Below are 112,786 nucleotides of genomic sequence, written 5' to 3' on the forward strand. Positions count from 1 at the left end.
ACACAATGATGGTAAGGACATAATGCTGAAATATGTCAAGTACATATAGAAGGCAAATTACAGGTAACTTTAACAGTCTCAGTAAGGTGCTGGACAACAATGTGCTGCCGGCATTGATTCTCTAGTGCAGTGCTAGAAGGATGAAAGACCACTCGTCCAAATAATATTCCCTCATTTGGTGTTTTGATGTTGTGTGCAGACAGCATAGTGCACCGTGTGTTGCGCTAATTAAATCTGATGCAATCTAGTGGCTGCAAAGGCCATACCCACCGGCCACTTCATTAGGTACTATCACTGGGTTAAACCCCCTTTGCCTTCAGAACTGTCTTAATTCTTTGTGGCACAGAGTCAACAAAGTGCTGGAAACATGGCTCAGAGGTTCTTGTTCATTCTTACATCATATCACTCAGTTGCTGCAGATGTGTCAGCCAGCACATCCCATTTCCATCCCATGGAGGGCATTTAAGTACAGCGAACGCCCCATCCTGTTTTTAATATTATAACTTTATTATTTTTAATCTCTGCCTCTCTTCCACAGCACATATTTTCTCCTGTCTCTCTCCATTCACCCACAACCAGTTGTGGCAGGTCAATGCTGCTACCTCTCTTCCTGTCAAAAGGCAGTTTTTCCTTCCCACTGTTGCCAAGTACTTTTTCATAGGGGGTTACAACATACAGCACCTTGAGGTGACCATGTTAAGGTTCTTACTCAAAAAAGTAACATATTACACATTACTCTTAAACACAGTGGAGTAGGTTATTCAATTGCTCGCTGGAGAAAAAGTAATGCACTGTTAAATGCACTCTCTCATAATTACTAGTTTACAATATTAACCTGAGGCTACAGTCCCACACACCAACACAAATGGGTACCCCTTATTTTTGTGTTCATGTATGAACACAAAGCCAACAGCACAAAGCAAAAATGAAAACCAACCCAAGAAGAACTCAAAACAATCGCCACAGTGATTCTACTTTAAACACATGAACAGGTAGAAACGGAGACTTTAGCCCAACTGCTCATCAACTTGTTACCTGTTGAAGTTGAGGGTCTGGCTGCTGGGCAGGGGTCAGGATTCACTCAGCTTTAACATCTCTCTAGGCTCTTGGTTAGCTTAGCATTAGCATGCTGCCTGTGCAGATGCTTGCAAATAGAGGAAGTTGCATAACACAGGTGTTTCTGTCCTGGATGCAGATTACATTCTACTGTTGTTATCCTTTTGTTGAATAAAAATAAAAAGTAGTGTCCACATCTCCACTCCTGAAAAAATGCACATCACTCTGTCATTTTTGTCCTCCTGGCACATAAACTGAAATCAGTGCACAGGAAGAAAAGAACGCATGCTTGTTTGCTGTTTTTCTTTCTTTCTTTCTTTCTTTGCTCCCTGCGTGCAGATACTTTGTAACGAAAGTAGCAATATAATTGTAACAGTTTCTAATGCATTACACTCCACACATGTGGGAGGCTGTGGTGTTTAAATGATGCTCAGATGGTACTAAGGGGCCCAAAGTGTGCCAAGAAACTATCCCCACACCATTACACCACCACCATCCACATTGACTGTTGATATAAGGAAAGAAGGGCGCATGTTTTCACATTGTAGCAGAAATCGAAACTCAACAGACAAGGCAATGTTTATGCAGTCCTCTGTTGTCCAGTTTTTAGTAAGCCTTTGCTGCTTGTACCCTGAGTTTCCTGTTCTTACAGGAGCGGCGCATGGCGTGGTCTTCTGCTGCTGTAGGAGAACTGTTTCAAGGTTTGATGTGTTGGCTGTTCAGAGATGCTCTTCTGCATGTACCTTGGTGGTAACAAGTGGTTATTTGAGTTACTGTTGCCTTTCTATCAGCTCAAGCCAGTTGGACCATTCTCCTCTGGGATCAACAAAGCTTTCTCACCCAGAGAGCTGCTGCTCAACTGGATATTTTCTTCTTTCCAACCCTTCTCTGTAAACCCCAGTAGATCAGCAGTTTCTGAAATATTCAGACCAACCCATCTGGCATCAACTTTTCTTCCCCATCTGATGCTTCTGTTGCTTCTGTTTGGTCGACATGCCTAACAAAACGACTGGTGAGTGTATATGATTTAGCCATTATGTGACATTAATGCCATACGGATAGGAGCATTGCTGTTTTAGAGACATCTTAGAGTTTCATTAAAGGTTAAAGGTCATCACTTACATAAATTTGTATTGATTTCCCCTCTTTCTATGGGGTGTGCCAGCAAATGCTCCCCAAAGACTTACGGAGCCGTCAGATCCCCTCACTGAATGCACCCAGAGTTAATCTTCCCCACTTTTCAGCCTGTATTTAATTTGTGTTTAATATTTTTTGGTAATTATATTTTTTTGTATATTTTTGTAGAGTATTCTCAAGGGTTCTGGAGACTTTGTGAAACATTCAATTCATTCATTATTCACTTCAGATTAAATACCCTCAGGTTTTTGAGCCACTAGTTGATGGTTTTTGTTTAATAGTTTCTTATTGCTATTCAAAATCTCATTTTAATGTTTATTTAGTCAAAAAAGTTTCTATTTCATTCAATGTTTCTTGTATTTCTTCAATGTTGTAAAGTTTTTGTTTAATTTCACTTAATATTCTCATGTTTTTGGCTCAGTTGGGCATTTGAGCAGTGATTTTTTTTGTCATGTTTGTCGTTCTTCAGTGCCCTCGAGTTCTTACTCTTTCAGTAATCTCCATTTTTTATGATTAGGCATTTTCAGATTTTTGTTTATCACTCATGCAGACTCAGGAAATGTAAACATTTCTCAAATATTCTGGTGTTTTAATTCCAATTTTTTTATTCCCCAGGCATTCTTTAAGATTTAAGTTTTCTTTCTTGCTACCCATCAGTCACAGGGGGCCAGGGCGCAAATGATTAAGCTCGAGGTCCTGAAAGTAAAGTTTCGTAAACACCAGCAACACATGAAGAGAAAAAAAGGTGCCATTATTTAAAAGTAGAAATGTATGTCTGTATTTGCAGGGGTGACTCTTTTGTAGTGTTACACATCAAGAGCGGTTTGAGTGAAAAGGGGGGAAATGAGAGAGACAGAACGAACCAAAGCTTCAAGGCATAATACTGTAATTGGAAAATTGTGCAAATGCGTTTTGGAGTCATGTTATATAAATGGCCAGCAGAGATAATGCCTGAGATTCGAGGCATGGCCTAATTGAGAGTAGGAGATGGAGGAGGAGAGGGGTGTTGATGCTGAGGGGGCAAATGAAGTGTGGGTTTTAAATTGGGAGAAGAAAATGTGGATGGAAATGGCGTTTTCAAAGACATGGGAGGGCGGCACAGGGAGAAAAATAGCCGTTTCTCTTTAAAGGGGAGAGGAGGGAAAGAAAGAAAGGGAATAATTCCCACTTTCTCCCTTGCTCTCCACACCTGTGACCCAGCAGCCAAGCGGCCCCAGCTATTTCTCCAGGTTTTTTCTTTTTTTTTTAATGCATACAAGTCTCTTTGGTTCCCTCACTCTGTATGATTGATGAGTCTCGGTTAGACCTGGATCCCTGCCACGGCCCAGGCCTGATCAGGCATGTTCTGGTCATAACAATGCCATCAATATGTGGCTGACGGCTGTGTGCATGTGTGTGTGTCTGTGCATATGTGAACGTGTGTTTATAGTGAAGCATAAAATAGAAACATACTATAACCCTTAAGAACCAAGATGCTTTAGTGGAATTTCCGTTTCCTGCCCCTCCGAGGGATTAAAGAGGAATGTTGTTTAGACACAGTTCCCCCCACTGATTGGAATTTGAATCACATTAATGAGCCCTTTCATGAATGATCTAAATGTTACTGTTTGACTAATGAACTCTCTTTTCATGTCTCCCCTTCCCCTCCCCTCTCGGTTTCCCCTTTCTTTGTGCCATCTCAGGTTTCCTCCGTAACTCTGAGATTGAGCAAAAATCTGCTTGATATTTGATGAGCAGCATGTGATGAAAGGCATTAGAAGGCCTGCATTATTTATGAATGGCGAGTGATGCATTAAGTCATTAAATATGTATATGTACATTACATGAGAAAGAACATGTCCCATTGCATGTCATATTGATTCTGGTGTGAGTTACGAGTCTTCTGTATGATCCCTATGAAAAAACATTAAGAGATCGCACACCAAAATCAGTTAAGAGCTCTATTGACCGCCTTTCCCTCTGGATCCCCCGGTCACAGTCGAAAAGTTGCAGAGTTCTGAACTCACTTGCTTCACCAGATCAAGGGTAGCATCTGCACGCGCAGCAGATTTTGTGAGCGAGCGGATTGTGTGAAATAACGTGAGGGGGGGGGACTAAGATGCGGTGCCAGCTTACACCGTTTGAGGAATCACACCAATGTTCCTAAATTCTTTCCATCATCTGGCGCGGTGTCGCTTTTCTTCTCCAACTTTATTTTTCCATCTGTGGCTTCGTGGCCTTGTCAGAACTGCAAAAGGCTTGCCTAGTAGACAGCGACGTAGTAAGCGAAATGATAAAAATCTGAGGGAGATAACCACCAGCAGAACTGAAAATAAATTACTTAGTGCAAAGGGAGAAAAAAAAACCATTAAGCAGTGCTTCTTCACCTTAAAAGACCCTGCTCTTGTTTAGTTTACATCACTGGTGACAATAATTAGTATGGTGGCCACACGCTGTGAATTTCTTAATGCATTTTTTTTGTCAGCTTGAAAATAAAGTTCAACTCCATTTCACAAATAAGACGTGAGTTTGCTTGTTGGGCTTGCTGACTAAGTGTGACGTTAGACTCTCCAATAATTCAAATCTTTTCCACAGTCAAAAAGAAAAATCTTCCTTGGAAGTCTTCTTCTGAATTAGTATTCATGGTCATGGATGAATATGTAAGTTAAATTGTTCCCAAGCCACCACAAGCTGCTGGCAGTTTCTGCTTTCCCAGGTGACTTGTTTCATCTATAAAGATGTTCCAGCCGCCATGCTACACGATTAAAAAACATAAGACATGCACATATTTACATCAAGTGGGAACTCGTGAGGACGGGGTTCAGCTGCTGACAAGTAAATAGACAATACCGAGATGCAATCAAAAGGATGAATTACTGCACACTACAACCACTGTATGCTGCCAGAGAGTCTCCTAATGCTGCAGCAACATATGCAGCAAGGACACGAGGCTAATATTTGATTTAAGGAATGACGAGGAAAAATGCTGCAGTGCACGCTGCAATGCTATTTTTTCCCTAGGATTTTTTTCGTGTGTGTGTGTGTGTTAGTGAAAACAACAGAAGAACCCCCGTGGCAAATCCGTGCACACACACACACAAACACACACTTGCAGAGTCACAAACACAGAGACATACACAGAAAAAACATGCAGTCACACACAGTAGCTCAGTGGGGGGAAGGATTTAATAAACCCACAGTAACATGGATCTACGGGGGTGTCTCGGGACCGAGCCAGGAAACCAGATGAATGTACCTGCCCTCGGGCACAGAAGGAAACAGCAAGGGTTGGGTGGGTGGACTGAAGTGAAGGGCTATGGTGTGTGTGTGCATGTGCATGGGGGGGGGGGGGAGTGAAGCCACAGGCACATTAAGCCTCTCATTGCCCTGACTTTTTCTTTCTTCTGCCATCAGTCTCTTCACTCGCCCACTCTGTCTCTGCTCACATCATCAGCCACAACGAAAGCCATGCCCACAAACACTGATGTGTTTGTCAGAGAAAATGCCCAATCACTTTAATAGCATTTCATGCCATCTCCACTTTCACCAAGGACTTGGAGTTTGCTCCTCAGTCGGATAAATGGGGACTGTAATTTCAGACAAACGCAATGGAAATGCCGAGTGCAGCCAATCAGATGTAATCATGTATGAAGAAATGTAATTCTGGAGGACACTGGGGCAGAGCGGGTTGATATGGATATTAGTTACTATGCAAAAAGGCGTGTCCATACTCCCCGAATATGAATTTATGAAGCCTGCTTGTGATTTCAATCTGACTAATGTATCAGAACAAACCCATCTGTGCAGCACTGACCCCTGAGGTGAGGGTTTTTGGAGGGGTTTGGAGAGGAGGGGGCACTGAGGGGGAAATGCTTCGAGCGTGGGCGACTGGTTTGTGCTCCCACCATGTACGAAGGTGGTCAGTGGGAAGGCAAATTAAATCTTTTGCCCACATTCATAAGGCTTTGAAGAAGGGGGGATGACAAAATGAAAAGAAAAAACATCACTCCAGACCAAGTTCCATGGGAAAAATTTTATTTATCAATATGCGGTAGTTTCCAAACTGGTGGAACGTTATTTCCATTGTAGCTGGTGCCAACAGGTTATGCTGAGAAGCTGCAGAAAAAAAAAGTGAACGGCAAAATGAAATAAAAAAACAAAAACAAACAAAGGGAAACGAATTCAACAGGTTCTGCTTACACATGCACATTGAAAAATAATACTGTGGCTTTGAACAATAGCAGAAATCAACCTACAGTGAGGCTCGTGCCACGAGCGACCAGCATCCTTGTGCTAAATTGGGAAGGGAGTGATGACAAAGGAGAGGGGCAGAGGGAGGGAAAGAGAAGGAGAGAGCATCTTTAAAACAAAGGACCGCCTGGGAGATAATGAGTGGTGTAAACCAGATGATTTATTGGCGAGCGCAGTACGGCCACACACTCATACATGGCCTCCTTTTCTCCTCCTTTCTCTCCCTCTCTCTCTACATCTCTCTCTCTTTCTCAGTCTGGCCCGACAGACTTATTAAAACTGAGGAAAGATTCATCTTTGCGGGCCCAGAGTGTTTTACATCTTATAATGGAGTGGAAGGTGCAGGTAACTCAAAGGCAGTGGAATAACAGTCTTCATATGCAGAGTTAAGTGGCGTCTCCAACAGGGAAGGGCCTTATCACTCACAGCTTCAGCGTGACGCATCCTTTTCAAAGCCACTCTGTGACAAAGCTTCAGTCCTGAACAGCTTCTAGTACAATTTGTGTTTAATGGCAATGTAAAAAATAAAATAAAATAAAAATCTGAACCCCATTTTTTTCTTTTTAAAACACGTGGTAACAAAGACTTTTCTTTATTTTGACAATACTGGACAAAGCTGCACAAAAAAAGGCAGCTCATGTGAACTTTTGCAATATTAACTCTAAAGGAAAAAGTAAATAAAAACATGTTGCAGAGACCAAACAAAAAAAAAATGCAAGGATTCATACAAAACACACTTTAAAAAGACAGCTATTTACAAACATCCTCCATTACAAAAATCTAATCTTAATTTTTTTGTCCTTGTGAGCAGTGTTCGGGTGAAATTACATCTTAAATTGGGCTCTATCCATATATTTACATTTACTGTTTTATACCCCTCCCACCCCGCCCACCCCGCCCCCCCCCAAAAAAAAAAACAAAAAACTCAAATAACATTAAGTGGTTTACTAGAATGAATGAAAATGAGATATGGGTTTGTGGTAATTTGGTAATGACTCCCTAAGCTGGTGTAGGTGAACGGATGCGCGGCGATCCGAAACAAAAATATTTGATCTAGATGTGTTTCGCAGAGGGCCGCTGAGGGCTGCATGCTGAGTTAAAACACAGGACCACAAAAGCACAAGCAGCTGTTTAGGTTGTTAACTCTGAGGTTAACGACACGCACAAAAAAAAAAAGCCACTGGAGTCTTCCCAGAGTCTTCAAGCTGGGCTGCCTTTTAACTCAGCAGTGTCTGTCGGTGGATGGCAACGGTATGTGGCAGCGGATGATGGGTGTCTCTACCGGTGAATAAACATTAACCGGCAGCCTGACCGTTTGACTGGAGATAAACCTGGACCCATCAGTCTTGGTGTGTTTGTGTGTGTGTGTGTGTGCGCGCGCACATGTGCGTCAAACGTCAGCTCATGTCTGCGTGCCGAGGAATGGCTGTCCTTATCTGCTCCCCTCTCCTCTCGCACATCATTAACCGGGACTGCGGCACTCTGCACTTTGGCAGCCACACTGTTTGGAGCACCTACTTCCACAGTCCCAAAAAAAAAAAAAGTCTGTTCAGAGGCTGGACCACAGAAGGGTACACTTACACACACTCACACATGTGCGCATACGTACAGAAATAAACTGCAAATATAAGCACAAATAAGCACTCACACATATGAGCACCTACACGTTCACGCAGCGAGCCTCTGCGTGCACACACACATCCAGCAGCAGTAAATCCTGTTTCGGTGCCGCTGCCCTGGGCTGTGTGATAGCTGGTCTGCAGTGTCCTCGCTGGCTGAACACCTTGACTGTGGAATAATTTGCGCAGCATTTTTATTCACAGCACAACTGGCGAGAGGATGGAGGGGGGTGAACGCTAAAAAAGCTACCTCCGCCTCACCCGTCACCCCCTCGTTCCCACCGCCATCACCCTCGCAGGTTAAAGCCAAGTCACAGGAACATTTTCTCTTCTAGCCGCCGCTCTCACTCTCTCTGCTCCCCGGCTGGTGAGTGTGGGCATGGAGATGGCACACAGATTAGTCACACGCTGGCGACACCGCTAACTGTGCACTCCACTGACTCATCCACAGATGGCAGCCAATTGGCATCTGATAATACTGTAGCTCTCCATCCAACTTATATATAGGGCATCCTACCTATGTAGGCCAGCCAATCAGTGCCAGCCTACGCCCACCTTGCCCAGGCAGCGAGCATGAAATTGTTTGATGCTTACACTGTGGCTCCAAAAGCTAGAATAAACAAATATCAACCTGCCTGCTGTCTTAAAAACAATCGCCCTGAAAGCTCATCAGACACAGTAAAGATCAGTGCCAACTGGAGCACTGAAAGGGTTTTGCAAGAGCTCGGGCTTGTCTCTCTGCAGGCGCGTCGTTCTGTCTGTGTGTGTCATTTTTGAAGCTTGCAACAGTAACCTAGTGTTCTACCTCTAAGCCAATAAGGCTTCTCAGATACCAAACGGGTCTGGACATGTCCAAACACACTAATGGAAGACACGCCCTGATAAAACACACACAGAGAAGTTGTAATGGTAATGGTAAAGCTCATATCAGGCCAGCAGAGATAGGAGTATTCCTGGAAACATACATACTCACGCATACACACCTTGACATCAGCAGTCCAGGTCAAGGTAATTCCTTACGGGGAAGGAAAAGAAAAAAAGAAAAAAAATGGGAGCAGTGGATGATATGGGCGATGAGAAGATGGAGAAATAATGGTGCTCTATATAACTCTATACATTGTGCACTTGTAGGAAAAGTCTAACAAAATACAACTGCTTTGTGAACTGAATCGGGGTTCAAGGAAATCCTCCATCAAAAATAGTAAGGCAAACATCAGAGGTGCGAAGGGAGAGGAACACATTATTTCACACACTGTGTCTGATACCTGAGCTATCTGGAGAGTTTCCTGGCCCAGCACGGAGCCCCGACTAACACACACGCGCGCGCACACACATGCACAGAAATGCACGCATACACACACACACACACACAAACACACACGTTTGTTTTGTAGTTAGTTTTTTTCCAACACTTGCACACAAACTGCAGGCCGAGCGGTGTTCGGGCCTGCGTCTGCCTGCTCCTGCCTTAGTGTGCTAGGGTGGTGTGTTTAATTGGGTGTAGAGCAGACTTTGGGGAACTGAGATAAGTTATATCCCGTCCCCACAAAGGGACAGCGAACGACGAAGTTTGAGTTCCATCTGTTGGTGTCTCCCCCGCCCCCCGCAACCCCACCCTCCTCGCGGTCAGAACACAGCTGGGAGAACGGTACGGGAGGTGGGAGGTGAGGCAAAGTGGGGGGGAGGAGGAGGAGGGAAGAAGGTGGGGATTGTCAGGCAAGCCAAACAAACAGAATAAACCTCTGTCTCTCATCCGTCAGCTCCTAACCCCGCTGGTTACTGGTCAGTGCACGGTTCTCCAGATTTGTGCAGCAGGTGGTAGAAATAACACGGGCTTGAAGAAACAAGTTCCCCGAAAATGCAAAAGGAAAGTGTCCTTCCCACGAACATAAGTCAAGCGCTCCTCTCTTTTTTTTCCTTCTCTCTCTCTCTTTCTATCTCCTGACCGCGACGCCGGCTGCGCAAAAGCGCGTCAGACTTTGTAGTAGATGTTGGCGGGGCTCTGCGGCGGCATCTCCTGGACGATGTAGACCGGGTGGCCATAGTCGCCGCTCACCTTCTCATAGTGAGGGCAGTAGTTGTTCTCTGTCCGCAGCGGAATGATGATGTCGCTGGGCTCCGTCCCAGCCGTGCCCCCCGGCAGCTTGGGGTTGGACAGGGTGCTGAGGGACAGCGCGGAGGGGCGGGGCTGCGAGTGGGCGTTTTTCCTGGCCCGCTTGCGCATCTTAATGAGGAGGATAACGAGGAGGAGGATGAGCAGGAGGAAGATGATGCAGCCGACCCCGATGACGGAGAACAGGGCCGCTTTGGACCTGAGGATGCCCTCTGAATCTGAAGACCCGGACTGGTCCTGATTCATGTGGTCTGGAAAACACACATAAAAAGAGAAAAAGGGGGTTTAGGGACTGTATAAAAAAATTATTACAGTGGATAGAAGGTCAGGAAAATCGAGAATATCGTAATTTATACTTTTTTCCGTCTGACTTCTTGCAGAAAAAAACGACAAGTCTTTTTATCTTTTTTGGGGGGGCCCATATTTCTGCTATTTCACATTTTGCATTTGTGAGATTTATTATTCAAAAAGATCAAATGCATACATGAGAAACCTGCTTGTCATGCGCTCTGCAGAGTTGCATTTGGCCATGTGTAAAGAATATGTGGTGGTGGTTGTGTGCTTTCCATTCGGGGAGGAGGTGCAAAGCTATCGCCTCTTGTTGCTTCACTCATTTGGTGGCTGGAATCGGCCTAATCTCACTATATTCAGAAGTACAGAGTAGGGGGGGCTGGGGGTAACAGTGTGCAATGAACATATTAATAAAAGCATCAAGCTTATTCCGTTTTCCTTTTTTTTGGTGGTGAATAAGGCTGAGCACCCACCACCACCACTGTAATTTTCATATAGTCCCTTAGAGACTGCAGACCATTTACAGTAAGCCCGTCCTGTCGTGTGCACATCTTGCAGTCTGAATCGACTGCGAGCACGGCTCAGTTTGTTGTTTGCTCAACATGACTAACAGCCCCATTGATGTAATCTAATTGAATCAGCTCAATCAAGAATAGGCCTCTAATGAAATCTGTAGTCATCACTCAACATAACAAAGATTCCGGCCATGATAGGATTTGTGCCTGGGCAAGTCGTACGACATGTCAAGGTTTATATGGCAAAGGCCAAATGAGATATGGAAAAAAATGAGGAAGGCATATCTGAGCATCTGATTTTATTTGATCCCTTTGTTTAAGGGGTTCAGGGTGGAGGGGGAGGCGAGGTTGGTTGTTACTGGTTGGAAAAGAGAATGACTGGCTCCTCCAGTGACTGAAATATGAGAAGAACCAAATCTGTTTTCCATGTATGCATGCAGCTGCTGCCAAAGAGCAGCACTCGCCCCTCTCCCAGCACCACCTTTTTACTGTCCGTGACCCCCGCACAGGCACACAAAAGTCTCATAACTCCAGAGACTGCCATCCCCGCTTAATGACTGTGTCTCCGCAATCATCTGGCCACTCCTGGACTTAACCATTTAGCGAAGGAGGGGCTGGCTCTGCTTTTGTTTTCAAACTTTTTTTTCATGCCTTATCGCAACCAAATGGCATCAAGGAAAGCTACCAGTTCTGGCCTTATCAGCGAAATCAGAAACTGGAGGAATTTTCTACACTCTGGTTGCTGGAGAAAGCTGGAAAAAGAGGCTGTCAGAAATGTCATTCCTGAAATATCTGCCCCTCAAACCGCATTGCCTCGTCCTTCATTCCGCCCTCCACTTCTTCACTTGACATAATCACTGATCTAACAATGGCAGACAGGCAAAAGCCCAGGTATGAGGAAAAGTGACATTAGGAAATCTTTTTATAGAGCAACTAGTGTCAAATAAGCAATTATTAAATGAGGACAGCTTATCACATTGGGACAGGCAGAACAGTCTGTACTTGGAGGAAGTTTGTAGCATCGAAAGTTGTGGAGTAAGTCAAAAAGTTAGCACGGGGAGTGATCAAAAAAAGAAAAAGAAAGCAGTCCCTCCTGTGGGAAGCAGCTATGAAAGGTGCTGGTAAAAACAGGAAACAAGGAGGGCCCAGAGCATCCGAGGAGGCTCATATGACTTCTTCAATTATCGCTGCCTCTAATCTTCATTTATCTGCAATTCTAATGAGGTTTAAAAAGATATATAATAAAAAAAAGTGTGTCTTTGAGTCTCCTTGGGTGCAGTACACCCTGTGTGTACAGCATGAATAAGTAAAGTGAGCTGTATTTGTTTTACGGTGGCGTTTCATGTTGTTGGACTGCACCTGTACTTTTGGGGAGTTTTATTACCTGTGATTTTACAAGTATGTTAGCATGCTGACCCCCAAAATCAAAGGACTGCTGGAGGGGTGAAAAATCCATATGAGAGAATTCAGACTTCATTTTTTACTTTCTCTTTTGAGGCTAAATGTGACTAATTATGAAGAAGCCTGGAGGCTGTGAATATTCTCTCCCTCGCTACTTTTATTTTCTTTTACATTTCACAAACCTTTATTTTACTAAAATATTTGCACTCGAGAAACTAGAAAGCATTTTTAATGAAGTGTTAAGCTGCAGTTTATGGTAATAATATCAGTCAGTCTGCTCACCAGTGTTTCCTGGTATCTCTGCTCCCGGCCGATCCTGGTCAGGCAGACTGGGACTGGACTCGGGTATGGTGTTGTCTGGAACCTCCGGCACGGCAGGGTTTGCATTTGGAACTGTAGGAAATAAAACGCACACAGAAAAACTTAGCCTTGACGAGCTGCATATGCTGAATTACAATGACTTGTTCTCTGCGACGCCACGGATTACTTTTATTATCTTTTGATATATCTTTTGTGTTGGGAGAAGGTTATCTTTGCGTGTGTTGAAAGCGTTTCACAGGCAAAGATGAAAGCACAAAAAGAGGAAGGACAAGTTAGCGAGTGTCTGTGAAACACGCCAACATCCCTGTCCTGCTGTAAAAAACCCAAAAAAACGAGCTCACATCTACATCAGCAGCTCCTTCAGCAAACACTCAGACAGCCATTTCCAACACTGACACATTCATGAGACACACACACACACCGCCATGCGCACACACCAATGCACACACCTACAATATACTTACAATACACTTAGGCATGGCAGAATGAGGGTAAAGTAGTTATATATTAACTTTTTATTGTTTTACATTATTCATCACGTTAAAAGGCCATAATATGCCTTATTTATTGCTTCGGCTTTAACTCTGCCAGAAAGAGGCAGACTTCTGAGGAGAAGAGAATAGAAGGACAGGAAAGAAAATGGGGGAGACAAGGAGAGGAAGGGATTGCATAAGCTTTGAGGTGAGGCGCAAAGGAAAGAGACAGTTTATCTCTCTGTCTGTTGTGATCTCAGCCAACACACTTTGAAGTCTTTGTGCAGTAAACACTGGTGGGTCCACAGCGTGGTTTTTACAAGGGCAGGGTCGGCAGACAGAAGACAGTTATAAGCTATTACCGTAGCCAGCCAGATGGATGCCACAGTACACTATCAGATGCTTCTTCTCTATCAGGCCTTATCTGCATCTGCCCAAAGGGCTGTTCAAGGGGCGTGTGTGCGAAATAGAGAGGAGGGCGTGTGAGGAGGCAATTTACATTCGAGTCCCCCATGGCAAGTTTGTGTGTGTGTGTGTGTGTGTGTGTGTGTGTGTGTGTGTGTGTGTGTGTGTGTGTGTGTGTGTGTGTGAGTGAAAAGAGCCTTTCAGTCTAGGAGTGTACTTCCTATTTCCACCCCAGCTTGGCCAAATCAAACTAGAGAATGAGCAGCGTGGGGAGTGCAGGGGGAGGTGGTGGTTTTGGGGGGCGTCTGGCAGATATGATAGAAGAAAAAGGAAAACAAAGAAGGAAAGAAATATGAGAGCGTTAATTCGTTTTCTTCTTCTTCTGTTTTTTGGAGCATAAACCGCACTGTTCCCCCATGTTCTCCATGTCCACACCAGCCCATCGCTGCTTACTGATTGCAGCGGTGGTGAACCTTAGGCGTGAGCTGTTGTGCGCTGTCAATAATTGATGAGGAAAGACAGGAGTGAGAAGTGGGAACATTCACGCATGGCAGAGGATATGAGAGGACACAGTGATCTGATTCACTCCATGAATATAGCCACAACACTGTGTCAACCACTGAGCATGTGCAGGGAGTGTTCTAACGTTCTGACCCATTTTTCGAGCATGTACTGCTGACATTTCCCTTAGCTATGCAGACAGCAACTACCTCAGAACTGCCAACCCACCAGAAGGAGGAGGAAGGTGGGGGACGAGGAGGAGAACGCGAGTGAGTGAGGGAGACAATGATGGAGCGATAGAAGGGAAAGACAGATTTTGCTGGGGAGAGAAGAAGAGAGGGAGAGAAAACATGAGGGGGAGATGCGATCGAGGCGGTGAGTCAACACATTTCTAATGAGCACATGAGTGACACGAGTGTAGCGGAGGGGATAAGAGCGTGCTGAACAGCAGCGTAGGTATAAAAAATAGGCTTCCTGCTTCCCCTCGAATGCCCCCCCTCCAATCGGCTTCTCTTCTTTTTGAAGACAAAGGAAAGAATGCGAGGCATTTAAAAAACAATTAAATATCAATGTGTCAGAGACGGATGACTCGACATGACTCTGCCCAGACGTGTTGTCACAGTGAAATGGAAATGCAATGCAAATGTAGCATTAGAAGAATGTGCACATATCTCACAGTGGAGTGAGTCACCAGAATACAATCGTGGTGAAAGTGCAAAAGGAGTACAAGGGGACATATGGGAAGATCTTGGGGATCTGGCAAGAGGAGGAGCTGGCATTCGAGCTACAGATACGCAGGGAATGTGAAGCAAACAGTCAAACACGGCAGCATCTGGGGTCAGAAGCAAGCGGAGCCCAGGTTTTAGCGTTTGCTAAAGCAAAGCCTTATGTGACTGCAGAAGATACGAGTATAGGAGTGTAAATAAGGCCTGCTTTCTGTAATGATTAGTCCACTGAAGATTTTAAAGCTGAGTCATTTAAATGTCAAGATACTGCAGAAATTACATTTAACCATGGAGTAGATCAATCTCTGAGCCAAATGTATTCAATTTGTGTATTAATTTAAAAACTGATTTCTTTAGTAATTTAATTCCAAGTCCATGAATTTGTGTTAAAGCCTGTCGATATGGATAAAGTGGTGTGTTATTAGCTGAATATACTCCAGTATTCAGCACTAATAATTGTTCGCTGGATTACAGATGGTGAAGGTAATATCTTAAAGTTAACACTGCAGAGTATGCACATTATTTATTTTTATATATATACATACATATACACACACACACACACACACACACACACACACATATACATATACACATATATACATATATATATATATATATCAGATAGACAGATTCATCTGTCTTTAGTGAAAAAAGAATAATAATGTGAAAAAGTACACAGCAGCAAAATCAAAGTTCCTGTCAACACTCTAATTTCTCGAGGACCTTCTTCAAATAGTTACTGGGTTGGACGGGAACATTATACATCAAAAGTTCCGCCCGCAGAAATAGATTTAAAAGTAGTAGCAGCAGAGCCAACAGCATCTTTTCTATCAAGGTTTTTAGGGCACATTGATTGTGAGTGACAGCTCGCTATGGACCATTTTGGAAAATGAGCGCATCGCTCTGGCGAAGTTGAGGAACAGCCAGGAGGTACAGGAACACACTCCAGCTGAGACAAACTTTCCTCGAACTTTCCTCGAAAAGGACATTTCCTTTCAACTTTGATTAACGTTAAACGATGAAATTGTTTCCCCCCAGTTAATAGCGTGGCGTAAAACCCCGCACTCATGCATCCGTGTTGTCATTCTGCGAGGGGATTGCAATCCCAGGCTATTGGATGCTCAAATTGACCTACATGGAAAGATAATGCAACGGCTGTCTCCTTGTGAGATTGCTGTGGGTATTTTTCACTGTATTTGCTGAATTTGTTCCCACTCAGACCTTGCTAGCATCAGCAGCTTGTTAGCTTCTATTCTCTCTCTCTCTCTTTCTCTGGCTGCCAGGATATGCTGCTGTCATCTCGCAAGCCAGAATTCAAATATCTGCACACAAATTTGCAGACACACACACACACACACACACACACACACACACACACACACACACACACACACACACACACACACACACACTGGAGATTTCTCAGCGAGACTGAGCGAGTTTATTTTTGACGGGATGTTGGGATCGAGCTTTTAAGCTGGAATCAGATCACTGTGGCAGGCAGATGTTCCTCTCAGATGGTGGTTAGTGTCTCTTTCGGTCAAAACAACCAAACTGAGGATTGGGGAAATGTTTACAGAGTAACACATCTGTGTACTGTATTCTGTCAAACTCAGGATATGGATGTCCACATATCAAGTAAAACTGCGTATAAAAGTGAAATGTATGATGCAAACCAAATGTTGCGACCAAAGATATCCAAACAAAGTGAGCTTGTTTACTTCTAGCATTTTTAGATGACTTGCCCCGACCGTGCACTTACATACCAATTTCAAACACATTTTCGTTCTGTGATTACTGTATAAGAATCACAGCCGAGGAACATCAGAGGCCTTTTTTTTACAATTTGGAACTGGAGTCATTCCTCATAGATGTTTCTCATTTGGTTGTTATTCCTCCGGGATCTCATTTTCCACACTGTGCAAAAACTGTTTGTGGATATTTAAGATGTATTCAAAACTAGTGTACGAGTGTAGAGATGAGCTAATGGATAAAATCAACCATTAGGGTAAATGTAACTTTATATGGTAATGACAATCTATATTGAGGTAGTGCTTTCTTTCTTTCTTTCTTTTTTGCTCTGTTCAAGTGAAAATGATGACAGGAATTCAATGGGTGGCAAATCAGGTCAGTGACGCACAAATCCTGAAAATTCAATAGTGTAATCTATAAAGTAGTCCTGGTTATTGATTTACAATATTGCCTGTAACTATGTAATGCAACACAGATATCAAAGGGGTAATAACTGCAGTATTTCAGCCTGCCCTAGAGTCCAAAATGAATCAATAGCTACTGATTTTAAAGTGATGCCTAAAACTGAAATTTATTTTTTTGTAATAATTAAACGTTTTCTTAAATTGTGTTTAAAAAATACGCAATTTTGTAACAATTAATTGAAAGCTACAAACGACTTCACATGCAAAGCTTCCATAACAGCTCATCAAATAACTGATGAAATATAATAAAATACAACACTTCTTCTGATAAAAGCTACAAGATACGAAAGAAAGTATCAAATAATTATTTCCAAGGTCAAGATTAATTCAAAGTTTAACATGTTTGAATGAAATTTGAAAACGACTGGAATTAACTTTCAGCATAACTGTAAACAATTTGTATTTAATTAGCCTAAATATCTTTTTTTTTAACTATTTGGTAAGTTTTTTGTTTTTTTTAAGAAAATTGTTCATATTGATGATCTCACCGTGTTTTTATTATCTTCTTTTACAACTATATTTTTTCTAAACTACCACAAAATACTGCTTTAACAATACTATTTTGATTTTTTTCTTAAATATTTTAGAATAATAAACACAAAAAAAATAATAACAGGTTAATATCAGATCATCTTTTCCTCATTATACACAGAAAAGTCCAAATCTAGTTTGTAAATGTTAATTTCATTTTATCTGGAGCAGCTCGTTTAGATGTCAACATTTTATCGAGTCCCATCATCGCCACGTCGCTCAAACTCAATAAATTAGGTACTTCCCTCAAAGAAGTCAAATAAAAAAATGACAATAATATTAACCTTGGTGGCCAATCTATTTTCTAGCGTAACTTAACAGCTCCGCAGAGCAGGTCTGGTCGGAGGCCGGAGGCAGTCGTGTCACACTACGTTAAATGAAAATGTCACACCAAAGTGAAACATCGCTTTGAGGCAGAAGCGCTGTATTGTGTTCTACATGTGAGGTGAGCGCACATTTACCTTGCCCGACTTTCATGATGACTTTCATGGCTCGGCTCTTGCACACGCCTCCCTCCCGGTTCTCGAGGCCCTCGACTGTACCGTTGGAGGTTGCTGGAGGGTAAGAAGGAAAAAGTGGGGGGAAAAAAAGAGAGGGAGAGAGAATGAGAAGAAGTGGGAGGACGTTGATGGAGGGTAAAGAAGAGAAAAGTGGGGGTGGGGGGGGGGAGAGAAGATGACACACCGGTTAATGAGCACGTCCATAACGCACAGAACTAATCAATATTTACGACAAGCACTGATTAGCTGTTCCAGTGATTAGCCGTTCTCATCCTCAATCAACCGCCGGCTTCTCTCAACGGTGTGTCTCATTAACACAATAAAGTGAAGTCAAATGAATGGAACAACATTAGAGTCTACTGAGGGAGGTGGGTGCTGAGGTGAAGAGAAGAAACATGGTCAAACCTGCGTGTGTGTGTGTGTTTCTACTTGTGCATAGTTTAGCAGTGAGGCATGCCAGCAAGACTTCCAGCTGCTTGCCAACTCCTCCAGCAGCTTACTCCCTCTGAGCCACATGTGTCACTACTTGCTGGTATTGCAGCGAGCTAAATGCCTCCCTCAGTGTGTGTGTGTGTCCATTTTTATATTGGTGCATGTGTGCGTGTCAGCCTCTCTGCATTTGTTTCAAAGCGCACGCTCGTTCCCTAAGTTGAGCGAGGAGCTCAGGGTTGAGGGCTGTTTATTCAATGTCACATTCACTTCAGACACCGCGATACAATTGGCCGTCTATTTTAGGGCCCATGATAATGACCTAGGGAGACAGAGTGTGACTCTGACCTTAACACTGGGCAGCTAAGCACACGGCTGTATGCGTGCTCGAGTGTGTGTGTGTGTGTGTGTGTGGGCATGCGCCTGTGTGGGTGCATATGATGGCAGCTCTAATTTTGGAATTCCCCAAATGATCTCCATCTCCGCTTAGTCTGCCGTTTCAACTCACTCCCTTCCTCTGAAATGCTTTTGTTTCTCTTCCTCGCATTATCCGTCTTGCTCTCTCTTTCCCTGCTTTTTTTCCCCTCCGCTCACTTCATTTAGTTTTTTTTAGTCTTCTTTTTTTATCAGCACTATCTGGCTCTACCCCTCCCCTTCCCTCCCTCTTAACTCAATGACCATCTCCCTGGGTGATTGCCTCAGATGGCACCCTCATTATGATGAGATAGTCTTGGAGAGGCTGCTTATCTAATGATGACACAAAGAGAAGCAGACTTGGCAACAGGCAGGGGAGTTGGGTGGGTCCAAACAATGCACTACAAACACGGCTGGCACGGTGCATCAGTGTTTCTACACGCGTTCCCCTGCTAGAAACTGATGTTGTATCACTCTGTGTTGAAATTTGGCTCCGGAGCGACGTAAAAGCTCATCTAGCTGATTCATGTCCCATCACTCCTAAGTGTTATTAATGTTGACATTTTGTTGCCCTGTGGGATTTCAGCTTTGTGCTTCGGCAAAATTGAAGAAAACCAAATAATGAATTGCACTAATATTATGCTACATTATCAGATCGCACTCAAGAGTCGGCGGCAAATTTACAACGAGAACCACAACATTTTGTCAGCGTGGCCGGAGAACTCGATAATTTGCAAGAATGATTGCGATAACATCATGTCAGGGGCTCTTTGGCAAAATCCCCCTCGCTGTAGACTCAACACGACTGAGTGAACTGGACACCGAAATATATACGAGGGGGCCAGAGGAGCCCGGCGCTGCGCAGGACCAGAAAAAAAATAAGAGCGAGAGAGACTTGAAATTTACGTGGGGCATTAATGTGAAAGAACACTCACGACTAAGTGAGTCTTATGATTTATGTAAAGTCTACACAGGGACTGTGTCTCTTCTAAAGGGAACATTCAAAGACAGTGAGGTGAACAGGCCTGTTTCCAGTCTTGAAGGCGCACACCCGTCTCCCAGCCCCCGAGTGGCCCAGACGCTGCCACAAGTGCTAACCTCATCCTGCCATTTTCCACCCAATTTCTTCTCTTCGTTCAATTTTTAAATTTCCAGGGCAAGGTTATACAAAAAAATTAGCTCTTTGAAGATCAAGCTCAAAGGCGCTTGAATAATCTGACTCATGCTATGAATTTTATATCCTCTCCAGGAGAGCAAATCTACTCAGTGTTAACTTACTCCTGTCATCTAAATTAACTATTCCTTCAGGCTGGCTGAACGGGCCTGTGCAGTACTGATGTGGCATAATGATAAGTTGCCCCTCTGGGGCCTCTGTTTAGCCAAACAACTGAGACTGAAAACAGAGCAGGATTTATAAAGAGATGATTGCTTTATATGTTGTTTGCATTCAGGCCATTTAAAAGTCAAATAATTCAGCCCTTTACTGTACCAGTGGAAACTCATAATCCGATTAAATGTGTCCAATTTTAACCACATTTCCTTATGTGAATCATTTTTAAGTATTATTCAAGATGGAAATCAACTAAAGAGACAACTGTTGAGCGCATTTAAAAACCTGCACTAAATCTCGAAACTCGCACACCGTTAAGAAACGTGCATTCCTGTGTTGCTTGATATCGGTGCATTCACATCTATCATGTCAAAGATCAGAGGAAAAAAACCTGCCAGCCATGTTTCTCAGAACCCCCAACCTTACTCTGCAAATAAAGACATACTGCCAGCTTCCTCCTCTTTAAATCTAAAAGCCTTTCGCTCATTCTATCACTTCTTCCTCTCACTCAATTTGTCCTCCCCTCTTTAACCCTCCCTCTCTTTCATTTCATCCCTCGCATACTGACGTTAATCCAAATCTGGATTTTCAGATATTAAAAGGCCGACGGTCGTGTCGCATTTTGGAAAGAGGAAACTGGGGAATTGGGTCTTCCCGTGTGTCTCGGGCAGAGATAAAAACACACGGGGATAAAGGAACGACAGCATGAAGAACAAAGAAACTCCCAGTCTGCTGCTAATGATTTGGGGGAACAAACTGTTTCAGAGTGCAGCGGTTCAGAATACAGAAAGAGCTGGTCATTGCATGAAGGAATGTTGCTTTTTTTTAATAAAGCCGACGGCTCCAAAGAATGGCTTTTGTATGATTTAAGGCCCTTTTTGTGGGTGTGGATCACTGGCCACAGAGTGACTAGTGGGGGGAACAAAAGATCTACAGCTGCTGAAGTCATAAGAGAAACCAGGTGCCAAATGTTGATGTTGGGAAATATCGACAGCACGAATGTATCGGCCAAGGAGAAGCATTACGGGGGGGGGGGGAAAGAGCTGGCCTGGAAGAAAGGCTCCCGTTCCAACGCTACACACGTACAACTACTGCACACATTACCTAAAGCATAACCCATTAACATGCATATGTGAATGTAGGCGCTTGCAAATACACCAGTGCACACAGACTTCACAAGGACATACAGGGTAGAGTGGAAGGGCTGCTCCCCGAGGTGCTCTGAAGAGAAGAGTGGGAGAAGTGTGAGAGGCGCACCACTGACTGGCCAAGACAACGCGAGCTAAGGCTAGAGTGCGAAGCGGTGGTCTATATTTATTCTCAGGTCTGCTAAATGAGGTCACTCAGGTGGTCCTGCTGAATACATTCCCCATCTCTATCATGAATCATCTGCTGCTTATTATTCCTGTCCAGCCCGGGGGGGGGGGCTTGCTTTCATACAGCGCAATGGGCTGTGTGTCCGCGAGTGTGTGTAACGCTGCTGTGTGTGTGTCTATGCGTGCAACATCTGCCCAAAGCACCAAACCAGGGGATGGATAGAGCCCATGTGACAGACAGAGAGCAGGTTGTTTAATGAGAAAGTGGATGAGAGGTGACATTCATTGGCTACCTTTCACACACACCACCGACAACACTCCCCACCCCCCCACTTCCATTCTCTACAGCATTCAGACTTCCACTTAGACGAGCTGAGCAGGCACTGGGTAGTCACAGTAACCACCAGTAATAATGTCTATATTTTCAAAAAAAAAGCTAAATACATAAACAGGCACAACCACAATCTGATCATTTACACTTAGCATCAAGGAAAAACACCAGCACAAAGAGCTTTTTCATCAATTTGAGGCAAAAGCAGGGAGCTAACGCAGCTGTGGCAGGTATGAGTGTCTGCATCAAACAGAGCGTCACAGCAGAAATGGCTATTTCTCATACCTGCGACTTTCCTATCTCGGCTTTTGTTTACATTACCGAACCAGAATCAAAGTGGTGAGAAGGAAAAGAGGGCCTATTTGCACAAAATATTTCACTCCTGAATAAGCACAGAGAGGGTTAGATTAGGTTTATGCGCCTGATTCCAGAGATAACCCACCCCAGCAGATCTGGCATGCATGCAAGAATGCATGCACACACTCACACACACTCTTCCACAGACACAAACACAAAGTGAGGTTGGCAGACTGGAAATAATACTGGGGGATCTAGATGTTTGCACTTTGAACCTTTTCTAATCCTTAGTATTAGGGCATGGCTAAAGCCTGATTATGGTGGAATGAAATGGATCTAAATAGATGTCCCAACCCATCAGCCTTCCATTTCTTTGTCCTAGAAATAGAAATGGAAATAAGTAATCAACCTCCAACCTCTCACTGGCCGACTCTCCCACGTAGCCTCCTCCGCAGGTTTGGCACCAGCAAAGAAAATTCATTCAGACTTTTCACATCATCTCTGATGAATTGGGTGCTCTCTCAGCCTGGCTGAGGCTTTTTTTTTAAATTCCCGTGTTTCTTTTCAGTAATAAAACCTGACAGACAATATAAAATAGTGATATCTTCAACGCTAGTCCCGCGCATTTTTTATGCCATTTTGGAAATTCAATATTGAATTTAGGTTAGAATGAATGTGGTTTTGAGTAATGAGGGTGGACACAGATGATTTTCTCATCTTCACATTCAAAAGCTTTTTTTTTTTTTTTTTACAATTTACTCTTGCAAGCATCACCATGCACCAGCTCTGGCATTACCACGTGCTGTCTGCTCTCAGGAGCCACTTTGCTGAGGGTACAGAGAGCAGGTAGCAGCAGCGTTAGAGACGAGGTTTAAGGCTGGTTAGCGGCCCAGTGCACACAACTGTTGCTTAGCTCACTGCTTCAGTATACAGCCAGAGGGGGAGCTCCTCTCCTGTGCCCTCATTAGAATCCTCTCTCTCTCTCACACACACACACACACACACACACACACACACACACACACACACACACACACACACACACTTGAAATGGTTGCAAGAAATATATATACAGACATGTAAGAACTTGGGCCTACAGAAGTGAACAGAGATGATGCATACACTCACACACACACACACACACACACACACACACACACACACACACACACACACACACACACACACACACACAGGCTGCCTGTGTAGCCAAAAGATCAGGCGGGACTTAAGAGCTCCTCCGGCACCAAAATTACAGGGTACCTCTAAATCCTCCCAGCAGAGAGCACTATGGGATGGCGCAGGGTGGGGGGAGGATGAGGAGGAGGGGGTGGGTGAGGTGCTGTGGGGCTGTGAGAGAGGGAGGTGAAGTGGAGAGGTGTGTGTGTGAGCACATGTGTGGTGATCAGGGAAGGGATGGAAAGAGGAGTGCGTGCAGGGGTGCGAGGAGGGGCGGGAGACGAAGCTGGAGATTCCGAGAGAGTGTGCGAGCTGGACAGGGGTGAGATTTGATCTGTCTGAAGTGTGCGTGTGTAGGGGTTTACAGGATGGGTGTGCGTGCATATGCCGGTGAGGGAATATGGAAGGAGGTGATGAAGTGAGGAGTTGAGAAGGAGGAGGAGGAGGAGGCAGGCTCCGTTTGGAGAGAAGAAGTGGGAGGTGATCTCTCTGTGAAGTAAAGGAAGCATATGTGTGCTGGATTGTGTGCATCTGAATATTTGTGTTCATTACTGTGTGTGTGTGTGTGTGTGTGTGTGTGTGTGTGTGTGTGTGTGTGTGTGTGTGTGTGTGTGTGTGTGTGTGTGTGTGTTTCGGCCAGCTTGCTTCTCTCTCACTCACACTCAACATTTCTCTTACACTCTCCCCTAAGTATTCAGTTGTGTGTGTTTTTTGGCTTGTGCAACTGGATCCATTTGAGTAAACTGTGTGAGTGTGCACATACATTTATGTGCATTGGAGCTCACATTTGTAAAAATGTGTACAGATGTCACTGGGAATATATATGACTTTTGCAACTTTTTTATTGAGTGTGTGTTTTATGTGTAGGTGTGTGGTCCTAGATTATCAAGACAGAGGTACGGCATTATGAACGCTACTTATGACAGCTTTTAACCTCTGCAGAGGACCTGTCAGCGGCTCCCAAAGTGTCTGTGTGTGTGTCTATCCTTGGAATGTGTGCGTCTCTACAAGACTCCACAGCCTGCAGTCACAGAGAGCTTCTGCATCATTTAGCTGTGGGTGTCTGCGTGTCACCTCTACACTGGATCCAGTGGGGCAGAGTTTTTACACCACTGCACTTTCCACTCTTCATTTCCCAGCTCAGCATGCTACAAAACCCCTGTGCTCCCACACAGCATCAAACTTCCCCTCGTGTCCGCACACACACTTGGACGAAGATAGAGGACGTCACTGTCCCGTGCGCGATCACAAGTAGTCTGCACACACATACACACCGCACACCTACACGCAAACAAACAAAAAGTAGGCACGCGGTGCAGGGCCGTCTGTCGGATCGGTAGGAGATAAAGGATGCAGAATAACAGGAGGACCTTGGGGAGCAGGGCAAGTCATCTGTCTCAAACACGAACAGACTGAGCGCGCTCCAACATGACATGATGTAGACAGACTCTTCTTAGAGCACATCACATCCTGAACCTCTCTCTCTCTCGCACCCCACCCAGCACGAGCGCACGCAGACACATCCAAGGCGCACAAATTTGCAAACACACAGGGAAAACAAACGCGGCCTGCTCAAAATGTGCAAGCATGCTTCAGAGCCTGAGCCCACACAATCTGACAGGTGCACACCGAGGGAGTGCAGAATTCTGAATGCAATCGATTGTCACAATAAAACTGTGCAACCCAATGGAAGGCGAGGCTTAAAGCTCCTAATACTATAAGCTGTTGCATACACTATTAAAAGTTATGAGAAGCAACGACGGCGCCAACAGCATTCAATATAAATTTAATAAACCACGCCGACAACTACAGTTAAAGCCTACCCACAGCTCCCAATGCTCCCAATATGGGGCATTTTTTAGATATTGGCTATTTCAACTTTTACCAGTTATTTTAGCTATAATATATTCTGTTGTGTGGAGAAGTTGCCAGTAGCCCACACAACCCTCCCTAATGACAGAGTAGCTAATTGGCAGTAATGGCTCTTTTCACCAATATCATCGAGCTGCAGCCACAGAAAACCTCAGCAGTTTAACACTAATCATTTGCAGAGAAACAACTGGGGGGGAAAAAGCCTGAAGTAGTGGCCTGGAGTAACTCTCTTTGCCTTAGATGACCAGCATCTATAAATGTGTAATTACACAGGCTTAACCATTTGAAAAAACAGACAGTTGTGACTGTTATTTTTCTTTGTTTGCTGTTGTTCCTTGTCAATAAGGTATGTTTGTTTTTTCCTAGGTACAGCCTTAGTGGGCGCACACACACATTGTTCACCTGTTAGTTTAGTGTATTCAAGGGTGCTACACGAGCCACGGGTGACACACCTACACAGACACACACACACAAACACACCGTAGCCTCTGAACTCCCCCAGCAGACAGCGCATCATTTGACTAATAGCAGCTGAAATGTTGCGTGTTCAGAGAAATAAGTAGAGGGGAAAGTAGGTCAGAGAGAGAGAGAGGAAAAAAAAACTGGCATTTCACCTTCCTATCGGTCCGAGCTAAAGGTTAGCAGGGATGCTGCACATGCTGGGACACACACGTGTGCGCACACACGAGCTCTCTAAAGCTAAAGGTTAATATGGTTCACATAGGAGTTGCTGAGTTGGTGTTTATCTCGGTCTTAACCATTATGTCTGTGTGCACAAGGCTTGATTGCACGCCTGTGTGTGCAGCTAACAATGAGCATGAGTTTCATCCCTGTTAAAGACAGAAGCCAGTTCTGTATTTGCTGTCCCGTTAATCCCGCCGGAGACTCGGTTTGCTTTCTATCGCTGTCATCTTCCAAATGTCCATTAATCCACATTAACAATCCATCAACATGACTTCTAACCGCGTATTTCAGTTCAAATCTTCATTCGACTGATAACATCCTCACTAACTTCTAATCTGTCCTAATTTGTTATGAGGAACCTTTTTTTCGCAGCATGAATGATCACTTCAGGTTGAAATAATAATAAAATTAAAAAAAAAAAAAAAACCTCCCTTCAACATTGTTGCAATTTCATTTGGTCATGTTCACTCTGGGAAGTTATGCACAAAGAAATGGAGCATAATATTCAATTTTCATTCTCTATTAACTGTCATTTTATACAGGGGGGGGGGGGGGAGCTGGGGAGATGCCAAGAGAGATGGCAGGCAAAATAGACAAGTATCTGTTGAGAATATTAAGAGTAACTGCCCTGAAATGAGCGCCTCACATGAAATGTGTCAAAAATCGTAAAGGCGGCGATAAATCAGAAAGTAAAATTCAATACACGGGATGAATAAGGTATACCAACAGGGGATCTTCAGAGGAGAAGAAGTGGTTTGACGTGTGAATTATGTCCACTACTAAGCCACGCATTCAGACTTTTATTTATTTTATGTTGCGTATTAAGTATTAATGTTATGACTGTTAGCCCATCTTGAGGAATTAAACTAGCAAATGAACATTTGGCTGTGTGAGGCATTTAAATGAAGCCAGTTTTGGGACAGATACCATTATCCATAAGAAAAAAAACAACTGGGCATCCTTTACAAAAGTCAGAAAAACGTCATTTCTGCATTAATGGAAAAGAACGGCTGTTTCTTATCCCACACTGTGACCATAATGAGGGAACCACTGGTCTGAAGATATTCAGCTTTTATCAAGTTTTGTCCTTACTGTTGACATGAGAGCTGATTACTTCACAGGCTGCAAAGGACAAGGTCTAACTGCGGTTTTATATGCTATAACTGTGAGGGACACCTTTTCACTATGCCTCAAGTAGAAGAAAACTCTTTCCATAGCACACTGCTGCCTTCTTTGCACAAATGTTAAATGCATGAGGAGCACATTTTTATTTGAATGCACTAAAAACTGTTTTTCTCCAAAGCAAATGCATTAACAATGCTCTTGCTGAACGCTGAATCCATAAATTGTTTTTGCAAAACAAAACTGCAGCAATCTGGCCTCATTCTTATTGTACTGTTAAGGGGGGGGGGTGTACAACACTGATTATCCTATTATTTCTCTCATGAAAATGCCTTTGTATTTAGCTTAGCCTACTATAAATCCCAGTGGTTATGTCCTTAAAAACATCCCGCAGCATCCACATTAGTGGGTGGTAGTGCTATTGTGAGGTTGCACATGTGTAATCAGGAGGCAGATGTACAAACAAGGTCCCCCAGTAAGCTCGATCCTCAGCAGGATGCTCATTGAAGTTTTTTTTTTTTTCCTCCGTCCTGCTTCATTTGTACTGCTAATCACACGAGGTGAACCGTGGTTCACCCGCTAAATCCCGACAGATGATAAACCTGATCCTCGCTGTCTTTTCTCCGGCCTCTGTGGTCGTCTACAAAGGCCGATATGGGACTCTGGACTCCAGAAAGGAGTCGCCCTCCTCGATCCGCCTCTGAGGGCACACGAGCCACAAATCAGCCCACGCTGGCTGATAAAAGAACCACTGGGATGGATCGGAATGTGGTGGGAGATAGCAGTGTCATGTCAAAGGCCGTGAGGGTCCAAAAAAACATAGACTAGCTCTAGGAGCCATCTTTGAGTGACCTTGCCGCGAGAGAAACCAGAGGTGAAGCAATGGAACACGTCGACGAACTCGACGTTCACTCACGCTGACGTGTACAAAATGTTTGTAATGCATTTACATTTTTAAGTGTGCGAGGCTCTCGTGTGTCTGTGCGGCTCTCTTATACCATATCCATTCATCCTCCCCCAAGAGAGGAGCTTCATTTTCGCTGACCTTTTCAATACGGCCTCCAGAGGAGAGTTATGACAGCTGAGTGAGCCCGGTGTTTCTCGGCACAATAACACACATCAAAGATGAAGAAACCAACAAACAAACAATAATTCCTACTGCAGGCGCAGTGTTTCCCCTCTCAAACAGGCGATGCAAAACAAACCAAATGAGGCAATCTAAGTGAGAAGAAACCGTACCGGTGGACGGGGAGGATGCAGAGTCCAGGCACTGACCCAGGTGAGAAAACTGCCTTCAGGCTAATGATGCTGCTTGTATAATAATCAGGTGTGAGCAACATCAAAAGGGAAAGATTCAGCTAAACGTGGATTAATTGTTACAAGATGTCAGAAAGCAGCTTCCATCAAAAAGCGGAGAGATATTACTCAATTAACGACAAAAACAACCCCCCCCCCCGAAAAAGAGATCCTGCAATAATCAGCGACTGGAGCTTTTTCTCGCTCAGTAACTAACTGATGATGTGTTGCAGCGATGGAGAGATTATAATGTAAAGGCAGTGAGATAGAGGGCAGAGAGAGAGATGTCAGTGAAAGAGACAGAGGGTGTACTTGTGATGGAGGACAGAGTCGACGTCGGTCCATCTGTTGTCCACAAAAACAAAATCTGCAAAAAGCAGAACAAAGACAGACAGAGAGAGGACAGTGCACAGGTGTGTGGGCGTGCACGTGTCCCTGCGATCGTACACGTGTGTGTGTGCCCGCATGTGTGAATTTTTGCACATTAACGTGTGAGCCTGTGTGCCTGGGCCCCGGGGGAATCTCCTGTACCTGCTAACATGGAGCAAAGCTGACTGCAGCTAACATGCAGTGTAAAACGCACACGGTCAAACCTGAGACACATGGTGGCACATGGGCAGATGGATTATATATTATATACATATATATTTTTATATACATATATATATGTACATATGTTTATATTGGGGTTTTTTTTGGGGTTTTTTTTAGATATATAGCAATATTAAAGTGGGTGTGGGGTGTATAATGGAGCTGATGTGAAAAGTACCAGGGCTCCAAGCAAGGCTCCAAAACCGCAATTCGGCTCCTCGAGCATTGAAGCCAGGCTTGCAACACAAGAAGCAGGGAAAGAAACACGCTTTTTCCTCCCTTTCCCCCCGTTAACCACCCAAAAAAAACCCAATCAGAAAAGCACAGCAGACCACAGAGAACATGCTGCTGATTACATCCTAATATGCACAAAGGCAAGCAATTGACACGCATATACAAACATGCACAAACACAAAACACACACACTGATTACATCCTCTCTTTCTCCTCTCTCCTGATCCTTGGTATCGTTTACACGGTAAAGACGGCGCTGATCGAGGACCAGTGTTTTTTTGGCACAGGCCAGCAAAAGAGCTCAGGAGCTTAACCTCTAGTCCGATGAGCGGAGAGAGACTGAGGCTCAGGATCCCCCACCCCCCCACCGCCCTACCACCTTGGTGCCCCCAAGCACAAATAAACAGCTACAACACAGACAGACACACACAAAAATGTCTAGCTTACTCGAAACAGTTTCCTGAAGAATCTGTCACTGTGCAAGAGGGATGGGAGAGGGTGGAGGGGTGATCTAAGGAGGAGAGAAAATAGGTGGAACAGCAAAGGCGGATGGAGAGGTAGATTAAGTTGCACGGAAGGGGGTTGGAGGGGGGGAGGAAAAGACGAACAGAAAAGAGACTGAGAGAAATTGGACCCATGGGTTTGGGGAGAAAAAAAACATGTACGAAATCATCGAGTCGCTGCAAGAGGCGGCGCGAGCCTGAACTCAAAACGCAACACATATTCATTTGAAGACACGTTTCTTTTCAGCATCCATCCATCCAAACAACCAATCGTCGTGGCACCCGTGCACAAGCTCCCGACAGCGTGCACGCTTTTCACTCGTGGGACAGCTGACTGAGAATATCTCGTGCTGAGCTACAGCACAATGCATACAGCAGCTTCTATTAGGCAAGCAAATCTGTGGAGAGGGAGAGAGATGGAGGACGGATGTGTGCGAGCAGATTGTGTTTTTGTGCAAGCATCTATTTGCAATCTAGTGTGAGCTTATGAGTATATATATATATATTTGAATTTGCTTATGTGGCTTTGTGCTTATTTATGCCTGTGTGTTGGGCGCGCATGCATGCACACACAAACGCACACGCCTCTTGTGTGTTTGTCTGCTCCTGTTACTGTGTTTGTGTGCCTGCGGTCGTGCTGGAATGGAACACGGACATTTTGCCGCTGAGCTGAATTCACAGAAACGGGTTTGGTCCTGGCCTGCAGAGCAGTATTTAGACTCTGTATTTATGCGTCGGACAACCACAGCAATCTCTATCACCGCCTTGTGATTCATGTTTGTTTGCTTTGCTCTGTGTTGATTCGATTCCATCAAGAAGTTGCCCCCCTCCCCTTCTATCTCGTTCCCCTAAAACTCTTCCCACAGAAATGTTCACGCCATACCCGGTCAGAGTTTCATCAGCCACCCGTCATCGGAGCTGACCAAGCACGCAGTGGGTTTCCATAGCGAGGATGCGACATTAAAACTAACAGCCTCTATAATTATACATCCATATTTCTCCGATGAGTTTGTGTAAACAAGTCCGGGCTCCAGCTCGGGGGAGGCGGACTTCTTGGCAGGCCCTGGCTGAGGGTGCCACTGAATGGCTGTCGGAAAACAAAGCCATTTCAGAGTGTGCCTTGGAAAAGACAAACCGCTGTTCTAGGGATGGTGGAGAGGCAGAGCAAGCTCCATCTGACAGACACAGAGCTGTGATTTGAGCTCAGTTATTGGCCAGAGAAGAAAGACACTGAGAATATGTGTTGTTGGCAACGCAGAGGGCAAACAACCTCAGACAATCTCTGATGGAAAGGAAAATATGCATTTCCAGAGTGTTTTAGATTACGGGCCTTCATTGTTTTATCCCGTGTTTCTGCTTACGTGTTTTTTTTTTTTAAAGCAATACGCCATTGTCCAGTATAATTTGCCTTATGGACATTGACGCTCGTCTTTCCATGTCCTACATTTACTTTTCCTAATCATCGCGGACTCCAAAAACGCAGCTAACCAGCAGTCTTAATATGCCTCTCCTTCTTTTTGCCTGAAGCTATTTTAGGGGTTGTAAAAACCACAGAGGTAGTTTCAGCATAGAGGATGAAATTAAAACAAGCCCAGGAAGCCACGTTTGACAACTGAAAATCGCTCCTGGAGAAATAGTAATTTGACAAATGAGTTTGTGCTAGATGAGAGGGTTGGAAAAAAAACTAAAACAAAACAAAAAAAATCAACAGTGTTGTTGCTTCTGAGTCAGCTCTGCGGTCTCTCGTGGCCTCTGTGCTGAGAGGAGATCTAAGATAGCGGTTAACAAAAACGACTTGAACAGACTTCCCACAGCACCTGCAAATGCACACACACACACTCACACATATAAAACTTTGAAACGTGAGAGCAGAGGACGGATGGTTTAAGGGGTGGAAACAAGGAATGACATCGCAGGAAAGAGCAGAGTGCGAGGCCTCGCATCCGCGCAGGATAAAAATATTCTAATAAGATAAGCGCGGAGCACAGCCGAGGAGGGATGAGTGTCTGCGTTTGGGGGATGCACGGAGAGGACTAATTGAGATGAATACATGAATATATCAGCTTCATCTAGAAGCAACGGGTTCAGTCGTAACCAATGGTTACCATTCAGTTGTACAGTCACATGAGCAGCCCCCCCCCCTCCACTTACCAAATAGCCCCCCCCCCCCCCACAACCCTTCAATGCCCCCCCCCCCGCCTCCGACTCTAAACAAGCTCCTCTGTAATAAACGAAAGGCAATAACCAGCAACAATCATGCTGTGCCTGCTAACCCTCTCTCTCTGAATGAAATATCCAAAGGAGAGCTAGCAGAGGCGGCCCGGATAGATTTGCAAAGCAAGCAGAAAGTCATATATTACACTGGCACTCTAATAAACACTGGGCTATGTTCACTCACGGGGGGAGGGTGGTGGTGGTGGGGGTTAAATCTCCTTAGTCCAGGCCATGATGCTTCACCGGTGATAACCTGACCTGTTAGCGGGGTTTACTTTTGAAAATGGAATCCTTTAAAGCTTACTGATTAGCCGCTTTAACCTGTAATCAGTAACATCAATGACAGTTATTTAGTCAATCAACAACTATTACTCTCTACGATCAATACTCAATAACTTAAAACACACACTGAACTTAATCATGTATGATTACATTTAAGGGTTACTCGAGGCATCTTTTGTGTTTTGCTTGTTTTACAAATGCTATTTATAACTTTTGAATCAAAAGGATGTTAAAACTGCTTCATTAATATTGCTTTTAGAGTCTTTTATGCTTTTAAACTGTAACGTTTTACAAAACAGGACAGACAGAAATGTTTGCCAACATTCCAAATTATTATTTCAGTGCCTGTTTCTTCAATGTCCACAATCTGATAAATATGCAATGAAACAATACAGCTTTTGTTCTCTACTTATAATAAGTATGTAGGAGAGGCCATAATTGATGCAAAAGGAAAATCCTACACGGAGCCTCTTGCTTGTAATTAAAATATTTCAGTGTGATTTTTACAGAGGGAGGCTACCAGATGTTAACAGTTATCATTTCTTGACAAAAAAATCATTTAATTGCCAGTTAAGAAATGTGCGAGTTATTTGCATCTCTATAATCTGACAATCAAAATGCCTTTGTGTAGTTTAAATGCTCCGCTGACAACTGCAGCTGCCTTGTTTCTGAGTGCCTGTGATTTGATTATGGTAATTTTATGTTAACTCTAAAAGATGACATTTAACACTTTTTTTTTTAAATCAGATTACTGTTATTGCGCTACATCATAATTGAGCCACTAGTGTCGATGTATATTTATTTGGCTGTGTACGTGCCTTTGCATTTGTATGCGTGTTTCCAGCTTCCTGAAGTTGTGAACCTTGCATTAGTGCATGCGAGGTATGATAGAGAGTTTATGTCCTTGCATGCAAATGTGGGGCAAGGGAGGATCTTGTGATCTTCTGCAGCCGAGCCCAGGGTTTCATTCTCAACCTCCAACAATTCCAAGACCAAAAAAAAAAATTCTTATATATGCGAATGTTATCCAGGGGGAAGATGACTGCTATAGGTGGTGGTTGGATGGAGGGGTATTATGTGTGGGCTGAAGCAAAAAAAATAAATAGAGATACTTATGTAGAGGAGAGTCCACATCAAAAAGCATATTATGAGGCGTGAGCAAAAAAATCATCTCAGTGTGTCAAATGCAGTTTGTCAGATGTTCTCGGGCAGTGATTTTCAAATACTGGATAAGCACCCATCTTTAAGTGTTTTGGGAGATAAATACGGGTCTTTCGTGACTGACTTATTCTCATATGACAACAACAGTCTCTTTCTGTTTCCAGAACAAACAATCAGAAGGTGTTCCGACAGATTTATGTGGAAAGTCAAAGAAATAAAATCAGCTACACTGTTTGCCGTGAGCAGACATAATGTTTTTGGGCTTTTTTTTTTCCTCCTTTTCGGTTGCTCCCCCCCCCTCTCCCCCTTCCTGCCTACTTTCTCTCTTTCAGTGGGGCATATCTTGTGGAGGTAAGACAATGTGTGCACCACTGCGGCAGCATTCTGGTGGGGAAGTCTGTGCGTGTCAGTGTCCATGATGGTACACTGTGATGGAGAGTGACAGCTGTCGGGAGGCATCAGGCGTACTCTGCCCCGCTACACGGGAAGAGGAGAAGTGCACCACGATAGGTTGCCTCCGTCTCCTGCCTCGTGGCCCTTTTTCCCTTATATCTAGCAGAGCTTTACCGGCCCGGTTAACCACTGCAAACGTCTAACCAAGCAGTCACGCTACATTATCTCAATGAGGAGCGAATGGGAGAGAAAATGAAGGGACTATTTTTTTTTGGCTCCTGCTAGGTGACATATAAAGAGTGCCTGTGTATATATTTGTACAGGCGTGTATGCTTGTCCTCCCTCTCTCTCTTACTGCTCTGTTGCTCATTTTCCCCATTATATTTCCTTTTCCTTTAAAAGCCTCCTGTCTAAAATCACCTCTCCTGCCTCTAACCCCTAAACGCGCCGCAGTCATTTTGCTCACAAACAGCTCGTTCAAAATCCACGTGTTTAGACAACGCAATGAAATATAACCAGTTTGTCCGCTTTTACACCTGGATGGGGGGTGGGAATGTGTATGTGTGTGTACATAGCTGGCATGGAGGGAACTGAAGGTCTGGGATTAAGATCAGTGCAGGGTTATCATTACTGACCCCCCTGCTGTGTTTCCGTGACCCCTTGGCCATGAATTTTGACCTTTAAACCCACCACGACTCCTGTAAGAGCGGGGCTGGGATGAGTGGACGGGATCCCCTGTGGTGATCACCAGAGTCAACACACACACGCTCACCATTTGGTGCTTACTTTACCCCAAACCTTTTGTTGCTTATTCTGCCCCACGGAAAGAGACGAGGTAAAGGATGGGAGTGGGGGTGTGCGAATGATAAAGGGGCTAACAGAGCCACGGAGTCAGACTGGAGGTCGGGTGTGGACAAGAAAAAGACTGCCAGTAGATTGAGTGGAATGTCCACTCCCCTGTGCGTCTTCTTCTGATCTCAAACGGTGTCTTTCCCGTCTGACCGTTAATCAGAGCAGATAAGCCAGGTCATTATACACAGAGCAGATTTACACCGCTCTGCTGGCTGACCGGACCACATTCCCACAGAGTCACTGGGATAACCTACTCACATCTTCTAGGCAGGGATAAGCTTGCCTAAGGGGGCCTCAACACACACACACACACACACACACACACACACACAAACACACACACACAGTGCACTGCTGCACAGGTAAAGCAGGCGGTGCGTTCAATGCAGGTGCTTATTCTCTCTTCTCTTGCTCCCTCAAGGAAATGCACACATAACACACACACACACACACACACACACACATATGCGCCAGCCACACATGGCCATTATCTAAATGATAGATGAAGTGTGTCATGGTGTATGCACAGGCTGCGGTGGAATAAATAAAACAAGCTTTTCCTGTTGCAAAGGACAACAACATTACCATAATACCAAGACAAATACTACATCCGATTACTGCTGACACGAAAACGTTACAGTATATGAGCCTAATAATGATCCACCATCAGGCTGGATTCTGCACGACCAGACTCCCCCGTGAAGGATTTACAACTGCTTCTGTGAGAAAACACTATGGAGAGAGTGTTAAGTGCTCCTAATGCTTACATAAAAAAACACACATCAGCAGGAATGCTGTTACGGAGCAGAGACACAAGAGAACGTTGCAGAAAAGCTAATTCGAGCTAAAGTAAAGCTGATGTTCGCTCAAACCGCAGTCGAGATGCACGGAGATGCATGTGCCATTAATAAAGTTCGCTCTAATATTTATGAAGACAATATGCGGAGAAGCTCTGCGAACAGCTGGTTAGCAAAACTTTGAGGAAGACGCCCAAAAATAACAATAAAAAATGCCCAAGGTGTTATCTGCAAGACATGTGGGCGTAATAAAGCTCAAAGAAATATTTCTAAAAGTCCACGAGATGCGTTGCAACAGCAGCCCACCCCTCTCTAAAAACGTCCCTTGATAACATCACAAGCTTCATGCTTCTCTGCATCCCCGTTTGTGAGGGGGAGTTCGCAAGTATCGATTGAACCGCTACACATGAAAAGAGAAACATATGTGCGATTTAATTTGTGTGTGTGGAGAGTGTGAAAAAAACAGAAGCCACTTGTGAGACTAAAATCTACACATCTGAACTTTTGAGATGTTTTATACCCAAAGTTACATTTTATACAGTTAAACCATGCAAGGAAGACTTATGTTCTTATTTGGGAAAAATGTAACATAAGGAGATTAATCGTGTTTTGTGAATATTTGGAAATATAAAAAAATTAATTATGTGTTGGATAAAACACTGTTATGTATCACGCCTCATTAGAGGAGACTGGTACTGGGTCCATGTTTTCCTGCAGTAATTTCTCATTGTGCCAGTCATCCTCTGGCATACGGCAGCTTGTTGCATGAGTTTAGACAGTGTGTTTCTAATGTCAGAGTCATCTCTAATAGTTTCAGAATAAATCACAGATGCAATGAAGACTTTGACTGACTGTTTTCTGAGACAAGATCAAGCAAAACTCGGCGTCTAATTTTAGAAATGTTTTAAAGTCAGACAACTTAAAAAAAAATAAATACTAACAGAAGATAAAATTAGAGCCTAAGTAAGCAAAACAAGGCCTTATTTTCCTTTATTAGCTCAGTATGTTATCATGTGCAGAATCCCATTAAAAAGACAAAAACAGCAAGTGTTTCATCTTTTTGCAGATTGAAATCATTAGCTCCTTCCACGATAAAGACGACATTTGATGACGTTCTGAAACCTCAGTGTATATCAGTAAACACGTGGTGGTGGTGCAACTTCTGATGCACATCTGTGCTGATTCCTGCTTATGACAGAAACAGCTCAGTTCAAATAAGAGCTTCAAGAGTTCCTCCTAGTCGACTTTCAGACTGCAGAGCATTAAAGAGTGGTTCTAAAAAAACATAATATACAGTAAAAATGCATGTTGTCTTTCGACTTTCCCGAATAAAACAAATTAATGTTGTTTTTTTGATACGCTCATGCACGATCTGCCTCTGCAGCTCGGCTGGCTTATCAACAGTTAAAAGATGTCAGGTGAGATTTACTGTTACCACCAAGCCAAAACTAACAATGAATGTCTGCTGCAGTCTTATCAGAGTGCATTTAAGTGTGAATCATATGCTTTATGTTTTTTTAGATTGCACCAGTGATAGAACTCCTCCAACGTCAGCCAGAAACTAAGGCTGTTGAAGACATGATAATCCTTGTGTTGAAGGACGGCAAAAGGACAGTGAGTTAATAAGACATATACAAACCAACCGCCCCTACATGTTAAACTGTTTGCAATGAAGTAAAGTACCTGAGATAAAACCCCTGTTTCCGTTTCTCTTTGAAGGCTTTGAGAGTTTAAACTGGAGTTGCCAAGCCTCTTCTCATGCTGGCAAGGCTAGAAACCAAAAGAGGATCTATAATAGTTGCTTTAAATTCGTAATGATTTTATCTTTTAAATGTGTCAAAACTGCACTTTATATCTGGTTTTTCAGGTGTGAGTTTTTCAGGTAAATACAAATAATAAATGAGGTTTCAAGGCCAGATGCTCCACAGTCCATTCTCTGAATTTTTAGCAAGCTATATTTGATGCACAACTACTAACAGCTTCAATTCTGATGACTCGAACCTAGGGACATCCTAAAATCCCAAAACATGGCATTCGATGTATTTAGAGAGAAGCAGGAGGAGGCGGCCGACCGGTATTGGTATCTTCCAGGATTATCAGGACAACTTCTCCTATTCCATCAGGTTTAAAATGGTCCTGTTCATTTTGAAATTGCACGTTTCAGCCCAAGATCCCAAAAGTCTGACTTGTTTCTAAATCACCCCCTGTCAACCTTTTTCCAGGGTTCGGAGTAACAGGATTGAGGTTTTCTACATTCTCCAGGAGAAAGACCTCAAACCCACCAAAGAACCAGACACTGCTGTGATTCTGGATTTTCCGGCTCCTCTGACCCCACCTGTTAAACCACTGGTCATTACTTCAGTGCTAAATTACTCAACCAGACACTTGGGTGAAGCAGATTTACACAGCCAAGTTTAGAGGTAGATGCGGTCCCATCAGTTTTTTCCCCCTGCTGAGCCTCAATCCTTAAAGGAAAATATAGTACGTAAAGGAGCAGTCCAACCACGAGAACTCCTTCCAGCTCTTACACCCATTGCTAACTCTGAGGTAATTACTACGGCATCAAATTACACGAGCAGGAATCTGTGTGAAAGGCAGCAACCGCCACCCAGTACAGTGACAGACCCAGTTCCTTTGACACCCTCTACTAAAAGTCCTTTACTGATAGACAGACAAGTGAGGTTACAAATTAAAAGATCTGTCCTAAAGCCAACCAGAGAGCAAGACTCTGCTATTGTTCCAGCGTGACTGCAAAAATAGTCACCTATAATAAGGAAGCAGTAATAATTTATTTTGACAGTGTCTAAAAAATATGTGTAGGGGAAAGTTTGCACAATCTACAATCTTAAATTTTTTAGTAAGTAAATTTAACACTACACAAGCATTATTACTAAACAAAATATGGTAAAAGTACACATTAGATGGAAGGGCAAAAAACTTTAATTCTACAAGTTTGTAATTTCTTAATAATTTTCCAGAATATTTCCCAAAAATAGCTTTACAGTTTTACTTTACTTTTGGCACTAATTACAGAGAAAATACACATTTCCGTAAAAGAAAAGCTACATTTAAGCCCAAACTGTTCACTATTTATTTATCTTTGCAAACTGAAGTCTCCATATATGTTCAGCTGCCTCTCTGTGACAAATTTGGCATTATCGCACGCCCATCTGTCTGAAACGTTTCGCTCTGGTGATGAAAAGGTACGCTCGAGTTAGTGGAAGCGATAAAATAAGAGTGCAACAAATGCACTGTATTTTTGCATTTCGATCACGTAGAAAAAAAAAGAAAAAATAGTACTTTTTTATTTTTATTTTTTAGGAAATGGAATGAAATATTACCTCATATTATTATAATATAATTGCATTCTAATTGTTTATGTTGTGTTAAATTAACCTTTATTTAACTTCAATCAGCAGCGGTTAAATATAATAATATGCACACAAATGCACGTATGTAAAGTACATATACACACATACATGTTATAAAAGACTGAGGTCCAACATAATAAACTTCAAAGCTAAACAAACTAAAAACAGTGTATTAAGTCACTGTCACAGTCATCTCAGACCAAACAAGGGCAGTAATGTTCAGGCTTAAAAAGATTTCCAAAAGATTTGAAGCCTTTTCTTCTGTATGAGCTCGAGGAAAAGCTAGAATAAATAAGTCAACAGCTTCCTGTGGTTTTTTAAGACAGCTGGCGGTCAGTAAAACAGAAACAGACAAGTGTTTATTTTATTACTGACGTTTTAGCAAAAAAGCAATATTTAAACCTAAAACGCTGCATCTAGTGGGAACTGCAATATAGCTGTGTTGTTCTCTGTAAAACAGCAGTTTGAAAGAATAAAGTAGAATCAGGCTGAAAACTTTAAGTGAAATATCGAAACAGTGCCCGAGCGCAGAACTAAATAGCAGCAGTAAATCTACTCGGTGACTTTAGACGACTGCAGAAAATTCTATTTTTCCCACCACAAAAATGTAAAAAATAAAAAACCCAACATTCAGCAGTCAGTCAAGGTTGCCACTTTAAGGTCCCGTAATGATATGGAACATTTCCATCCTAAACACCTAATACCGCTCTGCTCTCTAGCTGCTGCTGTGGTGCTGCTGCAGCGGCCATTAAAATGCAGTTTTCCTAGGAAACTCCCAGGTGTGACTGTGTGTAACTGAGTGTGAAGCAGAGATTATTACTCAGATCGTTCAGTCGGGCCTCTGCGGTTAAATGAAGGTTAAAAAGCTAAATATCAACAATAAATCATCTTTCACGACAAACTTACAGGTGATGTAGTAGTTGACGTTCCTCTTGAACTCCAAGCCCATGTAGTTGGGGCTGAACTCCTGGAATTTGATGGTGAACTTGATGTCCTTCTCGGGTTTGTTACAGTTGACCAGGACGTTAGGATCGAGGACTGTACTGCAGCTCTCCGCCTGCTCCCTCTTCACCAGATACAACTTGTAGTATTCGTAGTCTGTCCCTTGGTCCGCTTTGGGACAGATGATATCCAGCTTGTCCCCGATGTCGGGGTAAATCACCAGGCCTTTTCCAGCCACAAACCTGAGAGTGGGGAGGGGGGGAGAAAAAGAAAAGAAATTGTTACAAACACATAAAAAACTAAGTCTGGAAAAGCAGCCGCATAATTCAGCAACAGTTTATACAGCCTTAATACTTTGAGCTGTCGGAGTTATGGGTTTAGATTTGTCTGGCATGGCCTTTTAGGCAGAGTGCAGTTAATTTAGCCCCGCAAAAACACTACATATAGCAGCTTGACATTGTTCAGCATTAGTGTGTTTCACACAAATCCCCTTAAGTTCCTTCTCATACTTGGATATGAATCAAAGCATACCAAAAGTTTGCGAGAAGGGAAACAAGATGGCCTGACACAAAATGGCCGCCACAGAAATGGCCGTACGGGTCGGATTACATCACATTTTTGAAAAAAAGCTTCTTCATGATTTCAGATTTTTTGAGTTTTGGATAATACCAGCCTGTCGGCGTGGTATTCACATGGCATCTACTTCAGTAGCCTGCATCTCTGGAGGAAAACATTGTACCAGGGGTCTGCTGGGAGCTTACAGCTTCCCGGTTCATCTTCCCCTCTGCCGTGATCATCTACTGAAGGATTAAGATAATCCATCTGGCCTTACTGTACCTCTCCACCTCGCTCTCTGCTGCCAACTCAATCAGATCAGCTCTTGTTCTCCTTTATTCACTAAAGGTGGGGAACAGGAGGATACCCAGTGTGTGTCTGTAAGTGTATGTGAAGAGAGGAGGCGGAGGGGACACGCCAAGTACTAAGCAGTATGTTTGGGCAGTGGTGTGTATGTTTATGCACGCCTGCCTGTGTGTGTGTGTATGAGCGGTCAGAAAAATGGGCTGAGGTTGCAGTCTGATGTGGGGTGGGGGCTGGACGGGCTGAATCATTGTTCTGGACTTGTTTGAGGCTTAAAATGTCAACATGGTTCAACTCTGCTGTCCCAGTTAGCCAAGCATTAACCCAGACAGCCGGACTGACCACGGGTGTGTTTATGTACGTGTACGTGTCTGTGTGTGTGCGTGCGTGTGTCATGGGCGCAGACAGCGAGCACAGCAGCAGGGCTATCTGCTAGATCTGCCCATGCCAGCGGATTTAAGCAGGATTTAGCAACGCGCGATGCATTTGTTGTTTTTTCTGATCCCTTGTGTTTTAACAAGACATCAGGGGTTGGGCCCCTCTCTGTCCCCCCCTCTCTCTCACAGTCTCTTCCCTCTTTTTTTTTTACCCTTCACAGTGTAATCTCACCTTATCTACAGCCCCTCATTTCATCGTCACACACATCATTTCACCAGTAAATAACTGACTCCTCAGACAGCCCCGGATGAAAGTAGAGAACTGATGCCTGATAGTGTAAGTGCGCGAGTGTGGTCGAGCTTATTGGGGGGAGGCAGCGGCAACGGCGGTGGTGCTGCGTGATCACCAATCTTCTTCCTCTGATGATGTTAAACGCTGGCAAACACCCACCCATTGTAAGAAATGATCTTTTAAAAAGTCTTCAATCTTCAGAAGAACCCCCCCCCCCCCCCATGAAAATTAACATGATTGGATTAACATTCATGGCCATTCATCTCAGACAGGGTCATTACCAAACATATGAGTTCATTCACAAAAGAGATATGAGATATAAGATAAGAGACATGCAAAGTGGTCGAAATCCTCTCTGTCAGCCCGGCTGAATATGATGTCATGAAAGCATGTGTGGGATGGTGGGTATGTGGGGGGGGGGGGTCTTATACAACGCTTGGAAGCGGGTGAGACGTTATTTGGCCGCCATTGTCTGAGGCTCATTGGGGTGGAGGTTGAGGGGAGGGGTTGTGCAAATTCAAGGGCCGATAAGAGAGAGGGAACTCGGGGTATCCTTTTGTCCTACGTCTCCCGACAATCTGCCCATTTTCAGCAGCAACAATTTGCATGCGCTTGTGTGCTCGTGCACTTGTGTGTATGCGTGCATCCATATGTTTTCATGCATGTGCGTGTGTGTGTGCGCTGTGCCCAGTTACACGTGCGTACGTCTATGAAGACACAGACACAATCAGTCTCTAATTGGATCTACAAGATGCATCAGTGAGGCATAAACAAGTTTCCATGGCAACATTAGGCTTTGTTACTGACCACCCCTCCCCTCCCCACCTTCTTGCTATTCCTCCATCTACCCCCCCAGCCCCCTCTATTTCTACTCCACAATCTCATTCCCCATTGCTTTATCCTTCCCTCTCATTCACCTCCTCAACATTTCCCTCATTCCAATTTTCCCTCATCACCACCACCACCCCTTTCTCCATCCTCCCCCTCGCTTCTCTCTCTACACACACACACACACACACACACACACACACACACACACACACACACCTACAGAAAAACAAGCATGAAACCACAGAGCAGGGGGGGAAAGGAGAAAGAGGAGGCAAACATCATGATTACACTGCTGTTTGTTTCACTCAACAAGTAGCTTGCAGTTTCTGTTTTCTTTGTAGGTAAATTGTTGGCAATTTTTGGGTTTTTTTTGATCAAATGTTCTGATTCAAACATTTAAAAGTCTGGCTAGCAACTAAAACGAGTAGCCTCACACTGGACTCCTCGCTTTTACAGGCCATTTATTCCGTTATCAAAGCAAGCCACAACCATTTAGATGAATAATTAAGATTTCCAAAAAATCTTAATATCTTAATATCCCTGAAGGATTTCATCGCGAGCCGGCCCCTGTCATTGATTCAATTTTCCAAGCAGGCCTCCTAGTTGGCAGTTAGATAGCTATCCTAAGTGAATTCTCCGCTTCTGTTTCCCAGCCTTTGTTAACTGTCTGCTATAATGAGGCTCTGGCTGCTGTGGAGGTCTGGAAGCGCCATCGCAGATGGGAAAGAAGCAACATAAAAGAAATAGGGCAGCAATTAGTGTTTAGCCCAGTTTAAAAGCCCTCCACTTGGCAAGCTGCGGCCCAGCTCCAGTCCAGGATGTGAAACTAAACTGGTGGGCTGGGACTTTGTCTCCTGTTTGTCTCTCTGTTGGCTTAATCAGCACCACTCCGGTGCTACACACAGCCACGCAATGAAGAGGAGGAGACGAGTGACTGAAGATTATTGTACTTTTGAGGAGGTCGAAAAGGGAAAAAAGGGGGTTGGCGGTGGGGTGGGGGTGAATTGCATCTTTCATTCATGTTGTCTGGAGACTTTTTAAGACCTGTTGATGAAAGAAGGTTGAGCGCACAGAGGAAGAGCTGTGCAGATACAAATAATGTTTCTGGGAAATGACCCTGAACGTGAGAGAGCCTTTATTCCCCTCATGTCAAACGAGGTGGATCTGCCTGAACCAAGCAAAATAAAGAGAATCATTTTCAAAACAACCAAATGAGGTTGGTTTTGTTTCATCTGGATGGCTCCACAGCATGCTGAATCCTGTAAAGAGCTTATGCAAACATACCTACGCTGTGGTGGAGAGGGAACAGAAAACAACGAAGCAAAAAGAGAGGAGAACCCCCCACCCTCCCACCCTTTTCTTTTTACATTCCACTGGTGAATATGAGCACATGATCTCAAATATGCTACACCCCCCACCCACCTTCCCATATGCGCACACACACACACACACACACACGGATGTGAGAGCACACAAAAGCACTGTGGGGTGCATCCTAGGCCTTCCCAGCCCAACTTCCCAGCCACCCCTATTCAAGCACCCTGCCCTCACCGACTTTCATATAAAACGCCGCCTACACTAAGGCCCACTCAAAACCCCTTACAGAGCCTCAATCTCCCCCCACCACCGCCATGTTCTCCACCCCCGTCCAGTCAGCCCGAGCCTCTGCCCCGAGCGTTGCGCTGGCAGGCAGCCTTGGCCGCTGAATGAATGGACCCGAGGCACAGGAACTGAGAGAGAAATGGGCAGAGACGGCTCATATCAACAGAATGGTGTCAAATTGATTTGTTCCTCCTGAGCAGCAGCTCGAACATGCCATACATATCAATTAAAATCAATTACATTTCTGCGACGTATACACAGTTAATTCCTCCGTGCCAGGCCCCAGATGCAGGCTCTTCTCTTAATGTCTCGATTTTGCAGCTGGGCGCATAATTACTCTCTCGTTCTCTTCAGCCTTTACAATACATAAAATCATGTAAAATAACAAACATATGCACGCTCTCCACAAACGACAACAGGTATTCAATTCCCCCTGATATCAGCGTGGTAATTATCACACCAGGAGATCTGTTCCCTCACCAATTACTTCTTCTCTCTCTGCATTATCCACACAATCAGCATGGCCGCCCCCACCCCCCACCTATTATTAGAGATTACACTTTCCATACGGCGTGAGACATTTCCTAACATTTCAATCAATACTCCATAAGTTTGCCGCTCAAACATACTAGAGTCTCCCTGCAGTAAAGCACCCGTGTGACACAGTTATGCTTAAGTCTGCAAAGAACACAAAGCCGTGTTATGCAAAGAGCATTGTGGTTGAGCGCTTGTGTAAGATAGTGTGCGGCGGCAGGGATTTACAACAGATTCATTCACTTGAGGCAGTCTATGTTTTGTGTAATCACAGGGTACAAATGCGTCCTGTTCTCATTCAAGTCAATCAATATTAAATAATTGCCTGCTACCAGGGACTGCTTTGGCCTTTCATTTCCCTCTAGGTGCAGCCAACTGCTTGCTCGGCCTCGCAATGAAAACATTCAAATAGCAGGTTCTGAAATGGCTTCGCTCTTAATGTGGCGGCACGCCGCATGGTCGTTTCAGGCCAAAGAGAGTTTTGCCACTAATTCACGTGAACGACGACAGAACCAGACCCCAAACCGTTCCGAAGCTTCGAGAAGGTGAGCTGGTCGCAGGGTTGCGCTTGTAGCCCGCAGCCCGACCCCGATCGGTTGTATACATAGCTGGCTTCTGTCAGGCTGTCGCGGGGGCAGATGTTCTTAGGGAGGCCTGACTATAAACACACGCGCATAAACACACGCCCCGCAGTGTACACACACAGATTTCCTCACATGTCAAGCACAGTAAACAAGTCGCCTCCAATGCTCACCCAGGCCCCACACACACACATAAAGACACATGAGCAAACACAAGCATCCTGAAATTAAGAAAAACAAGGTCCATCTGGCCCCAGAACTGTTTAGTAAAGCAGGAAGGATTTGACCCTTATTATAGAAAAAGAACAACAAACTAGCCAGAGGGTAGCGATATTGGATAAACTATAAACTCCGGTCCAAGCTGCACTGTAGGCCAGACTTGGCAACAGTGACTTGCTGAAAAGTAGAAAGCTTGGTATTTTCCCTCCGGGCTGTCCCCATTAGAGGGACATAAATGACGATGTCAGAGGCAAAAAAAAAAGACAGACAGAATATCCTGAATTCCACCCTGCAGAGAACTGCTTTTGTATGTGTGAACACAGGCTTCCTTTTTCTCTCTCTTTCTCACAGAAACACACAAACACGACACTAGCTTTAGTTAGCTCAGTCAACAGGCTGGCATGCAGAGCAGATCAGATCCCATCCAGCGTGGCTCATAACAGTGGCAAACGGATGAGCTCCAACGCAAGCGCACACACCCCTCGTGTTCAAAAACGAGCCCCGTATGCTTGCCCTCTATCACTGTCACATGAAGGGCTAGCATAACACCATCAGCGGCTGTAATGAGCTAACAAGATGATGCCCAGATGGCCTTGCCACAAGTAGGACAGAAGTGGACGTTGTTTCCAGACGAACAAGCTGAAGAGCACTGTTGAGCGAGAGGAGTGTCAGAAGTCATTAGGGAGGAGAAAGAGCATAATCTGTTTCTTCTTATGGCCTCTGTGGTTTCTGTCGGAGCTGAGCCCATCCCTCCCTAAGAGCAGGGGAGTTAAGCGAGCATGGGTGTATGCGGCGTGATTGAACGGCATCCACGGTATCGCTGACAGCAAGAGAAGGCCCAGACTGTTGCTCTCTGGGCCTCCACTTATTCATTCTTCAGCTCGGGGATTGAGCTCTTCCAGCTGGAGGGCTGAAGAGAAGAGAAGAGAAGAGAAGAGAAGAGAAGAGAAGAGAAGAGAAGAGAAGAGAAGAGAAGAGAAGAGATTTGGCTCGGCTTGAGAGACATTGGGTCAGTTTCAGCCTGAGTTTAGCCCTCATTCTGAGGTTGCTCTGTGACCCAAACACACACAAGGCTCTTTCCTCTCCCCTAGCCCCTTTCCTGGCCACAACACAACACACACAGACACACACACACACACACACACACACACAGCCAGCTGCCTCCCATCACTGAGGAGCAGCCACAGATGGGCTCTGCATGCTCCGTAAAGATCTCTCCACAGGCCCAGTCTACAGTCACAGCCAAACCCGCCTGGCCCAAACTCACTGTATATGTGCTTGTGTGGCTGTGTGCAGATTATACATGTGTCCGTGCAGGCCTGAGTGGGTGACGGTGAGCAGGCCTGTGTGCCAGACGCCCCGATTGAGCCAAAGTTTGCGATGAATGTGCGTGTAAATGAGGTGTGGGCTGCTGGACGATCACAGAGAGAAGGATCCCCGAGGACGAGCTGCCGCAGGGCAGAGAGTCGAGAGCTGGACCGGGATGCGAGGCTACAATCAGTGCCGAGCAGACCGAAAAGGGGGAGAAATCAGGAGAACCTCCCAGACGAACAATAGCATCCCTCACCCTCACCATGACTGGGTTTCACTCCCACTTAAGGGAGCACAGGAAGAAACCAGGGGAAAGAAAAAAAAACATAACCATTATCAAACCCACACAGCTTGCAAACATGCTACCAGAGGCCTTTTTGTGCTTGGTATCTCTAACCCCATCAATAAGCCCTTAGAAAACATTTTCATTAAAAAAAAAAATTGCTGCTCAGTCACATGCACTAATAAACACATCCAACACACACACGCACACACACACACACACACACACACACACACACACACACACTAAAACGTTAAAAAGTTATTTAATTTCTGTTCAGCTCAGATACAGCCAGTCATGGTTAAATTCAATTGCTAACAATTGCCCTCCTATCTCAGCATGGTTAAAATTACTTGAGGGATCTCAGTTTTAGACTGAATAATGAAGCAAGTAAAAAAGCTTATTGAGGATGAGGGTCTGGATATGGTTTGTTGCTAATTTTCCAAACTTGTGCTTCTAATAAAAGTGGCTCTTAGAAACACCGTGATGAAGTGCAGCTGCCCGGTTTAGAAATATTCTGGCACCCACACATCTGGGAATCAAATCAAATCACCAAAACACACTGGACACCCATTACTAATGTGGTTTTTCCTCTGAGGGATAGCTTGACATTTTGAGAATTTTGTTTATTTGCTTCCCAAAAGGCTAGCTTAACCTAGCATAAAGTTCTAAACGTCATAAGAGAACATGTCACTTTAATACTTCAGTTTATAAACATGAGATATGATCATTTCTAAGACCTTAAGGTGCATTTAGGTTACCCTGCTCTGTCCTATGTGACAAAAGTAAGTAATTTCTCTGTTTAAAGTAAGCTACATTGATACTTGCTTGTTTTCCAAAAGGCTAGCTTAACCTAGCATAAAGTTATTAGTACAATAAGAAAACATTTTGGTTTTACTCTCCAGTTTGTGTCATATAAAAATGGAATATGATAGTTTTTAAGACCTAAAGGTCCATTTAAGTTAATTTGTGACATAGGGCAGAATAGCTAATTCTCTTGATTTCTATTTTTTTTCTTTAAACACTTTAACGCTTGCTTCTAAAAATGGTTAGCTCAACCTAGCATAAAGCTCTTGAATACCAAAAAATAACATGACATTTTCACTTCAGTTTGTGTCATATAAAATGAGATATATTGTGATAATTTGCTTATGCTTGCTTGCTAGCTTCATAAATAGCATAGTCTTTATCATAATTCTTAGCAAGAAAGAGCAGGTGATTATATATTCCAAAAGGTCAAACAGTTCCTAAATGAATCTGCCATAATGTGATAATATATTAAGACTTGTGCTCTTTCTTCTGAAGGATTACTTGACTTTTTCAAAATTTTGTTTATTTGCTTCCCAAAAGGTTAGCTTAACATAGCATCAAGTTGTGAATGTGAAAAGACATGATATCATTTTAAAACTGTATTTAGTGTTCTATATAAAAATGAGACCTGATCATTTGTAAGAATTACAGGTATATTTTAATTAATTTTTTCACATAGGACAAAGCCGGACAAACCATTTTTCTCAATTTCCAGTCTTATGCTAACTTAACCCATATGGAAAAGATATATATAAATCTTATAAAGTTTGTATCTGTCTTGTGTGAAACTTGTATGAAAAGCATAAAAGAGTGAGAACAGATATAAGATCCTTAGAAAAATTATATAAATGAAACTTGTATGTTTTGGATACTTCCTAAAATAGTATACAAAAGTAATGAGAAAGTGGCCTTATATGATTCACTATATGAAGCAAGCCAAATCTGATGCAAGTCTTTTATAACTTTTTCCTATTTCTTTCCCATATGGGAAACAAGCCTGATGTTCACTTTGATGCTTGCTTAATTAATGTAAAAAATAATTATATATTCCAAAAGGTCAAATAGTTCTTAAATTAATCTGCCCTAATGTAATAACATATTAAGACTTCCAGAGTTGGGGTCTTATAGAAAGATTTGAGTTTGCCTCTATAGAATACAGAAATGAACCGCATGCAGGTTGAACTTTACAGCAGCTCTTTACGATCAAAGGGGAGCTACATCTATATTTTATAAGCCTGTATGTTGTTAACAGGTGTTAATATGACACAGCTACAGAAAATCTGGAATACTGGAAAGACACCAAAGCCTTCCTGGAAGAACAAAGGGAAGACATGGTGCACAGAAAGCGAATCAATCAATCTCTGCCAGAACACGTCTGGCTTTGACAGCGCAGCTCTGAACCCAGAAGTAAAAGATAGCACGCAGCAAAGTTCAAAATACTTCCATTGTTCATCTGTCAGTGTGAAAGACAATTGCACGGGAGAGGGAGGAAAAATACTAACACAATATTTATCTTGTGTCCCCTTCCATCCTGACTTACTCTTTTTTTAATGTATTCCTGCTATTGTGAGGAGTGCTGGGAGATGGATGGGTAGAGGAGTCCGGTAGGTGATATGTGTCTGCTACAAGCACTGTGCAGTCACTCACACATTTCCCCCTCCGTCTCCAATCTCGAGGAACGGCAATAATTCAGTCACCAACAAACAGCACCGGGGTTTTTTTTCTTCTTCTTCTTCTTTTTCTTTGTGGCATTTCAATTGTCGGTGGTTGGTGGTTTTTCTTCTGCATTGTTCTTGAAACTGCTTCCCTGGGAAACTGGGAAAGTCAAACAGCTGACGAGATGTCACCTCATGAACTCCCTCCTTAGTTTCACACACTCACAAACAACCACGTCGGCGATCTGACACACACTCACCCGGTCTCTCTTTTCTCCTTCCACAAACACGCACACACAATTCTAAGGATCTCTCATCAACCGCGTGTCAAGCTCAGTGACACACATCTCTGTCTAAACAGGCCATGAGCTGCTGCCTCTCACAGGCACTGGCTGTTGCCTTTCAAGGCCGGTGACTCTTGATCATATCAAATTGGACATGCGAGTCTTATGAAGGCTGCCGGTCTTCGCTCTTTGTTCGCGAGTCACGATAAAAGTCTCCCAGTGAACGTCTCGGGGTTTATCTTAGAGTGTGGACACATTCCTGAAAACCTTGTTTTCCATTTTGCCTCCAGCAGCGATCACTAAAAAAGTATGTGTGTGGTGCAATAAAACTTAAATTTAACAGTCATTTCCCCATAGCAATACCTGCTCACTGTGCATGCCCGTACCTGGGCTTTGCACATGCCTGTTGCGACTGGCGTTATATGAGAAGCACGTATGACCCGAGGAATCATCCGGTTGTTTGAACAGGGTTGTGAACACACACATTCTCACATGTGCATATATACTTACACATTCTTTAAAAGCCAACAGTAGCGAAACAAGAGAAGATAGGCCTCTCTGTATGCAGCTGACAGAGTGAATTACACAGAGAGCTAAAAACCACCGCTTCCCGTCTCACCCAACAGCACTGGATGGCTTTCAGATGGATTTCTCCGAATCTTGTACAAACAGTGAGTCAATATCGGGGTAATGGCCTATCGTTGAGGAAGAACAATTCACAAGTGATTTGCGGAGAAAATGTGTGTTTAGGGCACTTTGGACCGCACTCTGTCACCCAGCCGTAACTAGGGCGCTCTGCCAACAGGCTCCATTTGCAGGGCTTGACAAGAGTACTGCATGCAGGTATTTGAGTATTCTACCCGACCCCTTAATATGTGCAGCCATTCTTCATCAGAGGCAGGCATCGGAAAAAGAAAAAATAATAATAATAAGAGAGAGAGAATTCCCACTGATGAATAGCTGATAATTCTGTTTCTGACGATTCAGGAAGCCATGAAATCAATGACAAATTTGCATTATGAGCAAACGTACACGACGTTTTAATCCTTCCGCACTTTGCCTCTGATATTTATGCCTGTCGCGGGCGCTTTCATTATCATAGAGCGTGTTTAATATTTCTCAGCTGCGTGAGAGGGACCGCCACACTACAGATGATTGAGTGTGCTGGATTTAGTGTCGTTCTCCTTCCCTTTCTCCAGCTGTGACCATGTACTTCAGGACATATACACACACACAGACACGACAGAGTCAACCGAGAGAGAGGGCACCAGAGAGAAGGGGGGGGAAAAAAAAAAAAGGGGAGGCGGGGAGGAGGGAGCAAATCTGAGGACGTGGTGCCAACCAGAGAGGCCCACCGTGCCTCAGTCCCATCTCTCCAGCTGAGGGCTTTGATTCGCCTGATTGTCTCCAATATTGAGACACACAATAAACACAACACTTGGCGGCCATTTGCAATTCTAATCAGCTCCTCTCAACTGGCCAGGACAACTCGGCTAGAGCCCTCTGAGATATCACTCATCTGACTGCAAAATAATGACACAATCATCGCCATGGCTACGCTCCTACTACATCCCATGAGCGGCAGCACAGAGAGGATATTAATACACAGGAGCACTTGGAGAACCAAACGAATTAGCAAAGAGATTAGCCAGATACCGGGTTAATGAATGTGCCACGCAAGGAAACGTGCTCACACCCACCTCCTCTTTAAAAAAATGAGGAGCAGCAAGCGGACAAGCTAGCAGGTCTACACCTGTTTCCGCAAGTGCATGCCGCAACAGGTTTGCTAAATAAACTATCTTCTTTCAACGCGAAATTCCGACTATGTAAACTTAGGCTGATTGTTTCTGGATAAGGCAGCGAGTTGTTAACTTTGACAGCACTATCTGTTTTTCAAATGCTCTGCAGAGTGCAGAAAAAGCAGCATGCGAGCTCCGATGCGATCATTATCGAGTGAAACCTGAGCCTATATGTTGACACGGTGAAATACTGTGTTTCCTGGTGTTAAGAAGTTAACGTAATTTAGGACGTTTACGATAAGATAAGAGCGAGGGGGGAACGAGGGGTTTATCCTCAACAAACTGTCCCAAAAATCCTACATCTGTGAATTCTAAAAAGCCCATCTGTTGGCTTTTCTCCCCCGTGCCGTTTGCACCGACTTGACAACATGACGGTAATAGATGCTTTGCAGATAAATGAAAGCAAAGTGACATGCAATCATCCAGCGTTTTAGTAGCCTTGATGTATTTGCTTTAACACGCAGGCGGAAGATGAGAAACTGAAATTTATTTCAGAAAATAACAGGCAGGTCTTATGAAACTGGTTATTAGACTTGCAAATCATTCCGATGATTCATAACCGGGACCATGCTCGTATGACCTCGTTTTTGTTTTTTATGTTTGTTTGTTTTTTCCAAGCATGCACAAGTGCATGCCTGCATAGGTTCATTTAAGTGTGTGTTGGTTTGTGAGGATTCTTGCAGGGGCATGTGAGCGACAGCCTGTCAGTGAAAGCGATGTCATTATCTGGCTGATGTCTGTGTGAATTGTGACCGGGTGCAGGGTCACATCTCTAGTGGGAAGCTGACACTGCGGACAGGAAGCATTACTTTATGATTTTCCCTCCAGGAGGAAAACACTCATCACAATCAGCGACGCTACTGTTCAGGCCTCGTTTAGAGGTTAATTCAATATGGGCAGCATGCTAATGACAATAGCATGACGAATGCCTACATCTTAAAACCCGCTTTTTACAGGATACATGTTCTTTAAAATAACATAGTGGGGAATTTTTTTATGCTTTGTTCTCAGTGCCTTGAAAAAGAAGAAGGGAGGGAGGGGGGTTCAGGCAAAGCCCTTCCCTCCCTGTTCTTAGCCTTTGACTTTTTCTGTGTAACAACAATACACGGGGTTTTAGTTCAGTGTCCTGCAGTCGATCTGTTAGGCCACTGATAAGAGAAGCTGATGGATAGGTTTAATCAGCCAAGCCCAGGGATCAAGACCACGGGACAGATCAATCAAATGCTGTGTGGTTTCTAAAAGAAACTGCTTTTATCAGTGTCAGAAAGGACTCTCGCTGGATTTTTTTTTTCTTTTTTTGTGTTTGCAGGAAGGAAGAAAGCAACATTAGCAAAGTAAACTAAATATAAAGAAACAAGGGAATGTATTTCAGGTGCATGAGTGGAAAGCTACACTAACTAAGCCCGGCTAAAAATAAGTGCAGCAGAGCAGAAAAAGAAACATCTGTAATCACTACGCTGAGATTGTTAAAACTCCTTGAGGCAACTCTCCGACAAAGCATAAAACTAAATGTCCCTGGTCTCTTATATACTAAACACCTCCTGACATAAACAGAAATAAAATGTAAAAAAAACCAAAACCTTCTGAAACAGTGAAACTAAACCTGCACTGAAATCAAACAGGAAGCACAACAGAAAGACTGAGAGCTATCTCCAGCGCACAACAGATCTCTGTAGAAGAGAGCAACGATGAACTGTAATAACTAGGACGCGGTGCTTTTAATACACAGCTGCCTTCCATTTCTTAAAAGAAGCTTCTTATCGGAGAATTTGAGTGACAAGCCTATTCTCTCGCTTACAATCTCGGGCTCATGATTGTAAAAGACAGCTACACATGTCCCATCAAATCCAAGACAAATTGGTTCCTCTTTCTTCTTTGCCTTGGATGGGAGATCTTATCCAGGCGGACATGCTTAAGTTGTCAGTGGGTTTTCTAAAACCCGTATTGAACGGCATATTGACTGATGCAATCGCGGAGACACACATCATTAGGCTCATTAACAGCGAATGTAAAAAGGGGAGGACGGCCTAACTGGTGCAGCGGGAGTCTGTGTCTCCTCTGATAACACTCGCCTTTAACAAGCGGAGCGCGCGGGCAAAGATGCAGGCTGTCGGTATTAAAATGAAATGTATGCTTGTGTGTGTGATGCGTCTGCTAATAAATAGCTTGTTTGACATGACGCTGTTCTCATTCGCGCAGTTTGCTCTGTGATAACCGGTCGGATTGTGGCCTCGTAAAGATGCTCCATGTGTTGTTTTAGGAAGCCATTACAAACTGGGCCGTCTCCATTACAAGGGCTATCTGATCATTATTACTGCCATCTGTAACGCACACTCAAACCTTAATCTGGGCGAGCCAACCACAGCTGACTCCTGAGTTGGCACGCACGCACATCCATACTACCTTCCCCTGTATGTGCGTGTGTGTACATCCAAACGTGACACGGCAGCTGTTGCCTCGTCACATTGCAGGCCCTTGGGCTCGACACATTTTACTCCAGCCTACTAAAGCAAGGCTGAGTGGAGCAGCGCAATCCCATTGAAGCCACTGACTTGCAAGTCTCTTTTTGAGAGGCCGAACCCCCTCCAACACCTGTGCAATGCAATCGCAATCTCCCAGCCAGAGCTGCTCCCACCCTTCAAAGGCTCGTCACAGGACGCACATCTAATGCAGAGAGATGGCCGGTTAAAGCCTCAGCCAGGCACACCGCTTTGAAGCGACTGCTCCGGCCCCACCAAAAGAGAAGCCAAATCATTTCCCTTCCCTCTACCCCCGTCCATTGTGCGAGAGGTGCACCAGGCGCTCTTATTCGGTGGCCGCATGTGGGGCGCCTTCAAAGATCACGCCACTCCATTCCAAAGCAGGGCCACTACAGGAAATGAGACTCTCCCGGATGCACGGGGGCTTCTCGGCGATAAATATATTCATGCATTCATGTATATTTCAAATAAGAATTTGACTCAGCCCGCATAATGCACATGGCAAGGTTCAGACTTTGAGATTCTTGACATGCATGAGGCGCTACAATCAGGAGTGTATAAATAAATCAGAAAACGCAGCAAACAGAGCTCCTAAAAGCAGCAACACAGGGCCTGAGCTCGGCGCGAAGAAAAGGACTCGCAGAGGTTTGTCTGAAAGAGAAAAAGCTTTCATCTCCGAGACAGCAGAGGAGAAGAGAGGAGTGATGTGATGGATGTTTGGGCTGTCATGTTTCACAGCTGGGGGGGGGGACTTGAGACAGATGAGAGGAATAGCTAAAAGTAGTCAAACTTTTCAGGGCGAAGGGGAAAATGGAAGATGAGACAGCAGAACAGCGGATGGAGCGCCACACATTAAGATTAGCCGGTTAAAATCGCAGTGTGAAATCTCGTGCTACGGAGCCTCGAGGGGCAAAACCGCCAGAGTAACTCGTTAAATGGAGCCGACGCAACGCCGACGGTCGTGTTCTCCGAACAGTTCATAAAGGGAAGCTGAGAGGTTTTGGAATATTGTGTTTGCTTTAGCAGACCCTAACTCCGATTTCCAATATCGGAGAGATGATGAGGGACTTCCACGGCTGAGCACATCATGGGGGAGAATAAACACACGTGTAATGGGAAACATGTGTGTGCGAGATGAAACGGCCTCCCTCATATGAATGGGATGAAATATAGACCTGCGTCCTGCCGGGCTCCAATCAGGGCCGTAAGAACTCGGCATGGAGGGGAAATGACGGACCCCCGACGGGCTCACACACACACACACACACACACACACACACACACACACGCACACACACAGATACGGATAAGCTGCCAATATGGTCATTCTGGAGCAGATTCATGTGGAGGCCAGAGTCTGACAGTGACATCTCCATTCACTCCTGAATTCTTTTTCGCTTCCCAACATGCATGGGCACACACACACACATGCACACACACATGCACACAGAGCTAGAGGCCATGGGAGGAGGAGGAGCAGCACTGAGGCATTAAAAAAAAAAGCCTTTCTCCCCGCCGTGGGTCTCTGTGGGGTTTAGCATGGCATTATGGGAAGATTAGACTTTAGAGTGCTTTACTATCTGATGTCATTGTTGGTTTTACGTTGTCTGGATGGCTTGTGGAACTCGGACCTGATGGCAGGCACATTTCTCTCCAGACAAAATGCTCGGGGCTGCAGTTGTGATTGATTACAGGTTCCTATTGTATCTGTCTGGTATGGCTCTGTTGGAAGAAGAATTAGTCAGACAAAAAAAGTCATGGAAACGCTACACATTTGACTCCATCAATCAAGTCAGCAATCAAAATAATTCAATTAAGAGACTTAAATCCCGCTGGCTCACCAGTCCCTGCTCCAATAGCCCAGAGACAAACTCAATTTACTGACAACCCATACATGATAGCATTAACTCCACTTTAAGGCTCCAATCTTTTTCCATTACTTATGTTTTCTAAATATCAAGGGAAATTCAGAGGAAATAGCAGAGCTATGGTGTTTACGAGAGACGACAAGTTGGAAAAAATTAAATAAACAAGAGCAGCTTCAAATGCATAATGAAATTGTAGAAGGGCTGTCCGGACAACTAAGCTAATTTGCAAGTTGTTTAGAAGGCAGACTTATTTGCAAAACACAAGAAACTTTGCAAATGTGTTTTCATAGGCCGTACATCAATGATGCAGGATTGCAGACAGACTGGGAAGGGAGGTTGCTGAATATGTGTGTAATTGTCTTTTTTCCCCCCCGTTTCCGAGGTGTGAAAGGGAATGCAGGGTTGCGCTGGGGCGTCCCGGGGAGAGGCGATTGAAGCGTCACTCACAGCTGCCACACAGAGCCCCGGCGCACACCAAATCCCAGGCCCGGGCTTTTCCCGGGCAGAGGGGCCGGGGCCGGGCCTGGGAGCAGCAGGAGTCCCACAGGCCTTTTCTTCCAACTCCTCTCACCAGCACAAGGGGGACCAGGTCCCTGCTGGGAGTTTGCTTAGAAAAGACTGAGCCAAGACTTGGCAGAATGGGTTAACGGAGGCATACACACACACATATACACACACTATTTCAAATGCTTTTTGGGGGCTGTCTGTCTTGCCTGTGGGCATGGTGGGAAAAAAATGAAGTAGGGAAGAGAAAAAAAAACCCCAAAGATAAATCAAACTTCCAGTTAACAGCTGAAAATTTGGGACACGCAAACGCAGAGATGCAGAAAGAGACGACGAGCAAGAGAGGCACTGCTCAAACTAGATTACCGGAGAAATGAGTGGGGGGTTTTCTGCTCGATGCCCGGGGAGCCTAATAGAGGAAAAGTCCCAAGGATTATACACTGTGCCATTTCCACGCTCGCCCTAATAGTCTCCATGTCCTGCCTCTGTATGCCATAGATGGATTATGATGCTTTATAATTAACATGGGTAAGGGGGTTGTTACAGACCGCCCATCTGCCACGCTGACACACTTACGGGGGGTATCCCTTGGGAAAAGGAGGCCGCTACCACACTATTCCATTACTTTATCATTCTATCATTCTATTATCCTACCACTCGATTCAATTACCCTGTCACTCCATTAGTGTACTCGTAACAGTGAACAAAGAGCTCCGTGATGATCATTAATGATATGTTCCGAGCTGGTTGTGGCGTGGTCATGCTTCATCCAGGCTCTTCTTGTAAAAATATGATCTTTTACAAAGCACGGCTCATTTTTGGTTCCAATTAAGATGTCAAACGTAAATTGAGAAGCTCGTCGGCAGCCATAAGAAACATCTAAATGTGATACACTTTATTTTATTATTCTTTTTTGGAGCATGCAAAAGATTACTTGCCTTCATTTTCTGCAAGAAAAAACTGAGGACGTAAACTGTTACTCGACTTGCAGAGTAAAAGCATTTTTTGTCAATAATACACATTTTTTAGTGTTGAAAGTTCCAGAAAAACTTTTGTCCAACCAAATCTATCGTTTGATTAATTAAGTTGAAACTTGTAAAAATGCTACAATTTTCATTTGTATTTTTGTTTTGGAGTTTTTAAAAAAAAGGCGAGAAACCGTATAACCCTACATCGCAATTTATATTCCCACCTCAGTGTTTTCACCAATTTTATTTGTTAATAAACACGCACTTCCTCCCCTGTCCCACACATTTTTGCGATTAGTCGCTGGGCTCCGTCACCTCCTGGCACAGTAAATGCAAACCAATCCTACAAAGGTCTTTAGTGTGCCACAAACTCAGAGGGGGAAACAGATCCCTCGTCGCCTGTATGCCGGTGACAGCCCCTGACGTCTTAAAGAATGTGCGGTGCAGCTGGCTGTTGAGGTTGCCTGCCCACTGTTAGGGAATGGCATCCGATGAGGTCTGCCTCCTCAGCACAGAGGGGTTCTATGAGAAAGAGTTAAGTCTGTGAGGTCAGTCTGGAGGAGGAGGTTACGAGTTCCCCGAGTCGGAGCCGTGGGGGTAATGGTTTTAGAGATGGCTGTCACACAGATCCGTTCCACTGTCCAATACTGCCGCTGATCTCCACCAGCCCGAGTCTGCTTGCTTTTCAATTGCTCAACTTCTCTCTCCCCGTCCTCCTTTCTTCTTTTCTCCCCTTCTTTCCTCCTTGCACTGACACATGGAAGTAATCTAGGATCTCTATGCTGGACTTAAAGGATGTGCGGTTGAGCCCGGGGCTGCATTTCGACGCTCTACATTAGCTTCCTTTCCTCTTCTGTTTAATCCCCTTATATTCAACTGCTCTTATTTAAAAGAACTTAGCTGGAAAACAAAAGGCAGACTTTGCCCATTCAACTTTTTTCTCTCTCTCTCTCCCTCTCTCTTCGTTTCCTTTAACTCTGCATCCCTTCCCATTTTTCTTCTCGAATCAGCTAAAAGCACAGGCGAGGCGACAAGTAGGACTCTTAAGGGAAGCCTTCCAGCACCGTCGTCTGTGCCTCTGCTTGGCAGAGCCGGAGCTGATGGGAACTTCCTGGTCGCTGCCAGCCAGGCCTCCGTCTAATGAAGCCGGGTCGCTAACAGCCTGTAAGGCAGCCACTGTTCAGCCACTCTACACTCATCCACCACCCGGCCCTCGACACTTTCACAGGGGCACACTGGCACGCTCCTAACACTTCCTTAATGCTCCGCTGTGGCTGGACAAAGAACAATGGCGCACGGACGTGCACTCTTAAGCACTCCTTCACTTCCACGAGCTCAAGAGGAAAAATAAACAAGACTCAGACTGATTGGAAGTTTATTTTATACTCAACTGAACTTACAATTACTCTTTAAATAAGCATCTATACACCCTATTTTTTCCTTTTAGGAGGTAGGATCCTTTATTGGGTACAAGCAAAAGAAGACAAGGCAGGAAATACGGGACAGAGAGCAGGGGAGCGACTCCCAGCAAAGGAGGCAAGCCAGTTGCGGTGCTGCTCGGCTGAATTTGCACCCATGTGGTGCACGCCCTAACCACTCAGCTATCATGACCCATTTAAATGAATGTGGTGTTTATCCCAGTGAAGAATTTTTTGTTGCATAATGCACTTTGCTGCATTTGTCATTGTTATCAGTGACTCACAACTCTGACTCACTAGCAACTGTCACACCTATATGAAAATTCCCCAAATGTAAAAACAGTTTTTACCCCAGGGCTTTGGTAACAAGTTCCTATCTGTCATCCCCCCCCAAGCATAAGTATATTAGATGTCTTATTTCACACAAACACTCCAAAACAAAAAGTGTTAAAAATGCTAAATCCTAACCAGCTTTTCTTGTATGAAAAATTAATTTAATTAATTGGTGGTGGGGGACAGGAATTAGGCAATATGTGTGCAATGTGTGCATTTTGCTGATTTTTTCTGTGCCGTTTCTGTTAGTTGATGTGTGTGCAATATTTCTACTAGTGTCAGGTTACAATCCTGAGCTGCAACTCCCCACATAAACAAAAAAAAGTCAATACACTTGATTTGGATTTTTGCCTGTTTGTGTAGCTGTATATATATTTAAATAGAAGTACATATGGTAATATTGTGATATGACACGTTGCCTGCGGATTTAGATTCTCGACGTCAGTAAAGTTGCTGTTGATTGTGTCCAGTCACTGCTGTTTATGTTCTTGTTCTGCTAATTGACTAATCCTTCCAGGCATTGTCCACTCTTGCCAAATGATTCACTGCTTTCAGCTGCTGTCCCTGTAATATGTCTTGAAAGAAAACCAACTGGAACTGTGGGTCACGACGACCAGTTGGAAAAACACACACACACACACACACACACACACACACACACACACACACACACACAAACACACACACACACATAGAACAAAAAGACGGAGGAAGAAAGAAAGAAAGAAAAAATCCAAACAAATTAGTAGCAAATGCTACTTTTCCCAAACTCGGGGAACAAAAGCTTTGGTTTCGTGTGCACCACTGCTTGAATATAAAGAAATGAATGCATCAATAACACAGCAAAACAGAATGATCAGCTTTCAGTGATGTGGCAGCCAAAACCACCAGTGGATAAAGTGAGTCCATCTGGAGCAAAACCATGATGAAAAAGCTGCATTGTTTTCCTCTTTTTCTTCTTCTTCTTCTACTTCTTCTTCTTCGCTGAAATAACCTAAACGCCCTGCAGCCCTCTTTCCCGAGCCCAGGTGCCTTGTGTAGATAACCAAATGAAGAATCTGCCATTACCCACACACACCGCTGAAACAACAGTCGTGTCGACACAGAAGCACGCGTGTGCGCGCACACACACACAGACACATAAAAGCAAACGCAGCTGTCCTTACAGCGAGACACAGGGACCCTTTACAGCACTGTGGGCCAGTTGCTATCCAGAGGTATTTCTTATTGGTTGGCCCTCTCTCGTTCTCTCTGAGTGGGGCTCAGGCTCTAAGTCCTCTCTGTGTGTAATGAGATCTCTATCAGAGGGAAACATGATCAGAGTCTAAAGGGTGGAGAAAGGGGGAGACTGTGGGAGGCAAAGAGAGAGAGGGAAAAGGTACGTATCGCGAAGGGGTAACGGGGGCAAGCGGCGGGGTGTGAGGCAGGGAAGAAACAAAAACAGGCCTCTGACCCTCCCGACAGTGACCGCGGCTGCACGGAGCAGGAGAGGGGAGCGCTCGCTGGACTCCAAACCAAATCCTGATTCTCGTCTGAGGCTGCATCCGGCTCTCGCTCAACAGGTTTCGGCAGTTTTCAAGTTGTGCCGTTTCAGTTTGTTTTGTTTCACTTCCTCCTGAAAGTCGGCATAGCTGAGCAGGTGAAAGTGGCAGATGAGTCAGTGTCTGAGAACAAACCCATTGAAATGATTGCTTTTGTAAGAGGCACTTCCAAGATAAGGAAGACATTGTATTCTTCTCATTACCTCATGCAAAGAAAAAAGAAAGAAAGAAAGAAAAAAAATCTGCCTAATTAGCTTATTGTAAAACACTAAACATGAAAACAAAACCAGCAGCAGTTAAATTAAATTATGCTGTGATGGAAATGTAGTGAACCAATAAAATTGCTGCCTCATCATCTCAAAGCGCTTTGCAATAAAAAAAAAAGCCACAAAAATTCCCTTTTTTTGTTTTGGGAAAAATTAAACATATTTGCTAAATGTCCCAGTGGTAATAAAGTTTAGCTTAATTACAAGCCCACTGAACCATTTAACCACGCAAGCGTGATATGAAGCAAACCAGTCAACTGTTAAACTCTGAGCCAGACAGCTGAGGTAAAGGGACAGCAAAGTAAGTCGAGTAAAGTAGAGACTCACAGGCTCGAATCAGGAGACTTTACTTTTTATCAAACGCGAACGCTCTTTTCGTTTTTACCCCCCTTTCTTCTGCTATTTTGCGTCCCTTTGTGGGCTTTGACACAGAGGCCAAAAAATAAAAAATAATTCATGCAAAGTCTTTCCAAGCCTCACCAAAAAATGCAAAGAGTTCAAAAGCAGTGCAGCAGACTGTTGCCCAGCCTGTGGCCGCTTCCTCGCTGCATGTTTTTAGAGGTGTGCAACTGTGTTTTCCATCTCTCCTCCTCTCCTTTTCTTTCTCTTACCCCTCTCTCACCACCTTGTTTGTCTCCTGAGCTGCTGCAAACAGGCTGTGGTAGTTACAGGTCATGAGGTAAATATTAGCCGAGGAGGGCTGGAGGACGTGCAGGAACCGCTCACAGCAACCTTGTCAGATCATCATTAAATTGGCATCACTGCAGTGTACCTCAGCACAGTGTGAGTGTCAGTGTGTGTGTGTGTCCATGTATGTAGCACGCCTGTACATAGCGGCGCTAGCTTCAGCCAAGGCGATGGGACGTGATCAGTCATAACAAAGTGACATTTCGTGGCGTAATCCCACTCAGCTAAATGAGAACTAATCCGATTTGCTCTGATCAAATGTTAGACTGTTCTTTACCGGCCGGGGGGACGCTGACACATCTCAGCCTTCTTCTTCTTTTTCTGCACGGCTGCTCCTTCATCACCCCCCCCCCCCCTCCCCTCCCACCGACACCCCTACTTTGCCACTTCACTCATCCGGCCTCAAATTAAATATCAAAAATGTATGATGCATCCTGCAGCACAAAAAAAGAAGAAGAGAGAACTAAAACTCAAGCATGTTTCCTCTTGTTATTTTTCTCACAAGACAGTGCTACCGTGATGATGTATGCTGCCTGTTCAAGCACGCTGGGAGGAAATCAATTAAGCAAACCCCCAGTTATTGATAATACAGGAGGCGGGAGTGATGGCATCCTCACATGAAAATCCATAGCAGCAGGAATGCACATAAACCTGCACAAACACACACACTGTAGCGGCCCAAACCTGCTGGTTTCCTAGACTTTGCCTCATAACTCATGGCCTGTGGGGAGGCACTGGTATTGTTATAGTTTTTGTGTGTATGTAGTACACTGTGCAAGCAGAGGGCCAGATTAATTTATTAGCTGAGGCAGCAGCGCTCCCAAAAGCAGGAACAGGAAGTAAGACATCGTAAATCTCGATAAGTCACCAGATAGTGTACTGTACATTTCTATAGGCTTCTTCCACTGTTATCGCTATAGAGTAATATAGGCCAATACCGAGAGATGGAGTTTAGAGGAACAAACAGTGAAGACTGATGCTGATTCCTGCGCAAGCACACCCACCCCATCTCTTTTTCTTTTATTGCCTATCAGCGAGTGCTGCTGACTGATACATTTCAGAGCAAAAACAGGTTTGTCTCTCTCTCTTTTTTTGTTATTGTAAAGCCTGCACACAGCAAGATAATTGTCTATTGTTTTCCAAAAGGCAGAGCAGCGGGATAATTAGCTTGAGAGAACACTTTGCAGAGTGCATTATTGTTCCACTGTGAACTTTATGAAATATTCAGCCGTTCGTGGGGATTTTACAAGGAGCAGAGTGGAGAAACAGATGGAGAAACGATCTTCCAGTCCCTAAAATCCCAGCATGGTAACCTTCTAAGACATTCCCTTCAGGTGACATCATCAATCAATAAATGTCTCCCTCTATTTTTTTTTTTTTACTCTTAACTAAAAAGTGTGGATTTTTGCATGTGTGTGTGTGTGTGTGTATCTTTGTCTGATGACGCTCATTGTTCCACTACTTCTGCAGCCAAATAAAACCTGATGGGCCGTAGTCTTGCCATTAGGACCGGGCCACACACACACACTCAGAGACACACACTTCAATGAACATGGCAGCAATATTCATACCCACTGACTGCACAACGAGCCTCTATGACATTTGACATTTGGGGGATAAATCATGGATTCACTTCAATGAGTAACTTACAGTTATAGGCTGGTCGAGCTACTCTCCATTTCCCCCCAGTGCTGTGAGCTCGAATGAAGGTCAGCTCCAACCACACAGATCTTTCTCTCTCTCTCTCTTTTTCTCTTTTAGTTTATTTTCCCCCCCTTTATGAATGCTTTCCAACATGATGTAAATGTGGGAGTCAAGTCTAAGTGGGTGATAATTGTTACCAGAGCGTAATCTATTATCAGTAGTCTGGGCTCACTTTACTTGTTTGGATGGGAATAATATGGATTTTTAAAGAAAGTGTCTGGCTTCAGCTGCTGACTTTTGAAAAACGTGTCCTTGATTTCATGGGAAGAAATTGCGCTGGATCCAAGCCAGGGTAATTAAGAAAAATACAATTATTTTCAATCATTTGCTCACCTGATATCTGGAACCATCTTGTTATGCATTTTTGTGGGGAGAAACTAAATTCAAACTTGGCCACTTTGGACGGAGTGTGGCCCTTGTACGCCTGTTGGGAGGAAAAAATATCCTGCGCTATAGCTGAACACACTTGGCGTGGTTTACTTGACTTTTTCACCTTTATTCTTTGCACCAATTATGAGTGGATGAACTTCTCACAGCCCTAGAATAGCCGTGATTTAGTTGGAAAATAAAACGGTGGGTGCAATATTGCGAATAAAATTGCTATAATTACCCATCTTAATGTGTGATTTAAGCTGGGCCCGTTGTACATTGTATAAGCATGTACTTAACGGTGTTTCTTCAGTGTTGGGAAATTCCCCACTGGGAAAGACGTCAACGCCACACTCTGCGGCGCAGAGAGGACAATTAGAACTAAATAAATTGTGTTCTTTTTAAGATAATTGCCACATTTAACAGAACATTTAACCCAACGTGTACACAATGGCAACTTTTCCATAAATGTTAGCCCTCCATTGAGCGCGCACACACACTCACACACACCCATAGAGTTTGACACCCTCGTCCAAATGAAAATGCAAGACTTACTTGGGATTCTGCGAGCTCCAGATTATAGTCTCCAGCGACTTAGCCGAGGGTAACGCCGACCTGCACATTATTGTAAAGATCCAGAGGTAATACTTCCAACAACCGAGTCCCGCCATTCTGATAAATGCACAAGACGGGTGAGCCGAGAACTCTAGAGCTACGGACGGTGCGCTTGGCAACCTTTATCTGCGGTTCGCCCGGTGGGAAGGTGAGCTACGATCAGTCGGGAGCATGTGAGGTCGATATCAGATACATGTCCTTGTGTCCGACTTCTTTAGATCTGCTCCAGACCCCGTGTCCTTAACTGAACTGCCGTGCGAAGGAGCCCCGGTTCTTGATAGGATTTGGAGGAAAGCAGCAGCAGCAGCCCACCGAGTGTCCTGGTTGACCTGTGGCTGAGGCAGTAGAAAGAAAAAACACGACCTTTTCTTTCACTCTGTGGACAAAACTCAGCGATCCCTATGCGTGGAGCGGATCTGACCAATCGCGCAGTTTTGCCAAAATCTGGCGATGCGGCTGTCGGTGGAGCGCCGCGCCGCGTCTTTGTCAGAGCTGCCCTCGGTGGTGCGTGTACCTGTCGCCGTTTATAGCCTACAGATGACCACATTCATCCATCAGTCACAACTCCGCAGCACGCCAGGAATCCCGAGGTCCACTTCATTCCAGTGTTATCTTTCACTCCTCCGCCCCCCTTCTTTTGCTATTCTTCCTCCCCCCCCCCCAAAAAAAAAAAAGGAATTGAGTTTCTATTGTAAATATTCCTCCTGGCTCTCAGTGGCGTTACGCGTGCGTGTTGCGCTCCGGCAGGGTCGCTTCTAGTCCAACTCGGGCATGCTGCGTGGCCGGTGCGTAAAAATACAGTCCGGTCTCCCCGCTAGTTTATTGCTTCATGAAACACACACAAAAAAGTGCCGAGGTAAGATTAGACCTGCTCCCCTGCTTCTCGACGTGGCTCCTAAATCAACTCACCAACATTTCCACGCCGGTATGTTGTTTTTTTTTTCTGACCGTCTGTAACACTGTGCACTCCGGTGTGTGCGGCAGCCCGAGCTCAACTGTAACCCGAGCTGAACAGAGCGCATGAGGAACAGCCCACTGTGCCAGCAGCGGCCAATCACAGCGCTCTGTCCGAACTTGGAAGCAGGAAGCGAAGGCATTTAAGGGACGTGGATGGGTAGATGGTAGGTAGAAGGAGGGAGCGAGAATTGGTGAGGGGGGCGGGGGTGTTATTGGGTTGACCCCACATCTCCACCTCCCCTCTCACCACCACCTCGGCCCGAGCCATCGACCCAAATTGAAATGGACGTTGGAGTTATTCGTCATACTGAAAGCTTCGGTGAGGAAAACGAGTGCACCAGTGTGTGTGTGTGTGTGTGTGTGTGTGTGTGTGTGTGTGTGTGTGTGTGTGTGTGTGTGTGTGTGTGAAAGTGCTTACAAGAGCAAAACTTTGGCCCCTTTAAGTCCAGGGCTTGTTGTTCCCAGTAGATAACTAATTACTAATTGGTCCATCAAGAAATTCGCCTGGAGCGCCACATTTATCATTTTGGTTATGAAGGATTGCATTTGTAACATTTTCCCTACGACTAGTCTGTTATTTCTGCTATTTCTAGCTGTGCCGCTGTAAATATATTGGTTTTATTCTATATACACAGGATTACAGTATCTGTTCTTTTGGCCCCCTTCTTTTTCTTCTCTGAAGGGAATGATGATTAATGGTCTCTTTGGATCTCTTTCTAGTCGTCCTCTTTTGGGATAATGAACTGCATGAGAACTTAGTCTCCAGTGTCAATAGACAATAGACGGTCGGTAGCCTATAGTCACTGGGCCATTCATTCACTGAGGAAGAAATGCTTGACACATAATTGATCATGTCCATGTCTGTGCCCCCTTTGTGCGCGCATATGTGTGTGTGTTTGAGGGAGAAAGGAGAGAAGAGTTCCCCTTCATTTCCTTGCATTTATTCAATCAATGCTGCCCCCTAATGGCTGTGATGAAATCGATTCTCAGACTACAGGTGGGGGGGGGGGGGGGGGGGGGGGGGGGAGACTGAGTCTAATTGGAAAGGAAATAAAGCAGACATGTAAAGACACGTCTTATGGTTTCTGAAATTATTTTTTTTATTATATCCTGTGGCGTGTTGACAGCTCATAAATCTCTGTGAGACAATAACACAGGCTTCCAGTGATTATACACCCTAATTGTCTGAGTAAATTTATATTTGTGCAGTTAATGTGTGCGCATCCTCAACAGCAGCAGTTGCCACAGAGTTGCCATCTTGGATGCCTGATGCTTTACCAATCAGAGGGTCATGGACAGATGCCACCTGTGTACAACTTTGTGGACTGCCACACATGGTGCCAGCAGTTCGTGAGAATAGTGATGTAGAGGTTTGTTAGCCCAGCAAAACATTATCCATAGATTTGTCCTAGGAATGATCAAAATTAATCTTTTACAATAGTATATGTAGATTTCAAAAGAAAAAAAAATGTTATATTCACTACAATATGTGAAACATGACTGACTGTCCACATGCCTTTACATAAACAAAAACTCCTCTGTGCAACAAGGAGTGTATTGAGCTTAGCTTTCATATTCACTCACATCATAGAGAACCCATTTGAGTGTTTTTCACCCTTCCTACAGCTACCTATGAGATACTGGCATTTTCAAGGAATGAGGTCATTGTGTTAATGTGTATAGGTGGCTGTGATTAGTGCTTCCATAAATAGCCTGAATGTACTTTCATATCACAGCAGCTCACGCACACACACTTCAAAATGGAGAATGCCCATGTCTAAGGGGTTTTTTCATCGCTGATTGGTAGTAATGTGTAACCTCACATTATTTATTTCAGCGCAGCTGTTTATCAGCTTGTTATCCAGGTATGTTTTTACTGCTTTTCTAGTGTGTTTGTGATCAATATCAGATGATACTCGCTGTTGTACCTCTCTTTCGACCTCCCACAACCTGTTACATCTGATTTTCAGTTCAGTTCTTAAGTAATTTAGCAAACCTCAGCCCCTTCCTCTTCCTTAAGAATGCCTAAATGACACCTACCCTTCTACTGAGACTCTTTCCGATGAGGCTTCAGTCAACAGTAGTACAGATATTGCTCGTCTGCTGTAGGGTTGTTGTCGTTTTTTTGTCTAGTTTCCTCAAAAATTTTAAGGCCATGCTAAACACCATGTAACAATATAACAACTTGTCATCTAATAGCTCTTTAAGAATCACCTTGTTGATGCAAAAATACAGTTTTATGTCGGTCAAACTGTTTTTCATAGATTCAGTTAAACTAATTATGTGTTTTTGCAAGAAGCTTCCGGTAATAAAGTGTCTAAAGATACAATTTAAAATTGGTTTATGTTTGTCTGTTTATGTGCAGACACAACACTGGTTCAGCCCACACGTTAAGTGCCTTTTTGCTTTAAGAGCTTGAATGATTTATAGATCAGGTCAGTGTTGAGCGGCTTAACAAACAGACAAACAAACAGAAACTTCCTCGGAAAGTTGTCAGGTACAAGGACTGGACTGAAAATGAGTTAAAAAGCAGTCAATGTCCAAAGAAAACCTTGGAATGACCTTCACAAAGCCTGGAGAACTGTGGCTCAAGACCACTTTTTAAAATATTACAGGAAAGTCTGGCTCCTTGGAAGCAGAATATAAAGAAATCAGGGGTAGCTCAACACTTGTGCACAGCACTGTAATCATGCTTTTATTCATTTAATATTTAATTGGTCAAATGTGTCAGAATGCGGTCAATTCACAGTTCAAAACACCTACTACCACGCTGACACGCTTATAATGACCAGGCAGATACCAAGTAGGTGTCCTGCTTATTCACCCTCTCACTTTTAGTGTTGCAAAGTTCAGCTGAGGCTGATTAAGAACGTCACCACTTTAGCAGTTATTACGTTGTAACCCAAAGTACTGGATTAATTGAAATTTTGACTGGATATTGGCACAGACACACGTGAAAGGATTACTAGAGTATTTCTATCCCGCTTTAGGGAACACGAGCGCGCAGCAGATATTATTGCAGTATATCCAATTGCAGTGAAGACTTTTTCCTTAAAGATGCTCCTGCTGGTGTTAAAAGAAATGTCAGGTGATTGCCATTCCTCCTCTGTGGGCCATGAATGTCTATATGAACCTGCAAGGCAACACATTCAGTAGTTTTAGAGACTGACTGGCAGTCAGCTTAACATTACACTCCCCAAATCCTGCTACCGTTCTTGCTATGAATACTATATTGTCATATAAAGCAGGAACACTGTAAATTCTCCCTTTTTCAAACTGAAGCGATTCTTTGGTTCTGAAACGTTCACAGATTTATATGAAATTCATTGTGTCGTCATTTCTTACAGCTCGTAAATGGGAGAACGGAGAGACATTTGCCGTCGCTTTTGTTTTCTTCTCTCTGAATCCAAGATGAACCCTGCTGTCGAGCACATAGTTGCTTCCCAATCTGATATTTACACTTAGCAAACACTGAAAGTATGACATCATGGTTCCAGGATGAAGCCGCTGCGGGCTCGTAATTTGTCCAGCAACCTCACAGGGGAAGTAAATCACGGTTAAAACGCCCTCCTCTCGCTTTTAATCTGCCCTTAATGAAGTCTGGCACATTTCCCTTTAGTCGTGGCTCCATGACACGACTGTGATCTACAGGCCCAGCCCGGAGACCAGAGGCCCGTGGCCTTGGTAAGTGCTGTGGGAGAGGTGGCTTGAGCCGGGGCTGCGCGTCCAGGTATGAGCCGAGCCCCTTTGGCATGCACGGGGTCAAGTGGTTAACCCTCATTATCTGGAGAGGACGAGGAACATGTGACTGGGACGTTCCAGCTGCAATCAATATCGAACAGTCATTAACCGCAGAGACAATGCATCCTCGCACACAGAGACGCCCGCGCACACCCGAGCACTTAGTGGCACATGTTTCTCGTCCATGTCACGTACTGTAAAGTCTCCACCAAAGGAAACGTAAGGGCATAAACACAAACAACACTGATCCACTCCAAACACTGAGCCATTTTAAACGGTGGGAAAACTCAGCTAATGTTAACAGGCTATTTTCAGAGGCTGACACTTGAAGGTTGTTGTATAAGCTTTTCCTGCTGCTTTGATTTAACTGTAGCGGCAGAGAGGCCAATCACAACAGCTGGGCTATCCGCAGACTTACATTTCCTGTTTGTGGTATGCTTGATTGCTGTCCAGACGTCTTCCTCCCTTCTCTTCTTATGCTTGCTTCAATCTACCTCCTCTCCTTTACTCGTCTCAGCCATCACGACTGACAGAAAAGCACTGATTACACACAAATAACAATCTGCTTAAAACATGTCCTCCACATATTACCATCCCAGTATGAGACGCAAGTAAAACCCTCTTCTCTTCTCTTCTCTTCTCTTCTCTTCTCTTCTCTTCTCTTCTCTTCTCTTCTCTTCTCTTCTCTTCTCTTCTCTTCTCTTCTCTTCTCTTCTCTCATAGTAGTAATTAGGCTTGATAACCACCCAAGACAATAGATATTTCATGTAACCATCTTTGTCGACATATAAACATCCAGGAATCTCGATAGCAATCCTGATTAGTGCCTGGTTGTGATCCTCCTATCTTAACTTGCCGCAGTTCCCTGCATTATACCTTTTTAGCCTCTCGGATGAGATTAGAATTTGAAAAGGGAAATTGTCCTTTGATGCTTCATATCAAAGAACTAGACAATTCCCATTGAAAAAACGGGTAGAAAGTGAAGACATGTGCTCACAAACACACACACAGACACGCACACACGCATATGTTATTAACTCACTGTGATTATTTGTTAGCGTAAGCTGCATTTTGTAGGCCTGTGGCCCGGAGGGTTTAGAAAAGAGCTAAACTGATGGAGAGAATATGCCAAATGCTGGCCTGTGGGGGTGTTCTGTCTATTCTAATAGAATTACCAGCCTCTGATAGATGAGTCTTTTCTCCGAGGCTACTTGTCTGTCAAACATTAGGTCACACTCAGCTTCCAGACTCGGAATTGGGGTGGGATGGGGTGGGAGGGAGAGAAGAAGGGGGCTCAAGGCGCAGGAAAAAAATGTCTGGAGAGGTGCCTCACTCCCTGCCAAGAAAAGGAAGGCAACAAAAGTGAAAAAGGGTTAGAGAGGGAGGGATGGGAGAGGGGGGGAGCGAGGGTGGGAGCTGGTGAAAGAGAGTGAAATGAGTGAAAGTGGGGGTTAAAGAAAGAGAAGAGAGCGAGCAGGGGTACAAAAGGGTGCATTCGAATCCACTCTAATTAAGGCCCGTGTGATGGACAGGACCTGCGGACGTGCCTTCTTTTCTTTTTTGAGTGTCTGTGTGTGAGGGGACAGTGTGACGATGGGAGGAGCCGGAGCCCTAGTAGAGATGTCTACTGCCAGCACCCTGAATGGGACAAAGACCTGAATAGAAACTTCAAAGCAACCTCTGTGAGCTCGACTCCCCCCCCCTTCTTCGCAGTCCCTTGGCTGTGTGATGGTCAACAAGCTCCTGCTCAAGTGTGTCCGTGTGTGTGTGTGTGTGTGATTCTGTTTGGCAGTCTGTTATTTTCTGACTGCTACATGCATTTCTTGGCAGCTATGCGTGCAGTGTGGATTTCAAAGTGTGTCTTTCTGCCTGGGTGTGCTTTTTGTCTTATGCGACGATGTGTGCGTGTGCGTTTTAAAGAGCAGACTGCAGGATGCAGATATAATTGGAGCAGAGGATCTGACTCATTGCTCTCTCCCTCTGAACTGAGCGCCGGCTCTCTATGGCAGGGTTGGAAGTGAAACAAGTAGCCCACAGAGCTGACGTGTTGAAGAAATTATTGTCGCTAAATGATACACGGGGATTTAGCTTCTAATTTGATCCCAGTGTCCTTACTGATTTTGGCCTGCGTTACGATCTTGCGGTGTGCGTCATCTAATTCGATTTGGCTCCGGCTCAGGCCAACTAATGATCTTCCACTTATCACCCCTCTTCTTCTCCCCTGTTGATACTCGTCAAAGTGTCTTTCCCATCAGACCCACCAGCCTCACATGACTCCCGACAACTGCAGCAGAGAGTTGGAATCACTCGGGGCCCCTTCAGAAAAACAGGAAGCCCTAAAGGGTGAGGGCCAGGGCAGGCAGAAAGATAAGATTTATGCATACTTGTGTGCTGTACGCTCTGGCATGCTAACGATCGTGTGCGTGTGTGTTTTCGGATATCTCGTAGAAGTATCTGTCCTGTCTGAACCCTCTTGCACCAGTCAAGTGTCAGGTCAGACTCTAAAGCTCCTGAGATCAACATGTCATTGTTCCTGCCTGGTGTCACTGACATGTCCTCAGTGACATCATCGCCAGGGGACGCTTAGCATATCTCTCACCTCTCTCTTCAGTGCTCGTCTGAAGTAGCATTAGCCTCCGCCTCTAATCAGAGTACATAATAAAGTAGCCACAACAACCTCATCAGTGGCTTTTATGCCCTGGCAGGTGCAGCTCAGCATTGTAATTGTGTAGGCTGCTGCAACTTTGATCACGTATTTATATTTAAAGAGGTAGTATAGCAACCCTGGATGCGTGCGTGCATGTACGCCTTCACAATCCTGGTAATGGAAACATCGTCTGAATGGGCCTTTTTTTTCTTTCAGTAGCACTTGTTGTATTGCATTTCCGAGCAAACGTGCTTCAATTCATGCCATAGAAAAAACCACTTTGAGATAACTTTATCAGCAGATAGAAAATGTTATCTGCTATCCTGATTATGTCATGTTTTCAGCTGAGCAGCAATAAATAAAGAGGCCGTAAAAAATCCTGGAGGTAGTTTATGGGGAATAATTCCCCTGCCCTCTCACACACACACACATAATGCTGTAATTGTGACACGCCTTTAAAGCAAAGACGCAGGAATGCATATGTGCACATGCCCACGCTCAAACTTGGAAAAGAAAGGAAGCATTGCACCTAAGAACGCACTGTTGCGCAAACACACCTTTGGCAAACAAAGATATACTTTAAAAAAAAGAAGAAGAAAAAAACACTTTAAACCCAGGGAGACAAACTCCTAAATCTGAGGATGTCCTTGTTAGTAAGCAGCCGAGGGTACATGAGTGCTCTCAGCCGCATCATGAAAGCCTCAGCAATTACTCCCATGCTCCCTCGCTCTGGCATAAATCTGCTCTTATCTCGGCTCGCTGCAGGATCAGGGAATATCAGCTCCAGCATCTGCTCCATCTACAAACCCAGCCACTAAAAGCACAACAAAGTGGTTCTGCAGGCATAAATAAAGGAAGGTGGTGGCGGGCGGGCGGGAGGCGTACCGGAAGAAGCGCAGGGGGTTGAAGAGAGGGAATATAGAAAGGAACTGAGAATGAGAAATAGGAGGAGGGGGTTGCGTCTGTATCTCTTTAGCATTTCTCTCTGCATGTGTCAATCAGCCAGTCAGAAAAACATAATTCCAGCTCAGCTCAGCTCAGCAGAACCTCTTGGAGGGAAATGAAGATATATGGAGAGAACAAAAGGTCAACAGCATGGGTCATAAGGGGCAACTTTTACATTAGGGAGTATGGGAAGATGCAAAGTTAAGTCAGGGATGTTTTATCTACTGGAGGGGTAATCACCGATGCTTCTTTTATCCAATAAACTTTTCTTTTTCTTTACATTAACATCATTTTTGTCATTACAAGTTTATTCAGAGAGGTCAGCGGATTCTGGGCATGCTATAGACAGCAAAGTTGCTCGCACCTGGCTAAAGTAACAACAAGGACGGATGAACAGGACTCCAAACTATTTTTAGGAGGATGTTTATTTTCCTCACGGTCCGACTGGAACATCTTTCATTCTGGCCTCTTTTTTTTTTATCACAGCTGTGACCCTGACCCCCCACCACCACCACCACCACCACTCCGTCCTCCGCCTCCTCCGCCCGTCCTGTCTCCTGTGCCTCCCCGGTTCTCTCTGCATTTCTTCCTCTCTCACTGTCCTCTACTCCCATGTTACCTTGGGTCAGCCACTCCTTTCTCTCTCTGCCTGAGTGTGTGTGCATGAATGGTTAATGGAGCCATATAGAAATGTATAACCATTCCAGTCGGTTCTGCTCAGCGTGCACGCCTGGGAAGTCATAATAGAGATGAAATGTTACAAGGAAATGTTGAGAGGAAATACCTCAGCTCCAGGTGCTGGCTGAGGGTCAGGGGTGAAGAGGTGGCACACCAAGCCTCGGGGTCCCCTGAACCCTGACCTCACAAGACTGATGAATAGCGTGCTAACAAGGACCAGCTCTCTCTTAGGGTGTCTGCACTCTCTCTTCTTGTCCTTGACTACCTCTTATTTTGCTCTCCCAGGAACTGATCTGGCAGCAGCAGAGTAGTAATACTTATACCGGCTGAACCTTTAAAGTACCTCGCCATCTGTCGTCTTCCTTGGATTTATAATTATCATCATATCACATTCAAACTACGCACTGTCGCACTCTTACATAACCTAACCCCTATCTACCAGTGCCTGCAATACTTAAGAATAGATTGAATAAATTATTATTGGGTGAGGTGTTAAATCTTGGCCAGGAGTACAAGTGCTTTCTTTCTAATGAGGCTCCGCTACATCGTCTCTGCTCCTCATCGGCACGGAAGAGAAGCGAGAAAGCCTGCAGCAGGCACATTCACGGGCCTCCCGCATACACATATGCATCCACATACACCGAGTACACCCCCACATACATGCACAAATGGTAATAGTTTAAATGTGGGTGTTGCACACACGAACATGCACATTTACACTCACACACACACACATTCCAGCCGCACCCTGGCCCATTTGCAAAGCTGTATCATAAAGCCAATTAAAGAGATGAGTCTTATTAGCAGAGGTGTCTCAGCCCTCGTTCATCACTGGGGTTTCCTGGCAGGGGCTGGTGACATGCAGAGCTCTTCATCATCTTTATGAGACCTGTCTCATCACGCCCTTATAAGACACTCATCCAAACTTTACTGAGACTCATGATTTAGCAGAGCGGGCTTGGCCCACAAATCCATTCAGTCGTCCTCGGGTCACCTTTGAATGCGCTTCAAGGGATTTGAAAATGAAAGTGGAGAAAATGTAGGCCTTGCATGGCACACTGCTAGTGTCTTCTGTCCCCCACCCTCCTCCATACCCTCTCATTGAAAAACCCATAATCTTGTTTCCTCTTCCTGCAGGGAAAACCTTTATTATCCTCACCGCAGAGCACAGGCCCACTGGGATGAGTGAAAGTGGCTTCACAACAATGGTGTGAAGTGAGGAGAGAAGGTGTAGAGAATCAAATTCCAGGGTAACCCTGGGTAAATATCCTCCTGCTCCCAGCTGAAAACTCGTCTTGTTTTCTTGCTTCGTGAGGTCGAATGCCCCACTCAGACCTCTGGACCACCTGCAGCTCTGCTGATGACAGATTCCCTCCACACTCTGGACCATCAGTGCCAAAGAGAGACTAATCCTCCAGCTTCTATCCCCCAAGTACAATAGCCCTGTCACTCGTTCACTCATTCAGCATACCTTTAGCCGCTCTGCCTGTGTGTCAATATGAAGAAAACCGACAGGAGGCAGAAGGTGGATTCCCACGGCGCTCTATTCATAGCTTCTCACTGGAATCTCTGACCTGTTCTGGCTTGTCTCATGAAACCTGCTCATCATAATGAAGGGCATTGATCCTACTACTCATTTCACATTCACCTTGACATCTCAGTTACAGCCCACAGAGCGTCTCCTCTTAGTCCAGGAGAGATTATTTCCCTTTATTTGGTTACAAGATATTTTATTGGATGCCCAGCACATTGTTGGAATGATACGGTTTGGAATGAATGAGGCGCTAGAAGATGAGTCTGGACATTCAAGCGCTGCTGGCCTGTCTGTGTGAATGAGGCCGCGTGCCTAATCTGAGGCCGGCTCTGGTAAATGATTTTCCAGGGTCAGCTGCTTTCCTCTGCCCTTACAAGCTGAGAAGATTACAACCGATGTTCTCATTAATGATTTATCCACGGAATTAAAAAACTCTAGGTTTATCTCCTCGCAGAGTCCTGGAAAAGTCTCAGGCGCTGCGTGAAACAGCTCTTCTTAGGGGGAGGCTTGTGATCAATCACAAGAAAGAGCAGCAATTAATGTAGAGCAAAGATATTTTGAATGACCATGAAATGCTGTTCGGATCCTCTTAGATGAGTTTCCACAGTGAACTCACGTGTATGTGTAAATCAGAAGTCCTCCTTGACCCGCTGAGGTTTCAACACCAGCTGAACTGATAGTGTATGTTGAGGCCTTTGGGTTATCAGAAGTAAATACAGGCTCTAAGTCCATATGAGGCTGTGATTTAAAATCCGCAGCCCTGACCTCTGTACAGCTTTTAACCCCCAAGTCAGCCCAAGCAGATGCATTGCTGTGGGAAAAAGAAAAGGAAGTAAAAAAAAAAAACAGCTACAGAAAGAAAAGTATAGGGAAGATAATCGCTTTGGCACAGAAGCGTGAGATGTGGAAATAACTTTGACAATTGGTTTGACAACAGCTACACACCAATCCAAGATTCCTCTTTGGTCTCTTTCTGCATGAACACCACTAACAGCATGTTACAAAAAAAGGTTGACAGCTCAGATGACAATTACACAGGGCTGCAGAGGGAAGTGCTTCCCTTCGCAGTATTCTGATAGCCGACGTGTGACAAGCAGACGTAGTGATAGATGAGCCTCTTCATGTATTACAAGCTGGACATGAAGGGCGCTCACTGCCAGGTCCTATTCTGGTACGCCCGCAGTGATCTGAGCGCCTCTTTATTAATCATGCATTTAACACAGAAGTCTCAGTTGCTTTCATCCCTTTTTTTTTCCTGCTACCACGCGTCCTCACTTTTATCAGAAGAGGAACACTGGCGCTCTTTGTCTCCACATGACAACTCTTGCTAAAAATGGGATGTTTTTGATAGTCAACACAAAGGTTGTGTGTAGCAAGATGTGTACATTCTGTTTGTCAGTAACTTAGAAGTGCAAGATATAAATCTATATGTATTATGAGTCAGAAAATGTACAGCAGTAAAGCCACTGTAGGGAGAGTGGAGGTCTGCCTTGAACCACACTGCCCCCATGTGGCATGAAAGGTAATACTTTTCCAGCGGTTACCTGTTGTTTACCTGACGTCCTGAAAAACTCAAACTCCCTCAGAAGTAATTCAAAATTTCAAGATTGTAAGTCAAAAATTTTCTCCAACTAGTAATTTTGTAATAACTCAAAATTTCAACATAGCTCTGCTTGCTCCAGAAACAAGCTTCCATAGAAGTGTGTTCAGTTAAACCCATTTCTAACTGAATTTAAATAATGTTCGCTGAACAATTACTTAACTGTAGTTTGTTTCAGTTGTATAAATTAACTCAAGGAATCAAAAGCCTTTTCAAGGATTCTGTTTAAATACAACGGTTTTTATCCGCACTAGAATGTTACGGCTTTAAAAATTAATGCAGTTTAACGGTATACCTCCTAGCCATACTTTAGTCAAATTTACATTTTATTTACATCCGCCATCCACTGAAATTTACATTGTTTGTTCAACAACTCTGTGTTTACCTGTAGTATAATTTGCTTTAACAGTTACTAGCTTGCTAACGGTTTGCCTCCGAGCCATACTTTAGGCTAAATTTACATCTAGACATAAACACTGTTGTTAATTATGTATATCCGTAGTGTTTCTCTGCTTTATATGTTAAAACCCAATTCAAAAACTTAACCGCTAGCTACACTTTTCGTTCAATTAATATTTTATTTATGTGAATTTCCATTTCCTACCTACATCGTTAGTATGAAAGCTAACTATTATCCATATTCTAGTGTTAAGGATAATCGGATTTTCGTTTTTAGATTTACACACTTTGCCTTTTTTTTAAAAAACTTTATATTAATCAACTGTTAACATGTTGAGGTGCACTTGATACTGTATACGTTTCAGCCTCCTCCACCTTTGGAATCACCAAACCACACCATATTTAGGCTTTGCAAAGAGAACATAAGAAGTCTACTGTGCAGCCCGATTAGTCATAGCTCCATTAGTTGCAGTTTGTTTCTTGTGGTCAAAAGTAAAAAGTACCACAGATGAAATGTGTTGATTTTTATTCAAAAGTTACTGTCTCCAGACAAGTACAAATCAGAAAACAGAGTGACTGAAAGAGGATGGGATAATAGACAACAACTCAGAGTGTAGGCAAGAGTGCTGACAAAATAAAACACAGACATGGCCAAAATGAAGGAAAGAAATAAAATTTTGTATATATACACATGATCTAATAAGAATTTATACCGATGTAGTGGTAAGTAACAAACAATAAACAGTACTTTTTTCCTTAAAAGAATTTTTCTTTTTTACTTACATAAAATAATTAGGCAAAACACATATAGGCTGTTTATCTACTTTATCACATTACATCTGACCACCTCATATTTCATGTTCTAAGAAGCCAATTATCCACCTTTAAACATGACTGATCCTCTGACATGGAAGATTACTGTGAGAAAATGTGACCTCCACAAGCATGTTTAAGGCTTAAGCATGGAATGACTACAAAATAAAAACCTCAGTAGACAAAACATTTCATTAAAACTTGTGTGTGACAAATACATGTCAAAATCTAAGCTTTGTCTAGCTGCCACAGCGCTGCTGAATAACTTTCATCTTCAGTATTGGCTGAATGACTACCTTACAGTTTTAACATTTGAAATCTAGAAGTATTTTGTGACCGGACTCTTTTTTTAAATGTTGAGAAAACCTTAAAGCTGAATTTCACAAGTCTTTTCATTAGTTTTATCCAAACTAATTTACATGTAGGAAAAAAGGTAGAAACCCGAAGACATTATCAAGACAAAGAAAAAATAAAAATAAAAGAACAAAACATAAAAATACAAATTTAAAAATCTTCCTTGATGCATGGCTTTACATGCTTTCATTTTTTTTAGGTTTTACTTACACATTTCTCACTTTGTGACTGAAGGTTGAAAAGTTGAAAATAAGAAAATAATAAACCAAAAGCACATATATAAAATCAGCACCGATTCATATATAACTTTTATTTAAAATGTAGAGATACCCATTTCAACATTATGCTGCTGGATTTTAAAGAGAAAAAAGGTGATTTTCTTTGACCGAGCCGTTATCCCCCAGAGCCCACACAGTGGTACTACTGGGATTAAAAAAGAAGAAGGGGAAAAAAAGCTCATTTTGAGGGGGAAAGGTGTACATATGTATCTGGTAAGATGGTGATTAAGGAGTGATCCAAATCTTGGGCTAAGCTCTGGGACTTACAGCGTGGAGCATTCAGTGGACTCTATAGGAATCTTCACAGCATAAAGGGATCTTAACTGATTCTACATGACATCTTAACCATCTTAACCACCAGTGGTTATTAGGACCTCAACTCAGGGCCAACAACAGGAAGAAGAAACAGACAAAAGGGAGAAAGGGGGGAAGAAAAGAAAAAAAAAACAAAAAAAAACCACAGAAACATAAAGACCTCCATCCACTTGGCTAACACAGTACAAGCAAGCTACTACAGTCCGTTTATAAATTACTACTTCACACCTGGTAACTTACTACAATTGTAAAAAGGGTTAGACATAAACAAAAATGTTTCTTAAGTTAAACACACCATTTCATCCCCATTAAAAAAAAAAGAAAGAGAAAAAAAAAAGGAAAACAAAAAGCTATTACTGATTTTTCTTCAGACATGTCTCATCTCTAATAGGTTTGGAAGTGGCCTGTTACGCTATTTCTGAACAGGAAGAGCTTACCCAAGATTATAAAAGTAAATATTTGAAACAAAGTCCTCTCTGAGCAAGCAACACTGAGTGTGGGTTGTCATTGGTCCACGTAAAGTACAAGCCAGATTTTTTTCTTTCCTTTTTTTTTTTTTTTCATTTTTGCCTTTTCTTACAGAAAACACTTCTGTTTTCACTTCTAAAATTCTCTTTAAATACAAAGCGCCTCTTCTCTCATCCCAGCGTCAAAATCATCTGGATATTAGCTTAAAACATGGACACCCCAAGCATCTGGAAGAAACAAACAGAACATTAATACAGACTTCACACTGCACTCTCATGGATGTTTACATGATTGAATGTCCATCTACATCAGTAATGATTAAAGTCTGACAGAACATGATCGTTTTCAACCAGTTTCCAAACTAAATTAACAGTTACTGAGAAATCCTGATCTTAATCAGGCTGGTTCTGAGCCGTGCAAAAAAATTGGTAAAAGCCAAGTACATCGCAAATGGTTTATATCCTCAGAAAAACCTTAATGGAACAAGATTTGAAGTATTTAGCGCAGACAAAACTGCTCCAATCTGATGATTTAGTTTCATTTTTGTGATCAAAAAGGTTGTTAAAGATAACATAAACCAGTCACACAGGGCTCTACTTAGCCTTACATTGTTCTATAGGGAGTGCAGAATTATTAGGCAAGTTGTATTTTTGAGGAATAATTTTATTATTGAACAACAACCATGTTCTCAATGAACCCAAAAAACTCATTAATATCAAAGCTGAATGTTTTTGGAAGTAGTTTTTAGTTTGTTTTTAGTTTTAGCTATTTTAGGGGGATATCTGTGTGTGCAGGTGACTATTACTGTGCATAATTATTAGGCAACTTAACAAAAAACTAATATATACCCATTTCAATTATTTATTTTTACCAGTGAAACCAATATAACATCTCCACATTCACAAATATACATTTCTGACATTCAAAAACAAAACAAAAACAAATCAGCGACCAATATAGCCACCTTTCTTTGCAAGGACACTCAAAAGCCTGCCATCCATGGATTCTGTCAGTGTTTTGATCTGTTCACCATCAACATTGCGTGCAGCAGCAACCACAGCCTCCCAGACACTGTTCAGAGAGGTGTACTGTTTTCCCTCCTTGTAAATCTCACATTTGATGATGGACCACAGGTTCTCAATGGGGTTCAGATCAGGTGAACAAGGAGGCCATGTCATTAGTTTTTCTTCTTTTATACCCTTTCTTGCCAGCCACGCTGTGGAGTACTTGGACGCGTGTGATGGAGCATTGTCCTGCATGAAAATCATGTTTTTCTTGAAGGATGCAGACTTCTTCCTGTACCACTGCTTGAAGAAGGTGTCTTCCAGAAACTGGCAGTAGGACTGGGAGTTGAGCTTGACTCCATCCTCAACCCGAAAAGGCCCCACAAGCTCATCTTTGATGATACCAGCCCAAACCAGTACTCCACCTCCACCTTGCTGGCGTCTGAGTCGGACTGGAGCTCTCTGCCCTTTACCAATCCAGCCACAGGCCCATCCATCTGGCCCATCAAGACTCACTCTCATTTCATCAGTCCATAAAACCTTAGAAAAACCAGTCTTGAGATATTTCTTGGCCCAGTCTTGACGTTTCAGCTTGTGTGTCTTGTTCAGTGGCGGTCGTCTTTCAGCCTTTCTTACCTTGGCCATGTCTCTGAGTATTGCACACCTTGTGCTTTTGGGCACTCCAGTGATGTCGCAGCTCTGAAATATGGCCAAACTGGTGGCAAGTGGCATCTTGGCAGCTGCACGCTTGACTTTTCTCAGTTCATGGGCAGTTATTTGGCGCCTTGGTTTTTCCACACGCTTCTTGCGACCCTGTTGACTATTTTGAATGAAACGCTTGATTGTTCGATGGTCACGCTTCAGAAGCTTTGCAATTTTGAGACTGCTGCATCCCTCTGCAAGATATCTCACTATTTTTGACTTTTCTGAGCCTGTCAAGTCCTTCTTTTGACCCACCATGCCAAAGGAAAGGACGTTGCCTAATAATTATGCACACCTGATATAGGGTGTTGATGTCATTAGACCACACCCCTTCTCATTACAGAGATGCACATCACCTAATATGCTTAATTGGTAGTAGGCTTTAGAGCCTATACAGCTTGGAGTAAGACAACATGCATGAAGAGGATGATGTGGACAAAATACTCATTTGCCTAATAATTCTGCACTCCCTGTAGAAGAGGAGGAAAAAGAAAGAAAGAAAAAAAACCTTCCCAGAGGTTTTGTGACAGTCTGGAACAAGAATTACTTCCCAACAGTTGTGTCGCTTCACATGTAACAGACGTCAACAAACAAAATATAAGATTGTGAGCAGGATCAGTACAGGATCCTGATCTTGATGCTGCTTACCGATTCATCCATGATAGAAGGGTCAAAGTAATCGGGCTTGAGCTCAGACCTCTCACGGCGGTTCTTGGAGGGTGGCTATGAGATTTAAGAAACGGCATATTTAGTAGACTGTCAAACAACTACTCCCACCCACTGTTAGAACTTTACCCCCATATATTAAAAAAAAAGGAGAGAGAAAAAAAAAAGCAGAGACTGCAGAAATCGACAGAACCAACATACAATACTTAAAAAAACAAATAGGAGGTATGTAATTTCAGCATGTGTTTGGAACATTCAAGTAGAGTGAATTTAGAGAAACGAGGACAGTTGTACAGTCTTCTGGTTGATTCAACATGACATTTGGAGCCCATCTCATGGAATCCAGCTCCAGCATCCAAGAGGGGTATTAGCCTCGGATCAAATTTTGTTCTGGCTTTACACTTGGCATACATAAATCTGTGGTGTTGGCATAAATGATGAAAATAAATTTGTCTTTTTTGATCATGGTATACCAACAATTGCAATGTACTGGCAAGTACATACTTTAAAAAGAAGAAGAAAAAGACATATATTCTTCCCACAAGCAAACATTTCTCTTTAATGATTTCTGACTTGTGCTAGTTCTATTACAGGCAACATTCAAAACAAGGTGCCTGGTTACATCCTATGCTGGCAGTTTGTGCAATAAAAAACACTTACACAAATGCATCAGAATACATTCTGAACTTAGTTGTAAAAGGGTTAATTTTCTTTGTTAATCTCCAACTACCATCAAACTGAATCATTAAATGACAAAGAGACAATTTAGAAACAGATACTTGTGTAAAATGCTGATTTGCCTTCCAAGACCATTAACAAAAAACAAAAACCGACTTTAATTGTGATCTAGAGTTTCCTCTAGATCACAAGAAGACACAAGCTTGTATCACAGCGCTTTAGAGGACATCTTAATGTTTGTACACCAAGTACAAACTCATGAAAATGCATGTATCTCACCAGATCAATGTCCATGGTGTCAAAGTCCATGCCTTCATTGAGGTCATCCATACGGCCTTCTGATGACATCATCACATCCTCCACAATCGGCTCTTCGTCTTCTTCCATGAGCCCAGTGCCGCGACGACTGCTGAGCAAACCATTAAATAATTACTAAGTGTACCCAGTCTTCAGATTTACACATCAGCATACAGGTGTGCCTGTGACTTACATAGCATGCTGCAGATTGGTCCTGAGCTTGGCATAATTCATGGCTCTTTCTTGCTGGCGTGCCTCCTCTTGCTGTCTTTGAGCCAGCATCCACGTCACCTGGGAACTAAATATATGAGAGCACATTATTTAGCCATGTTTTGACCCACAACTGTCTGGTGTTTTTACTGGGGATACCATGAGGATACAACTTAGTTGCACACTGGCCCGATGCCTGTAAAAACTCAGGGTGGATAAATAAACTAGTCAGTCACTGTCCCAGTAGGACCAACACTTGGCAGGCTGTTAGGCACAACCATTTTGCTACCATTTGCCCTCCAAATTAATAGCATGCAAATGGGCAATTACACTGAACCCTGTCTTAATGTATTTTGGCTCATTCCAGTCCAAACCTTTTCTCAGAGAATAAGTGATGCTCTGGCCTGAATAATTGGCCTGGATATGAGCCTAGATGTATTTATAAAATGTTATAGTATGAAACATCGGGATAAGCTCAAATAACAGATAATTAAAAGTAAATGGTCATTAAAGAGCTTTGAGATTATAGGGTCAACAAAGAAAGAAGAGGGAAAAAACGTTAATGTTGGACTGTGGGGTTTTTGAGTAATTGGAGATGCTAAAGGAAAGTAAGTGGTTACTGCTGTAGCTCCAGGCTACTTCCAGTTTTCTCAGCCTGTACTTTGAGAAGCTACAACTATTCACTACTCATCTTATATAATCTCAACTTAGTTAGAGGCACTATTCCAAATCCTGCTCACTAATATCATGTAGGCAGATTGATTAATTCAATTCTGAAGCTCAGACACCATTTTTCCTCATTGATCTGCCCATTCTCTGCTGATTAAGAGACACATAGCAAATCTGTAAAGACTCCTAATGTGTTTGTTCTTTTCCTAGAGATTTATCTAGGTAATAGGTCATTATCAAAACTGCCCTCATTATTGTGCATCAAAATGCTTCGCTAATAATTTCACACTGATATGTTACAGACCTAAGTAATGTGTTTGAGTCTTTGAACCTATGTGTGGTCTTGCCAACTCAAGTGTACTTGTATTTTATTACGCACTTATAAACAAAGTTTTCAGAGGTTTTGCATCTAAGGACAGTGAAGAATCAATAAGTCCTCTACAGTAAAAATGTTTTTATTTGAAAGAAGCAGCGTGTATTAGCCTGTAACGATTACTGTGCTGAACATGACCGCAATAGTGCAGCAATGAAAGACTGAGGCATGCATACTTGTAATCCATGGATGCCTGGTGGTGCTGGGGCGTCGGTTGATGGTGCTGCGGGTGTTGGTGGGGTTGCTGCTGGTCGTGAGGGAGGGGGTAGACCCCCATGAAGCTGTCATCACGTGCCCTCTTAGGGTCCCGCATGGCAGTGGAGGTGAGATGGGGAGATGGCATCATGACTGGAGTCTGCATGCTCTGCTGCCAGACTTCGCTGCTGCTGCTGCTCTCCTCTGCACGGGAAAAGCCAAAGAGTTTGTTTCAAACAACCACACACATTCTCGTTTTTATACATTTTGCATAAGTTAGCAATGCAAAGCTCTATTGTCCTGGCCATGCTGATTTTGAGGAGAATCAAAATTTAGGATTTTGTTTGGTTGCTATGGCAAAAGCAACACATTAACCCTTGCACCAGGGGCAGGGATTGCCACAGTTCACAGAAGAAGCATACAACTGAAATACAGTTCTGAGCATGTCTGTGTGTTTGGCACTCCAGGAACAGAAACCACCTGGAAAATTACACAACAATGAAAACGGTGGGCCGTCTCTCCCCAGCCTCCAGTGAGCCACAATACTCAGCCGTGTTGTCACATTGATAAAGGCTAGCATATCTACCTATTATTAACCGTTATTCTTGGCTTAATTTGTCCACAATATGAATTAGCATGGCATTCTGTTTAAGTGCTCTGGTGGCAACAGAGTAATGTTCTCTGGAGCTGTAAATTAAGCCATAACATCAGAAACATGAAGTATCACTTGTAAAGGACAAAACAAAAACAAACTTGATGGTGATTGTATGGAGCTTTTATGCTTTCTCATTTATTAGTTAGGGGCTTTAAAATAACCAAGAAGGCTTGGACTTTGCCTTGGGGCCGGTAAACTCTACTTTTCTTGAAATCAGAGCGATATCCTGTCATGAATAGTTCCGAAGCAAACATACACAAGAGAGGTTTTTTGACTGTTAAAGAGTACTTTGACTCCCTCCTAACATCTGCTGTTTAATCTCCTAACCCCACCCATGCAGGCTAGTGAGAAGACATCTGGGTTAATCTGGGCTCTGTGTTTGTAACATCGTGCCTGGCTGAGTTGTATGCATTTCTCCGATTTAATTCATGTTTATAGTTTATAGAAACCTGCTAGCTTTAATCTTTTTAAACCAAACTAAAAATCAATATATTTTTTCCACCTGCACTATAATTAAGCACTTTTATTTTAATATTCCTGAGTAAACAATACCTTCTGGCAACTTCCTCTTGGCTGCTGAAGTTCCAGCTGTAACAACAGGAGGCTTAGTCTTCTTGGAGCGAACGGAAGAGCCTCTGCTGGAGTAGCCACTCATCACAGACATGGTATCATCATCGCCCCCAGCCTGTAGGGAATTCCTGTAGGAGATGAGAGGAAGCCAGCAGTCCTCTCGCTGCAGCGCCATCTGGAACGTCATGAATCGCTCCAGGTACATGTGGCTGGGGAGAAGAGGGAGGTCATCTTGAGAAAATGAAATACGAAATACACAGGACAAACTTCACACGTGAAACCAGGTGCACATTCCAATTGGGGCATTCGAAGCTGCAAAAAAGCTGTCATGCATCAGAAACACCAGTTGCACCAGTTGTCACAAACACCTGTTCCACTGAGATACTGAAGCTTCCCATCCAAAAACAGAGGGGGGAGAAAAGAAGAAAATCAGCTTACACAGTCCTCTTGTCTTGTCTCATAAGCTTGGAGGAGAACTCGCTGAGGATGTCCAAGAAAGCCAGGTTGCGTGGGGGGCTTCCTTCTCCTTGGGGACTAGGCTCCTTAAATGCAAACTCAATACCATCCCTGAGAAAAGCACAGAGGCAGAGAGAAAAAGAAAGACCTGTGAGCAAGGATTAGCAACGTTTTGTGGACATTAAACAAAAAGCAGTTCATCTTAACTGTGTAGTAGAGGTGTGCATACGCACATCATTCATGATAATACCGGTATTTTTTGGTTTTGCCCCGGGTCAATAAATAAATATTATATCGCGATGGTGTAAAAACAAATCACCCTATTACACAGCGGATTACGCTAACGTCGATCATGCAGCATGAAGTTATTAAAGTTGTGAAAGTGACTGCAAACATGGCTAAAGCATCACCGCTGAAGATTTAATTCCCAAAAGAGCAGCTACTTGAGTGGTTTGGAAATATTTTGGATACAAACGAGCAGAAACAGAACAGACCACAATAATATGGAAGGAGTGCAAGATGCCTGTAATATCGAATGGGGGAAAGTACTTCTAAACTTACTTCACCATCTCAAGCATCAGCAGCCAAGTCTGTACCAGGATTGTCTGAAAGCCTGAGAGAAAACTCTGCAGCTAACACTACAAAACTAAAACAAAGTAAGCTCATTCAGCATAGCCTCACCGAGTCTCTAGCTAGTTGTACTCCGTATGATTTTAAAAAACAAACGCTGGAACTAGGGCTGTGCGATATGACCAATCACAAAAATTTCTGTAAATTATGTGAATCTCGGGCAGCTCGACTTGCGTGAAGTGTTTCCAGCTGCGCATCCTTTACCTGGAGTCGAGTGTTTTAACCGATGTATGAAACTATACATTTTTAAACATAAGTTGTAACGGCTGCCGTTTTCTTTGTATTTATTACACAGCGTGTTGCGGGGAAAAGCCTGTTCTAACTTTTTTAATTCTCATCTGTAAATAATCTGCTCTTTCACGTGATTCAGTTTATTTTGAAAAGTCTCAACAGGATCTTGAGCTTTTTTGTGAAAGGTTTATGTGGAACATATCACTCATTCCTACTGTCGTAAAATATCTGAGTTAAGAGCAGCAACCCTGTGCATATCCTTAGATGCTGAGGCTGGAATCACTGGGATTTTCAACATTTAGAGACCTTTCAAAATCAAAAGATAAAAAAAAATAATCTGCTTCAATAACTATTTGTATAATATGGTACCTACATAGAGCTTCACTAATTAGATTGTTAATTGCTCAAACAGCACACTCATTTGTTATTACAGGCTAGCGGTTTACCTTTCCTAAATGTAACAAACTGAGAATGGACCACTGAATATTTTAGGTTATCGGATTCTTAATATAAAAACAAACTGTTGTGACTTGTTGGCCCCATATCAGATCAGTAGCTTAAGTGTGTTGAACACATACAGCATTTGATTCGTACCACTTAAGTAAAGCAAGTTGCAGTAGTCATGCCACAACTTTCAATAAATGAAAGTTGTGGCATGCCTACTTTAAAACAGTTTAAAGGGGTGGCTGTAGCTCAGGTGGCAGAGCAGGTCAACCACTAATCAGAAGGTCGGTGGTTCGATCTCAGGCTGCATGCCAAATATCCTTGGGCAAGATACTAACCCCATGTTTGCCTACTGGTGGTGGTCAGAGGGCCCGGTGGCGCCAGTGTCCGGCAGCCTTGCCTCTGTCAGTGCGCCCCAGTGCTGCTGTGGCTACAATGTAGCTTGCCATTGCCAGTGTGTGAATGTGTGTGTGAATGGGTGAATGACTGAATGTAGTGTAAAGCGCTTTGGGGTCCTTAGGGACTGAGTAAAGCGCTACACAAATGCAGGCCATTTACCATTTTAGTGTAATATTACTTTATATAAAATAAACCTGTGAAATACTAGAGAGATCTGTCAGAATTACTACCTCTTTAGTACACATTTTAAAATATGACCTCATGACAAGTGTACTGGACCCAACTAGGCAGGCATATTGTAAGATTCTGGGTCTATAGCAACAATTAATGGGAACTACTTTTATACATTTATTTTTGTCTGTTTCAGTCCTCTTGCACTCTTCTCTCTGCACCATGGAACAAAAGAATTCAATTTCCAGTAATAACTTAAGTAGTTTTAGGCCTTCTTTCAGAACTCTTTGAATTGGAACAAATTTAATAATACTAATCTGTGAAACTGATTGGCTCAAACAGATAAAGGTTTACTAGTACCAATGTTTCATCAGAGATTTCGCTCCGGATGTCCAATATAACGTAGCACTCACTGACTGTGAGAGATTTAACAATTCACATGAAAGAAACAAGCCACCAAGAAGATTGAATGCTTAAAACAACCAATTTTCCACCACTTATAACAGTATTAAAATAGATTTCTACCACAGCAATAGTTTGTTTTTAGAGAAGATAGTTGAAATGATAGTAGTGATTAGAGCAGGGCGATATGGCCAAAAATATTTATCACGATATAGATTTGAAAATTTGCGATAACGATATAACTGACGATATAATTGATGCGAGACAAAATACAACTCCACAACATTACTAGCGCAAAAAGAAAACCTTCCATTTATTTTCACTTAAATAAGAAGCTGGTTTTTATGTACATTAAAGCTTTATAAAAATGTAACAGTGCAAATACAAATTCCTTGCTGAAAGTTTAACCAAAAGGCATTTCCAGTAGAAATGGGCTGACATATCCTGAGCATAACCATGTATAATATCCATCCATCCATCCATCCATCTTCATCCGCTTATCCGAGGTCGGGTCGCGGGGGTAGCAGCCTAAGCAAAGAGGTCCAGACCTCCCTCTCCCCAGCCACCTCCTCCAGCTTGTCCGGGGGAATACCAAGGCGTTCCCAGGCCAGCCGAGAGATATAATCTCTCCAGCGTGTCCTGGGTCTGCCCCGGGGCCTCCTCCCGGTGGGACATGCCTGGAACACCTCGCCCAGGAGGCGCCCAGGGGGCATCCTTGCCAGATGCCCGAACCACCTCAGCTGGCTCCTTTCGATGTGGAGCAGCAGCTGCTCTACTCTAAGCCCCTCCCGGATGGCCGAACTTCTCACCCTATCTCTAAGGGAGAGGCCAGCCACCCTTCGGAGGAAGCTCATTTCCGCCGCTTGTATCCGCGATCTCGTTCTTTCGGTCACTACCCACAGCTCGTGGCCATAGGTGAGGGTAGGGACGTAGATCGACCGGTAAATTGAGAGCTTCGCTTTTACACTCAGCTCCCTCTTCACCACGACTGACCGGTGCAGCGTCCGCATTACTGCAGCCGCAGCCCCAATCCGTCTGTCGATCTCCAGCTCCCTTCTCCCATCACTCGCGAACAAGACCCCGAGATACTTGAACTCCTCCACTTGGGGCAGGAACTCATCCCCGACCCGGAGTGGGCACTCCACCCTTTTCCGGCTGAGAACCATGGCCTCAGATTTGGAGGTGCTGATCCTCATTCCCGCTGCGTTACACTCGGCTGCGAACCGCTCCAGTGCGAGCTGGAGGCCCTCACCCGATGAAGCCAACAGAACCACATCATCCGCAAAAATCAGAGATGAGATTCTGAGGCCACCAAAGCGAAAGCCCTCCGCCACTTGGCTGCGCCTAGAAATCCTGTCCATAAAAATTATGAACAGAACCGGAGACAAAGGGCAGCCCTGGCGGAGCCCATCACCCACCGGGAACGAGTCCGACTTATTGCCGGCAATGCGAACCAAGCTCTTGCAACGGTTGTATAGGGATTGAATGGCCCGTAGCAATGGGCCAGACACCCCATACTCGCGCAACACCTCCCACAGGACGCCCCGAGGGACACGGTCGAATGCCTTCTCCAGGTCCACAAAACACATGTAGACTGGTTGGGCAAACTCCCATGCACCCTCAAGTATCCTCGAGAGGACAAAGAGCTGGTCCAGTGTTCCGCGACCAGGACGAAAACCGCATTGTTCCTCCTGTATCCGAGGTTCGACTAGCGGACGAACCCTCCTCTCCAGCACCCTGGCATAGACTTTCCCGGGGAGGCTGAGGAGTGTGATCCCCCTGTAGTTGGAACACACCCTCCGGTCCCCCTTCTTGAAGATGGGGACCACCACCCCGGTCTGCCAGTCCACAGGTACTGCCCCTGATCTCCACGCAACATTGCAGAGACGTGTCAACCAAGACAGCCCTACAACGTCCAGAGCCTTCAGGAACTCGGGGCGGACCTCATCGACACCAGGGGCTCTGCCACCAAGGAGTTGTTTAACTGCCTCAGTGACCTCGCCCCCGGAAATTGGTGGGTCACACCCCTCATCCCCAGACTCTGCTTCCTCCCCGGAAGACGTGTCAGTGGGATTAAGGAGGTCCTCGAAGTATTCCTTCCACCGCCCGACAATTTTCTCAGTCGACGTCAACAGCGCTCCGCCAGCACTATACACAGTGCAGGTAGAGCACCGCTTTCCCCTCCTGAGACGCCTGACGGTTTGCCAGAATCTCTTCGAGGCAGTCCGAAAGTCTTTTTCCATGGCCTCTCCGAACTCCTCCCACACCCGAGTTTTTGCTTCAGCCACTGCCCGAGCCGCATTCCGCTTGGCCTGTCGATACCTGTCGGCTGCCTCCGGAGTCCCACAGGCTAACCAAGCCCGATAGGCCTCCTTCTTCAGCCTGGTGGCTCCCTTCACCTCTGGTGTCCACCATTTGGTTCGGGGATTACCACCACGGCAGGCACCAACCACCTTGCGGCCGCAGCTCAATGCAGCAGCTTCGGCAATGGAGACGCTGAACATGGTCCATTCGGACTCAATGTCCCCAGTCTCCCTCGGAATGCTGTTGAAGCTCTGCCGGAGGTGTGCGTTGAAGATCTCGCGGACTGGGGCCTCTGCTAGACGTTCCCAGCACACCCTCACTACGCGTTTAGGTGCACCAGGTCTGTCCAGCGTCCTCCCCCGCCACCTGATCCAACTCACCACCAGGTGGTGATCAGTTGACAGCTCAGCCCCTCTCTTTACCCGAGTGTCCAGAACATATGGTCGCAGGTCTGGTGATACGATTACAAAATCGATCATCGACCTACGGCCTAGAGCATCCTGGTGCCACGTGCACTTATGGACACTCTTATGTTCGAACAGGGTGTTCGTTATGGCCAAACTGTGATTAGCACAGAAGTCCAATAACAAAGCACCGCTCGGGTTCAGATCAGGGAGGCCGTTCCTCCCAATCACGCCCCTCCAGGTCTCGCTGTCGTTACCCACGTGAGCATTGAAGTCTCCCAGCAGGACAACAGAGTCTCCAGGTGGAGCACCTTCCAGCACCCCCCCCAGGGACTCTAAGAAGGCTGGGTACTCCGAACTGCCACTCGGCGCATAAGCGCAGATGACAGTCAGGACCCGTTCCCCGACCCTAAGGCGCAGGGAACAAACCCTCTCGTCCACCGGGAAAAACCCCAACGTACCGGCAGCACTGAAGTTAAAAAGAGGTGCTTTGCAACATTAAACTGCAGTGTGCAGTACGTATTTTTCGGACCATAAGGTGCACGGGATTATAAGGCACATCAAGCGAAACAAAGCAGTCAGATAAATCAAACTTTATTAAACTCATTCTTCTTGCTTCCTCCACTTCTGTACCATTGATTCATTAATGTTGAATTCTCTGGCAGCTGCTCTATTCCCATGTTGTTGCAGTATATTAATGACTAACCTCGTATTGTGGATGGATTATCTCAGTTGTTCTCCTGACTGAAGTTTGGTCTGTTTACAGCACCCTGCCATGCGATTGCATTTGTCTCTAACCATGAGGAACCTTAACGTTAACTTTTATAAGTGGAAAAGTGTTAGTGTTCGTCCTCCAGCTTCCCTGTTTATGTTATGCTAACATAGCTGTGTCGCTAGTGATCACGTAGCACATCATTATATACCAGCTAGCCCAACTTCAGTAACCCTACAAACATCACTGCTGTTTAGTTTCCTGTCTTCATTTATGTTGGAAGTGATAGCAGAGCTGTACGTTTGATTTTTTTCAGAAATCTCTCAGTCAGAACATGCAATATCATGCTTAGGTAACTAGCGAGCTAACTTCCGCTAGCTTCCCGCTAACTTCTAACTCTGTTAAATGTAATAAATTTTGTTTTAATGGATGCCTGGAAGTTAAACTTCATAGTTACACCTGGTAAAGCAGCAATGCTGATCGTTTTATTAAAGATGAAATAATTTAGACAGTTTTTAACGCTCAGTGATGCTGCAGTGTTCGTTTGAACTGAAGAATAAGGAGTTTAGGACCCAGATTACTCCCAGATTTAAGAGCATCTTAGTCCGACAAATACGACAATAACGACGGCCGCTTGCATGTTCTGCAAAAAAAAGTGCTTTGTCGTGTATCTGACGGACAAACACCAAACCAGTTCCACATCACTGAAGTTGCACCATTTTTACAAACCAATTCTGGTTCATCTGTTTCACTCAACAATCGGCCATGTGCGTATGAAAACAAAGGCACTGCACATGCGCGTTTTACTCATATTCTATCGCGATATTTCATTTTCCTATTGTTGCCTAACATTATACCGGTATTACCGTGAACGGTATAATATGGCCCAGCCCTAGTAGTGATGATCCACCATCAGATATTAAGAAAAGTCTGTGCGGCTCATTTCATTCACACGGCTCAAATATGTAACGGTTGGTTGCCATCCTTTATGTTTCTGCAGTTCAGTGTTGTGTTTTTGTTTTGTTTTAAACATGTTTTTCTACAATACTTACTGTACTGGAAAAGGCTAGAGTGTAACATTTCATGCATTAAGCCTCTCCAAAATCCAGAGAAAAAACAACATGGCAAAGGAAACACAGTATTCAAGAAGTAATTTGTCTAACATGACAGTTCCCAGATACGGGGCCAAAATCTAAGAAAAGCTTTGTAACCCAATATGAGCAGAATAAAGCCTTACTTGTGCAGCATGGCAATGGCATCTCTGGTTTTGACTTGATCGAGACCGAAAGTTAGAGAAAAACGACGCGCCAACTCCTTGATTCCACAGAATGCCGAGGAGGAGCGATCAAAGCCATGACCCAGTTCAGTCACCATTTCAATAAATAACTAGGACACAGAGAGATATGGAACATTAGATAACATCTTAACCACTGGGACGCATGAGCAGAAGGTCACAATTATGGAATTAATTAATATGCGAGCAACAGTGTGCACACTGACCTGCTGCAAACTGAGGATGAGCGTCTTGGCACACTGAATCTTGTCAATTTGCCGAGTCTTACTCATAGTCTCCTTGATGATATCACCGTAATCATTGTAATACTGTAAAAGCAAAAAAACAAACAAACAGGAAAAACATTGAAAGGTCGTGAAGAATTTTGTGCGTGTGTGCATGCATGTGCCCAAGGTCAGGACAACAGCAAATGTGTTAATTAAACAACTATTTTTTCCTGTAAGAGTTACTTATATTCACAGTTAATGGGGGTAATACACAACTGCATATTTTTAAAATGACAAATGCTTAAGCTTACCCTCATGTACTGTTTAAAGATATCAGCTCCAGTCCTCATTTCTACCACACAGTAGATAATGAGTTTACAATAGGCAGCCAGGAGGTTTCTTCTCTTGTGCAGAGCTTCAATCTTTACTGCCTCGTCGTCCTGTTGCCCATCTGAGGGGGAACAAACAATTTGAAATCCCATTAGCTACTTCCTCACTTTGGCCAGTGCAGTGCCAAAACTGCACATCTGCATATTCATACCTGTGCTATTTGTGTCATCATCCTGGTCTATGAAGACATGGTTCATGATGAACGAGAGCAGTTCAGACTGTAGTGAGTCCTCTGGAGAATAGACCAGGGGCTCCAGGTGTTCTCTGCCTCCGGACACCATCTGGTGGCTAAAGATGAGCAGGAGATCACACAGGATGGTGAACGCCTGTGGAAAAAAACGAAGAAGAAAAGAACAAAGTTAAAACTCTGTGTGCACAAGCCCTAAACAAAATGATCACAAATTAGATTTCGAATTAAGCAGATACATTATAAGTGCTCTGGAGCTTAAAAAACATCCATTGTAGCTGCAATAAGGGGCAACAAAACCACCACTTCAGAGTTAAAAGGAAAGTCTGTTCAGCTGCACAAAGTCCATGTACTTTAGGTGTTCTTGCTTTGCTTTCAAGTTGATTTTACGCGCACTTTTAAACATGGATAATTGTCACTTTCTCATCTGTGTCACCTGCTCTTTGACAGCTGTGTTAACGTTGGTGAGGTAGCGCTGACACATCATACAGAATGCCCTCATCTGCTTCCTCAGGGTCACCAGATCATCCTGAAACAAAGACAAACGCATTTTAAAACATTACATTTATAGCTGCTTAAATCTGTTAAAACAGCACAAAATAGCAATGAAATATGATTAGACCTCACCTTTCTGGAGCTGCCCTCAGATAACTTGGCCAGGTGCCACAGTATCACGTAGTGGGTACATTGCAGTGAATGGATGACTATCTACTCACAAGGAGTGAGAGAGAAAGAGAAAAAACCCACACAAAAGAAAAAAGAAAAGAAAAAATGTATCAGTATTTTCGAGCATTTAATAAAAATAAAACAAAATTATGCAGAGTAACTTATATATATATATATTACCTGCTCAGGCATGTCCCCGTTCTCTATGCCAGTATTAAGCAGCTTGAAGTTGCTGGTAAAAAGGTCCCATCCCGAGAGGTCATGTGCACTGCAAAAGAGTTGATGACGTCTCATCACTTTCAAAAACGTGCACACTGAATCTACCAACAATGCAGCAGACGTAGATAAAATCACATAGAAAATACTTCTGAGAAAACATACTTGTGAAAAGCTGTGATCCTCTTTAGAGTTGACAAAACCTGATAAGCATCATCTTCATCAGCATCTTCACCCTGTACAGAAAAAAGTGATTTTAACAGGTCAAGATCTTTAATGTTATCATAAATAAAAACAAACTGGAGTTTTCAGATTGTCCAGAAAGGTGAAAATTTCTGATGAGCTTCTTTACAAACTATATGGTAAGGTCATTCACAACACATCAAGTATTTTCATCCTTGCTATATATAAGACTTCTGTACAACAGGATAAGTTCCAGTACCAATAAATGAAGAGTTATGAAATGTGACAGAGCTAGAACAGAACACAAATAATGGAGGCTGTGCTCTTTTCATGGTTTATGTTGAGCTAGTTTCTGTTGTACTGGACTTATAGGTATGCTGGACATTTAAGCGCACTATTACTCTCACCTCTTGTAAAAAGTCCTCCAATAGCCTATTAAATTTGTCCACCAGCTCATCCAGCAGCTGGGAGCGGGCTATGTCCACCCTGTTAAAGATTGTGAATTCCTCATTGCAGAGGGCGTGGTAAGTCTTAGAGCAGGACTCTAAAACCTCAGTGTCTGTGTGCTTCTCCACAATTTCTTTGATCTGACGCAGCAGGGATTCCAGGTGCTGGATGGAGGAGAGCGAGAGATAAGAGATATTAGCATCGCGTGTGTGTGATAAACAATCACATTAATATGTTAAATACATTAATCCAATTTGTTCTGATCTGATTAGCGCTGTCCGACAAGCCAATTTGTCTTACCTTCTCCAGACGCCCTGTGGTATAAATTTCCAGGTCAAAGAATTGCGGAAGCTGCAACAAGTTAGTCACCTTCTCTCCATCCACGGCATACTGTGGAGCACATAAAGAGCACAATGATGCTGTACTGTTAAAAGTACAACCTCCTTAGGAAGATTGCTTCTAAGAAAGCTGAGTGGATGACGACATACCTTTGCCAGTAGAGGGGGCAAAGCCACAGCAAACAGCTCTGTTATTCTGGTTCTGTCATCCAGCTGAGTCTTCTTCTCTTTAGCTGTCATCACCTGATGTGTGATGCAACCACATTAGACCACACAACTAGTCTCCATTCATCCATTCAGAAAGTGTACTCTGACTTCTTAATACCAAACACCACCATTTAGGGTAAATGTAAACTACATTAATTAATTAATTAATTAATCTTTTTTGGCGCATCTGGGGAATTTTATTTTTAGCTTTTAACTGAATTTCCTAAATAATTTAAGTAGTAAACTGAGAAATCGATGTGTTGTAAACAACTCAGAAGGACTGCATAAAAAGGGCCGAAAGCAGCTGTGGTTAAACTCATTAAAATAAAGAAAGTATGCAAGTGCAGTAGAAACATGACAGAAAGTACATGTTTAGTATCTACAATTATGCAGAGTGAAGCTATGCACCAACTTTCAACTGTTTAAAAAAACAAAAAAAAAAACAAAAAAAAAAACCATGAAGAATATCCCAGAACTGTTCTTATCTCCAAAATCAAACACCACGACAATGAGCAACAGAAAGTATATACATTAAAACAATCTTAGCAAACAGTCTTATCCTCTGATAGCCTACATGTTGCACTTCAGACAGCAAAATTACAAAAATAAATAAATAATCAAACAACAAGTTGGCTGACAATTATTTGAAGACCTATGAACAGACGTGGATCTGTAGATCTTTTAAGTGGCCGTGTTTCAGAAGGTTCATAAAGAGTTAACCAATTTAACATAATTAACTCTATAATATTACTGTCACCAAAGAAATCCCAGGATAGTTGGCCGATTAGGAGAACAGCACAAAGACAGCATAATCCAACAAACAGACATGACTAGTATTGGCTTGTGATTTTTAGCGTGTCAGCCACTCTTACCCTCTTCCCTGTTCCTCTTCCAACAGGTGGGTGGCACTCAGCAGCCTGGCGTACAGTGCACAGCATGATTTCAATCAAAGCCGTCTCTTGTCTGTCTGTAAGAGCTGCGAAGAAAAACCAAACAGAGAAATCAATAAATCACAATAGTGCTCTCAACTGCATACCAGTACAAACAAAGAAAGAAAAAAACCCAGTGCCATACCTTCCTCTCCTGGCAACGGGTCATCTAGCAGTAAGCTGATCATACACTCCCAGTCTTTCAGTAGCTCTGCACCACATTCCCAGAGTGAGTCCACTAGGTAAGCCGCATGCTCGTGGAGCTGATGGAATAAGTGTTCAAACAGATGAGGGATGGATCACTGATACTGTTTACAAAACAGTACGCGCAATAAAGACAGAAATGTGAGAACAGAAAATATAGCATGATAATGTACCTCACTCTCCAGGAAGAAAAAGACAGTGGTCTTAATGAGGTTGGCATTGGGACTTTGTCTGCCTCTCCTTTTAGGGGCACCTTCATCTTCCGGTTCTCGGTGGCTGAACAATCTTTGAGAATATTTTTCATTAGTTGGGAATCACATGGAATACTAACTCAAACAGCTGATATACTATTTCTTGGAACTGTAAACAAAAATCACTACAAGCCTGAAGCTAGAAATCTTAACTTATGTCTAACATACTTCTTAAAAAGGAATTCTCCAGCTGCAACTGCGACCGGCCTGTGTGCCGAGTACACCAAGTGATAGACACTCTCACAGTCCTCAGGAGTCAACACCTCATCTGTACTACTGCAGAAACAAATACAAAGAAAATTACAAAGACTTTATCAGTAGCACACATGTACTTGATGCAAATCACAAAATTTACAAGTGCTCAGCCTTGAAGTATAAACTACGTCCCAATCACTTGTGCTGAACAACATTACATATTATCAAAAACAACCACTTACTTCAAGACAAGAGTAAGTAGCTTAATAGCTTGTACTGCTACATCATATTCTTTGTCAAGAGTCATAGAGACGATGCGGTCCTAAACAAAAGGAGAGACAGAAAACTTAATGAGTCATTTTGCCTCGCAAACTCCTGAATTACTGAAAGCATAGTTAAATAAAGACAAGCCCATGGAGTTTGTTTCTCCAAGTATGGAACAAATACAGTTGTTGTGTTTAAGTTGTCCAGCAGGTGGTGCTGACCTTAAAGCGACTGGTGAAGAGCTCCAGTCTGGCATTGAGTTCTCTGTTGTGATAGAGGCCCTGCAGTGCTGTGAGACACTTTAGACGTACTTCACCTTGCTGGAATAGAGTACGAAAGTATCCATTACTGGTTACTGCAGTTATCAACACACTCTTTTTAAAAAAATAAAATAAAATAAATTAAGTATACACCTTAAGAGGAGCTTTTAAAAAATTCAGAGTCCTTTGTATTGCCCACCTTATCGTGCATCGTCCATCCCACATACTTCAGATAGCTGTCGTTGAGGAAGGCATCACTATAGAGTTTCATCCACACTCCAATCTCTTCTATACAGATCGCCCTGATTTCTGCTATTGAATCCCTGTTAAAACATTATTTAATAAAAAAACGAATGAGGGCTGTTAGCAGTCTGTAGAAAAGACAGTGATAACAAAGTTCAAGACTGGATGCTGACTGACGTAAGGCCATACCGATATCTGTGCACAAACACTCCTTTGAATATTGCGTTCATCATGTTTTCAATCTCGTCCTGATTTTCCTGGAGCTGAAATTAAGAGCAGAAAAAACCATGTCAGCGCATTTTATCACACAAACACAGCAACTGACCAGACTGCAACAATAACTGGTGGTCAGGATGCATTGTTAACATAATAAGACTAGTGTGACAGTCAACTATGCCACCATGCTGCGGTGTGGCTGCACAGTGAACTAACAGATGGATGCCCTGTGGGACCTGCTGTTATATAACCAATAAACCCGCCATACAGGCTAAATAACACTTGGCATTATGGGTTCACCACCTACAGAGGAGCAGCAGTCACTATTCTTCCTAAACCAACAAATGTCTGCTCACAAGCTACAGTAATTCCTGTTTACATGGTTATATAGGTTCTTTCATGACTTGGGGAGAGTCCAAGTTTAACATCAATTGTTGATTTTGTAGAATACTGGTTTCAATTCTTTGAGGTGACCACAAAAAAAAAAAAAAAGGAACAAATAAAGAACAAACAATATACTGTGAATCTTTCACAAATCACCTGAGATTTCTGGTATCGTCATCTCTGATTCACAATAGAGTCCTTATTTTGAAACAAAGTTCAATTCAATAAATACTCTAGTTCAGAAGAATATACTGTGTATGCAATGACTATCACTCCCCCCCCCAAAAAAGTTCTGAGAGAAACTGGTCTGTATCCTCCCACTTCACGGGGGAAATGGGTACAAAGCGCTGTGTTGTTGCCAACACCGTCTCCAGCTGCTGAAACATAATAACCAGTTAAGCCCATTGTGTTCCACAACTCTGCACAGACGCAAGCTCTTACAAATTAAACAAATCAAGGACCAAAGTAGTTTTCTTCACCTAAACAGAGTAGGCTAAAATTTATCTGTTCAAATGGATTTGGTTACCAGGGAGTTTTCAAAGCTTGTTACTAATTTGCTAAATCTAAAATGGATCCATTCTTTACAGTTCAACTTTACTGTGTGCTAGATGATACACATTATTCTCACACATCAATGCTACACTTTTACCTCATTTACATAGCTACACTGGCAATATTTAAAAATCTATAGCTGCTTTCAATTAATGTAATGGCATCTGAATGTGTTGGCTTCGTGTCTAAAGGACTCTGGTCATTTTTCAAAAATGGAGAAAAAGAACATGAGAGTATGTGCACTAGGGCAGACACAGTAACATTTGCAAATCTGCTTGAACAGGGCATAAATCTGAAATGCATGCAGTCACATTAACAGGCAGACCTTGAACAGCAATAACATTTATCTCTCCAACTTCAATTTTCATTTGCACCAAGATTGAAGCATTAGTCATTTCTGTTACTTTCAAGCTGTAAGAGACGTCCTTCTCACAGCCTGTGTGGAAGGGGCAGGGAAGAGATGCCTCTCAGCTGCAGCATCATGCAGCACGTGCACACAGACACAGAATTAAACTTTCAAAAGTGTGGCTCCACTTCAACAGTCAACACGATGCTTGCCAACACAAATGCAACAAGTCTTTTAAACACAGGGCACACCTTTCTTATGCACCGCATCTCTCTGAATTAAGCAATTTTCTGTAATATTTATGAACTTTAAAAAAGTATACATTATTGAAAATTTTCTCAAAATATTGTGATATATTTTTGAGGCTATACAGCCTACCCAACTGCTCCTGTTTTTGTCTAACTGAAGGAAAAGCAGCATTTAATGCAAATAAATGAGGGGTGTTTTCAATCCTTCTTTTCCATAAGCTACTGTCATGGATGACAAACTACAGTTGTAGTTTGTCAGCATTATAACCATCAACAGCATAAATAAAATGCAAGCACAGAAGTAGAAGTCTAGTTAGCGTTTGTCCTGTAAACTTTAAGTTTTATATAACTGTTTAATACTTTAACAAAAGCTGACATAAATCTAAATTCTAATTCATCAGAAACTTGTACAACATTTTCATACATGTGGAAGATGAAGTTTTTTCTTTCTATTTGGGTCAAACATCTCCAGCTGCAAGCATCTCCTTCCTTTGTAGCCTGGTTTTACTCAACAGTATGTTTTTATCTCAATAAATGTGTTGTTTCCACATTTATGGGGAACAGTTGTATATGTATATATTGTATATATTATATACATTGCAAATATCAGTGCTTTGTTGGAGATTGTTGAAGTAGTTCTCTTTTAGGTACGAAACTGTCATTAGAGTGTGACACAATGCTCTTACTTTCAGACATGCCTGGCTTTGTCTCCTTGTTGTACACACAAAAGAACGTAAACAAATGGTTTTGCTACAGTAAAAATATTGCGATAGTAGGGCTGCACGATTAATCGTTAGAAAATCGCGAGCTTAATTCATACTTATGTGCGATCTCATTTCCAAATGACAACGATTTAAAAAAAAAAAGAAAAAAGAAAAAAGAGACGACGACGATTGTACCACATTTTGATCCGGGACGTAATCTGCATGAAAACAAGCGCTCACTCTTCCTGCTCAACAAATGACAAGGGCGGAGCCTTATACCACGTGATACAGAAGCTGGCTGCTAAAATTAGCAGGGAAAAAACAACGGAGAGCACGTCAGGGATGACGAGAAAGTGACTGGAGAAAATCCGTCCCGGTCAACCACCCAAACATCAATAACGGGAACCTTATACAGCACTTCCCTATACACGTCGAACTCCCGCAGGCACAAACAAATTACGGAGGCTATTACTTATCACCTGACCAAAGATATGGCTCCCATCAACACTGTGCAAAACGAGGGATTTAGGAAAATGATCAACACCCTAGACAAACGCTACACAGTGCCGTCCCGCAACTATTTTTCTATTGTTGCACTACCTGCTCTATACACGCAGTGTCGAGCAAAGGTGGAGACGAATTACAAGCAGTACAACATTTGGCGGAAACGACAAAATGTGAGACATTTGTTGTTTTTATGTTTATTTATTGTTTTTATGTTCAGTCTCAACTGTTACGAAGTTGATGTGCAGTTAATAAGTCCAATAAATATTTATACTGGAAAAGAAAATCGTGAGAGAATCGTGATCTCAATTCTAAGCAAAAAAAATCGTGATTCTCATTTTATGCAAAATCGTGCAGCCCTATGCGATAGGATACTTTTAACGTAAAAATGTATACCGGTACTATAGCTGATGATACAATGTGGCCCTAAGAAACAGTCGCCAATTATTTTGATACATTACCAAATCACTACTCAAACAAACCAGTTTTCAATGTGAAGTTTAAGTGTCAAACGTACAAATGAATAAACATGACATGTGCTTAATGTAATAAGCTGCATGACAAAAACAAATGCAACCAATTGTTGCAATGCTTACCTCTTTACGTTTTTGCAACAGCAGCTCCAGCCTGTCATTTGCCCTTTTAGCGACCATTTTATTTCTCTCTGCCTCATACTGGCGCTGGGTGTTGTCCATGTTGATGCTCAAGTTTAGAGCTACATTCACCAGGGCTGTCATCAGCTTCATGGCTGTCAAAAACACAACAAAGAACATGAAGAAATAAAATAATTTCTGTTATCTGTAGATTATTTCAAAACTATCTCTCATTAAGTTATGTGAGCTTATCTGACATCAGTGGGTTTTGGTATTAATAATTTGCAATGAAAGTTAGTTCTGATTGCACTACAGAGCAAAATTGCAATACCTTAAATTTAGAGGATGGTGAAATGGTCACAACTGGAACAATATTTGTATTTTAGGAAAAAAAAAAATGTTTGGGTTCCTTTAATTCTGACTAAGTAGACACCTTGAATTCAAGTATGCTTTACAAAAGACGACAAGTCACCAAACTCAAAGCAAATTGATTATGAATAAATCCAGTTTTAGCAACATCTGGGTAACACAGTAGCTTAGGTGCAGAGAACAATCATTAACTAGTGTATTATCTAAAATAACTATCCACCAGCTGAAACAGGCCAGCCTGCCAAGACCAACACTCACACCCAAACAGAAGCACAAAAAAAAGCATACTGAAAGTTCATGACAACAACTTTCCAGATAGAAAAAACCCCTGTATGTTTTATAGTCACAGTACCCACGTGACAGAGTAAGCATTAAGCCTAACAATATCGCCTATGTGTTCTACACAGCTCGGATTATTGTAGAGCATATGATCAAGATTCTTCTGCGTTTTTTTAATGCGTTTAAATCCCCCTTTGCTGCTTACATTTATCCTAAGTGTTCATGTGTACACAACATGCTCATAATAAAGACTTCAGTTGCCCTGCCCTTAGGAGTGTAAAAACATTTAAAAGAATCTAATCACAAAAAATAACTTAAAACATTTGTGCAGGTGGCCCATCTAGGTTGATCACTGGGGTTATTAACTTTAATACTACTATGAAACAAAATGTGCAGACTGTATAAAAAAAAAACTAGAGTTTACACCAATGAAAATTTCTGACCTCATAAATATCCAAGAGCACTACAAATGAGTCTCCAGTTCAAACACAAGGATACAACAAGGAAGAACCTTTAAAACACACAACTTTTCCCAGCTAGCTAACTGTTGTATGCTTGGAAAAGAAGCTATTGATTGTAAATCAGCACAAACACTTAAATATAATTCATAAACACACACAATCTTACCTGCCAGTGTTGAGGTGTGTCTGAAGGCTCGGACTTGGGAATCCGATAGTCCGGTGAGAAGGGAGATGACTGTGTCCATCATATACTCATCATAGATGATACTGTATTGACACTGGCGCACTAGCACCGAAATGAATTCACAAAAGCTTGTTTTGAACTTCTTCCACTGGGGCCCGGCTATGGTTAGAGGGTAGTCACCGCTGTCCTGCAAAGTACACAGAGGAACGACAGTCCTTCACTACAATGACTAGTACAAGTGGCAGTTATCTACCACAAATTAGCAAAGTTTATTGTCCTTGGTACGTACATGAATTCTGTATTTGGCATCTGAAATCAAACTTAAGTGATTTATAGCGAATATGGTGTGATTATTAGTCTAATGTGGTAACTTGCCTCATCAAATTCCTCTGTCATCCGTCGGATGATCTCAGAGTTCTGCATGTTGCGAAACATTTCTCCAGTAACCACACCTGACAGGAAAAAACACAGAAGAAGAAGGAGAAGATGAAGAATAAAGAGGTTAGACAGAAGACAATTTCCTGAGTGGAAAAGCAGAACTACTGATTCAGATGAGTGGAGGGAGGTTCTGCAGGACAACAAAGACTACATACTTCCTCAATATAGTTTAAAAAACAGCCAATCGTGTAGTATTCGTACTGAAGCTGAGAAACATAAATACCTTTGCATCCTGAGCACTGGATGAAGAAATTGATGAGATCCAACAGTGCAACATCTCTGTCATGTTTGTAAGATTCAATCCAGTCATCAACAACAGACTGCAAGAAGATGGGGACAAGCACAAGTTGTGTATTTTTTTCTCTTACTGAGTAAAAGAAAAGGGAAAAAAGGTGGCAATTTCAAAGGGTTTCCTGTTCATACCTGCATTGCACTCCTTCCCAGCTTCACAACCTCAAACAGCATCATGTTTTCCATGCCATTCTCTTGGTGGTGGCCATTTATACGGCCTGCTCCTTTCCCTCCTTTTCCTTTCTCCCCTGCTGCCTTCTTCCCCTTCTTTCCACCCTGGGAAAGTAGTGAAAAAACAAATATAAATCTGAGAACCACTGCAGAGCGTAAGGAAAGAAAAACAATGTGTGTTACCAATACTTGTGCAATGGTCCATTTGTTGCATCTATACCTTTCCTTTAGCTGAATTTGCACTCCTTCCATCAGGATCCTCAGAGAAGTCTGTGTCTGAGGAGAATCGAGTGTCTGTATCCCTGACAAAAACAAATAACTGCATGAGATATCATATCAACCTTAACAATAAATGTAAACTATTAGTAGATACTTACTGAGTATAGGCGAACTCTGATGGTATTTCTGGTGCTATCATTGTTGCAACATCTTCTGGATAACTTTAACTTACGACTGGCTTATAATCCTCACAAAATACAAGGCAGGAGACGTTGCATGTGACCTAGAATATGGAGCAGAATTGTTGTAGAGTGCTACACATGCAGTCTTATTGCACATTTCACCAGCAACACTGAAAACTAAACAAAATAAACACTTTGTGTTTCCAGAAATCACAGCATCTGTAGTGAGCAAATGTTACTTTGATGTCTTTGAAAGAGAGAGTGAGAGAGGAAAAAAGAAAAAAAGTTTTCACATGGTAACAGGGGGCGGACACAAACGCTCCTGTCATGCTCACTGTCCAACCATTGGCTCCCTCCCTTTCTCTGCTCTCCTGGGTTTACAGACAACGTCATACAATCAAGACCGGAGTGTCTTCCTCAATGTCCAAATATGGCACTGCCCTATCCGCCCCATACATATCTCAACCAATCAAATGCCAGTATCAACATCAACAAGATTCTGCAGGCCACAGGGAAACTATTGCATGGTTGTGAAGTGTAAATTAGTGGCACACAGATCAAAGTAGCAAGTAGAAGTAACTTTTCAAATCAGGACTAATACCATGTCCACTCTGAACCAAATGTAATTTTTTCTGTAGCAGTCAGTGAAATCAATAAAAGCCCTACCGAGTAAACAATTCAGTCTGGAAAAGACAAACTCCACCCATTATACACCAGGTTGGGTGCAGTGAGTCCCTCTTTCAGTCCTAGTACACTTAGAGCTAACATACACAACCTTGTCATTCTTCCATTATTAAACCAGACACAATTACTTAGTAAACTTTAAGGCCGACTATCCGATTTAAATCGAAAGTAACGTTAGCAAATTGATTCTTACAATTTCACGCAAAATGAAGGCTCACGCGTGCCAAATTACAGGTTATTACTGTTTACTGTGAATTAAATAGTAAACGTGAAATTGGTTAACATCAGCTAACAACAAAGCAAAGAGTAGTGCTCAATATGATGATGTTTCTATGACTATGTGAGTTTCAGCTTTTCACAGTTAATTCTTGGTTTGAGAGTTTGGTACCGTACCCATTTCCTTGATAGTGAGGGGGATACTGCATGACAAGACGGGATTCGTGCAGACAGAAAAAGTGGCGCCAAATCGGGGAGTGTATCTCATAAACTTGTTAATGCGAAACGACAGTAAAGAATGCTATATAACAAAAAACACGCTAATGTGAAACTCAACTGTGTGAATTTTTCAAGGACAACTATACCACCAACTACCGGCTCCGCTCGCCCCAACGCTGCCGACACGGAGCCGCTCTTCGTCGGTTCCTGTCAAAATTGACGCCGGTGCGCTGCTGGTGCTAGCGCGAGTAGCTAAGTAACCGTGGATTTTTGGCGTATTTTCCCCAGCGTCAGCTAGTTGAAATTTGATGAAGTAAGCATGCGCTACTTAGGGAAAACAAACTATGAATAGCCAAATAAGAAGAACGAGAAGCGCATACAATGCAATATCGTCAGATTTTCAGAACATGCCAGCGTTTACCATTGCTATACTAGTTGGACCATAATAACAAAACAACGCAAGCCTTTCTGTACTAGCGTAAGCTAATATTAGCCAGAACACAATAAGGCTAGTCAGCAATGCTGCCGTGTACATTAACTAATTTCTGTCTACGTGTCACTCGTAACCAGTCTTCGTCCGAAGATAAAGTAAATAATAGCAGATAAACTCCAATGGACGAGCTGAAAATAACTCCCACTAGTTAGCAATGCTAAGAGCTACTGCTAACGTTACCTAAAAAAAACATCACGTCCTTGCGTCCTCCATCTTGCCTCGGGAGTTCCAGTACCGTATTGCATAAGCAACAAACACTTTGTTTACAAATATATAAAGTGCAAGTAAGTCGGTTGTGGCAATAAAACGCTTCGGTCTGTTCCGAGCTACGTATTTTGCGCCGCTGTGTAAAAAATCCAGTTCGTTAGCCTGCTAACAACCGAAGTAGCCATGTTCCGCGAGCTAGCGAAGCGACTTGGTTCAGGCAGACATCCGCGCTCTGCGCTCATCTAAAGCTAGCCTGGCTAGCAAGACAGCTAGCAAAATACAAATCAACTAAGTTCCAGATAGCTCTCCGCCATTTTACAGCTAACTTACCTTGTTGTGAAATGTAGTCCCGGTACAATCGTAACTTTTACTACTCGTATACAGCCTCCGTCTGAATTCCGCCACAATTCTGTAAAAAGAGTTTAAAAGTCGCGGTCAGAGGCGGTTTCGGACGTTCTCTCACCCCGCTTGCTCCGTAGTTCGGTTTGTTGTTTCGACGACCTGGGAGGAGGATATCCTGGTGCAGAGCTACCACCTAGCGGCCACAATACTCGCACTGAATGCACGGTTTATAGCCTGACATCTAGTGGTAACTGACGAGAACTGCACGGAAACACTACCGCCTCTGTTTTCCGTGGGCTAGCTTTTCTAGCCATTTGTTTTGTATGTATAAAAGGAGCACACAATACTGACCTAGGATGTTACTATTTGAAGTATCGTAGCAAATCTGTATGGTTCTCGTCTGCAGTTCCCTCCCAGTTCACAGTGACAACTTACACACAAACAAAAACAAACTAAGGAGCTAAGCAACATATAGACAAGGTATTTTGTTTAGCACATCAGATAAGACAGTTCTCCAATTCTGCTGTAAGGGTTAAAACACCCCCCCCTACTGTCCTTTAGGAAGATTGTGGAGGTATGTAAAGACGACACCTGATGGTCCGTCACGAGATACTTAATAAAATACAGATCTAATTCCTACAAGATCATTACTCTATATGAGTAATGATTTTTACCATAATTGAAACTAAAATGCTGCACAAAAATTAAAAATCTGTTTCTAAATCTGATTAATTTGGGTCAGTTCTTGTATATTTTACCATCTGCCATCACTTCAGTTTATAGGCAGTCAAATGCCACATCACTCTTACACTTTCTCAAACCTCATCTGATAGAAATGTGACTTTCTAGCTAACATTGCACAATCAGTGCACCGGGATCATCTCTGCAAATACAACACAAAACATTTTGTTTAGTGATGAAATGAAACTCCAAGTCTGCATAATTATTTATTCACACTTAATTAAAGAAACAATAAAATGATTCTTACATTACAATGGTTAACTCCAACCCCTAAACTTGAGCTTAGAAATGTAAAGGCACAGCAACTGGTTCTATACATAAAACACACAAGTTAAATCCGAATAAATAGGATAAAAGTGGATGAAAATGACAGCAATAACATCAAAGTCAATTTATCTGTGGTAAGTGATGCATTAGAATACATAAACCAAAAGAAAGGCACTTCTGGCAAAATGTGTTTCAAAATAGGAACGGCCCTTTAATGTGTATTTACATCTCAAGGAACTATTTATAAAACCATCTACATCTATACAGATATTTACCATTGTAAGGACTAGGAAAATATAGTTTTACACATTATCATTCTAAGATTTATTAAAGAAAATTGATCCATAAATAATATTATAGGCTCTCTACTTTACAATTACGATATAATTACAATATTATAATGACAGCGTAAAAGCAGCATTGCGTCTGAGCAAGAGTATATTGTTCTCAAGCAATATAGGTCTTGATCTTCTGTGTTATGTCTTGACAGCAGATCGGACACTTGTTGAGGGCCTGTGAACAATTCTCACAAGCAACAAGGTGAGCGCATGGAATGAATACAATGGCAATATCTCTGTCCATGCATATTTTGCACTGTTTTTCCCTCTGCAGCCTCTGTAGTTTCTCCAGTGGGTCCTCATCTGACATAAAATTAAATAAACAGAAGTCAGCACTGCTCAGACTTTGTTTCATGATGTATCTGGGGCACTGAAGTAAAAAAGAAAAATGTACCTTCCATATCTTCTGAAACTGGATTTTGATGACTTGAAGCCTGGAAGCAGAGAAAAACAAAATCCTGTGATTGAGATCACTGAAGACCGTAAGTCCTTTAATTATGACGCTCCTTTCACACGCTAAAATGGAACACTAAGCTTATTTTAACTAGAGCCCAATCTGGGACTACTGATGATTTTTCTGGTGTAGAAAATTAATATACTCCCAAATATTCATATACACCCATTTATACATATAAAGTGTGGTACATTTCCAAAACAAGTTAGTGATTGTCTGTGAAGAACAATGTGAGCCTTCCTGCTTTGCAATCCATGATGAAAACCTTTCTAAACTAACCTTAAGATTTTCAGCACTGTTCAACTTTCATTTGGGCACATACACCAGACCTCTAGTGTTGATATTGACAGTGCTTTAAGGGAATGTTAATTTGTAGTTTACGCATCCACAACTTGTGGAAAAAGCAAAAACTTACAGCTCTGTCATGTTGTGGTCTTTGTAGCTGGATGCTGTTGACAAATTCTGGCCCTTTGTTTGCCAAAAGGAAGCTGCACCTGTTTTAAAACAGTATATACTTAAAACAGACGCAAATGCCACAGAACAAAGAAGACAACCTGTGTGTGTGTATAGATATGTGTAAAAGCATATTAAGAAGACGGGGGTACCATAGTTGTTCTTACCCTGGGTAGTGTTTGGCATGCTCCACCCAAGGGTCTTCCTCAGGCTGCCAATTGTTCAAGCCTCCACCGCAATGGAAACACAAGACTGCGTCTCCTCTTCCTGCAAGGATACAAATTACATTTGATTGCATTCACAGCTACCTACTAGAAAATTTAGATCATACATTTTAAAATGTTGCACAATGTTTCTTTAGCCTCAAACACCTGAACATTACCTGTGCTGTAGAAGCCAGCTCTGGCAAGCCTCTCGTGGTCAATAGGGTGCCGGACACCAGCAAAAGTAGCACGCCTTGCCTCAAAATTCTGCATTAAGGCCGGGTCATTTGCACGCAGATTGTTGCTGGCATCCTCCTCTATACCTGTCTGGATTGGGATGTTCCCAACATCATGCCCAAGGATAAAGTAGCAGTTGGGATAATGCTTGCTGTGCTCACTCCAGGCAGAATCTCCTGGTTCCCACCCATTCAGCCGACCACCACAGCAGAAACACTGAACCTTGTCACTCTGCCCCACGTAAAAGAAGCCGGCTTGGGCCAGATCTCTGGGTCTCACCGGAGTACGGTTGGGCCAAGAAGAGAAGGTCCGAAGTCGGGCTTCTTCATTTCTCATGTGAGGAACTATAGGGTAGGGGGCCTCATCAACCACTTCACCTGTTCTCAAACGATATTCCACGTCTCCTACTTCTTCACTGATTAGTGCAGTATTGGAATTCTGGTTAAAACTGGTACGGTGGACGCAGGTGAGAAACGTGCATGATGGAGAAAACTGTGAGAATGAGAAAATTAGAATTGGATCAATTTGGAAGAAAACCAAACAGACAAAAAAAAAGTGAAATATTAACCACTTCCACTTTTTCATGTTACAAGTTTGATTACCTGCTTGTGCTTGTCTACAGGCCTGTCTCCACTGTACCAATTATCCACAGTCATATTACAGCTGAAACAGCGGACACGGTCAGACTCGCCAGTGTAGAAGAAACCAGCCTGTGCCAGTGTTTCCGCAGGCACCTTGTTAGCAAGGTTGGAGCCACGGAATGAGTCTATGCGTCTTGTCAACGAGGAAAAATCGGGCGCATTGTCCGACTCCCAAAGACCATCTTGACTGAGATCACACATGATTGAAACAGGAAGCTGTAGGGATTTGTTAACTTGATGGACAGATGATCTGCAAATAGAAAGAAACAGGATATGTTTGAAAAAAAAAATGGTACAGTCTCCTCATTTGCTTGTTTGTTTGTAAACAGACTCTTCAGTGGTTAAATTCCTGCATTTCCATGTCTGGCACCAGAGAGCCAAACGGCACATCTGCAGGGTCTCTGTACCTTTAAGAGAATGCCAGCCTGTTATCACATGCAGGAACTGAATGTTCCATGTGAGGGATGGGCACTGGAGAGGCAGGTTTGTCTACAGGCACATTGCATATTACACCACATAAAAGGGTTATACTGCTCGAAGATACAATGCAGCAGAGATCTCAAACAAAAGGCCCAGGAGCCAGAATCAGCCGGTTCGGTTCGCTGTACAGCTTTGGAAAATGTGAAAGAAGGAATGTATTTTGGGCTTTTGACTGTAGTTTTACTGCTTTTCCTATTGACAGAGACCTCCCCGTTCATAACACACCAAAGTAATTAAGTAATACATAAACAATAAAATGACAGAATAGTTCCTGTTTTATCTGTCTACAATAATAATGTCTGTTTTTTCTTTTCAAAAAGGTAATGTGTAATGTAATGTGTTAGTCCCCATAGGGAAATAGTTCCTCTGCATTTAACCCATTCACCCAGTGAAGCAGTGGGCAGCCACCAATGCAGCACCCGGGGAGCAGTGTGTAGGGACGGTACCTTGCTCAGGGGTACCTCGGGGTAGCCGTTCAGTGGAGTCGAACCCCCGACCTTCCGATCATGGCGCCACCACTCTACCTACTGAGCTATCCCTGCCCTTTTACTCTGCCCAGAGTTTTGTTTTGTTTTTTGTTTGTTTTTTAAAGGGAGGAGGCGAGCATTTTCTGTGAATTAACAGAAACTTTCTCTTTTACAATTACAGCACAGTCTGAGAAATGAGCTGCCAGAACTTCTGAAAGTTTATGCATTTATTTCTTACAATTTAACCCTGGAGAGCTGTGCTGACAGGTTTCTTTGATCTACTGCAGCAGTGTTTCTATGGCCTGAAGAAAATCTGAGAAGTACTGTTGAAATCACCCTTCTTTTTTGATACCTCAAGTATGAGATTTTGCAGATAAACTTCTTAACGCTGAGAGTAAGGGTAGTTTCACTGGGCTTGAGGTCTAAAGTGAGCTTGTATGTGGCCTTAGAAGAAAAATGAGTTTGACATCCTGGCAATGCAGAATATGAGGAAAGAGAGCAATAATAACCCAAGGCGTGAAACTATGATTTCAGAATCTTTACATTCCTCAGCGTCATAGTTTGACGCAAAATGGACTTATCGTCCAACGACAGCACACAGTCACCGATTGTGTGCTGGGTCAGATGTTTAAACAGCTGTTTATCAGCTGATACGTTGCCGTATTGATGGGATGCGATCTTTGAACTGTCTTTAGGTGTCTGCATTATTTCAAGTAAATCAATCGCCAGCGTCATCCTTTTATTTTTTTTTTAACTTGAGCCAAGACTGCATCGTCCCACGCATTAAAATGCTCACTTTTTGACTGACTCGTAACTGCGAACGACATCTAACCGAAAGTAAAACCAGCGACAGGGGAGTTTTCCCACAAGCAGTTCCACGTGTTTCTTTTAACATTTATTAATGATCAGAGTGGAGAGGATATAACCCCAGCAAATTCCAGAAAGGCCCCACAGCTTTGCTTCAGTTGAACACGACACAGAAGCCGTACTGTTTCTGGGAAACGCCGAGAACAATGACAGTAACTGACAGCCAAGACCTCGCTAAACCCACACCGTGTTTTCGTTCAGTTAGAAATTAGTCAATACAGTTACCTAAAAGTGCTTTTATATGTAAAATGTAAACACCCAAAGCGACAATCTTGGACTCTGACCTGTGCTTTGGATCTGTACTGCTAGGATCGTAAGCGGAATCGCGAATGCTAGCTTCAGAGTGCTTGGTAGCTACATTAGCTTAGCCTTTTTACCCAACGCTAGCTAGGTCACCCAGTGACTTATCGAATATAATAACGAAATTTTAAATGTTTACCTTTCAACACAGCTCCTCTGTTTCCTCCAGATAGTGTAGAGTGCGAACACCTCGGAAAGGAGACTCCGGTGAAGTCTTTTGTGACCTCCCTGTCAGGAAGTGAAAACAGCCTTATCAGGTGACGTCAGGAAAGGGTTGTGCCGTGGTGGTTTTCCGTGTTTGGCCAGATCTCTTGGAAAAAGAAATTTTTGATATTAATAATATTTTTAAACCTGGATTACTTATGTAAGAGTCAAATTGCATTAAAATGCTTCTACGTTCTGATCAGAATGGGGGTTCGCTCAAAATGGCTTAGTATCGTCCAGGAGAGCTATGTTTATAAGCCAACAAGCTACATTTGTAGTCCGTTTTCTGATTTAGTTGCATTTCAGCTGTCAGCTACGCCGTTTAATTTAAATGTATCTCCTATCGAATCCGCCAGTCACAGAGCAGCAAGCCAATGCACTTAGGAAAATGGCAGAAATGGTAAAAACGACCTCAAACTGAGCATCAGAATGGGGAAGAAAGGTGATTTAAACACGGTTGCTGGTGCAAGATGGGCAAATCTGATAATAAACTGCTAATCTACTGGGATTTTCCTGCAATACTAGTATTTAATAAATAAATAAAATAAATAAAAAAAACTATTCAGTGAATGTCAGTTGCAAGGTATGAAGAAGCGCATAATGTGGTGTGAACACCACACCTTGGTATGTTGTTCTTTGCATTTTATTAAACACACAATAAACATTGAGGTAGATGAGACTCAGCAATAGACTACACCCGATGGCATTCCTGTGAGCTGAGAACATGTTTGTTTTCAGTTTTATTTGTCATATGCAAGTTAGCACATGGTCAACATTGTAATGAAATGTGTTTGACGAGCAGCAGTCACTAAGCAGCATGATACAGTAGAAGAAAATATAATAAAATAAAATAAAGTAATAAAAAATAGTAAGGAGCAAAATATTAGAGAGATGTGGTAAAAGAGAAAGATGACTAAATATATATGTATCTATAAATATAAATATATGTACACTAGTGATTAAATAAGAAAATCTTGAAAAGAAATATGAAGGGAGGGCAGATGGGATATTGCACAGGAATGAGCAGCAGAAAATTACAGTATTGCACTTTTAAATATAAATAGCAATAACAATAACGTGGAGTGACCAGTGCAGATTAAACAGAGTACTTGTGAAGCTGCAGGTAGCTTCTGAGTGCGTCCTGTGGACTGTGTTGTGTGTGTTTAAGTGTTGTGGTTGAGGTGTCGTATGGCTTGGTGGTAAAAACTGTTTTTGAGTCTTGTAGTCCGAGCAGACAGACTCCTGTAACGTCTGCCAGATGGTAACAAGGAGAACAGCTGATGTGCTGGGTGGCTGTGGTCCTTGATGATGCTGTGTGCTTTACGGAGGCATCGCTGGAGATAAATGTCCTGCATGGCAGGAAGCCTCGTGCCAGTGATGTGCTCTGCTGCCTTCACCACCCTCTGTAGTGATTTACGGCTGCTGGCAGAGCAGCTTCCGTACCAAACTGTGATGCAGCTCGTCAGCAAGCTCTCAATTGCACACCTGTAAAAATTTGAGGTGATATTGGCGTTCATGCCAAACTTCCTCAGCCTCCTCAGGAAATAAAGCCGCTGGCGAGCTTTCCTGATAGCAGTGTCTGTGTGAAGGGTCCAGGAGAAGTCCTCTGTGATGT

At 43.2% G+C, this 112,786-nt stretch overlaps 3 protein-coding genes across 4 annotated transcripts; all 3 read right to left on the reverse strand.

Moving 5' to 3' along the window:
* Nucleotides 1–7,329: 7,329 nt before the first annotated feature.
* efnb1 (ephrin-B1) lies at nt 7,330–64,472 on the reverse strand. Its single transcript, XM_086307719.1, has 5 exons — nt 63,777–64,472; nt 39,612–39,889; nt 17,999–18,091; nt 12,645–12,755; nt 7,330–10,406 (listed from the first exon to the last, which is right to left on the reverse strand). The coding sequence occupies exons 1-5, from the start codon at nt 63,890–63,892 to the stop codon at nt 10,015–10,017; spliced, it is 990 nt and encodes a 329-aa protein (XP_086163845.1). The 5' UTR covers nt 63,893–64,472; the 3' UTR covers nt 7,330–10,014.
* Nucleotides 64,473–76,848: 12,376 nt separating this feature from the next.
* On the reverse strand, nt 76,849–105,721 carry stag2b (STAG2 cohesin complex component b). Of its 2 annotated transcripts, none has more exons than XM_086307732.1 (34): nt 105,508–105,721; nt 103,335–103,459; nt 103,178–103,259; nt 102,919–103,062; nt 102,719–102,815; nt 102,433–102,509; nt 102,040–102,244; nt 100,768–100,919; nt 97,407–97,480; nt 97,174–97,297; nt 96,936–97,034; nt 96,693–96,772; nt 96,424–96,531; nt 96,178–96,289; nt 95,946–96,063; nt 95,744–95,847; nt 94,815–94,907; nt 94,627–94,716; nt 94,287–94,490; nt 93,862–93,932; nt 93,661–93,748; nt 93,442–93,522; nt 93,251–93,343; nt 92,779–92,953; nt 92,549–92,688; nt 92,238–92,339; nt 91,975–92,123; nt 85,023–85,151; nt 84,567–84,793; nt 83,341–83,563; nt 82,106–82,210; nt 81,895–82,024; nt 80,920–80,994; nt 76,849–78,792 (listed from the first exon to the last, which is right to left on the reverse strand). In XM_086307732.1, exons 2-34 carry the CDS (start codon nt 103,373–103,375, stop codon nt 78,769–78,771), a joined length of 3,816 nt encoding a protein of 1,271 aa, XP_086163858.1. In that variant the 5' UTR covers nt 103,376–103,459; nt 105,508–105,721; the 3' UTR covers nt 76,849–78,768. The 2 variants fall into 2 exon arrangements, with proteins under 2 accessions (XP_086163858.1, XP_086163868.1); XM_086307742.1 differs by having other exon boundaries at nt 81,895–82,021; nt 105,508–105,720.
* A 732-nt stretch (nt 105,722–106,453) lies between these two features.
* On the reverse strand, nt 106,454–111,283 carry xiap (X-linked inhibitor of apoptosis). Its single transcript, XM_086307754.1, has 7 exons — nt 111,107–111,283; nt 108,815–109,103; nt 108,155–108,704; nt 107,940–108,039; nt 107,735–107,813; nt 107,260–107,299; nt 106,454–107,168 (listed from the first exon to the last, which is right to left on the reverse strand). Exons 2-7 carry the CDS (start codon nt 109,052–109,054, stop codon nt 106,975–106,977), a joined length of 1,203 nt encoding a protein of 400 aa, XP_086163880.1. The 5' UTR covers nt 109,055–109,103; nt 111,107–111,283; the 3' UTR covers nt 106,454–106,974.
* Between the last annotated feature and the right edge of the window lie 1,503 nt (nt 111,284–112,786).

Source organism: Aulonocara sp. 'chitande type north' Nkhata Bay, linkage group LG2 (genome assembly GCF_057382095.1).
Source record: "Aulonocara sp. 'chitande type north' Nkhata Bay isolate Kocher_YH1m ecotype deep benthic linkage group LG2, A_spYH_male_GT1.1, whole genome shotgun sequence".
Classification (NCBI taxonomy): Eukaryota; Metazoa; Chordata; class Actinopteri; order Cichliformes; family Cichlidae; genus Aulonocara; species Aulonocara sp. 'chitande type north' Nkhata Bay.

Bases quoted from the DNA above. Each gene is read 5' to 3' on its own strand.
- xiap (XM_086307754.1), bottom strand. From the start codon at position 109,054: ATGTGTGATCTCAGTCAAGATGGTCTTTGGGAGTCGGACAATGCGCCC. The intron at 107,814-107,939 runs GTAAGAACAACT...GTTTTAAAACAG, and splicing joins CATGCCAAACACTACCCAGG to GTGCAGCTTCCTTTTGGCAA. The intron at 107,300-107,734 runs GTAAGTTTTTGC...CTCTGCTTCCAG, and splicing joins GACCACAACATGACAGAGCT to GCTTCAAGTCATCAAAATCC.
- efnb1 (XM_086307719.1), bottom strand. From the start codon at position 63,892: ATGGCGGGACTCGGTTGTTGGAAGTATTACCTCTGGATCTTTACAATA. The intron at 18,092-39,611 runs GTAAGTTTGTCG...CTTACCCTCCAG, and splicing joins CGTCAACTACTACATCACCT to CAACCTCCAACGGTACAGTC. The intron at 12,756-17,998 runs GTAAATGTGCGC...TATTTCCTACAG, and splicing joins CATCATGAAAGTCGGGCAAG to TTCCAAATGCAAACCCTGCC.
- stag2b (XM_086307732.1), bottom strand. From the start codon at position 103,375: ATGATAGCACCAGAAATACCATCAGAGTTCGCCTATACTCA. The intron at 97,035-97,173 runs GTGGGCAATACA...ACTCTATTCCAG, and splicing joins GATGGACGATGCACGATAAG to CAAGGTGAAGTACGTCTAAA. The intron at 92,340-92,548 runs GTAAGCTTAAGC...TTGCTTTTACAG, and splicing joins TCTTTAAACAGTACATGAGG to TATTACAATGATTACGGTGA.